Source organism: Puccinia triticina, chromosome 16A, assembly GCF_026914185.1.
Source record: "Puccinia triticina chromosome 16A, complete sequence".
Classification (NCBI taxonomy): Eukaryota; Fungi; Basidiomycota; class Pucciniomycetes; order Pucciniales; family Pucciniaceae; genus Puccinia; species Puccinia triticina.
The window spans coordinates 646,496-787,410 of NC_070573.1; the positions used below are offsets into that span (position 1 = coordinate 646,496).

General features: G+C 46.3%; 24 protein-coding genes across 24 annotated transcripts; 14 read left to right on the forward strand and 10 right to left on the reverse strand.

Moving 5' to 3' along the window:
- Positions 1–8,118: 8,118 nt before the first annotated feature.
- PtA15_16A78 (uncharacterized protein) lies at positions 8,119–8,679 on the reverse strand (the record flags this gene model as incomplete). Its single annotated transcript, XM_053164156.1, has 1 exon — positions 8,119–8,679. One exon carries the CDS (start codon positions 8,677–8,679, stop codon positions 8,119–8,121), a length of 561 nt encoding a protein of 186 aa, XP_053027727.1.
- Positions 8,680–21,859: 13,180 nt separating this feature from the next.
- Positions 21,860–23,684, forward strand: PtA15_16A79 (uncharacterized protein; the record flags this gene model as incomplete). Its single annotated transcript, XM_053164157.1, has 4 exons — positions 21,860–21,907; positions 21,986–22,873; positions 22,964–23,345; positions 23,431–23,684. The coding sequence occupies 4 exons, from the start codon at positions 21,860–21,862 to the stop codon at positions 23,682–23,684; spliced, it is 1,572 nt and encodes a 523-aa protein (XP_053027728.1).
- A 493-nt stretch (positions 23,685–24,177) lies between these two features.
- PtA15_16A80 (uncharacterized protein) lies at positions 24,178–25,660 on the forward strand (the record flags this gene model as incomplete). The annotated part of the gene is made up of 2 exons (XM_053164159.1): positions 24,178–24,199; positions 24,270–25,660. 2 exons carry the CDS (start codon positions 24,178–24,180, stop codon positions 25,658–25,660), a joined length of 1,413 nt encoding a protein of 470 aa, XP_053027729.1.
- A 1,333-nt stretch (positions 25,661–26,993) lies between these two features.
- PtA15_16A81 (uncharacterized protein) lies at positions 26,994–27,569 on the forward strand (the record flags this gene model as incomplete). Its single annotated transcript, XM_053164160.1, has 1 exon — positions 26,994–27,569. The coding sequence occupies one exon, from the start codon at positions 26,994–26,996 to the stop codon at positions 27,567–27,569; it is 576 nt and encodes a 191-aa protein (XP_053027730.1).
- An 8,264-nt stretch (positions 27,570–35,833) lies between these two features.
- PtA15_16A82 (uncharacterized protein) lies at positions 35,834–39,648 on the reverse strand (the record flags this gene model as incomplete). The annotated part of the gene is made up of 12 exons (XM_053164161.1): positions 35,834–36,644; positions 36,718–36,980; positions 37,058–37,221; positions 37,314–37,402; positions 37,465–37,565; positions 37,637–37,710; positions 37,800–38,126; positions 38,193–38,379; positions 38,458–38,548; positions 38,677–38,957; positions 39,045–39,183; positions 39,278–39,648. 12 exons carry the CDS (start codon positions 39,646–39,648, stop codon positions 35,834–35,836), a joined length of 2,898 nt encoding a protein of 965 aa, XP_053027731.1.
- A 384-nt stretch (positions 39,649–40,032) lies between these two features.
- PtA15_16A83 (uncharacterized protein) lies at positions 40,033–41,654 on the forward strand (the record flags this gene model as incomplete). The annotated part of the gene is made up of 8 exons (XM_053164162.1): positions 40,033–40,094; positions 40,171–40,425; positions 40,565–40,646; positions 40,770–40,857; positions 40,956–41,044; positions 41,135–41,302; positions 41,391–41,458; positions 41,531–41,654. 8 exons carry the CDS (start codon positions 40,033–40,035, stop codon positions 41,652–41,654), a joined length of 936 nt encoding a protein of 311 aa, XP_053027732.1.
- Positions 41,655–43,032: 1,378 nt separating this feature from the next.
- PtA15_16A84 (uncharacterized protein) lies at positions 43,033–45,091 on the reverse strand (the record flags this gene model as incomplete). The annotated part of the gene is made up of 10 exons (XM_053164163.1): positions 43,033–43,221; positions 43,305–43,400; positions 43,490–43,605; positions 43,695–43,704; positions 43,809–43,919; positions 44,010–44,122; positions 44,207–44,309; positions 44,458–44,555; positions 44,628–44,732; positions 45,010–45,091. 10 exons carry the CDS (start codon positions 45,089–45,091, stop codon positions 43,033–43,035), a joined length of 1,023 nt encoding a protein of 340 aa, XP_053027733.1.
- Positions 45,092–46,598: 1,507 nt separating this feature from the next.
- On the reverse strand, positions 46,599–47,921 carry PtA15_16A85 (uncharacterized protein; the record flags this gene model as incomplete). Its single annotated transcript, XM_053164164.1, has 5 exons — positions 46,599–46,817; positions 46,920–47,580; positions 47,638–47,659; positions 47,737–47,824; positions 47,907–47,921. 5 exons carry the CDS (start codon positions 47,919–47,921, stop codon positions 46,599–46,601), a joined length of 1,005 nt encoding a protein of 334 aa, XP_053027734.1.
- Positions 47,922–48,148: 227 nt separating this feature from the next.
- PtA15_16A86 (uncharacterized protein) lies at positions 48,149–48,334 on the forward strand (the record flags this gene model as incomplete). Its single annotated transcript, XM_053164165.1, has 1 exon — positions 48,149–48,334. One exon carries the CDS (start codon positions 48,149–48,151, stop codon positions 48,332–48,334), a length of 186 nt encoding a protein of 61 aa, XP_053027735.1.
- Positions 48,335–48,361: 27 nt separating this feature from the next.
- Positions 48,362–49,028, forward strand: PtA15_16A87 (uncharacterized protein; the record flags this gene model as incomplete). The annotated part of the gene is made up of 2 exons (XM_053164166.1): positions 48,362–48,697; positions 48,813–49,028. 2 exons carry the CDS (start codon positions 48,362–48,364, stop codon positions 49,026–49,028), a joined length of 552 nt encoding a protein of 183 aa, XP_053027736.1.
- A 2,187-nt stretch (positions 49,029–51,215) lies between these two features.
- Positions 51,216–53,049, reverse strand: PtA15_16A88 (uncharacterized protein; the record flags this gene model as incomplete). Its single annotated transcript, XM_053164167.1, has 4 exons — positions 51,216–51,265; positions 52,077–52,113; positions 52,185–52,973; positions 53,047–53,049. The coding sequence occupies 4 exons, from the start codon at positions 53,047–53,049 to the stop codon at positions 51,216–51,218; spliced, it is 879 nt and encodes a 292-aa protein (XP_053027737.1).
- A 17,315-nt stretch (positions 53,050–70,364) lies between these two features.
- Positions 70,365–71,375, forward strand: PtA15_16A89 (uncharacterized protein; the record flags this gene model as incomplete). Its single annotated transcript, XM_053164168.1, has 4 exons — positions 70,365–70,688; positions 70,793–70,986; positions 71,080–71,251; positions 71,334–71,375. 4 exons carry the CDS (start codon positions 70,365–70,367, stop codon positions 71,373–71,375), a joined length of 732 nt encoding a protein of 243 aa, XP_053027738.1.
- Positions 71,376–72,113: 738 nt separating this feature from the next.
- PtA15_16A90 (uncharacterized protein) lies at positions 72,114–73,531 on the forward strand (the record flags this gene model as incomplete). Its single annotated transcript, XM_053164170.1, has 4 exons — positions 72,114–72,455; positions 72,560–72,753; positions 72,845–73,013; positions 73,292–73,531. The coding sequence occupies 4 exons, from the start codon at positions 72,114–72,116 to the stop codon at positions 73,529–73,531; spliced, it is 945 nt and encodes a 314-aa protein (XP_053027739.1).
- Positions 73,532–80,509: 6,978 nt separating this feature from the next.
- On the forward strand, positions 80,510–80,902 carry PtA15_16A91 (uncharacterized protein; the record flags this gene model as incomplete). Its single annotated transcript, XM_053164171.1, has 1 exon — positions 80,510–80,902. The coding sequence occupies one exon, from the start codon at positions 80,510–80,512 to the stop codon at positions 80,900–80,902; it is 393 nt and encodes a 130-aa protein (XP_053027740.1).
- A 2,974-nt stretch (positions 80,903–83,876) lies between these two features.
- On the reverse strand, positions 83,877–88,032 carry PtA15_16A92 (uncharacterized protein; the record flags this gene model as incomplete). Its single annotated transcript, XM_053164172.1, has 6 exons — positions 83,877–85,975; positions 86,052–86,282; positions 86,351–87,024; positions 87,128–87,555; positions 87,660–87,763; positions 87,846–88,032. 6 exons carry the CDS (start codon positions 88,030–88,032, stop codon positions 83,877–83,879), a joined length of 3,723 nt encoding a protein of 1,240 aa, XP_053027741.1.
- A 797-nt stretch (positions 88,033–88,829) lies between these two features.
- On the reverse strand, positions 88,830–90,003 carry PtA15_16A93 (uncharacterized protein; the record flags this gene model as incomplete). The annotated part of the gene is made up of 5 exons (XM_053164173.1): positions 88,830–88,922; positions 88,992–89,029; positions 89,107–89,125; positions 89,241–89,277; positions 89,348–90,003. 5 exons carry the CDS (start codon positions 90,001–90,003, stop codon positions 88,830–88,832), a joined length of 843 nt encoding a protein of 280 aa, XP_053027742.1.
- Positions 90,004–97,572: 7,569 nt separating this feature from the next.
- On the forward strand, positions 97,573–98,973 carry PtA15_16A94 (uncharacterized protein; the record flags this gene model as incomplete). The annotated part of the gene is made up of 1 exon (XM_053164174.1): positions 97,573–98,973. One exon carries the CDS (start codon positions 97,573–97,575, stop codon positions 98,971–98,973), a length of 1,401 nt encoding a protein of 466 aa, XP_053027743.1.
- Positions 98,974–100,728: 1,755 nt separating this feature from the next.
- PtA15_16A95 (uncharacterized protein) lies at positions 100,729–103,812 on the forward strand (the record flags this gene model as incomplete). Its single annotated transcript, XM_053164175.1, has 6 exons — positions 100,729–100,892; positions 101,103–101,327; positions 101,454–101,839; positions 101,930–102,265; positions 102,377–103,021; positions 103,190–103,812. The coding sequence occupies 6 exons, from the start codon at positions 100,729–100,731 to the stop codon at positions 103,810–103,812; spliced, it is 2,379 nt and encodes a 792-aa protein (XP_053027744.1).
- Positions 103,813–104,914: 1,102 nt separating this feature from the next.
- Positions 104,915–106,464, reverse strand: PtA15_16A96 (uncharacterized protein; the record flags this gene model as incomplete). The annotated part of the gene is made up of 6 exons (XM_053164176.1): positions 104,915–104,956; positions 105,066–105,332; positions 105,459–105,590; positions 105,702–105,898; positions 106,039–106,335; positions 106,434–106,464. 6 exons carry the CDS (start codon positions 106,462–106,464, stop codon positions 104,915–104,917), a joined length of 966 nt encoding a protein of 321 aa, XP_053027745.1.
- Positions 106,465–107,210: 746 nt separating this feature from the next.
- PtA15_16A97 (uncharacterized protein) lies at positions 107,211–108,817 on the reverse strand (the record flags this gene model as incomplete). Its single annotated transcript, XM_053164177.1, has 7 exons — positions 107,211–107,702; positions 107,790–107,867; positions 107,969–108,107; positions 108,196–108,301; positions 108,367–108,372; positions 108,480–108,642; positions 108,752–108,817. The coding sequence occupies 7 exons, from the start codon at positions 108,815–108,817 to the stop codon at positions 107,211–107,213; spliced, it is 1,050 nt and encodes a 349-aa protein (XP_053027746.1).
- A 1,111-nt stretch (positions 108,818–109,928) lies between these two features.
- Positions 109,929–112,080, reverse strand: PtA15_16A98 (uncharacterized protein; the record flags this gene model as incomplete). Its single annotated transcript, XM_053164178.1, has 6 exons — positions 109,929–110,141; positions 110,241–110,541; positions 110,641–110,797; positions 110,915–111,436; positions 111,579–111,890; positions 111,984–112,080. The coding sequence occupies 6 exons, from the start codon at positions 112,078–112,080 to the stop codon at positions 109,929–109,931; spliced, it is 1,602 nt and encodes a 533-aa protein (XP_053027747.1).
- Positions 112,081–118,649: 6,569 nt separating this feature from the next.
- Positions 118,650–119,193, forward strand: PtA15_16A99 (uncharacterized protein; the record flags this gene model as incomplete). The annotated part of the gene is made up of 2 exons (XM_053164179.1): positions 118,650–119,073; positions 119,141–119,193. The coding sequence occupies 2 exons, from the start codon at positions 118,650–118,652 to the stop codon at positions 119,191–119,193; spliced, it is 477 nt and encodes a 158-aa protein (XP_053027748.1).
- Positions 119,194–129,002: 9,809 nt separating this feature from the next.
- Positions 129,003–129,218, forward strand: PtA15_16A100 (uncharacterized protein; the record flags this gene model as incomplete). The annotated part of the gene is made up of 1 exon (XM_053163757.1): positions 129,003–129,218. One exon carries the CDS (start codon positions 129,003–129,005, stop codon positions 129,216–129,218), a length of 216 nt encoding a protein of 71 aa, XP_053027749.1.
- A 6,083-nt stretch (positions 129,219–135,301) lies between these two features.
- On the forward strand, positions 135,302–138,061 carry PtA15_16A101 (uncharacterized protein; the record flags this gene model as incomplete). The annotated part of the gene is made up of 13 exons (XM_053163758.1): positions 135,302–135,338; positions 135,421–135,690; positions 135,772–135,837; positions 135,915–135,940; positions 136,004–136,393; positions 136,474–136,563; positions 136,789–136,850; positions 136,918–137,099; positions 137,178–137,247; positions 137,322–137,376; positions 137,468–137,734; positions 137,803–137,917; positions 138,000–138,061. The coding sequence occupies 13 exons, from the start codon at positions 135,302–135,304 to the stop codon at positions 138,059–138,061; spliced, it is 1,692 nt and encodes a 563-aa protein (XP_053027750.1).
- Positions 138,062–140,915: the final 2,854 nt, after the last annotated feature.

Here is a 140,915-nt window from a genome sequence, read left to right on the forward strand (position 1 = left end):
TTGTGGTTTTTAACCTATTTGTTTTTCATTTTTTTGACTTGAAATGCTACAGCTGCCCATAAGATGCTATGCAGTGAAAAGTACGGCAAGCTGGCTGCGCAAAAAGGCCTTCTGTGGGGTTTCTGGGCCAAAAAAAAGGGTACACACCAAATTTGTATGGATTTTTGGGCAGATCCCTGAGCCTACGCACAAAACCGGTATGAACGCCTGGTGAAAATGTATTAATTTTGGCCAAATCTTGGATTTTTGGTTACCCACCTCTATATGGGGTTTCCAGGGTCCTGTCAGACTACATTCATTACATAGTGTCAACTACTCTTCTATTTCCATACTATGACATCATCTTACACTGCGTCTGCAGCCTCAGACTTCAATTTCACACTCACTGCATCTGTATGACACTTCATGCAGCCTACTGTCACTCATGTCACTTTCATGCGGCACCACTGCAGCCTAATGACATCATTTATGTACCCTGAAATGTTATGACATCATTTGTACCTACTGCCACCAGCTAAAATGCCTCATACCACCCAGTCTATTCTAGCTGAAACCCTAACCCAGGAGCTCCTCTAAGAGGGGGGCTAAAATATTTCACATTTGTCTATAAAAGGAGCTCCTCCTCCACCCAGCTCTCTCTCCTCAGTTCAGTACCCACCATTTATTTACATACCACCCTCACGCTTACCCTTACCACCATAAAACCCTTATATTTGCAAATAACCACTGAAATTGCTCTCAATTCCCACATACCTTACAAACCCTTATATTGGAAATCAAACCATTTTATAACTGTGTCAATCAAAAAAACTCATCTTGAGCCAACCAATCCTATCACTCAAATAAAAAACTTTTCAAGCCTAGCTTGGTGGGTCTTGTCAGCTGATAGCCAGAAAGGCAGAGTTTGCACCTCCATCATACCCTTCACCATTCAGCAAAAGGGTTTCATTCCCACTTTTGAGTCTTACACTGTTGATTGAACTTAAAAAAAAAGCCAAGAACATGGGGCTTTGACCTGTGGATTGGGACGGAAAATGAGGTTCATCCCAAACCCCAGTTATTGTGGGTGATGCAGGAAGAAAAGCTTAATTTCACAGATTGACAAAGCTGTTGTGGTAAACCAATATTGAATATGGCACCAAAATCAAAGTCTTTTCCCCCTCAACATAACCCTCTCTGGACTACGCAAGCACCCACCTCCTTCATAAAATAAGGCCAGGAAAAAAAATCCAGGCCCCCATTCTCTCTTCACCCTTTCTCCCCACCTTCTGGATACCTACCTACACCAAATCAATACTCCGCAAGAACCCAGGCACAAGTGGGAGAAAGGCACCCATCAGACAGAGCCAGAATATTAGCAAAGACCCTGAACATTCATTATTTTTTCCTCCCTTCCCAATCCAGCATAACAAACCCATCTTGGCATTAGCCACACATGTAATAACCATAGAAATCCCATCTTGGTTACCCCTTGTCCCTTTTGGTTTCAGCCTCTCATGTGATGTTTAATCTCTTTCTTCTGATGTTTCATTTTCTCTCCACATTCCAGCATATTTTCAGAACTTTCCATCCCCATAGCAGTTTCAGCCTCAGCCTCCTGATTGAGAATTTTCACTGTTTCATCTTTTCTTCCAACCACAACTCAACCCCATAATATTTTGTATATAGTCTGCCCTCTTTGGCCCTACCTTTTGTTCCCCATCAGCCCCTGCCCCAGAAATTCAGATAACAGGTCACCATTCATTAGCCCTGCTTATGCCAATAAAGCATATTGGAAAAGCTAGATCTTAAGTATACAACTATTAGATTAGATTAGTAGACAATTAAATACATTTTAAGACATACCTCAAGAATCTCCATAGCCACACCTTTCCTTGCCCTTCAAGCACCCCCTTCAAGCACCAAATCCCTCTCAAGCTTCATTCTTCCCTCAGAGTAATTCCACACTGTGACACTTGAGGGAGTGAGAAGATTGGTTCTGTTTCACTAGAGGAAAAACACCAGTAGCAATCTGGTATAGACTATATACAAGATTGCCTGTGTTTTGTTTGAAGCATACCATGTAGATAATATAAGCATATAGCTAGCTCCACACCATTACCTGGGAATTCCCCGGGAAAATCCTGCATTTGTCTTAAAGGATTTATGAACTTTGGCCCCTTTGATGTGGAAGCCTAATTTTGCCCTATTTAGGGCCAATGCATGAAAGTAATGATACATATGGGCTCAGATGTGTGGAATGGTGGATCATCCAAATATAAAAATGGTTCACCAATACCTTTGATTCCAGCTACCAGTGCTGCTTCTGTCACTGAGCAAGTTTTTTCAATAGGCCAATACCTAGTATCTTGGCAGTGATCTGCGCTCAAGCCAAACAGCATTGAACAGCTATTGTGTCCCAAGGGGTGGTAAAAAGTCTTCAAAGGACCACTTTCAGTAGTTTTCCTATCTTTCCTTTTTAATCCTGCTCTGGACATAGTTGCAAAATCAAATAAAAATCTCAAAAAAGGAAATAAAAAAGTTATGACTTTGGTCCCTCCTAGCCTCTTTGTGGTCTTATAACTCCCTGGCAAATTGGGGTATTCCAGAGGTGTCAGCCTATGTGATGCCAAGGATATTATCCTTCTAGCTACACGTGGTGCAAAGCAAGAAATTAGAGTTTTGAAACTCTAAGACAAAGGTATAAGGGCTAATTCCAACGTAAATGTTGGGAATTATGGCGTACAAATAGGGCAATTTGGGCCAATTAGACGTGAGGAAATGGATGTAATTAATTTTAAGAGGGGCCTGATAAATCAGGGGTGTTTAATCCCTCTAGAATGAAGAACTGGGGCCTGTAAACAGGGGTGTTTCAAATCCCAGAAAGAAATGGCGGAGAATCTCAAGAGAAGGGGCTTAAACTTACTAGTATAAGACCCTAGAGGCACTTGAGGTTCTTCAGGCGTGAATTTGGGCAGTTGGAGGCGCTCAGAGGAGGTAATCTTGAGGGCAGGGTGGTTACTGGACAGCTTCAGGGCGGAAATTGGGGCTAAAAATCACGAAAGTAGGTATTTTACCTGGCAAATCACAGGCTAATGAGGCTGTTGAAGGCGGGTAAAATTCTAGTAGGTAATGTAAAGCTGGGGAATCTCCTTTTGGGCGGAGAAAGGGCCCTTTTTATAGCCTAGGCAGGCCTCCAGGGGCGCCCAGGGGACAGGGGGACACTTGTGGGCGCATTCTGAGGCAATTTGGTTGCGCTAGAAGGCGCTGTGGGTTGTGGAACCTTGGGGCTTGGATACAAGGGTTGCCAAGGACCATTTACAGAGGTTCTGCGTGATTTTACACATGCCTTACACGTCATGGGGGCTGGTTTGGGGATTCTGTGACACTCATCTCCGTGGAAATGTGCCACAGAAGGTACTAGAACTGGCTTCTGTGCACTTGTACACGTGCAAGCAGTGCTTTATAAATGTTCTGGAGGCGCTTATTAAGTGCTCCAGTTCATTTGACCCCTTCTACATATTTACTACAGTTGTAATTTACATGTAGTGAGGCTTGGGAGAAGCTGGGGTGCTTTCTAGTGTCTCCTGTGCACGCTGCAAGAGCTCTTTTCAATCTAGAATGTTTTTATATTGAATGACGTGGTAATTACATCTTGTTTGGTGATTAATTACATGTGTACAAGACATATAACACATGTAATATTGTTATTGGGGCGTATTCTGGCCCATTCTTACTTACTGGTAGCCTGAGCGCTTTGGTTGCGGGCTAATTTATGCATTATGCATATATGTACACTATGGGCGCGGGCTTGAGCTCTAGGCAACAGAGCACGCGGGCTTGGGTGCCCCACGCAACAAATAAAGCCATCTTTTAAACTGTACACAACACCTCAGTTACGTCACTGAAAATGGTTGTAAATATATGTACTTATATATACTAGAGGCCAAGGCGGCTTCGCCGCTGCAGGGCCCAAAAACCTGTGTCAACTTCCTAAGGGCCCACCTACCATTTCTCCCTTGGCATAGTCATTCCCTTCCAGGCGCCCCCAAATTAGGTATAAAATTATCTCATACACATTCATAAATTTTGATTGGAGGACTTCTGGTTGGCTAAAATTCTTAATCTAGAGGGAATAGCTAAATCTGACTGGCTTGTTGAAACTTATCAAGATCAAGTTTTCACCAGCAGACAAGTTTTAGCACCTTCCTCTCATGATATTCATTAGGAAATGGTAAGTCTGACAATAATGAGTTCAGTAAATAAATATTCAAAATTGTGAATAGATTTCCAAAAAGAAAAGAGCCCACCCCCTCCACAACATCTTGCTTTATATTGTGAATAATCCACAAACAATAATTTATCATAAACAAGGTGAGACTACCTTGTCACATATTTACATATATAATTCACTTGATGTTACAGTGGGAAATATCAGAAGGTCCTCTATTAAGCAACTACAATTTCTGACTCAGGGTGGTCCTTCAGCCCCACATCAACTCCAAAACGTACTTCAATCAAAAATTTCAGGGATCCTCCATGGAGCCATACAAATCAACATTTCATTTGGTATTTAGAATGTTACATACATCCTGTGAAGAAATAATTCTAAGTCAGTCCAGTTGAAGTCTAAGTCAGTCCGGTTGATTTTGAGCTCCAGAAATCATTAATTCACCTAGGTACCAAGCTTGATGCCAACTCTTCCACTCTGCCAACTCCCTGGAATAAAATCCCCAGTCAATAGTCTTTTCTCATTTGTACCTGAATTACTTACCTCCACAGTAATTTTTTTGCTATCTGCAATTTCACCAGTGAAAACATTTCCTATTGCACAAATCTTTCTTTCAAAACAATCAAAAGCCCTCTAATTATGTGAGCCCTCTGCCCTAACAGAGACCAAGCACCCAACCCTTACACAAGCTGCAGGGAACATGAAGGTCGTGGGATACTTTGGCCAGAAATCAATCTGGTAAGTTAGAATAAATCCATAAAACAAAAAAACAAAAAGTTGAAACGGTCCAACGTACTTGGCAAAGACAATACATTCAAATTACTATTCTGTTTGATGCCATGTTGGACCAGTCAACAAGATTAGCGGTGTATGCAATATTTATGGCACAATGACACAATTCTTACAGGGGCCCACTGACTTTTGTGTTGATACATACAAAGAACGATTGTGGGGGTGGTCTACTTCCTGCGAGACTTTCGGACTTTGAGAAAGTTGTCTAGGATAGAAGGGTTGAGTTTTTTGCGTTTGATCAAGGGGAGAGAAGAAGATTGACTGGAGACATGAGCGTGGGGAGTGGCTGACTGAAGCGTGGATGGAGGATGAAGATTTGGGGGTTTAACGGTGGATAGGGGGGACGGGGCAGGAGGCAGAGAGGTGGGAAGCGTTTGGCGAAAGCCGAGGACTCCAAGCAGGCTCCATATTTCTTGGAATAAGCGCAATCGGATCGGTTGATTTGGAAAAAGAACGGCCCGCCGGCTGGGATGTTGTCATGCTTATGCTGGCTCAGCAGCTTATTCAATCGCTCGGGTGGGTCCAAGGTCCGCCAGAACAGCTCGAGCTCGTCTTCTGATCGCGCAGGCCGGAAGGGGGACTGCGTGTGATGGGCCGCCTGCGGTCTGTTCAAGATGAGCGGCGTTGCCTCTGTACACGATGTGCCTGTGAGGTCTGATGGACCAGTGCGTGCAGCACCTGATGATTAGTAGAACAAGAGATAGTCACGCCAACCGCGAAATACGCCAAACTCACCTATGGATAACAGGTTTGATACCGACTCAGGTGTTTTGCGGAGCGGTCAGTCACACAATGCAAGCCCCTCAAACTAATCGACCTGAGCTCTCTAAACGGCTCGTCGGAGGGAAGTTTGCTGGGCCGGTCTGAGGACTCTTGCAGAGCGGTTGAGAGCGAGCGAGCAAGATGGGCGATGCCGAGGTCAGTGACAGAGGTATGGTCGAGGACGATGGATCTGACTGAATTGCCGATGAGATTGTGCATGTCCAGGGCGCACTGGTGCTCGGGTCCAGTGCAAGAGGAAGGAATGAGGGCGGTGCACGCGTCGAGGTAGCGGCAACAGTTGCGGGGCAATTGTGAGGGATATTCTGAATGGCGAGGCGGCTGAGGCTTGCAAAAACCTGTACGGAGGGCAGTGTTTATCACCGTCTACGGCTCAGACAACAGTCGATATGGTGATTGCCATAGTGAAGCCGAAAATTTTCAAGGTACATACATGAGGTGGGCCGAGTACTTAAAGAGGTGGATGCTGGAGCTGTTTCCCCCCAGGGGATCCGGTTTCGTCCTACCCCCTCCCTGGAGGCCCCCTAAATCATTTGATTAGGCCCCTCCTTGATTTAAAATTTGACCGACACTTTTTTGTGTGTTGCTGCGGCACAGGCTGGAGGGTCATTCCAAGGTGCTTCTCATGAAGTGTTTGGGGAATATTTTCAACGGTTTTTTGGGTTTTGTGAGATCATTGACTTACATTGTGGTCTGAGGAGGTGTTTTGGAGGGTTTTTTGCTAAAGAACACACGCCAAAACTTAGATCTGAGGCACCAAGATTGTGTGAATTCAATAAACTTGGATATGTGCATACAAGTGCATCCACGCGTGGTGTGATGCACTTGCGTAAACTTTGAAGTTAGTTTACACAAGGAAGGGATAATAATTAAGGGTATGTGTAAGTGAGGTACCCTAGGTTATTTTACCCTAGGATAAGAATCTTCTATAATATTTTACTTATTGATTACATAAAGCTGAGTAATTAATTATTTATATATATATTTAATGTTTTTGCGTAGTTTTACATATGTAAGAGTAATAATGTCTCTTTCATATGTAAAACTACTTTTTATATTTTTGTTTGTGTATTGTCACGGTGGCTCTGCCATAGTAGCCAGTTGACAAGAGGGCTGTCCTGTTCCCTGTTCCCCAGGGAAGCTGTTTGGGTCACTGACACAACCATACCAGAAAAATGTATGTATAGAATTTGCAAAAGCTGTTTTCAAGGCACAAACTCCACAACTTGTCATAATCCACGGCAAATAGGCTAATTTTTCACGCAGAAGTGTTTGAAACCCAGTTCTACTGTAAATAGGAACATTGTCACACTAAGGCCCCATTTGGCTGCTGCGTTATATGTCATAAATGGTTGAATTTATGACAGTGCAACCCAAAGTTTGCCCCCTGTTGCCACCAAAACTTTGAGACCCCCAGGGGTTGCCCATCATAAATTTGACCATTTATGACATATAACACGGCAGCCAAACGGGGCCTAAGCACTCAAAGAATATATATCTATTATGGTTAAGGTGTTCAAAGTTGAAATCATAAAATTTTTGAATCATAAAATCATAAAATCATAGAACTTTTGGGTGATAATTTTTTATGTACCCATGTCAAAATATTGCTCTGTTTTGAGTGTTTGGGTGGTACATATTTTTCTTGCTTAAAATTTTATGATTTTATGGTGCTATGATTTTATGCAAGCCAACTTTGAACACCTTAGGTGTTCAAAATTGCATATGCATTTGTCTACATAAGAGTAAAAAACAAATTTTTGCTAGGAGCATGTCAACATGCATAAACTTAAGGTGACATGTCCCAGCTAAAGTCGCAGTTTGGGCTGTTATGTAATTTTGAACGCCATATATGTATATTGAAAGGGCAGAGAATTGTGATAACCAAAGAGGTAATTTGATTTAAGATAAACACATGACCATGTTACAGCACTGGGGCTATGAACAATAATGATGATTTGTTATTGCATTTTACACTACAGAGTTGAGGGTAGGGTAATCATGATGATTTATTAGGGACACTAGTATAGCAAAATGATAAGTCGTATCTCTATTATCATTCTCGCACTTACTGTGCACGTAAGGTGATCACTCGTCGGAATTGTGGAGTGATAATCTGTGTTTATGTAGATGTAAAGTCGACGACGATTTTGAGGATGATTAAGTAAAAAAAGGCGACGAAAAGCCAACATCCCGTTGATACCTGATGTAAAAATCAATCAAAATTGAATCTTATAATCAGCTCAAGTATTGAGTTAAAGTCGAGGTATTCGAGATTTGAAAACGAAAAAAGGACACTATGATCATGAGCGAGTGTTTCTAACAAACATACCATTTCAGGATTTCAAGTGATTGATTACCGATTTGCCCTGGTGCCTTTCAGGGTGATGGAAGGTCGAAATTTTATCGATGAAATAGTCTATTTTTGAAGCCACGTCTTGAGCCTTGGTCCGAGCGAGTGTAGGAGCATCGGGCAAGAAGTTGAGAGGCTGCCAGGCCTTAAAGGAAGCTATGCTAGATTTGAATCGACTTAACGCAGCTGGATGGAAAAACCCGTTGGGGTCCTTGGGTATCACATCGGGTAAGGAATCTTCGTTCTTCTGTTGTTTGGTCTTCAATATGTTTGTCTTTCCCGTGAAACTGTTCGCCTGAGAATGATTGGTGTCTTGGGTGCTCCCAGCTGCGATTTGATTCCTCGGGAACAAGAACGATCCTTTGGCTTCGGTTCCAGTCCTGGGAGATAACGTCGATCTTACCCCTGGAGGATCGAAATTGCCGATTGGAGACGCATTTCCTACTGAAAATACGGCGATATAAAAGATACCCGATAGTAGAATGCTGGTGAAAAATCTCGAGTGTAACATTGTTTCCACCTTCGCTGCCAAGTGCAATATCATCAAGAAACAGATTTCGCCCTGGGTGGTGGGAAGAATTATAAATAAGTTCGATAAGTGAGGCTATTCGGTAAGTTCGACTGAAGAGGTTTTGGGCGGACACCACAGCTAGTAAGAAGGCAGACCTGTGAGATTCCAGATGGTTCAACCAGAAAGCAACAGATTACAAAGAATGCATGTACAGGGGGTTCAGGGCAGACACCGACTCCACCTGGCTCTGCGCGCTGGCACTACATAGATGATGATGATGTGGAAAGGGGATGTATTTACACACATAAAATGTCTGCACATATGGGCAAGCTATATCATTTGCCTTCTTTGGATTGACATCCTCCCAACTTCCAGTCTGAAATCGGAGGAAATCGGCCACCTGGCTTGCAGATTTTGAAAATGGTCTTGGTAAGCACTTTCATTTCGCGGGCTGGGCTATTGTTGGGCAACTCGGTGAAGCTTGATCGGTGCTTATGTCGTGGCATACATATTTATGTGGCACCTAAACTCCATGCGTAGTGCCAGTGGGGGTGACGGGGTCCCGCCGCGACTCCCAGTGCGAGCAGGATTTTTAAAACCAAGAACCTGCCTGTTCAACAAGGAGAAGTTATCATGATAGATCATGATTACGCGCAAAGCGCTCTCCTTGCCGACTTATCTGACTCAACCTTCACCGACCAATTGCGTATTGGCTGTGTATCGAAAGGCTTGGAAAAGAAATGCACTGTTTCATGAGGAGTTTATGATACGAGCTGATAGAGATTTGTCTCGGGTTCAGCTAGGGACCTGGGCTCCTCCAACGTGCTAGTAGTACGTTGGAGGAGCCCAGGAGGGAGAGAGACTGGGCTTTGAGCTCAAGCCTCAAACCTGCTCACACCTATCAAAAGATGACGGCCGAGTCGTTCCTGTGCGACCGACGACCGGTATCAGTGATAACCCAGCCGGTCTGAACGTCAGCCAGGAGGTGCTTCAGGCCACATGGTGCGGCCACCCGAGCCGTCCATTGGAAACTCTCGGGCGAGAGTGTACGATGGAGGGTTTTTTGGGATGTTCACCCGACGGTTTTGAGAGCCGAGCATCACATGGACGCTTTCAAAAAGTGTCCGTATGTCAATGCTCAGCGCAGCTGGCATGATCACCACGGGCCATCCAGGACATCCATTGGTTGGACCGATGGTTGCACCTTCGGCTGTCCGGCTCTTGCGCGGGGGAGTCCATCCTTGGGACGGACATTGTACTTCTCTCGCGTCGGATGGTTCGGACAAACCATCCCATGTACGGACCAGGGAGCGTTCAGCGGATGATTGAAGGACCATCCGCTGGATAGCTCCACACTCCAGCGGGCATCAAAAAATGAGTGGCCCGGCTGGCCAACGCACGTCATTGCTCGCAAGGGGTGTCGAACATGCGGCCTGTGGAACAGTTGGCCTCAAGAGCATGAATCTCCCGACTACGCCATGTCGACAGCACCTTGTAGTAACCTCACCTTCATCACACATAGACTACAACCAACGATACCCCTTCGCCGTCCAACAGTCTATTGGACACTCAGATCAATTGCACAGTCTTGATCAAGGGTGTCCAAGGGTTTTTTTAATTGGTGTCCATTGGACACCCTCATGAATGGAGGGTGATGCACATTGTTTCTTGCGATCATTGGACACTCTCAACCGAGAGTGTCCGCTGGGCAACTTGTTTGGTGTCCATTGGACACTCCGGCTGGAGTGTCCGATTGTCGGAGCGCACGTTTGCGTGAAAAGCGTCCATTGGACACTCCTGGAGGAGAGTGTCCGATGGATGCTATTTTTTGGGCGTCCAAATGACGCTTTGGCCAGCAAAGCGGCACTTGGACGCTTTTTGAAACCGTCCAAGTGATTCTTTTGCCCCTTAGCGTCCATCGGATGCTCTGGGAGCATCCGATGGACGCTTCTAGGGCAAAAGCGTCCATCGGATGGGGCGGTTTCCCAGAAACCCGCCCCGTGGTGTACCCGGGCAATCATTTAGGCGCTTTTCAGTCAAAAACGTCTACCGGACGAGGGCCGATTCCAAAAACTCGATCGGTGGTGTATATAGGCAGCTGCCCACAATTGTTGGATGTGAACACCAGAGTGTTGTCCTTGAGCAATTGATCCCAAATCCGATCTTGAAAACCAACCAAAAAGGACTGGTAGAACTTCTTGTTCAGCTCTTCCTCTGACTTGATGTGATTCTTGGAGACCAGATATGACTGAATTGGCTCCCAAGCTTTCCAACAAGACTGGTAGTTGGAGACCAATGAGAGTCCACCTTTGACCACCCACTTGTCCCCCAGGACTTTGATATATTTCTGCTTTACCCACTTCCACCCTATAACTGAGCATGGACTCCTAGAGCTTTGGCCACGGCTTATAACCCACCACTGATCAGTGTGGCAAGAACCATGCAGATTTCAACCACCTCCACAAAACACACAACCTGACACACATTGTACTCCAACACTCCATCCAGCTCTGCGGCTAGCTAAATATAGGCCTTCAGGAACTGCATGATCTCTGTCCTGTAAAGCTTTAATTACTTGTCTTGCAGCTTGATTGTGACCATCTTGGGTCAGGAAGGAGCCATGGTATTCTCTGGCATGCAGATTGTGGTTGGAGTCTGAAAGGAAACAGAAGCGGATGTAATTGTATACAGGCAGCTCACAGAGTGGTGTCAACGGTGCAACAAATACTATGTATGTATTTGTATATGGCATGTATTGGATTGTTTTGTATAGCATATACATTGTATTTGTATTGTATTTTTTATCCAATACAATACAATGTATTTTTTGCATAATGTATTGCCCTCCCCAAATGTAATATTTTGTGGATTGGCATGGTTGATACATTTTTTTTGAAATGTATTGTATTGTATTGGGTGACCAATGCAATACAAATATGCCAAGACATTTTGTATTCAAAAATAAATACAATATAATGTATATGCCTATACAATACATGTATTGCATTTGTTGCACCATTGGTGGTATGGTTTAACTTTGGAGGGGGCTTACTTCTATATATACCCCTGTGCCCTGCTGGTAACACTAGGAAGAGAAAATTTGGATCAATTGGGATGAAGGTGCAGAGCAGAAAAAACACTGCCTTGACTTAAACAAATAGATTGGAACTGAAACATCTTGATTCACCAAACCAAAGAGGAGGAAAACTGGTTCCGTGCAGGGTGGAGTGGGGAATTGTTTGGAACAGAATGCTATCAACACTGCAACTGTTCCAATCCATGGAATGGTATTGGTCAGTATTGGGGATCAGACGGCCAATACCAGGCAATACACCCAGTATTGGCTTGTATCAGCCCCTGTTCCAATACTCTGTATTGTATCACCCCTCCAATCAGGACCCCAGAGAGCCCCTACCAAGCCGCCTCATGTAACACGTATCTGGGTGACATTTTTTTGCAAAATGCTCCTCATGTAAATCACCGGTGTAAGACTCAAAAGCGGTTGTGAAACCCTTTTGCTGAATGGTGAAGGGTATGATGGAGGTGCAAAACTCTGCCCTTCTGCTATCAGATAACAAGACCCACCAAGCTAAGCTTGGCAAGTTTTAATCAAGTGATAGGTCTGGTCTACTTCCAGATGAGGTTGTTCAATGACAGGTATGTGAAAGATGAGAGTGAGTTCAGTGGTTATTTGCAAATATATGAGGGTTGTGGTGATGTATGGATGTGATGGTAAGTGTGAAGGTGGTATGTAAATAACTGGGGAGTACTGAGCTGAGGAAAAACAACTGGGGGGGAGAGAGCTCCTTATATAGACAAATGTGAGGGATTTTAGCTACAAGGGGGATTCTGTATGAGGGATTTTAGCTGGTGGTCTGCGTACAAGTGGTGTCAGAAGATACTAAATACAGGCAAAAAGTGGGGTGAGAAATGAAAGATGATGTCATACTAATGCAAGGAGTGAATAAATAAAGCAGGGAAATGTCAAATACAGGGGTACCTCATGCAAGGGGTGCATAAAGGTGTCAGACTAATGCAAGGAGTGCAGAAATGGGGTCAGAAGACTGCATGCAGCTGCAAGGGGTGCATAAATGAAGCGGGGACATGTCAAATACAGAAGAAATGGGGTTGGTCCCCTGCATATGCAGTGGAGTTAAGAGGGATAGAAAAGAGTATATGTTAGGCTGTTGCTGAGTATGTGTATACCTGGGAAAGGTGACTTGAGGGGTGTGACAGGGGCTGACCGTGTCCATGAGGGTCCAAGAGGGTGTAACTTCCAATCCAGTGGGGTTCCAGCAACGCTTCCAGTGGTGACTAGGGGTAAAATTGGCCGTTGTGGTGAGCAAAATGGTACAGACAGTCCATGGTTCAAGATCCAGATGAAGACTCAAGATTCAAGTGACCAGTCATCAAGATCAAGACTTCAAGATTATCCATCTCAAATCTCAAGCTCAAGATTGAAGATGTTATGATTGATATTGATGATTGTTGTTGATTTTTCTCTCTGTTCTTTTTGATCCATTGCACCAGCAATGGGTAGTTATGTTATGTTATGTTATTCACGTAATTTGGGTAACGTAACTACCCTTGTTACCTGCATCTGCCCGTTACGTTATTTGTAACGGGGTCTTTGCAGGCCTTGCGTGTAACGTAACAGGCTCTTTTTTTGAGGTCGTTACTGCGCATTATCCACCAGATAACGCGTAACGGGCCAAAATTGGCCGTTATCGGGCGTTATCTGGCGCTCAGCAGGCGCCAGTAATGTAACAAACATCAATATTTATCTGTAACATTGCAGCGGTACCGTAACGCACTGCCGTTACAAATAATGGTAACAATAACGGCTGAAAAATTGTTATGTTACCGTTGCGTTACCATTATTGGCAACATAACTACCCACCGTTGATTGCACCCATCCTCTTATGTTACTCTCCTCATTTTTCTATGTATGTGGTTGATCTTTTCTTTGTGTGTGTTTTGTTTTGTTTGTGTTGTGCAGAGCTTGTTTGTAGTTAGGGATGTGATGAACATGTCTGTGACATGTTCACTTCCTGGAGTCTGAGTTCAAAGTTTGAACTCAGATGATGGGGAGGCATGGGAGTCTTCTGATCCACAAAATACACCATCAAGATTCTCAGATTCTTATCCTCATCTCCTCATCAGATCCTTATTAACCCTCAAGATCCTCATCAGCATCCCTTTCTAGATCCTCAACCCCCCAAACCCGCCAACAAGTCTCACTTACATTGTTGTTCAACCCCCTGTCTCTGGCTTTTCTCAGATCTCATTCATCCTAGGACCTCACAGGAAGGCAGGCTCATCACCACTTTCCCTTCCAAGAACTGCCTACCGCCTGGCACAGTAGGATTTCCACACCGTAGAATAGAGAATGTCAAAATGGACCCGGGTATAATTTACATCGCCGGTACCCGCGTGTTTTTTTCCAAAAACAGGCACCCAGCACCGCATCTGGCACTGCCTGGCGGGTACCAGCGGTACCCGCCAGCTTTTTTCATCAAAAAGGTCACCAAGAGGTGTCCTTGATGACCGGAATGTACGCGTCATCAAGAGGTCCTCCGCTTGATGACTGCCACAGGTTGGTCATTGAGGGGAGGACCTCTCAATGACCAGAAAAGCGATGACCAACCTGGTCTGGTCATCAAACAGGTTGGTCATGGTCATGGAGGGTGCTCCCCCAACGACCAGCACACACTTGCCATCAAGGGGAGTGACAACTCCCCTTGATGATTGCACCAGGGACCATCCTCAATGACCGGTCTATTGTCAGTCATCAAGGGCAGCTCAGAGCGGGCCAAGGGCCGGGAGTCCGGGGGTTACCCAATTAAACCGGCGGGGGAAAGCGGTACTTGGGGGCGGTACCTGGGTACTGCACCGCTTTTTCCAAAAAAACGGGCACCCGGCACCGCCTGGCAGGTGCGCGGCGGGTGCGGGCAGTACCCGCCTGCGGGTGCCAGGTACCGGTTGACATTCTCTACCGTAGAATCCATTTCTGAGTTCCATTTGGTGGTATCTTGAGGCGTATTGTGAGTAACTATGTAGTATAGAAAAAACGTTTGATTTTTCACTTTTCTGTCTACCACACCGGATACATATCTAAATTGGTTTGTTTTTCCAAGATGTTCCTAATGTAATTGATGTATTTTGGGCTTGCCTGGAAAGAAAAACCAATTATTTAGGTCTTGGGTTCAATTCCCAGCCAAAAAAAGACTTTTTTTTGTCTAATTTTGCCCTGGTGGGCCTTTCTCCCAAAAATTCCTCCTCATGTCCTATGTATCCAAACCAGGTCCAAGTGGGAAAACACCAATTTTCCCACATATCCAAAACCCAGAATAAGCAAAATTTACATGAGGCGGCTTGGTTGGGGCTTTCCCCAATCCAATACACAAAGGTCATGAAATTGTCTGTTGGGTGAGCAATCCAATCAACAGTATTGCCAATAAAATCTGTGTATTGTAACAGTTGCAGTGTTGATGCTATCAATGCAGAGTAAGAAAATGATAATTATCAGTTTTTGCTTTCTGAAGAGTGATAAAATTGGAGCTTGCAAGAAAAGCAGGAGATTGGCTTGGCTGATAGCAGACAAAAGAACTGGATCATTCACTCTCAGGGGCTTAAGTGCCTAAGCAGGGAGACTTGAGGTGGTGCCAAAGTGCCAACTCACTTGAGGTGGGGCCAAAGTGCCAACACAAGGATTCAGGATGGTCAGGACCAATGGGTTGAATTACTTGGAGTCTAAATAGCTTAATATATAGACTACATACACATAGATCAACTTGGGGGTGCAATGATTCAAGCATAATTAATAAGGAAAAGGATTCACAAGCATAGCGGACACATGAAACAGGTGACAAAATATCAAAAAGAAAAAATGGCTGGGAGAGCAAAGAAGAGTGAAATTCCAACAAAGAGAAAAAAAAAAAAACAGAACAAATTGGAAGAAAAATGGATCCTCCGTTCCAGCTGTCTCAGAAATCCTAAGACAAAACTGTATATTGGGAGGTAGCTGGTTTGATCACAGCTTGGGAAACCAAAAGCAGGAACTATAGTAGAAGCATATGGAACTATGTAAATATATTAACATCCAGCAACTGCTTGGACAAGGTTTTCCAAGCAGTTAATTTCACAGTGCCACGCTGCCCGGGTGCTTTAGTTCTAAAGACTGGACTTGTGGTTGATACATGCGGGACGGCGTCCCCCCTCCTGTTGCAGAGGGACTCATTACATAGTAGCTAAGTTAGCATCGCATGGTCCTCGCAGCGCCAACGGAAACCACCGGGCATACAGATCACCAAGCAAATGTTGTCCGGCGCGACCCGTGGTGTCATGCCGGCATGAGTACTATCCCCCAGCCGCTCTCAACGTCGGGCAAAAACTTGCAGTCTATATAAGTGTGTAACAGACTCTTATTTATTTGGAGCTATGTATCTCGCTAAGTCTGCGCAATAGTTATTACTCCTGAAGCAAGGTTTCCCTTGATGTGGTGTATGAAGAAATACAATTTTGCAAGCTCACGACTACAGCATGCAAGGGTTTTACGGAAGTTCGAAGTCAACAAATGTGTTTCATTAACTTTGCCGGGATTAGTATTGCTTTTCCACGTGGCCGCCTGTGGCAACCTATTGCACAGCTAGCTGGGCTAATCTACACCATAAAATCCTGCCGCCAGATTAGAATTTCTCCAATCGACCTCTATTCTTCGCCCCCCAAAAGTTATTAATCCAGTCGACAATGGACAATTATTTACAGTCATAAGAATATCTTAGCGCATACCAGTAAAAATAAAGAAACATTTCCTTAAGATGAAGTACCCGTGGGTCGTTTCTATTGGGATTAACCTCTTGATAAATTTAGATAACTGTCCACCCACCGTTCTAGCAGCCTTGCGACCAAACGAGTTGGTTTCCCTACCACATGGTCCTCAACCCTTCGTGACAGGACACCCAGCCCCATTGACCCCGATGGGACATCCGCTAAACAATCAAATGCCCGTGTTGGGGCAACCAGCACTTTATTCACATTTGACACCAGAAGGATTTATAACTTACACTCCGGTTCGGGTTGCGCAAAATTATCACACTGTGCCGTTTGCGGGGATGACCTATAACGGCTTTGTACCTCATGCAATACCTGGGCCCTTGACAACAGGGGCAAACTATTATCCTGCTCCGCTCTTGCCGATTTTTGGATCCGGATATTCGCCAGTTCCAGTGTCTCCGGCGGGGATGGGGTTGGATATCCCGCAGCTCCAGTGGTCGGGGTGGGGTCAACAGGCTGGGCCCCTCTACACAGCTGATCAGCGGATGCTCTTTCCTGAGGCCCAGCTTAGACATAGTTCGCCAAATTTGCCACCTTTTGTGCAGACGGCACCTCGTGCTAACCCTCCGGGGCAATCCGTGGGACTGGCGGTAAATAATTCAGGAGATCGAAGGATTTACCCGCAGGTTAAACAAGATGCAGGAGAATCCAGCCATCAAACCCGTAGCTCAAAAGAATCCCTCACCTATTCCAAGCTTCCCAAAGAGGATGGGTCGTCGAGTATGCAGAAAAAAACAGCCAAGGCTGACTCAGAGAGGGGGGAAACAGTTCCAGAACTGGCTGAATCACCTTCGCATCAAAATGAAAATTTGTCTGGCTCTTCATCTATTGCAAAACATACTAAGTGGAAGTCATCTTCGCCTACAACCTCTAGAAAACTCGGGACTTCTAAGGGCACTGAGGTGGTGTCAGAAGAGATCAGAAGCTTGACCAATCACAATATGGAGTCTGATAAAGAGGAATACCAGAATAATAAGATATCTGGACATGGTCAGACTCAAGATGCTAAATCCTCAGTGGTGGATAAAATTCTGACAGGTAAAATAGAGCTAGACAAGGTTCCAAATATTCCAACCACTGATCAAGACAAACGTCAAGGAACAACTGACAAAGTACAAATTGCTTCCCCAGAGGAGCCCAAAACTTCTAACAAATTTTCAACTGATATAGAGAACCCAAAAGGGGGACCTGATTCCAAGGACTTCCAAGTAGCCAAAGATGGAGATGGGAAAAACCATGAGTTTGACAGATCTGGAACCACTAGAGAGATAGGAGAACAGGACATGCAGATAATATATGAGTGAGCCATTCAAAGTGGAATCACATCACTCTTGTTACCTTGTGAAATATTACAAAACAAAGCTCTGATAGACTGCTGAAAATTCTACTTTTAGGAAAGAGAATCCTTCTGTAAAATTGGAGAAAACAAATATTGAATCTGTGCCGAGGAGGCAAAGGTGAAAATTTCTGTTGATTATCTTCTGAAGTCATTCATTTGGATTAATTGTGATGCTCTTGCTGTGAAAAACTATTGCAATTTATTAGACAGCCAGGGAGGAAAAAGGCCAAAAAAACAAAATCATATATGGCAATTTTAGGAGAAGATTTGAAAGAAATCCAACCAGTACCTGAGAGAGAGATGGAGGAAATCAAACCAATAAATGAGTAAGTGATTTTTTGTACATTTGGATATTCAATATATACACAACCCCTCCCCCCCCCCCCCCCCCCCCTATCCCCAACCGGATGAAATACCTGCAAACTTTCATGGTGTTCTGACCACAAAGGCATCCCAGGGTGGTGTTGTTCAATCAAATGTCTTGCTTTTCTCAAAAGTAGGACAGCAGCTGACTTTTACAGACCTATGGTTAAAATAGAGCCATGAACAACAATGTAGAGAGAGAGGAAGAGCATATTAAAGAGCCAGAAAAATCACAGGAAGAAAAGGCTAGTTTTACTTTTGTTTTGTTTTGAGATCTAAAGTGAAACTCATCCAAGCTGATTGGGTTTTTTGAAGATCAAGCAGGGAGGTAACAAATCTGAATTACATAATGCAGTTTTGAAATCAATACCAAATGAAGTTGATTGCAATGAGAAGACAGAAAAGTGAGTCATCAAAAGTATATTTTGAACATTCAAACCTGACTTATGAATTGTGATTGTGAAAAATTAAAACTACAGAGAAGAAGATATCCCTGCCAAAGCAACAAATACAAGAGTGATAAGGTGAGTGTTACACTGATTTCCTTTGAGTAGCTCTTGGTAATCCTCTCTGTTTTCAAAATTTCTCTTTATTAAAAATCAAAGTAACAAACAGTTGAAAAAGCGGCTCAAGAAGAAAAAATTGATGATTGGCCAGGGACATACTGTGAGCCAAGAAAATCTTGAGCACAGGATGAAGTTCCAAGGACAAGACCCACTCCTGGTATCCCAGCTGAGGGAAACCAAAAAATTGCAAGCAATTGAGGGGTATGTGCAAAATTATCATCTCCATGCATTTGTGAAAGTTTCTGAATCATTATATGTGTAAAATCAATAGTATCACCAATGAAAATGGAGAAGTAGAAGAAACATTGGAGGAACAAGATGCAAGTACTTTTTGCTTACTTTTATCCTCTTCTATCAACTTATCTTATCATGATATCTTAAAAAAACAATTTAGGGAAATCACAAAAATGGACTTGAAAAACCATTGAATTCACTTCCATTAGAACCAGCTTTTCAGGATTCATTCAATGAATCTCTTGAACTTATCTATTATACCCAGCTATTTCCTAGAGTTTTTGGTCATGAGAGGCTTAACAGCCAAATTCATCTACGTGAATTGATAGATGGTTTGAAATCACGCAATGATTTATTCACCAGTAATTTCAAAGCTCCCAGACAGAAAGAAATCAAGGTTACTTGGAACAAGCAACAGATCAAAATGTGGAAAAAATTAAAGCATCTTGAAGTGGATTACATGCACCATATCTCAAGTCACTTGAAAGCCAAAGATGTCCAGAAATACATTGAACTTGATAAAATTAAGCCAGAGCTGTTCAAAATGATGATCTATTTTGAGAAGAAAGATGAAAATTATCCCCCTATTATAATGAATAAAGTTTACAATTCTTTGCTTGTGGAATTGGATTCAAAAGAAGCCTACAGAAGAATGCTGACCCTTTCAAAGCAGTTTGCACAGATACTATCAAAACATCTGAGAAGGAAATTTAAGTTTCTCATGCCACAAGTACCTGATCACATGCGTGATGTTGCTCAAGCTGGAGAGTATGAAAAAACATTCAATTTTTTTGGTTATTATGGGCTTAACGACAAAGGAAGTTTTAAAGAAAACTACAAACACCAAATCAACAAGGATTTATATGATTTTTGTTATCATTCTGAATTCCAGCCTCCAAACTCCAAGATCTCATATACAAAAAAGACTATCATCTATCATATTCTTGGTGAATATGAATATACAGATAGGGTCTCTCCAAGAATGCATTTTCCAACAGATGGATTTCACTCATCTTGGATTTCGCAAAGCAATTACATGAACCTCATCAAATCTGAAGATTTCATCAAAGCACTGGATAGTAATGGGATCAGCTTGAATCGAGTTTTGACAGTTGTTTTGATTCTACAATTGGAAGAAGACAGTTTGAAACTCAATTTTTCACCAAGGGATTTCTACTACATGGCCAAAGTTCTTTATAAAATCATGACCCCCCAGAAGTTCAACCGGCTTGAATGGATGGATACGTCAGAAAGAAACTTCTTGAAGAACCATTATCAGGGGAAATATACTTCTCATCTTCAATCTTTTCTATCAGCATTTAAATGGATCTCTCATGGAGAAGCTTTGTTATCAAGCCGTGCTGCCTATTTATCATATGTCAATCCCCCAGATCAGGCAGCTAGAGAGACACTTCATCAAGAAATTCAAGAGGGTGAGTTTCTGAAGTTGGAAGATTCAATATCCAAACGTCAAGAATTCAGAACTGCATTAAGCTCTCTAGATCTTTGCTCTCCTCGGATACTTTTTGAAAATTTCAAACAAGTAGAAGAGTACTTGAATTAAAGTTTTAGTACTTAAAACCGGAGTCATGTTCCAAGTGTTGAGTACCAATTTGTCACATAAGCATTGTTTTTTCATCATAAAGCTTGGGTTGGTTGGCACTATCAATACATGGCAAAGTGTCAACCTCCTTTTGATGATCTATTGCCTTCCTTCATGTTTTCTCATCATGTTAACTCTCTTTTTGTTCCCATTATGTTGGGCTTCTGGTGATTTGCGTAACACTTTTCTTACAAAGGTCATTGATTCCATCCTTCCTTACTCATCAAATTCTGAGAATCCATTTGCATTTGTCACATCTATTTCCATACATATCATGCTTCTCTACTTTCTTTACCATAGATTCATGGGTCTTGAAGTTCAGTCAATGAATACACGCTAGTGTGATAAGCAACTGAAGCACACAAGAGGATTTTGTGTTCTATCAGTTGGTATTTCCATTCTTATAGGCTTCATTGTGACTATTGTTAAACCGCCACCTTTGTGTTGTCAAAGGAATACTATCCTGGAAGTATTGATCCGATGATCTGTTGTTCCCACAATGTTAATTTCTTATGTGTCATGTGAGACAGGAAAAGGAACGCGCAACGTACCTACTCTTGATCTGATTCCCTCTCCTGGTAGCAGATGAAACCGGCTGAACAGGGCTATCGGGTACCTATGTAAATACATTGCGAATTGAAGGAATCTTCGCGGAGCGTTGGATATTATGAGGAGGAAAACCATTTGGCAAAGCTCCCTGATCTCCGAAACAAACGCCATTCTGGGCTGTTAAGTATGTCAATTGACAATACGTATTCCATCAGCTTTCCGCGTTCTCTTCTCAGAGGAGCTTCAAGGGAACATTCACAATATAGGGGTTTCCCCTGCGAGCGAAATAGTGCCATTTGGAGAGCTTGAGGCTTAGCTCGGCCGAGTTTTCTGTTCGTTCGTGAGTTCGTTGATCGTGCCTCCTCTGGTGTTAGCACGCTAGCTCGATCACCAGCGCTGAACATCTCAATTTACTTGCTTTGCGCATTTGATTCTGGGCACTGGGCAGCGGGGTGTATCCGATCTGCATCTCCCTCGCGATCTGGATGGCTCTGGCCGGCAGCAACGAATAAATGTGTAATGGTCTTCTCGATCGGCGATTCGAATAGGGTGGAAGAAGTGTCAGGATGCCCTCCGATCGGGGACCCTCCCCCGGACGTACCCGAGACTGAAACATTTAAAACGTTAAGTCACCGGTAGCCTGTCAAGGTTACTCGACCAAACATCTCGACTTGGTATTACCATATCACATCAAGAATCAAGAATATCCAATATCGAGCACCAATGCTTCATCCGGAGTCCTACACCACCGTACCATCCGCTTCAATCTCAGTAAGCTTGTTGTTTTCCTCATTCATATTTTCTCCATGAGGTGGTTGACTGATTTGTATTGTGCTCGATGTGGTCTAGAAAGCAGCTCTAAAATCGTACGATGCCATCATCGTTGGAGCCGGGATCGCTGGTAGCTCCCTAGCTTTCGCTCTCACCGACCCGTCCCGAAACAGGAATCGTCAGAGCGTACCGTCAGTGCTTCTGATCGAGCGTGACCTTCGCCAGCCGGACCGAATCGTTGGCGAACTTCTACAGCCGGGCGGATGTCTTGCGGTTAAACGGTTGGGTTTACGAGATTGTTTGGATGAGATTGAGGCGGTGGAAGTCAATGGATATGGTGTATATTGGGGAACCGATGCATCTCAGATTACCCAACTCGCATTGCCTTACCCTGGGGAATCCGTACCCATGGGCTGGAAGGACGGCGCACTTTGGAACGGTAAATCTTCCAAGGGCCAACCCCCTAGACAGCAGGGTCGGAGCTTCCATCATGGTAGATTTGTCCAGCGACTCAGGTGGAAGGCACATAGCCGCCCAACCGTCACCGTATTACAGGCTACCGTCACCGACTTAATCCGATGCCCAAAGTCAGATCACATCATCGGAGTCACCGTCAAGTCACCAGATGAAGAAACTGCTTCCTTCTTTGCACCTGTCAACTTTGTCATGGATGGATGCTTTTCCAAGTTCCGGCGGATGATTGCCCCCGAAGGATTCAAGCAACCGACGGTGCGCTCGCATTTTGTCGGCTTGCTCCTACAAACACCCGCCCCATTCGATTGTATCCCCCTGCCTGGCCATGGCCACGTGATCCTGCGCAAGAGAAATCCGGCCGATCAGGATGTAGTGGATGGTGAACCAGGGGTCGGTCCGGTACTTGTCTATCAAATCGGTACCGCAGAAACTCGCATGCTGGTCGATGTCCCGGGTGCCAAAGTGCCAAGCATTAGCAATGGAAGTCTACATGTCAGTATCTCAACTTGGGCGCTTCTTTAACCTCCTGAGTATCTACAAATGCCGCAACTAATTTATCAAAGAGGCATCCGACTTTCTTAGGCTTACCTCGAGAGACAGGTGGGACCCATCCTACCACGCAGCTTGCTCGAGACGTTTCAGGCGACTCTAGACTCTAGCGACCCAGATTGTCGATTGCGGGTGATGCCCAACTCGTATCTTCCTCCGCATCGTCAAGAGGGCCATGCCGGCGTGATCCTGATGGGAGATTCTTTGAACATGCGACACCCCTTGACTGGAGGGGGGATGACGGTGGCTCTGTTGGATGTCGAAATCATCAGCAACCTACTCGGCGAGCTAGATGGGTTTGAAGATTGGAATGCGATCGAAGAGAGACTGTCGATCTGGCATCAACAGCGGAAGCGCACCTCCACCTGTATTAACGTCCTTGCTCAAGCGCTTTACAGTCTATTTGGCGCAGAAGGTAAAGCCTGGATTATCTCGTTCGATTGCCATTCAACCCCAGTTGGCCACTAACAGCACCCATCAAACACTTCTTCTTTTGGCAGATGACAATCTAGAGATTTTAAAAGAAGGATGCTTCAAATATTTTGAATTAGGAGGTAGACGGGTATCCGACCCGATCTCGCTCCTTTCGGCATTAATACCTTCACCTATGCTCCTATTCTATCATTTCTTCTCGGTTGCATTCTATGCGATCTGGATCTTCACTCAACAAAACGGCGTAAAGATCAACAAGATGTTCCAAATCTTGTGGACTGCTTGTGTTACCATCTTGCCGGTCCTATGGGCCGAATGCTAATTAATATATTCTTTTCTTGACGTTTTCCTTTTTGACTTATTTGCACGAGCAGCTTCTTGAAATCATTTATTTAAAACTTACATAGATCATCTGTAATTTATCACTTGACATCCGTATCACAATCTAGTCCGATCTCTTCAAATTCCTCCTAAATATACATACCAACCTAGTAATCTTTTCACTTCAGAATTCCTTGCCAATGTTTTTGTTGATGTGGGCTAAATAACTTGAATACTTTTTTTTGACATTGCACTGTTTCCTGATGAGGGACGAACTCGCTGAGCCGGTCATCCGGTCTCCCCGATATGACCGGGGAGTGTTTGAGGTCAGCTTGCCTGTGGTTGTTGCGGTTGTCGCCGGCTGATGGCCAACAGGGAAGATGCCATGAACCGACTACCTCGACCAACAACACGCCCACAGCCCTACTGCACGAGAGCCGGCTCCATCCATTGAATGTGCTGATCAAGTCGAAGGGTAGCTTAGATAGAGGGAAATGCGAATACATTGTATCGGACGTAAGCACTGAGCCATCTTGATTAATAACAGCATCATTTGCTTAGCTTATGATGGCCCTCTTTCTCTTAGCTGGATCGATTGGCTCCCTACTCTGTTTTCATCTTCAATCGGTCACGCCGATTACGCTTCTGCTCCGCTCTCGTCAAGCTCAACATCGACGCTCTAGCCCAACCCTTTCGATTCAACTGGAGCATCAAGACCATACAAGGACAGCCACAGGGTTCAGCTATGAGCTCCTAGGCAAGCAGCAACAGCAGCCTATCGAAAGCCTGATCGTGACCACCAAAGCCCCACACGTGCTCGAATCATTGCAACGCGTTCGCCATCGATTGTCAGCCACCTCCACCGTCTTGCTCTTGCACAATGGTCTCGGGGTCGTCGAGGAACTCATTGAGACTTGCTTCCAGGAGCCCAGCTCGCGTCCCACCTTCGTACTCGCAACCACTTCGCATGGTGTCTACCGAATCGACAAAGGTCTTGCCGACGCCGAAGCCGGCTCTCATGGCCGGTTCTGTCACGCCGGCCTGGGTGATATCAGGCTAGGCGTATTACCCAATGCAATGATGAAAAATTGTCTAGAACGGCTCACTGGACAGACCAATCACCCTTCGAGTAGCGACGATGGCCAAAATTCAGAAAACGATAATCCGATCCTGAATCCGCTCTCGCGGACGAAACCTGTCTTGGAGGAACATCTACCGGTCATCAATCCGGAAACCCGATCGCTTCACCATACACTAACAAGCTTGTTGGACCCAGCGATAGCGAAGGAGTTGAACACCAAATGGCTTTCGATGGGCGCCTTCCAAACCTCAGCGCTGGTCAAGCTGACCGTCAATGCAGCTATCAACCCGATCAGTGCACTCCTGGAGACCCGGAATGAGGCGCTGCATCGAGAGAGCTCATTCGATTCGCTTTCCCGACGGGTCTGCGAGGAAGCCAGTGCAGTCTTTGCTGCACAAGCTGGCCAGCCATTCCGCCCCCACCACCCTCTCTCAGCTTCCAACCTCCACCGAGTCGTCACCGACATCGTCCTCGCCACCCGCGACAACATCTCCTCCATGTGCTCCGATATTCGCACCCTCGCCACTAACCGGATCTCCCCTCCAAACACACTTTCCAAGGCCAACCTCGCCCGCCTCGCTTCCTCTCAAGCCCCACTCAAAACACCTAACTACCAGGAACTCATCGACGGCCAAGAACCAAAATCGGTCAAGGAAACTAGCACTGAAATCGATTATATCAACGGCTACATTTGTCGCTTGGGGGCCCAATACGGCGTGGACACCCCTCTCAACCAATCGCTCTCTGACCTGATTAAACTAAAATCTGTGGCTATCAAACACGCTCAAGTCTTGCCTAAACTACCAAGAGTTAATCGCAGGTTGAAAATCAATAGACCAGAGACTGATCATCCAGATCCGCTCCACCAACAGCAAGAAAACAAAGAAGACAAATGAAAAACAAAAAACTTTTTTTTCTTTTGAATTAGCGGTGTTCAAGCAACCATTCATAGTAACTCTTTGTCATACATCTCCAAAACCTTATCCTCTTTTTTGTTCTTACTTTTCTTTTCTTTCCGCATAATACATACCCGGTTGGAATTAAAACAGATTCATCTTCTTTCTTCGGCTTCCATAGGCAGCTTCTCAATCACTTTCTTCTCTTGTAGTAATACTACATATGCACTAAAACGCAACTATGCAATACGACATTAATAGAAAGATCAAGAAAGTACGTGTATCTATGGAAGTAGGACTTCGTGGACAGAAAGCTATCAAATTACAACTGAAGTGAAGCTAATGTGTTATTGAGTGACGCGGGGTTCCTGTCCTGTTCACCGAAGCAGACCCCCCTGGGCCCTATCAGGCTAATATGCTATCATTACATTTTTCCAGAACTAAAATCCTGACAATTAGGAACAGACATATGGCATAATGGTCATGGCTGCAGACTGCCAGTATGAGTTTTAAACAAGAATATGTCAACCCAATTCTGAATATGCATTTACCTTTCGGGGCAATAATAAAAAAGACTTGGATTTCATCCCCTCTTCAGCTGCTGATTTGACGACGACATCAAGATCAATTGGATCAGGTATGGCACCAATGCAGCCGATCTTGGGAGCCCAGGAAGTAAAAAGCCACGCAGCAAACTTCTAGATGTTTGGCATTCTCCAAAGCAACTGCTGGCCTTGATGATGCTTGTTTCTTTCGCAGCTCTGCAGCTCTGTCTGAGGTAGGCGTCAGTGTCGGGTTAGCAGTTCAGACAGATCACGGAAATGCATTCGCAGTAGACGTCAAAGATGACCTGCTGGAGATAAAAGGGGTGCTTGAGACGTAAGAGCTCTTTAAACAAGAGCCTCCCGGCCTCTGAAGAATCCCCACTGGTCTCATGATCTGTCATGTCCACTTAGAAACCTGATCATGTAACTTTCGGGATTGGGCCATAGGTACTGAGTTGACTGTTGCTCAGCGTATCATGGGTGCTTTCCTGCAACAAGCTCATATTAAGCGGTGAAAAACTGTTACTATATCTTACAAATTGGAGGTATAGGTGAGAGATGTCTCAACACACAACTTGAATCAACATTCTTATTCATTATCTACCATTAATAATACCGTATTCAGCCCGCCCCAACTGGTTTACGTTACACAGCTAACTGTTCTGATCTGGTAAGTAATTCTTATCACTTGTCAAAATATGCTTCCTTTAAACAGCAACCAAGATAAGTATCTTACTTGTTGAGTTGCTTCTTTTCAATGGAAAGCTCGAAAGTACTGGCTGATCAATATGAAGGATCAAATGCACCGCGTATTCCTTGTCTTGCTTGCCTGTGTCATGATGGCCGATGTTAATGCCGCGATGCGACTTGTGAAATCAATGTCTATGCGGGCCACCACGGAGGGGGACAAGGACAGCGGTGCGATGATGATTGCAGAAAGTGAATCTCCTACGGCAATAATGATGGATGAAGCCAGCAGCAGTGGTGCGACGGTGGACGAAGAAACACCAGCCCCCGGCTCTCCTTCTAGGCCTGCGACAATAATCTGGGATGAAAGTGGCTCGAAAGGCCCAAAATGGGTCCTCAAAAGCCACGTAGATAATGTTTCTTGCTGTGTAGTCAACACAAAGACAAAAAGGACCATTCTTGATCAAGTCGAGCTCGTGAAGGATAAATCTTATCCATTGGACGCCCAACTTCATGAAGAAATGCTGATCACTTATAAATGGCCGGTCAGCCCCAAGCGCAGTGAACCAAAGACATCGAACTCACTTTCCAAAATCTTCCGTAGAAAGTTACGCTTCGATGATTTCAGAACATCAGACCAGTCTTCAGCTCCCTTTCTCCCTCTTTTTTTCCCATGAGCTGAAACAGCCTCTGTATTCTCATTCTGTCAACCTATTATTCTGGGAGTTTCTTCTTCCATTAGTCTATCTCCTGTAACAGCAGGCTTCTCATATTTCATTCAGCCATCCAATTGATCCAACAGCTTCAATTTAATTTACCTTTCACTTGGTCTCCAATGCAGTAGTGGCCTCTTATGTTCATACACAATATAATTCTGATAATCAATTATTTACACATTAATCTTTTGTTATCACTGAGAAGTGCCAGCAATGGTGGGCCAATACACTAACATTATTTGTTAGTGTAGTGTATCTGAGCCAAAACCAGCTAACAATAACAACATTTTCTGTTATCTTGTTTTTTGTGTTGCTAACAATACAGGAACTTGCTCAGGAAAGAGTGATGGATAACAGCAATAACTGTTATTGTATCCTGTTAGTAGCAATAAAAGGCCTGTTATTGTTGTTATTGCTGTTATTTCCTGTTATTGTTAGTATGGATACTTGTATCTGAGATAACAAATAACATGAATTTGGGATTCAATCAAATGGCTAAACTAACAGTTATTGTCCAATAATGTTAGTGTAGTGCAGTGGCCCATTGCTGGAAGTGGTGTTTGGATTTCACAATCTGTTTCATTTCTCTCTTTCATTTCTCTTGTTCTTTCAGGACTTATATTACTTCCTCTGTGGTAAAAAATTTCCCCATCATTTTAATATACATGCCTACTTAGATAGAAATAAGACCATCAGCTGATTGATTGCCTAAAAGTTAACCCCTCAATGGATCAATTTATAACTATCAGTCATTACTTGTCTTAAGGATGCTTAGATGGTGGATCCATCAGTATGAGTTTGTTTCCTATTTCAATATTATCATGTGGCCATTTCATCTGCTTGCTGGTCATGCAGGCCAGCTCTTGTGGTAGCAAAGGTGGCTGGGTGGTAGTGGTCAGTTTCAGTCCAACAGCTCTCCCCTTAGGTGATACATCATGGTAGCACACTGCTTTGTACCTCAAGGATTTGCAGCCATCCAATTCTTCTCTTTCTATGTCTCATGAGCCTTGAACACTAGCAATAATCATTGTTTTTTATTAGATCACAAAAATGTATTTACTAGGTACATAGGTAGCAGCAAGCAGAAGGCTTGCGGTTGGGCCCAATTGTCATGCAGTGTAAGACTCACCATGAAAATTGGGCACTCACTCATACTTTCACCAGGAAAAATCAATTGTCACCAGACATCAGGTGACATCAAGCAACAATGTCTGTCAAGTTTTTCCTGCTCTGGCACTACCACAACTAGGCTACAATGGCCCCTTTGTTTCCTACAGGGGGCTGTACATGCGGCCAACTGTGCAACTGGTGGGTAGCTCAGTGGACTTAGGCTGATGTCACCTGTAGTCCAGTGACAATTTATTTTTCCTGGTGTTTGAGAAAGTGCGCTGTGGAACTCCTAAAAGATCAGGAAAGAGCTGTGAGGGGAAATAGTCAACTACACTACTAATAATGTAGAAGAGGCTACAGGTGCTGGTGAGGCTGCCCTCTTGACTAATGCTGATGGAGAGAGGGTTACACTAAGAAAAAGAAAAGGTGTGGCTTATGATATCTTTGACTTAGATGGCTTTAACACTAATGGGTTTGAGGTGTATCAATCCTACTGAGTGAGAGAGGAGAAGTGAGATGAGGGGAAAAGCAGAAGGTCTTGAGACACTGGGAGATGGGTCAAGGCTCTGAGGTAAAAGGTAAAGAGATATATGCTGGGAGATATATTTCAATGGTGTGAAAGTGTATCTAAGTGGGGTGTGTAAAAGGGTAGCTACAGAGTGTATGTGGGGGAAGGTGCATACAAAGTGCAGTGGGTGAAAGTGCATGATGGGGATACAACATCTAGAGGGGTGTTTATATATGTGAGAATTACTACAGGGGGGGGGTAATACATGATGAGCACATAGTAACAACATCTAAAGATGAGAAGTAATGATGAAGGTACAATGACCAAGGAGTGTACATGAAAGGTAACTATGTAGAAGATGAAATAATGATGAACAGAAGTGACAGATATGAGGTCCAAGAAGTGTACATAATGAAGATGAGCATTTGGTAATAGCTACAGTAAATATGAAGGAATTTTCTTCTGATATCATATGAAGGGGAAAATGTGTAATGAAACTATGTATAATCTGCAGTCCTATGTAGCTATGATACTAATGAATGATGTATGTAATAATGCTAAGGATATGTTATAATTTTACAAGGGTATCTTGACAAGGATCTGAAGAATGAGATGTGTGGCGGGTGTTAAAGATGCCCGACGATGATGAAGAGTTAAGAATAAAAGAATTCTAACCTGAAGAATGAGATGTGTGGCGGGTGTTAAAGATGCCCGACGATGATGAAGAGTTAAGAATAAAAGAATCTATTGAGATTCAGTATTTGTCGGAGTGGTGTTAAATGTGGCACAACGACGATGAGTCAAAAATAATAGAACGGTTTTCTTTTCTTTAGTTCTTCTTATGATAATTTGATTGACTAAATAATAGGAAACAATAAGATAACAAAAATTATACTGACTCTAACCTGAAGAATGAGATGTGTGGCGGGTGTTAAAGATGCCCAACGATGATGAAGAGTTAAGAATAAAAGAATCTAGAGAAAGAAATAAAAGAGAATAAAAGAATAAGAAAACATTAACATTTGTCCGATGAGTAGAAAAGAAGTTGATGATATTGAATGTGATGCTAGATACCTATTGAGATTCAGTATTTGTCGGAGTGGTGTTAAATGTGGCACGACGACGATGAGTCAAAAATAATAGAACTGGAAAACAACAACATAAAGATGGGATAAAGATAAAAGAAACCATTAGTTTTCCTCCTCCATTGTTGACCGTGATAAATAGCATGACCGAGAGAACCGAAGGACTTACCGGTTTTCTTTTCTTTAGTTCTTCTTATGATAATTTGATTGACTAAAGAAAAGAAAACCGGAGCGGGACTTGAAGCGCTTGGTTTTATTGAACGGGTGACGTGGACAAAAGGGGGTTACTGAGATGACTATGGATATGCATAGTTGCTCTGATTGAAGTCACAGGGGTCAAAATTCAATATATGTATGAAGAAAATACCTGCCAAAACTATGCATGCCAATAACTGCTGATCCATTTGGAAATCCTAGGTGAAATGAGTGGGTGACTAGGGGTAAAATGGGGTGTAGAATCTGAATATGAAGTAATAAAGGGATACTTTGGAAGGGTTTATGAGATATGGAAGTGGTGGTATGAACAGGAACAGGGTTACCACAGCGCTGATGGGACAATAGCTGGGGTATTCAAACTTGCCCTGGCACAAATTGCATCCAACTTTTCAATTTGGTGTTCAAGGCTGTTTTCAAACACCAACTTTCAATAAAACATGCAAGCACTAGCAGGTTTGGGTGGTGTAGTACAATGTGGCTTGCATGCACTTTTTTGCAATTTAGTGTTTGAGGGCCAAACTTGAACACTTAGGCCCCGTTTGGAACTGATATAAATATAGGTGATATTTTCACCGGTTAATTCAATAAAAAATACAAAATTCAACATAAAGCCTCCAATTTTTTTTAGGCAACCTACAGTGCTGGTCTCTTCAACTGTGAACCCAGAATCAATTGAGCCATCTTCAGCACCATAATACCATTATATTTGCTTCATGTTGGTCAAAAGTGATATAATGGTATTATGGTGCTGAAGATGGCTGAATCAGTTGAATCTGATTTCAAAGTTAAAGAGACCAGCACTGTAGTTTGCCTAAAAGAAAAATTTGGAGGCTTTATGTTGAATTTTCTATTTTTTATTGAATTAATCAGCAATTATATCACCTATAATTATATCAGTGCCAAACGGGGCCTTATGGTGTTCAAAATTGTGTATGATTTTTTCATAAACTTTCATTGTATGAGTTTATGGAATAAAATCTGTTGAAATTATTCAGGTGAAAAGAATTGTGTGTTGTGGGATTTGAACCCACGACCTTCTACATTCATGAGAGCTGCTCTTATACCACTGACACTGCCAGCAAACGGCTGACGTAAACCGGATTTTGTTGCGCTGACAAAATCCAAACTCAATTTCAAACTCGCGCCCCGGGTGTGTCGTCACCTGTTGTGGATTCAGTCACCTGCCATTCTCAGTGGCAGGTGCAAGAGGAAAGCACGGCTCCCTCAATGGCCGGTGCTAACCAGTCATTGAGGGGACACACACACCTCCCTTGATGGCCCATCTGTACCGGCCATCAAGAGGAACACCCTACATTATCTTGTTGGCCGGTCAGTACCGGCCAGCGAGAGTAAGGCACTGTTTGCACTCTTGATGGCCGCTACTGACCTGCCATCAAAAGGTGACACATATACCCCTGGGTGGCCTGTCAGTACACCGGCCATTGAGAAAAAAACACTAAACTCTTGATGGCCAGTACTGGCCGGCCATTGGGAGCAAAACTCTTTTCTCAATGTGTATACACATCACCCTTGATGGCCCGTCAGTACTGGCCATTGAGAGGAACATAATACACTCTTGATGGCCTGGAATGATTGGCCATTGAGAGGACATACACACCTTACACATTGACCCAACTGGTCATCAAGAGCAAAGCGCTGCACTCTTGATGACCAGTCAGCGCAGGCCATCAAGAGTGTAGTATATTCCTCTTGATGGCCGGTACTGATGGGCCATCGAGTGGGGTGTGTATGTCCTCTTGATGGCCGGTACTGACGGGACATTGAGTGGGGTGTGTATGTCCTCTTGATGGCCAATCAGTCCAGGCCATCAAGAGTGTATTATGTTCCTCTCAATGGCCGGTACTGATGGGCCATTGAGGGTGATATGTATACACATCAAGAAAAGAGTTTTGCTCTCAACAGCCGGCCAGTACGGTCCATCAAGAGTTTAGTGTTTTTGTCTCGATGGCTGGTGTAATGACAGGCCACCAAGGGGTATATGTGTCACCTTTTGATGGCCGGTCAGTAGCGGCCATCAAGAGTGCAAACAGTGCCTTACTCTTGCTGGCTGGTACTGACCGGCCAACGAGATAATGTAGGGTGTTCCTCTTGATGGCCAGTACAGACGGGCCATCAAGGGAGGTGTGTGTGTCCCCTCGATGACCGGTTAGCACCAGCCATCGAGGGAGTCGTGCTTTCCTCTTGCACCTGCCACTGAGAATGGCAGGTGACAAAATCCACAACAGGTGACGACACACCCGGGGCACGAGTTTGAATTGAAATCTGGATTATGTCAGCGCAACAAAATCCATATTACGTCACCTGTTTGCTGGCAGTGTGAGCTAAACACACAGTTGGTCTTACAGGTGATTTTTGGATATTAGATCATATAGCTTGGCCATGCAAATGGGGCTTGAAGCATATATTCCAACAAAATCCTATGCAATTTTGAACACCATAAATGACTGGCAAAATTGCATGCAAGTTGGTGTTCAAGTTCATTCTCAAACACAAGTTCCAAAAGTGCATGCAAGCCACATTGTACTACCAACACCGCAACCACTGCGCTTTGCTGATAAAAGCGCCAAAATAGCAAAGCACAGCGGCCATCCGCTTTTCCTGGCGCCAAAAAGAAGAAGCGTCAGCAGGTAGACACTGTTTTCAGCGTCAACAGGTAGACACTGTTTTCAGCGTCAGCAAAGCAAAAATCCCGCTGCACAGATTTTCATTGTTAAACAGCATAGTGATTTTTTTCTGCTTTTGCTGCAAAATAGCACTGCAAAAGTGCCACAGCGGTGTGAGAACTCCTTTGGGATGGGTGGCAGTTCTGCAAGGGGGAAATACCAGTTTATAATATTTCAAAGATGTAAGAAGCTATTACAACTGTTACGAGTGGTTTGAAAAGACCTGCCCCTCTATGATACTACACAAGAGCTTTCACAACAAATTTATTTATTGTTGTGGCAAAATAATGATAGAGAAAACTATGTGCAGCAGTCTCTTATCAGACCTAGATCAAACTTGAATTCAGTGGAAAGTGGATTTTGTATGGGAAATGGAGTTAGAGTGGTTTACAGCAGCCTTGAGTCAGATAATCGAAATGAGTCTTAACGTAAGATATGTTATATATGGTTTTATATGTTTGTGATATGAAAGTGGAGATAAACTGATACAAGACTTCTGTTAGAACTGATGTTATATGTGAACTATTCAAACTGTCTTTTCCCTCTTCCTTAACCTTCAGTTAAGAGCAAAATTGGTTAAGATCACTTTGACTTGTTAAGAGCACAAGTGGTGATACTAGCTACTTGACTACTTAGAAATACTCTGAGGCATGAAATATGTTGATGGGCAACTTGATTGAGATCACACTACTGGTTTATGTGGATGAGGCTTGTAACTCTGAGTGAGATGTGTGTTCTGGTTAGGATTGCCTGAGTGGCATCCTGAAACTGAGGAGGGGAAACATCCTCCTTTTATAGTAAAATGTGAGGGATTTTTGCTGGTGGGGATCCTTGTGAGGGATTTTTTCTAGTGTGACCACCATACAGGTGTCCATGTGGTTATGGTGGTGGTGCCCATATGGTGTCCACGTGGTTGTGGTGGTGGTGTCCATGCGGTGTCCATGGAGCCTACACAATTATGGAGGTTTCCACAGGTGGAGCCATGCTGTGGTACGTGGGTGGAGCCAAACAACAACCCTGGAGGTGTCCACAGGTGGAACCATGCCGTGGTGCGTGGGTGGAGCCAAACAACAATCATGGAGTTGTCCACAGGTGGAACCATGCCATGGGCAGAGCCAAACCACACCACTACATAAACTATAAATATGTCCTTGAGTCTAATTCTATACTATGTACTATCAAAATATCTCTACAGTATGTAATTATGCTTATGAACACAGTATAATACTAGTAACTTTTGACTGAGTGCAGCTAGCCTAGTGGTTCCAGTGAGTGACTAGGGGTTAAATGACTTGTAGAATTCAATTATGCAATAATACATCTAGAAATATGTCTCCTTCTCAATAGTAAACTGTGACTTTATGTGATTTGATACTTGAAACACATTTGGCACACCACAGCGGCTGGGAGTGCTTTTCTTTGCTTTTAGCAGCTTTTTGCTGCAGAAAGCGGTTCTAGCACAGAGCGCTGTGGCACTTTTGCCCGCTGAGCCGCTTTTTGCTGCACATAGCGGTGAGAGCGGAGAAAAAAGATGCACAAATACAAACCTTAACTGGTTTGTGGGCAGGATTGTCAGAATTTCAGTTAAATTCACCACTTTTCAGCTCTTAGCGCGCTTTTAAGCGAGTTTGCCGCTTTTCAGCACATAGCGCAGCGATTTTGCACTTTTTCTGCGGTTAGCGCAGCAGAAGACCCGCTGTGCGCCGCTGAAATCTGTTTTTTTTTTTTTTTCTCCTGTATCAATTAGCAAAAAGCGCAGCGGTTCACCCGCTGCCAAAAGCTTTAGCGAAGCGGGTCCAAAACCGCTGCGCTTTTGCTACGCTTCCCGCTGTGGCAGCGCAGCGGTTGCGGTGTTGGTACTACACCCCGTAAGCCTACTTGATTTTCTTTAAAAAAAAAATGGTGTTCAGGAAAAGCCTTGAACACCAACTTGTAAAAGTACATGCAAGTCATGCCTGGTCAACTTTGAATCCCCCTCAATTGATTTGACTGCTTGGTGCAGTTTTGGCTGTAATCTTTGTTACAATGGACAACTAGACTAGCAAGAAACAGAGCTATGTTGAGCAGTGACCATGGAAGGATGATGAAAGAGTCTCCCATATTCACTACTCTAGAGCTACACTGCAGTACAACTGACACAGAAAAAGAGAAGAGGAACATGTGTGGCAGTGAAGGACTTCCTGTTGAGTCTGGGAGCCTCCCAGATCTCAATTTACACACCCATACTGTTTTTTGGTGGAAGGGAAACTGCTTTCCTAACCCTACAGCTCATGACTTTTATGTGCACTGATTGCTGATTTGGTAGGTGTCTTAATTTAGGAGTTAGAGGGGCATCTAGAGCTCTCTAAATGCCAACGGGAAGTCCTCCAGTGTAAAACCTGGAACCCAACAATCTGTTTTTTTATCTTGGATGGATTGTGTACCAATCCATCCATGAGGAGTAATCAATGTGTTTCCTGGAGACAGGCTTCTGGAAGGGATCCTTTTCCGTGTGACAAAGCATGAGTAAAGAGGGATGTGTCTTCTTTGCATCTTCAAAAATAAACATGAAAATGATCACAGGGGAGCACACAACTGAGTAAAAAAATGAATACACATATCGTTAATTACTCGAGTAACTTATTACAGGCCGGATTTCTTAATGAGAGCATCGTTATCTTGAGTTCTTCGGGGATCTAGATTCCTCAGCCCAATCAAGATCTGATTTTGTCTGGACCGAGATGGAGCGGAAGAAGCGGGATTGTTAAGATGTCGATAGTTGTTTATCCTGGATAAACTAGTAGGGAACCGACTGTCAACGGACTCAGCATTTGAGTCTGATTCTCGGGCTATTGATGTACGAGTAGCCATTGGACCGACTCTGCGGGGGACGAGTCTGCTTAGGATCATTCGATCTACCTCTGCTTCGGTTCCTGCGTCTGTTTCGGTAGTACTCGGTTCCTCCACTACGACCATCTCACTAGCGTCACCGAGGATTGTCCGATCCTCTTCGTATTCCTCTTCCTCCCCTGGCTCCTCTTCTTCTGTCTCCAGCTGCTGTTCCTGTTGCTCCGTGTCTCCTGTCTCTTCATCATTATGGTGACTATTTTCTGTGGACATTGTGCCTGATTCGTGCCCTTCACCTCGCTCTGATTGTCCATCTGGCCTGCCCGTAAACATCCGCGGAGTATGCTGGTCAACCTGACCATTTTGAGATACCGTTACACTCTCTTCCCCACTGGTCGTCGAATCATACATCTGCGGGGCATCTCTCACGCGTCTGGCCGCCGGGACTGGAACGTCAATAAATCGACGACCGGGGGTGCTCATTGGCCGAGCGGATGGATTGGAAAGTAACTCGGTCAGGTTCCGACGTGACAGTTCTGGTAGCTGGTGACTACTTCGAGTGCGTTGTCTGTTTCCACCCGAGAACGCGGATGGACGACTAAATCGACTGAAATTTAGACAAAAGGTACGTTAGATCCTCTCAACAGCTTCTGATTTGATCGGCTTATGGCAGCATTTACCTGACGATACGCGACGCCTTGATCGCAGCGCACTTGCCCCACCAGACCTTAAACCCCTCACAAAGTACGACTTTTCGGTCTCGCGAGACGGCCATCCGACGAAGGCGCCTAACTTCAGTAAGCTTAGACCAATGTTTGAGACACTGGACTTTCAATCGTTGACGGTCGAAGCGCAAGGCTGGTAGTGCCTGGGAGTTTGTGAGCCAGACTTGGAGGGATTGCTCCCTTAATCGATCATCAACCATTTCTCGGGTTTGGTTTTCCTGATAGCAAAAAGTTGCGAGTCAAAAATTAATTCAAATTTGAATTTTCGAATAGAGGAGTGTCGCAATATGTTTACATGAAACCTCAAGCTTTGTTCAATATATTTATCTGACCAATGAATCCACGTCAATCTGACGATGTCTTTGGCTTGAGACTGGTCCCATGCTGCCAAGATTGCGGCTCTTCTCCGAGAATCAGACGCTCTTGTCCTCCAAAAGTCCAGCAGTCGGCTGCGTAATTCTGAGAGAGGTAAATTAAGGAATGAACAAGAGAGATTAGATCTCAAGCACGTGGAATGTAAAACCATTGGCCGCAAGATAAAGCTAGTTTACCAATATTTTGAATCTTGGAAAACCCATTTGCTAATTCATCCAAGTGGCGGATATCCAAAATACGAGCGGTCCAAACTTCGAAATGGATACTAAGGTAGAGAGGAAAAGTCAGCAAAGATAACTCTTGACCAATGATCTTTTATTCGGGCACCTTAAAGCACGCTTCGCATAACTTCGGTCGACTTCCAGAGCACGTTCTTTTAGAACAATGACTCGCTTGGCCCAAATCCTGAAAGCCCATAGCTTTCGACTCTGAAAGAAAAAGTGGACGTTCAGTTGGGGAACCCAAGCGCCAAGTTGAGAAGAAAAAAAATCGAACAAACCGGGTTGACTCTGCTTTCAAGGATAATACACAGTTTCTGATCTTCTTTTCTTTCCCGTGTGAGGGTCACCCAATCTGGAATTTTGCAGTTAAGGGTGGAATCAGTAAAATAATAGGGGAAAGCGGGAAGAGACGAATCGGTAGATTAAGAGGGCAGAACAGACCATTAAATCGCCTCTTCAGCATCCGACATTTTCTGGATCGGATAAGCCTGTACATCCTCAGGCGTCGAAGACGCGCTGACCAGATCATCCAAACCCGTTTTAAGCGTTCCATTCTCCAAGTGGTGTACGTTCTCCTATCACGGTCTTGAATCCTTGAAAACACAATCATCCATCGATTCAGATGTCGAGCCACTAGACTGATCCGATATCTGTCGACTGCATGGCCGGTTAACTGAACCGACTTTTGCAAGTATGAATTTCCCCATGCCTTCAAAGTCTTGGCTTTTAGGCGGTGTACCACCTTGTTCTGAAAGACTTGCTGCTTGGCTGGGTTGGGAAAGAAAAAAGGTTAGCGAACCTTTAAGGTTTGAACAGTGATTCAGACGGGCGAACCGGCCAAGTAATGCCTGATTCTGTTGAACCGAGTCAGCCAGGAGTCGAAGGCATTTTTGAGGAATCTGGTCAACAAAACTCTTCCTAACAGCCGTCCCCTTTCCTGAATCATCCACAGATTCATCATCTTGCCGATCAAATTATGATTCCTCACGGCAATGACTCGATTGGCCTTTCGGTTCATTTTCTGCAGTTGATTGCCCGGTCAGCGTTTTTGGACTCAAGGACATCAGGCGATGGGCAGATACCTCGACTCAAGCCTTACCTTTAGCCGGTATCTTCGATGGATCCACACTCCGATCCATGTTCTTTGAGTTGATCTTGCCCAAAAATTGTGGGCCATCCGGTATGAAATCCTACAATACAAACAGGTCTTGAAGCCAGAATTAATCAACCAATCGTGAACCATTGTTGCGTCTAGCTCTCCAGAGAGCAAAAAAAGAATCACGTTTGGTTGGTTTACCAAAGCACAAAAAAAACTTACGCCAATTGACGCCATTGAGCCAAAGCTGCGACTTGAAAATTGTGGTCGGAGGTTTGAACAATGTGGAATTCTTTGAGTGCCAAGTTGGTTTTCCATCTCCATTGAGCAATTGTCCTTCTTAGTGTGTTGTTGACCTTCACGTTTCCGTGAAACCTATCTGCGAGGTTGGTAATTCGACAGATGCTGGAGAATCGATCAATCCATTTGTTGATAATGAAACTCTTTAGGTTGCTGTCTCTACGCTTTTGGGTGATCGAGAGCTTAGTTAAGAGTGTCCATTTCTAGTGGCAGTTGAAATTAGCCTCGATTTTTTTGCCGGTTATCTACTCTCCACGGAAGACAATCACACAGGTAAAATCTTCACTTACACTCAGAGTTTGAATTGATAGATCTCTGTTCATCAGGTCCTGAATTTGGCTAATAGCTCGGTTTTCATGCGTTTTCCGTCTGAGTCTCTGTTTTTCAACCGTGGCTGCTCTCCACCGAATTAAAATTGCAGACTTGGACCTTCATTCGTGGATGAATTATTTGAGAATTGTAGTAAATCAGGATTAAAAATGTCAGAAATTGATCGGAAAACGCGTTCAGCACATTTACCGACCTGGTTTTCGCGACACCATCAACCATTCGAACTTCTCTTTGTCGTTTCCCAAATCTAGATCTCCATTTGCGCCACGCATAGCCAACAACCAATTTTCCCCTACCCATTTCAGCTTCCTTATTGGCCATCAACCAGTAGTTAGACACGAATTTCCAAGTCTGGAAGCCTAATTGGAGTAAGGCCACGCGCCGAACGCGATCGGACAATGCATCGAGAGGATCGACAAAACGCGAGCCCAAATTGAAACCATCTTCTTGATTCGAGTTTTCGGTAGACATCGTCGAACCAAAATAGAGACCATCTCCTTGATTCGAGTTTTCTGTTGATATCGCTGAATAATTCAAGTTCGCCGAGTACTTCCTAAAAACCATTGTCGGTACGAGGAGAACCTAATAAGATCACAGGATTAGCTTTCGCGCAATAGATTGGGAGTATGGGATGTCACGTTACCTTGTCCAAACCATACAATGAGGAGAAAGGGAATTTATGGATTTTGCCTTACATTCCTGATGCTGGCCCAGCCGGGGCTGCCCGCATGGTCACGGCGGCGGGGGAAGCAGCCTCGGGGGGCGAGAAAGGGGGTTGCGCGTGGATTTTACATTATGCTTCTATCAGAATCCAACGCGTCATCGGCCCCGGGGAACCGGGTATTTACTGTCGGGACCCGGCATTAGGCTGCCCCAATACAACTTGCCACCGCCAAAACTGCCAAGACCGAACATATCTCAAACAAGAACTCGTCATATTTCGAAGACATGGACGCTCGAGCTATCCAACGAATGATTCAAGGTGCCGGTGGGGGCAACCAGACAGCAGGGTAAGTCGATCAGTCAGATCTCGTCATTTGAAGTGACAGAGAGAGACCTAACAGTGAAACTTTTTATTTCGCTTAGAGTGGACCAACCTTTGAATGACACATCAGAGCAGGTTCACATATCGGCGCTCGCCCTATTGAAGATGTTGAAGCACGGTAGAGCAGGTGTACCCTTGGAAGTGATGGGCTTGATGTTGGGAGAATTCGTCGACGATTGGACAGTCAGAGTGGTCGATGTATTTGCTATGCCCCAAAGTGGTACTGGTGTAAGTGTTGAAGCGGTCGACCCGGTCTTCCAAACCAAAATGATGGATATGCTTAATGCAACCGGACGGTGAGTGATCGGCCGTTCGACGTATTTCTGGTTTAATTATTTGATTTGCTCTTGAGGGGGAGCATCCCCAGAGACTTTGATTTATAAACCAACATTTCGTTTTTTTTTTCGTTCCGATGGCATGCAATTCGACGTCCAGGCCGGAGATGGTTGTAGGATGGTATCATTCTCATCCCGGGTTCGGCTGTTGGCTATCCAGCGTAGATACAAACACGCAACAAGTTGAGCACTCATTCTTGAACCACCGTTCTCTTCCTCGCTTTGACAGTTCATTATCAGTAGTTTGAGGTACAAGAAAAATCACCGCTAACCTTGACTGATAAAATCTGATCACTGCTCATCAGTCGTTTGAACAACTAACTCCTCGAGCTGTCGCAGTCGTCGTAGATCCAATCCAATCTGTCAGAGGAAAAGTCGTAATCGATGCATTTCGTAAGTTTAGTCGTTTCCAACCCTTCTTTGTGGTCGATTTACCGATTCACCGCGTCGGCACTAACGCTTTTTATAATCCAATTCCACCTTGCGCGTAGGATTGATTACCCCTCAGACAATCATGATGGGTCAAGAGCCCCGACAGAGCACCTCCAACATTGGTCATTTAAACAAACCATCTATCCAGGTCAGTATTGTATCAAATACTGAGCCTTTGGCATGCCAGACCAGAGAGATTACTGAACCCCTCCAACTCAAACTTGTGAGACGTCTCTAGGCACTGATTCACGGACTGAATAGACACTATTATTCGATCGCAATCAACTACCGAAAGACTGAATTAGAACAGGCAATGCTACTCAACTTACACAAGAAGGATTGGACCGAAGGGCTCCGACTGCAAGATTTTGAAGTACACAGATCTAATAACGAAAAAACTGTCAAGGTCGGTGTCCTCATTGAATCGACCTATCAGAGAAACTGCCACTGATAAAACAAGTTTTTAACCTGCGCCTACAAATCCAAACTTCTAGCGTATGTTGACGTTGGCCTCGTCTTACAACAAATCCGTGCAAGAAGAGTCGACGCTAACAGCCGCACAGTAAGAGACTTTTGACTGTCCTCGGGCTATCTTCAAATAGCTGACAAAACGGGTTTATCATTCCTTTTGTAGATTGAAAACTCGGCATGTGGGCAAGCAAGATCCAAAGAGGCACTTAGAGGAAGAGGTCGAGGCTGCAATGTCAGATCAAATCTCTCAAGCTCTTGGGACCATGATGATGGCCTTGTCAGCATGAAAATATGACAATCTATAAAGTTATAAACCAATTGGCTTCTTTGTTCCTTCACATGTTTCAATCACTTGAAGTTGTAAAACAAGACATGACATAAAAAGGGGTCTGAGCATTGGATCCGCAATGCACTGATAGAGGAGCATGTCGGAGATCTCGAGGCTGTGGCAGATGTTAAGGGATATGAATATGTGAGGTCTAGTACTGTTGCTTTATCTCCTCCTGAAGTTAATCGTGTCTGTGGAGAATCTTTTCATAGTATGAGTCAAATCACTGTTGCAAGCTGTTGCAAGGTTTAATTACACTGCAGGTTACCTGTTTGTTATTGGAACACTTGCTGTTGCACCTTTAGCACCTGTAGATGTGACTATATAGCTTCAAAATCTAAATTTTTGCAAGGAAATGTAATCCCCAAAGCTGTAAATCTGGGTCTCCAGGGTCTGTAGATCACAATGGGAACTTGGGAAGTCCCTCATGTTATCCTGCTAGGCACTCTTTTGTAACCTCAGCAATTCAGTGCCTTTTGCTGTACTCTATTGAAAGCCAAATATACCTGACTATAATCAGCATTTGGGAAGATGCTATAGGAGCTAATAGGGGGTTTCAAAGTTGAGGACAAGCAACTTGCAGGAATTTTGGCAAGTTGCTTTGGAAAAAAACACATGTATGTTGAGTTGCCAAAACTCATGCAGGTAGGTAGCCTGTGTTAGTTACATGAAGCCTTGGCATGAATATTGATTTATTGGCACCTCAGCTTGTAGACTTGCCAAAATTCATGCAAGTAGCTTGCCCTCAATTTTGAGTCCCACCCATGCACACATTTCTCAGCTATTTTTCAAAACAAGTGACAATTGTATTGCTTTTTTACTGCATATATACCAGGTACCTAGAGGAGACAGCAACATGAAAAAGGGTGAGGGGAATAGGTGGCTGGTGACATGATGCTAACTTATGCCCTTATTGCAACCATACACCGGATACAAAGTGATGGACCTTCCTTATGATCACAGAGGCACCATTCTTATTCAAGGGGAGTATGTATTTCAGAGACTACTGAACTCAAGTTTCAACAAATCTTAGTCAATGCTGCCTGATAGCTATTGAACTTGAGTTTTTTTTCAAGGTGCAGGAAGCTCAGTCAGGCTCAGTCCTAAACAGGTTTTGTATTTACCAAAATTGATACTCCATAAATTTTGCTTGCTATTTTATTTTATATGGTGGGTGTCAGTTCAGAGATGGTAAGTATAATAGGGTACAAGGGATGACAGAAGATGTGCTAATGAACCAGGACCATTGCACATTTTGTACAGTGATGAGGGTTGAACTTCAAGATCACGTGATATCTCAGGCGAGCAGGGTTTGAAGTATAAAGAACAGGTTGATCCTAAAGCTCTGCACGAAGGACACCTCCATGTTGGGCCACATGGGCTTGTAAAGCCTTTATCTCTTGTTGTTTCGCAAGCCCTTCGGCCTCGCCTCCCTCTGGGGCGACCTCCCATTGAACAAACTCGTTGGTATAGTTGCTGACAAAGTCAGCAGGAACAATACCAAGGCGCTTGGAGTAGTTGGTGACCTGCGGAATTGACAAATAAGTCAGAATATTGCTGAATTAGAACGTGTGCGTATAGGATGATTTTATTGGGAAGTTTAACGTACCTTATTCCAGTCTCTGGAAACATTGCTCAAGTCCTGGCTCATGTAGTTGAAGCTGCGATCAAACATCAATCGATTCAATGGAGTGTTCATCGCAGGCTGTAGGTAGTAAACATCACATTCATCAATTAATAATCCGACGGGGCGGCGGAGATCACCAGAAAGTCAAGGCGCCATAGGGTACTTACTTTAACCTTGCAATACTCGGCCCAGCTACCTCGGGGGTCGGCAAACATGTCATCGGCACCAGCTTTAACGGCTCTCATGAAGGCACCGGCTTCTTTGGGGTGGGCTTTCAACCAATCTATTGATCAAAGCGAAAATTTATGAAGTCTTCAGTTTATGGACTGGACTCCACAAATATGCGTGATTATATGCGGGATTCTCGCTTACCTTCGTTGGCCTGGACCCAAGGGATCAAAACAGAAATGTAAAAATTTAAGATGAAAGCCAACCAACAGTCAATTGGTCGTTCAATCAACCGGCGAGGAAGAAAGGGGCGCGCACAATGTACAAGATCGAGCAAAAGCAACAGCACCCAAGTTCGGCGAGTTCGTCGATCCGCAACATCTTCACATCGCTGGCTGGTCGGTTGTTGGCCTTGCACCATTCCTCTAGCTATAAACCGTGCAGATCAATTTGATCATTTGTTTAAGATGCTTCCCTTTTGATCACAGACTGTCATCTCATGAAGCGCGCGTCACTTACTTCAACTTGTTGAATGTTTTCTAGTCCAATGCCAGCGTCGATTGTACCTTCAATGATCCCCTTGGAGACATTCATACCACATCTAACAGCGGTGTAGTCCTTGGAGGTCATACCTGGATACCAAAAGAGAGTCCATATCTGTTGGTCAATAAGAGGAAGAAAAGCAGTAATCGACTGGTTGATACAGTTTGACTGACCGTAGTATTTCGTCAATTCGTCAATTTGGATTTTACCAAATTCACCCACGTAACCGATACGTTTACCCTTGAGGGATCTGAAGTCCGAAGTAATACCAGAACCCTGCTCAGTGATGAAAATTTTATTGCCAAACGTGAAAACCGAGTAGGTATAGTCATGGGGAAACAAGGATAGTCAGTGATATATTGACGATAGCATCAGAGCGAACAGAAGATTGTGCACGGCACATTCTAAAAAGAGCTCGACGGACCTCTAAGTAGATCACACCGGTAAACGGCTCATCCATCAGGGTACCAATACTTTTGATGGGAAAGCCTCTGGCTTTACCAGCGAGTGTATGGATCATAGCTAAAACAGAAACAAAGCAAATTAGCTAAGCTGGACGGAAAGGAGCGAGGAAGAAAAATAAATTTAGGTGACCTTTGCATCCCAAATCGGCCTTTCCGGAACCGATGAGCTCGGTTACATCTGAGGGGTCATTGGGCTCAAGGATAGCAACCTTGATTCCTTCTTTGGCGAAATACCCTGAAATAACAATCATGTAATAAGTTAGCAAAATGCCACATGGCCTTGATAAATATTGGAGTGTAGATGAAAAGCCAAGAGAGCAAATGAAGGGATTTTCGCGTGTTTTGATAAGGGTCAAGATTGATTACTCTATCTGCTGTCAAATGCAAGATGATTTTTAACCAGGCAAGCAACAGTAACCAATTGTACTCGTTGCATCAAACAATGAACACCATCAGAGAAACAAAAGAAGCCTGCCCTCTTAATAGTCTCCTGGTAAAGTAGTTTGACAAACCTTTAGATTGGGCAACAAAGATGGGCAAGTGGTAAGGGGTGGCATGCCAGTTGAGAAGGACAGAGATCTTGTCGGTAGACATCTTCGAGATATGTCTATTTTTTTAAGGAATAAACAACGGATAGGATGGACGGAGGAACTGTTTCTGATTTGGATGGGGTCGGGTGAAGTGAAGATAAGTGGTACGACTTTATATAACTTGGTGCCAGGTGGCTCCGTTCGAATCGGGCTTGGACTCCCACTTTTACAATACGCCCTATAAATTAAAGTGCATATTGTACCAGCTTGATAACCGGATCTTTTCATATCAATTATTGATTAACAAATACAAATATCCAAACAAGAAACAAATTTGTATCAAAATCATGCATTACGATGTCATGACCCTCAATCCTCCGGAGAACTATTTGAGCTATGTATGTTTTGTGAGTTCAAACTCCAAACTTGCCAAAGAACTGGGCGTAGCAATCCCCCTCCCCCCCCCTAACCCCCCACCCAAATTCCAAATCGCTAGCCGATTCGCGGAATCTACATTCTGCAATTGCAGAGATCGCAAACAGAGGGCGGTTCAACAAAGCCCAAATATATGTACCAAGGATTCGGAGCTCAGTTTACAAGGTGGTCTTAGAATATAGGTGGCTTGACGAAAGTCAAAGCACTCCGATTTCTGGTGATTCCATACGGAGTTGTCCATAGCTTTGCCGATTGCCTTCGGCACACACAAAACTCGATTTTGGTGTGTTTCTCATCATAATAGGGCAAGCGCATTGCGGGTCAAGTATCGATGTTGACCCGAGGAGGGAATTGCATAGCAAGTTAGGGAGCCTATGTGCTTGCAGCTGTGCATGTTTTGATTGATAATGCGGAGACTGTGAAGTATTGATAGAAGCTGAGGGCTCATGAAGCCTATAAAGGGTTTATGTATACACAGACTGACAGTTTCAGGGATCCATGAAACCGATCTAGAGCTTCAATTGGATCGCAGACAGCTTCGCCATCAGCACCCCTCTATGCGGGGATCCAGCGGAGACAAAAACAGCAATGTTCCATCAGGATTGGACTGCTCTAGGCCCTTGCGCGACTGACCTAACAAGTGTCTCCACTTACAGCGTCGGCGCAACGTGAACAGTGGCTTGCTCCGCCCGGGAACGGAGTGGATTAGTTAAGTTAGCTTAACTGCAGTTCGTTGGGACCCTCTCTGCTTTCTCCTGTGGTTGTTTTCTGGGCGTCGTTTACACTGAAGTGCTAAACTAGGACTCAGTTTAATGGAAATAGGAGCAGGCAGAAGTGATCACGAAGGAAAACATGATTTTGTGGTTGATTTTCAGCCTTAGTCAATCGAATTTTCAAACCATGAGCTTCCTTTATTCACATGACTATTCGATAGACTTTGAAAGTGCTTCTAGTCGGAGAGACTCGCCGTGTTAATCGTCACCCGGAGGGACGGGGGAAAGTTCTTATCACATTACAGTAGCTATTCCTTCCACAACCAATCATTTTTCGCATGCAAACATCTATTTATACAATCATGTATTGGGGGGTGTTGTCATTTTAGGGGAACTGCAGAGATAAACTGGTCGTATTGATTTTCATTTCTGAGAGACGAGGACAACTTTTTGGCGAATCTGATGGAGGAGCTCCCTTGGTGAGCGGTCTTCGTTCCAGATCTCTGAATCCGGGTCAGTGTCATGGCGGTGCGTGAGCTTGGGTAAGCCGAGCTGAGAGATCGTCAAGCCAGATGAGACGGATCCATAGCAGGTGGCGTCGACCAAGCTTTCGCCGCATGCCAAGCCAGCCATTAAACCACCCTACCCCCCAAGAAAGATGAGAAGGGATGGTTGGCTATGAGCGACTTGAAAGCATCGCCCTGGAAGAAAGCTTCGAACGATAAAGATGGTGAGATGCTCAACTAAGAACGAGTTACCGGCGCCGGTCTGGTCGAGCACCTGGCTCTGATCTTGGATTAAAGCTGGGACCCAGAATCGTGTGGGTGGATCTGAGCCATAGGCACCCACGCCGTACGAGCCACGCTTTCCAGATCGGATGACTACAGCCCGAAAGCCAGCCTGAAGGAAGTAATCGCCAATAGCTTCGATCTCCTGGGCCGAACCGGGTGGTTTTGGGTGTCCGAGCAGCTCGCTGGCTTCCAGTTCATTGGGGCTAAAAACTGCGACCTGGCTGGCACACTCGATCAACTTGGATAGGTTTTCTGGCTTGCAGGATTCGGGTACAGGCTCCCAAATCCATTCCGGGGCCCAGTCCGGGAAAAGCTTCTTACGCTCTGCCAGAAGGTCCAACAAGCGTTCCGGGGAGCATATCAGATGCAGAAACGTGGGCGGAGGAGATTTGGCCGAATGAACCTCGGTCAATTGGACCCGTCGTTTCGGGGTCAGGTATGCGAAATCACGCCGATCGTTCGAGTACGTGTTCAGTGCCCGGGTCGTCTTGAGATGTGCCGGGTCACAGATGAAGGTGAATAAGGAGGATGAGTAGCTCTCTAATTCATCTGTAATCTTCGTCGGAAAGTCTATTCCCTTGTGGATAACCATCGTAATGCGATCGGGAGCCAACCTAAACAGTCGAAGATCAGTGCTTGTTTAACTATTGGCAAGATGTAAGGGTGCCAACCACATCCTTGCACCGATCGTTGCTGAGAATGTTTAATTGTAAAACGGTTAATATTCCTTCGGAGTAACATCATCTAGTAGGATATATCAGCTTGCTCACCATATGTGCCCCCGCCGCCGATATACCACTCTCCAGGATCAAGCGAAGGTTTCTGGGTTGCGCAATAGTCACTCGCGTACTCGAAGCTCTAGATCAATCCTTGCAAGACAAAAAAAAACATTTGCTTGAGTTAGCTCAACAACCCTCGTCATGCATTGAGCACCACTCACATCGAGGATGAACATTCCTGTTCAAAGGACCCAAATACATCGATATAAGAAATCCCGGGAAGTCAGTTCACTGCTGGATGTGCACGATAGCTGGGAAATTGTTCTTACCTAGCGTGGCCACGTGAGGAGTCTGTTGAGCAACCATCTCAAACGTTGGGTGAGGTAAACGTCGGTGGATCAATTGTCGTCAACAGTTTCGGAGGGTTTCTTCCACCTTTGTAATCGGGCCTGGACTTGACGTAATGGTTTATGGTCGAGCCCCGCCCAACCCAACATATCGATCAGCAACTACTTTCTCGAACGGACCTTCGAACCTCGGGTCACCGAGCTCCACCCCTCGAATAGCAACAGCAACACTTGCCCGGCTCGAGGTCCCCAACCTCCAATACCACGACATCCGGATACATCCTCTTGAAGATACCGATTGACGTTTGAGCGACTGAATACTGACATAAATGTCCGGCTCCCGCGTTATCGTCCTACCCACCTGCTCCATCTGCCGAGACGACAATGCCGGTCTGGACATGAGTGTCACTACATGTGGACATGCCTTCCACACCGGTTGTATACGTGCCTGGGATGATCGCCAAGTATCTATCGGCGCAGAAACGAAGTGTCCGAGCTGTAACAACATCATCAGATCTCGTGGCTGGGGGACTAACTTCCAAGCATTTTGCAAGCTCCATTCACTTTCTGAACGAGAGATCACCGATCAGCCCGTCCTCGATCGAACAGACGAAATGCGGCTTCACTTGCAGAAAAGGCTTGACGCTGTGGGAGGACACCTCAAGGTCATGTGAATCATTACTCCAGAAGTTCGTCGTTTTAACCAACTTCTTTTGGGAATCCTTCCAAGGGAACATTTACATTCCAAGTTGACCAGTTTTTCGTACTCTCTTAACACAGGCCGAGATGGCAGATTGCTGGACCAAAGCCTGTACGGAGCTCCATGAAGAACTCGAACTCGAACTCCATCGCTGGGAACGTGACACGGGTTCCCATAGTCGGTTCATGGAGAATAAGAAATTGTCAGACGAAGTTGCCGAGCTACGTAACAATCTTCAGGAGATACGCCAAGACCATCGACTGACTAAAGACGAGGCGGACAGGCTGTACAAGTAAGCTTCTCATCTTTCCAAGTACCCCTCTACTGATAAATCATGGTTCTAACTCATTATTCACATTTGCACTCCAGAGAATGTCTTATGCAACACAACTTGGTTGAACATCGCTCTGAGGGCCCAATTATAAACAGGTTTTGGGATAATATTGGGAAAATTTTCAAATAAGTTTGAGATAAAAAAAAAGATCTTGGTGGTGCAGATACAGGCGCCAAAACTGTTTTGAACCTGTTTCAAACCAAGTGTAAATTATAAACCCACCTATTGAATTTCTGGCGCAACTGAACTGAGCCTCATACTACCAAAGGTTGCGCCGTTGTCCTGACCGACCTCCAACGTCCTACCACCAACCACATAATGATTCCCCCTCCAATCGATTCAACCCCGCTTCAAATATATGCCCTTTGGCAATGGTATCACCAGCAGCATGCCCCTGATCCATCCATCTACATCCAAGCCCCGCCACCGCTTTTAAGAGACCTCAACGCTGGGAGCCTTGGAACAATGGCCGAATTCCTCCTGTCAGTTTTGTAGAGTACTTTCGAATGTCTTTGGAAGACTTTTGGTGGCTATCCAATGAACTGTGCGGAGAATTGCAGCAAGATCCGTTGGGCCGCGGCAAACCACTGACCGTTGAAGCCCAAGTTGCTGTAGGACTCTATTGGCTTGGACATGGGGCTAGTTATGTCAGCACCTCACACGTCTTCAACACAGGGAAAGAGACCGCGGACAAGGCATCAAGCAGATTTGTCAACGCAGTCCTCAAGGTCTTGAGCAATTGGTCTGTCAGGTGTGTGGTGATATGTACTCCAAATCCTCTTTTCAGCAATCATGACCTGCTTACTGGTTGGTTGCTTATTTTTAAATAGCTGGCCGGCCCTGGACAACACCATCCAGTGGGACTCAATCAAGGAATTTTTCAGAATCAAACATGGGATCCCAGACATTGTTGGTGCGATTGATGGGACTCACATACCGCTCGCTATCCCCCCCCCCATGAAAAATGGAAAGGCTATATCAACCGGAAAAGCTGGGCATCAATTGTATTCCAGTGCGTAGTAGATGGAGAGGGTAACTTCCGTAACGTTAGCAAAATGCTTGCTCTGATCAGACATGCGCAGGTGGCTAACATATACTTGTGATTCATGTAGGTCAGTGGGGGTGGACCTGGCTCAATGCACAATACCCGGGTCTTCAGATGCTCTCAACTCGGACAAAGCCTTCTACCATGCTGTCCCGCCGGTCCTATGATCCCGGATGGGGCCATGTTGATTGGGGATGCGGGCTATCCCGCAAACGTCAGCATCCTAGTCCCGTACCCTACAGTACAGACTCAAAAAAATCAGGATTTCAACTATATCCAGTCGGCCACACGGATTGTAGTTGAACGTTTGTTTGGACAACTGAAAAACAGATTTAGAATCCTGTTAACTGCCCAAGCAGCAAGGCCACTTCGTGCGCGAGGCAATACCTTTGCTTGCATGATTTTACACAACCTACTCAACCGCCGCGGTGCTCTCTACCTCCAAGCCTGGGACAAACGGACTGCCCTGGAAGCTTTGTATGGACAACACGTTCCTCGAGATAATCCTCGGCCCGAAGTGCTTGAGCCTGGCGCTCACATCCCCTCAATGTGGACACGGAGGGATATGATCAGGGACGAGTTGTGCTGAATGATTGTATCAGTGCAGACACGGTTTCTCAACATTGTGCTTCATTTCTCTTAAGATTTAGTAATTATAATCAGAGAGCTCCCAAAAGAGACTAGGAATGTTGATTAGATGCAGCTTGGGGTGCGTTAGCAGCCATGGATTGGGTGGCTTGGCGGCGTAATGATAGTCCTCCCTGACATAAGGCCCTGGCGGCACCAAGGGACAATCCCAAGTCCCAAAGCAAGATCTCATTTGATCGGAGGAAGAAGGGCCAGTCTACAATGTGATTCTCTCTGAGTATGGCCCGTGTGTGGTAGTCGGTCAGCCATATCCGACAGCGCGAGAGGAACCCTTCCAGTGTCAGCCCTCTGGTTGGCCAAACCATGCCTGGTCTGATTCTCCTGTGGGGATCCCCTTCTGCCACTCTCACCCCATTGACATAATATTCCGTTGGACGTCTGGCTTGGTTGACTGGGGCATTGCGCCTGGCCCTGCCGGCTTGAGGGCGCGCTGGCTGGCGGGGGCCAGCCGTACGGTCAGGTATTTGAGGGGGCACTTCTTGAGCGACGCTCGTTGGGTCCAGGTCCTGCGAAGCGTAGGGGCCAAAAGACGTCCTCATCAGTGTCAAATTCACAGCTGAACCGCATTGATTGGTCTCCAGCCTGAACCGCATCGATTGACGAGGTGAGCTGAACCACATCAATTGACGAGGTGGATGTCTTGCCCCCGCCACCAGCTCCAAAGCACAGGAAACGAGGCAAGAAATTGCGGCCTTCGGACCAACTGACCGCCGCCGAGCAGGCGATGGACTCGGTGTAACCCCCCCTCCTTGGGGGTGTCACAAGAAGGTTCACAGGTTCCCAAATAATCCTGGACTTAGTCCAGCCACTCCCCCGCCCCTCCTAGCTCAGCAGAGATTGGTATGCCATCTCTCCTGAGCTAGGTGAGTCTTTTCCCATTTTCCCTTTTCCCCATCCTCCTCTCTCACTATTGTAAATACTGATAGAGATTGGTATGCCATCTCTCCTGAGCTAGCACCCCTGACCCTTTGCAATATCAGAATCAGAGGTTCTAGAAAGCTGTCCCCCTGTTCGCATCTCCCAGTTCCCGCCTCCGACCCTGACCTAGTGAAGCGCTCCTTAGTGACCGCTTACACTTTTTTTTTCTTGAACCTCCCCGTACCGGACCGACTTTCAACATTTGGATCTATCGACCGTCAAGACGTGGAACAATCCCCGTCCTCCGGACCCCTGACCTGACCAGACCCCAGCCCTGCCCAGAACCCCCCAGAAAGACCCGCACCTAAACTTCGCTCGCTTCAACCAAACCAGGACACGTGTCCACGAGGCGGACAGTATCCTCAGACCAACTCTTGCCGCCCATTGACACATGTAAACCGCTGCTGCCCAAACAATCAATGATATCTTTGACTTTCTGTGTGTTCCGAGCCAGTTTGGTGTCAGAGCAAAAACCACAAGCCAGTCAACTGGAGGAGAATGGCTTACCCGGTAAATTACCATGATGGCCTTGTAACAAGAGGTCATCTGATCCAGAGTTAGAGATGCAAGGAGCGGGAAATGCTGCTTCTCGGATTCTCGACTCGCAAAATATTTGACAAATTTCATAAAACCCGCCACTTTATTGTTGAGTTTGGTATGCTCATCTTTGATGGTCTTGTAAAGGTGTAGGAGCTCAAGGGACAAAGCGTCCGACCACATGTGCCACGGTTTTTTTGCGACTGACTGGGCTTCTTGGAACTCCCCCCGAGCCTGCTTCAGCGCGGCTTTTTTCACAGCAGTGGCCGACTTGACGACCGTTTGCTTGATCTTCTGGGCAAGGGTTACGGCGGCTGCATCTTCCGCCCGACTAACTTCCTCCGCGGTGCGGTTGGCCTTGCGTTTGGCGTGCACCTTCAAGTACTGGTTAGGAGCCCGGGCGGCAGAGATAACGGGCGCCGATTCAAGGGCTGCCGGGGCAGTCGCGGGCGGTGGAACGGGGGTTACTTGCCCCAAGACTGAGGGGCGTAGGTTTGGAACGCTAGCCGGGAAATTTGCGGCGAGACTGGAATGAAGAGTATTCCCATTTCCAGGTATCATGTCCATAAATTGTGGGATATGGCCGTTTGCCGGCATATTTGAGGCAAGGCCGCGATGAAGATATTGGACCTGGGCTGGTTGAGGAGGGGGATACTGCTGGTGGGAAGCGAGTGGATGAAGGATATGTGAACCCAGCGGGTGCCGGTACTGAGGTTGGTGGCCTGCGATCAACTGCGCTTGGGGACCTGGCTGATGGTACTGAGGTCAAGGGTAATGTTGTTGGGGGGGAGTTGGTCCGTACTGGCTAATCACGCCAGGCCTTCGAGGCCACCATGATGGCGGTTATGGGGAACTTGGGTTCAAGGCCCGTCAACTGACTGGGCCAGGACAGTCCTGGATTATCCCTTCACCTTTTTTCTCTCACTCTTGCTTTTTTTTTCATCTTGCATCTCAATTGTCTCTAGGTGCAGCCTGATTGTGGCCAATACTATCTAGTGTTTCTGGGCTTTGATTTACTACTTAGCTTTCTCCTCACGCAAATATTTGTTTGCTTCTTATGAATCCAATTATGATGAAGTATTCACCATGAAAACTTTGATAAATGACATTATGCAGTGATCTCTGGGCTTGGACGGCCAATCCTTTTGACCCCAGTCTGAATGGCTGGACAGGTTGGATATGCAACAGACGTATGACATGAACCACTTGTTGGCCGATAGATAACACGCCCTCAAAAGGGAACTTCCGCGGGCTCCATCGCTCCATCATCCGCAAGACCGGATTCTCACTTTGATATAGCCGCCCCGGGAGCCACTTCTCGCAGCACCAGCAGTTTCATGAGCACAGCAATTGAAAACACAGACTGCCCGGCGGCTTGTCCACCGGTGAGCTTCCCTGGGATAATTCAAGTGTAGTATTATTCTGACTGTCTCGTCATGATGACCATTTGGCCCAACCCCAAGGTAATTCGCCAACGACCACGACGACCAGCATCAGGCCCTGACAACTGAGTCAGACTGGGAGATTGGCGCGTACGAGGAGGTCGTTCAGCCAGCCCGGAGTCCGACTCCACGGAGGACTCACGAGGGAACCGAGTCCTCCATGGCCGTGTTGTTCCAAGGGAGCCAGACCCATATGGTGCGGACAAGGCTTGGCCCGTTGATCCTCATCAGGAACACGAAGGGTTAATACCCCCATCGGATGAAGAGCCAAGTACATAAAATGTCGCTCATCATCATAGGATGATGGCATTGACATCGTGTGGGCCAGCACTGAGCTAATGTGCACCCCTTGTTTGCAGCCGTAGTAGAACAACGTGCACCCAATACCCACCAGGTCGAAGAGATAATGGACTCAATTGGCGAGTTGGCTACTACGGTTGATGAAGACAGTAAGTCCGCTGGGCAGCCGCCTCCTTCCCGCTGGAGACCAATCGATGCGGTTCAACTGTGAATTTGACACTGGTGAGGACGTCTTTTGGCCCCTACGCTTTGCAGGACCTGGACCCAACGAGCGTCCACATGCGCATGCAGCTCAAGAAGTGCCCCCTCAAATACCTGACCGTACGGCTGGCCCCCGCCAGCCAGCGCGCCCTCAAGCCGGCAGGGCCAGGCGCAATGCCCCAGTCAACCAAGCCAGACGTCCAACGGAATATTATGTCAATGGGGTGAGAGTGGCAGAAGGGGATCCCCACAGGAGAATCAGACCAGGCATGGTTTGGCCAACCAGAGGGCTGACACTGGAAGGGTTCCTCTCGCGCTGTCGGATATGGCTGACCGACTACCACACACGGGCCATACTCAGAGAGAATCACATTGTAGACTGGCCCTTCTTCCTCCGATCAAATGAGATCTTGCTTTGGGACTTGGGATTGTCCCTTGGTGCCGCCAGGGCCTTATGTCAGGGAGGACTATCATTACGCCGCCAAGCCACCCAATCCATGGCTGCTAACGCACCCCAAGCTGCATCTAATCAACATTCCTAGTCTCTTTTGGGAGCTCTCTGATTATAATTACTAAATCTTAAGAGAAATGAAGCACAATGTTGAGAAACCGTGTCTGCACTGATACAATCATTCAGCACAACTCGTCCCTGATCATATCCCTCCGTGTCCACATTGAGGGGATGTGAGCGCCAGGCTCAAGCACTTCGGGCCGAGGATTATCTCGAGGAACGTGTTGTCCATACAAAGCTTCCAGGGCAGTCCGTTTGTCCCAGGCTTGGAGGTAGAGAGCACCGCGGCGGTTGAGTAGGTTGTGTAAAATCATGCAAGCAAAGGTATTGCCTCGCGCGCGAAGTGGCCTTGCTGCTTGGGCAGTTAACAGGATTCTAAATCTGTTTTTCAGTTGTCCAAACAAACGTTCAACTACAATCCGTGTGGCCGACTGGATATAGTTGAAATCCTGATTTTTTTGAGTCTGTACTGTAGGGTACGGGACTAGGATGCTGACGTTTGCGGGATAGCCCGCATCCCCAATCAACATGGCCCCATCCGGGATCATAGGACCGGCGGGACAGCATGGTAGAAGGCTTTTTCCGAGTTGAGAGCGTCTGAAGACCCGGGTATTGTGCATTGAGCCAGGTCCACCCCCACTGACCTACATGAATCACAAGTATATGTTAGCCACCTGCGCACGCCTGATCAGAGCAAGCATTTTGCTAACGTTACGGAAGTTACCCTCTCCATCTACTACGCACTGGAATACAATCGATGCCCAGCTTTTCCGGTGTGGTACTTGAAAATGTGAAAAATCAAAAGTTTTTCTTGTGTACATACAGAAGGCCTCAAGGTACCATCCATTTGCCATAAATGGACTCCAAGGCTAAATTAACCCCTAGTCTCCACTTGAAGCATCACTGGAGCCCCACTACACTGGAAGTTAGACCCCTTGGACAACCTGTAGCACCCAGTCAACCACCTGTCAGGCGCCTCAAGTCACATTCCCCGCACCATTCTATCCCCACTACATATATTTGGTTTGGGTTTGTTTTTTATGTACATGACATCATGCAGCACTGCCCCTGCAGGCTGTGCCCCTTCAACTAAAGGGTTCCCCGCATTCTAGTTCCTTCTAACTCCACTTTGTTTGGTCTTATTACATCACCTGATCATTCCCTGCACAGCTTATGCACCCCTTGCATAAATTATGACATCATCTGGCACAGCCCCTCCTCATGTATGCACCCCTTGCATAAATTGTACACAGCCACTCCCTCTTAACTCCCTCATGTTGTACAGTCCAGGCCAGCTAAAATACCTCACTCAGGGGCTTCCCTGGAGCCAAAATACCTCACACTTGTCTATATAAGGAGCTCTCTTCCCCCCCCATTTGCAGTTCCTCAGTTTATTACTCATCAAGTTTTATACTCACCCATCACCCAAAACACTTAACTACCCACTCAACCCTCTTACTTACATATAACAACCCTTACATACTGAATAACAACCTTTTTATACTGTGTCACGAGGAACTTATCTTGAGCTAACCACTCCTATCACTTATTCAAACTTGCCAAGCTTACCTTGGTGGGTCTTGTAGCTGGTAGTATAGAAGGGCAGAGCCTGCACCTCCTTCATCCCCTTCTCCATTCAGCAAAAGGGTTTCACAACCACTTTTGAGTCTTACACCGGTTGATATAGCCTTTCCATTTGTCATGGGGGGGGATAGCGAGCGGTATGTGAGTCCCATCAATCGCACCAACAATGTCTGGGATCCCATGTTTGATTCTGAACAATTCCTTGATTGAGTCCCACTGGATGGTGTTGTCCAGGGCCGGCCAGCTATTTAAAAATAAGCAACCAACCAGTAAGCAGGTCATGATTGCTGAAAAGAGGATTTGGAGTACATATCACCACACACCTGACAGACCAATTGCTCAAGACCTTGAGGACTGCGTTGACAAATCTGCTTGATGCCTTGTCCGCGGTTTCTTTCCCTATGTTGAAGACGTGTGAGGTGCTGACGTTACTAGCCCCATGTCCGAGCCGATAGAGTCCTACAGCAACTTGGGCTTCAACGGTCAGTGGTTTGCCGCGGCCCAACGGATCTTGCTGCAATTCTCCGCACAGTTCATTGGATAGCCACCAAAAGTCTTCCAAAGACATTCGAAAGTACTCTACAAAACTGACAGGAGGAATTCGGCCATTGTTCCAAGGCTCCCAGCGCTGAGGTCTCTTAAAAGCGGTGTGCGGGGCTTGGATGTAGATGGATGGATCAGGGGCATGCTGCTGGTGATACCATTGCCAAAGGGCATATATTTGAAGCGGGGTTGAATCGATTGGAGGGGGAATCATTATGTGGTTGGTGGTAGGACGTTGGAGGTCGGTCAGGACAACGGCGCAACCTTTGGTAGTATGAGGCTCAGTTCAGTTGCGCCAGAAATTCAATAGGTGGGTTTATAATTTACACTTGGTTTGGAACAGGTTCAAAACAGTTTTGGTGCCTGTATCTGCACCACCAAGATCATTTTTTTTTATCTCAAACTTATTTGAAAATTTTCCCAATATTATCCCAAAACCTGTTTATAATTGGGCCCTCATACTACGAAAAATGATTCCATTTGAACAGATTCAAGCAGATTTGAACCCTCAGATATGACTTAACGGCGATTTCTTTGAACTTACAATGTGCAGTCAAGTACGTTATCCAGGAGATAGAAATGGTGGATTACAGTCCTCTAGAACCCTTTGAAAGCTTGGTAAACTTGTTTCTAAAATGAAGAAACACACAAAACCATCCACCTCGATGTAGCCAAAAAAGGGCAAATAATGGTTGCAGAAAAAAAATCTCACATGTTGATGAAGATGGGCGAAGAGAAACGCGGATCAAATGTCAAACAAATTAATATAAGCGCGATCCTTATCCCTACAAAATTGAAGTTTAACAGAATTATCGATTGGCTAGGGGTGTTCGTTTTGGGTAGCCGTGTCTTCCTGCGACTGTTTAAGAACGCCAGTGGCGGTGGGCAAGGATTAAGTTGAAGAGGCGAAACAGATCTCCATGTTGCTTTTTCTGTGCCTTCTCACTGTCGCCGCTATGTCCTAGGATTCTGCGGTGCATGGCCACTGGCTAATAGCTTGTCGAAGTCGGAGAAGGATTCATCCAAGCCGGCGTGACTGCTCTGTTCCTTCTCAGGACTCGCCGCGTCCATGACCACGAACGCGTCGTCCAATCTATCGTCAAAACCTATGCTGGTCGTTGCAGCTGTTCCCGGGGCTTATGTCAGTCTGTATTTCGGATAAGCTTGTCCTGTGCTCGTCTTGGTCCGGGCCATACTTGCAGGAGTCGCGTACGGCTCCTGAATCCATTCCAGAGCCCAGTCCGGGGAAAACTTCTTTCCGCTCTGCCAGAAGATCCAATAAGCGTTCTGAAGAGCATGACAGATGCAAGAACGCACGCGGAGAAGATTTGGCCGAATAAACGTCGGTCAGTAGGACGTGTCACTGCGGCGTCAGGTTTGCGCAATCACGCCGATCGTCGGAGTACGTGCTCGGGTTCGTCTTGAGATGTGCCGGGTCACAGATACAGACAAGGAGAAGTAACCACATCCTTGCGCCGATTGTTGCTGAATAGTTTGAGTGTTAACATTCGAAGTACAGTCGTCTAGAGGAGGCTTAGCTTGCTAACCATACCCGGAGCGATTTACCATTCCCCAGGAATCGATCAAGCGAAGGTTGAATCAGTCTCGTACTCGAAGCTCGACATAAATCAATTGTCATCAGTCCTTCCCAGACGAAAAGAATTGGTTGACTTAGCTCGGCAACACTGGCGTAAACCTGTTCAATTCAAGACCACTCACATCGAGGATGAACATTCCTGAAATCACAATCGATGCGGGGTGATGTATTTACATAAACGTCGCTGGATTGTCGTCAACAGTTTCAAAGGGTTTCACTCGCCTTTGTCATGTTTGTAGAGCTGTGGATCCTAGAGTCTGAGTGGATGATAGAAAAACTCCCCCAAGGGACATAATATTTCGAATGAGTGAAGGTATATATAGTGAAATGTAAATAAATACTTGGGTTGATGAGCAAAGGTAAAACCATGAGAAACTATAAATATAGAAAATATGCTAATGTAGGAATGTGACAGCATGAGAAAGTATACAAATAGAAATAAAACCATATTTTGACATAACACTCCCCCCCTCATCAACCACGGAAAAACAGAAAAGACACAAAAATGGAAGAAATACAAAATAATCAGAAAGAAATGAGTACGAAAATCAAAAGAGACAAAACAAAGAAACAAGAAATAGGTGAAGAAATTGAAGTATAAGAAAAGTAAGAGAAGATATGAAGGCTTATTGGAAAGAAAGACAGTAAAAAATTTCAGTCGATGACAACGCCCCGCCAAGATCTGCACAATATAAGATGTATATGGTTAGCATCCGAAGAACCAATCAGTCGCCGACGCCGGTTTGGGGTCCTGAAAGGAGACGAACAGATGCGGGGGGTGCATGTTCATTGCAGCCAGCGCATACTTCCCCCCCTTTACTTGCCAATGTGGAGGATTGCAAACGCAATCCGACTGCCGCTAAAAACTCCAAAACTTTCCGCCACCCGAGAGCCTTGGTGAAGATATCGGCCAGTTGATTGTCGGTGGAGATCCATTCGAGGCGGACCTTCCTCAGATAAAGAAGTTCATTGATGACATGGAACTCCCGATCCACATGGCGGTGTTCCTTTCGAGTGCGACAATCCGAGCTGATTTGAACGGCGGCCTTATTGTCGCAAAGCATCAACGGAGGAGGCAGGTCGAAAAAATGAGAGATGATTGACGATAAGACACAGGCGTCCTTTGAAGCAAAAGACAGCGCCATATATTCCGCCTGACACGTGGATCGCGCCACACATGTCTGTCTTTTGGAGGACCATGAAACTGGCGCCCCCCATACTGTCAAGATGAACCCGTGTACTGAGCGAGATGCCTCGCCACCCCAGTTGGCGTCGACGTAAGTGTTAATGCCATCGTTGAGGGGACGGGAAGCGACAATTGGCAGTGCGAGGTTAGCACTATAACAGATATATGAGATAAGGTGATCGAGAGCTGCCCAGTGCGATGCATCCGGTACCATGGAGAACCTAGCGAGGAAATTCACTGCAAAAGTGATGTCTGGCCGTGAACCCGCGGCTAGATAAAGCAGACAACCAACACGAGAGAGATATTCGATATCCATTGAACCGTCCGAAGGATTTGATTGAAGGTCTGTCGAGGCGATAGGGGTGCGAGTCTTGATGGAGTATTGCTGCATAGATATGATTTTTTTGATCAACATTGGTTGATCAATGGTGAAACCGCCTTTCACCTCTCGCACCCGGAGGCCAACAATGCTAGATAGGGATGAATCCCATTTCAGATCAAGCACCGAAGATAGACGTTCCTTTAGAGAGTCCAATAGTGCATGTGAACTAGCCGTGAACAAGCCATCATCTACATGCACCCATAGATATGCCATGTCAGCACCGGATTGATAGACGTATGTCGACTGGTCCTTGAGGGCCGGGAAAAACCCAATTTTATCCAATTGTGACTTCAGATGTAGCCACCAACACCGAGCCGCCTGGCGCGTTCCATACAATGCTTTTTGGAGCTTGAGGACACAACCTGGTTTGGTCTTTACACCTGGCGGAGGGCGAATAAAAACTTCATGGTCAATATCGCTGTGCAAAAAAGCGCTTTTGACGTCGAAAAAAGCCACAGGCCAACGGAGTCGCGACGCCATTGCCAGTAGGATCCGCAGCGCAGGAAACGTCGGGGTTGGCGCAAAAGTGTCGCCAAAATTCCTGCCGTGAATTTGCCTGAAACCTTGGGCCACGATCCGTGCCTTGAACTTCAAGATTTGTCCTTCCTGAGTCCGCTTAAGTGCAAAGACCCATCGGCATGTGAGGATGTCTCTGGCGTCCGCCTCGGGGACCTCCTCCCAAACTCGGAGATCAACCATCATTCCAACCTCCGCATCGATTGCGGCCTTCCATTCGGCCCGGAGCGTCGAGTTGATTGCTTGTTGATAGGTAAACGGAGCATCTGACGTGAAAGATGACTCTGAAATTGCAGACTCCAAAATCGCATCCTGAAACTCCAATTCACGTAGCTCACTGAAATCCCCTAGGCGATCAACACGGATTGAGTTGAGAACCGCGTTGACTGACCCTGAATTTGTTATAACTATAACTTAATGAGTTGATTGCTAACTGGGGAATGTACAATGTGGGGAGGAGAGCTTGAAGATAACCTCCTCAGGAATGGAAACCCCTGGCGAGTACAAGGGGGTCTACAAGGTTGTAACATTATCCCCCGTTTAAGCCTAGTCCCTGGCGGGTGCCGCTGTTTCCCCGGGCAGCATTAAAAACCCTGGCTGTTGGGAAAAAAGCTTGCCCTCCTACATTACTTCCGTTTCCGTCGACGTCTTCTGTGCTTGTTGGCGGCGTCGGGGAATCTTGTGTTGAAGTTTTCGACCAATGTCTTGCAGTTGTCGAGGTTGTCCTCCGGTTCCCAGGAGTTTTCTTGAGGCCCGAATCCTTTCCAGCTGACCAAATACTCCTGTTTCTTTCCTCGTCCTCGCCGGTCGAGCACTTCTTCCACCTCCCACTCGTCCTCGCCGTCAATGGTTATGGGCCTGGGTGTTTCTGCTTGTCGGCCTTCAATCAGATCCGGTTGGTGTTTTCGGAGTAAAGACACGTGGAATACCGGGTGTACGCCTCTCAAAGAAGATGGTAGAGTCAGTTTGTAAGCAGACCGTGAGATGATGTCAGAAATAGGAAAGGGGCCTAGCCATCTGTCGTCCAGCTTAGGGCATGGGCGGGTTGTCGAGATATTACGGCTGTTGAGCCACACCTCCTCTCCAATTTTCCAGTCCGGATTGGCCCTTACCCGCTTGTCAAATTGATGCTTCATTGATTCCTGTGCGCGTTGAAGGCATTCCTTCAGTTCTTCTTGGACCCGGCTGAGGTGTTCGAGGCGTTCTTCGACTGCCGGTAGGCACTGTTCAGATGAGGGTATTCGCCCGTAAGACAGGTTGAACCCATAATTAGCTTTGAACGGCGAGATGCCGGTCGACGCATGGTCGTGGTTGTTGTGGGCGAATTCGGCTGTTGGGAGCAGTGGTGCCCAGTTGGTCTGATGGTACCCAACAAAATGACGCAAGTATTGTTCGACGGCTTTGTTGGCGATTTCGGATTGACCGTTGGTTTGCGGGTGGAATGCTGTCGACGGGTGGAGTCTGATTCCCAGCTGCTGGTCCAGTTCCCTTGTGATTTGAGAAATGAATATGGATCCTCGATCGGATATTATCGTCTTCGGCGTACCGTGCAATTTCCACACGTTGTTGAGCATTAGATGGGCCAGACCTTCGGCGTTAAGTGTTTTGCTGCAAGGGATGAAGTGAGCCATTTTCGTTAATCGGTCCACCACTGTCAAGATACTATCGAATCCGTCCAAGGTCGGGAGATCAGTAATTAAGTCGTAGCTGATATCGGTCCATGGGCCTGCTGGAATTGGAAGTGGTTCCAATAATCCAAAAGGCTTCTGCGTGCACGGTTTGCTTCGTTGACAGGAGTCGCAGCCGTCGACGTAGCGGTTGACGAGTTGCTTCATGGACGTCCAGGTAAAAGAGCGCTGAATCAGGTTGAGGGTTTTAGCCCGTCCGGGGTGGCCGGCGAGTTTCGAATCGTGATGACTCCTGACGATTTGATTTCTCAATTCCGTGTTACGCGGAACAACCACACGATGACCATAACAGAGGAGATTGTTCCTGACTGAGTAACGAGATAACTTGGGGTTCAAGCGTCTGGATGCCGGTGATTCGACCGATTTCAACAGTGTCATGTAGTCGTCATCTTCAGGCCCGGCCTCCCGTATTGCTTTGATGATCTCCGTGTCTGTCAAGATATTCCCGGAAGAAAAAGGCTGGCCAGCTGAGACAGGCACTAGTGAAGACAAAACTGACTCACATTGCGGGGGTGCTAATGTACTATTAGGCTCTAAAGAAGAGCAACCAATGAATCCATTGGGAGTACACACCCCCTTGTCAAGTTGCCTAGCTTCCCTCGTGGGATCCTTGTCCGTCAATGAGGGTTTTGTCGGGCATGACGAAGCTGCAATGGAGTCCAAACCAAGGACGTCAATTTCAAACCAGTAGTCAGCGTTATCCAGGTCCACTGATTCATCAACAAAACAGGCTTCAAACTTGGCGATGGCGGTGAATGTGTCCGGTCGAATGTTCTCGGGTCTGAGCAGTTGTCCAAAAGACAGTTTGTCTTCCTTGTCCGGGGCCAGGTCTGGTTGTCGGGACAGCGCGTCAGGGCGTGCAGCTTCATGGCCCGGTCGGAAGACAATGTCGAAGTCAAAACAGCCGAGTAGCTCAGCCCATCTGGCCTGCCGTCGGGTAAGTCTCTTCGTGGTCATGAAGTTTTCGAGGTTGCGGTGATTGGTGTAGACGATGGCGTGGAGCCTGTGCGGATTGCCTTCTAGGTACTGTCGCCATTCCTTGAACGCTGCCACTATCGCCAGTAATTCCTTGTCGAAGATCTCATAGTCGCGTTCCGCTTTGATGAGTGACCGTGACAGGTAAGCAACTGGGTGAAGGAGGTTGTCCCTTGGGCAAACCTGGGACAGGACAGCGCCTAACGCGAAGTCCGAGCAGTCACACTCTAGGATGAACGGCCTGTACGCATCGGCAATCTTCAGGATAGGCGCCGTCGTGAATGAAACTTTCAGATGGTCAAAGGCAGCCTGGCATTCCGGAGACCAACTGAATTTTGATTCCTTCTTAGTCAGGTCGTGGAGGGGTCGTGCATCTCTGGAAAACTGATCAATGAATCGCCGGTAGAAATTCGCGAATCCAATAAACCGTTGTAGCTCAGTGATATTTCGGGGTGGGGGCCAGTCGGTCACGGCTTTGACCTTCGTCGGATCCATCCGGAGTCGATTGCACGAAATCAGAAGCCCTAGATACTCGACTTCGCTCTTGGAAAACTCACATTTTTCGGGTTTCAGCCACAGGGTGTGTTTGCTCAATGTTTCAAGTACCGTCTTGACTGCTGCCTCGTGATTGGATCCCTTCTTCGTATAGATCATGATGTCGTCCAGGTAAGCCGCTACATCTTTCCCGATTCGGCCGAGCAGAATATCCTGCATGAAATACTGAAAATACCCAGGTGCGCCGGTCGGCCCAAACGGCATCGTCAAAGGAGCAAATTGCCCTGAACGACAGATAAACGCCAGTTTGTCCTCGTCGCCCTCAGCGACACGGAGGTTACCATACGCATTCCGTAAATCCAGCGTGGTGAACGTGTTGGTGTCCAAGAGGCTGTCAACCAGATCCATGGTGAGGGGCAAGGGGTACTTGTTCTTGACGGTCACAGCGTTGAGTTTCCGGTAGTCGAAGCATGGTCGTAGATTGCCATCCTTCTTCCCGGCGAATATGACCGGAGCCGCCCATGGGGAAGTGGTTCGGCGAATAGTCCCGTTCGTAAGCCCTTCGTTGATCAGGGTGTCTAACGCCTCATTCTCAGCGGGGGACAGGGGAATGATCCGGCTGGCCTGCGGCACTGCGCCTGGCGTCAGCTCAACCCTAAAGTCGTATCGGCGGCGGGGGGGTAGGCCTTGCGAGGCGGATTTCTGAAACATCCTGAGGTACCGGTGGTACGAGGCGGGGACAAGCTCCTCAATGGACTTGGCGGGTGTCTGCGCGGCGGCCCGGGCGGCCAGACGGGCGGAAGTTGACCAAGACGTCCGGGCGGTCGATAGTCCTATAGTATTAGGGGAAGCGCACTGGCTAGCTGAAACTGGGCGGTTGGAAGGTTGGCAAAACTCACAATGCGGGGGTGCTAGCGTGTCTTCCAACTGTGTTGGATGGGTAGACACACACCCCCTCGTCAGAATCCTAGCTTCCCTCCTGGGCTCGTCCAATGGGGAGGGTTTTGGCGGAGACGACAAAGCTGAACAGACAGCTGCAACAGGCGGCCGGGCGGTGGGGGGTTCTAAAGGATGGGGGGGAGCACACTGGCTAGCTGAAACAGGGTGTTTGGAAAGTTGGCGAGACTCACAATGCGGGGGTGCTAGCGTGTCTTCCAACTGTGTTGGATGGGTAGAAACACACCCCCTCGTCAGAATCCTAGCTTCCCTCCTGGGCTCGTCCAATGGGGAGGGTTTTGGCGGAGACGACGAAGCTGTATAGACAGCTGCATCGGGAGGAATGAGACGGCGGTTAGTCCAGTCGATCAAGTGGCCATTGCGGCGTAGCCACGGCATGCCGAGGATGCCGTCGTAAGAGTCTTTCAGGGTGGTGACAATCATGCGGGACGGGGCGGTTTCATTTTGGAGGGTGACAGAGAGTTCAAACGAGGCGGGGCGGGTCGATCCGTCAAATCCGTAGACGGTACGGTGGGTGGGTGTAGCGTATTGCAGCAATCCGAGGCGGCGGGCGTAGGAGTCACTCAGCACGTTGTGGGTGGCTCCCGAATCAATGAGAAAAGAGGGAATGAATGTGGCTCGTGGGACGTTAGAAATTGAGACGGCTAACGGCAAGAATAATCTTGGGTCAATTGTATTGCATTTAAAATTCAACTCGCTAGCGCCGACATCTACTCTAACAACGGTGGGTTTACTCAGATCAGGCACATTGATCAGACCTGAGCTTCTCCATTTTTTGACAAGCTCGCATTCTCATTGGTCGGGGTCGCTTGATTGGCACGGAGTGTGTTGATCTTGGCTTGGAGTGCGGCGATGCGGGCATTCGAAGACACTTGCTGGCGTCCCCTACCGTCCTTTCGTCCGCTCGAACAACCGCGGGAGATTTGACCCTCCTGTCCACAGCGGAAACAAAGGTTTAATTCAACTCGGCGGGCTCGCTCGGCGTCGGGTAACGGGTTGCGCTTGTTGGTCGTCTGTTGGAAAGCGGACAGGTCCATTGCGTTGGGGTCTGGGGCTGGGTTGTTGGAGGTGGAGGGGGAGGGTCTGGTGGAATATTGGTTTGCTATTCCCTCGATGGTCTGTCCGGCCCTCAACGCCAACGCCTGCATATCTTGCAAGGTTGCAAAAGCCACGCTGCTCATAACAATTGCCAGCTGGACCTTCTCCTTCAACCCTTGTTGATAAAGGCTCATGAGCGGACCGTCGGCCCATCCGATCGCGCGGGCGTGCATGTTGAAAGTCTGGGTGTAGGCTGACACGGTCCCCGTTTGGCGGAGGCTTCTTAAGGCGATCTCGGATTTCTGCTTGCGGTTGTGGTCGTAGAAGCTAGCCGAGAAATCGTTGAGGAAGTTCTGGAATATGATAACCTCGCCTCGGACCAGCTTCTCCAAGTACGGTTGGGCCCACGTTGCCGCATGATCCGTTAGGAAGGACACCGCAAAGGCGACTTTAGTGGAGTCGCTGGGGAATCGTTCGGGGAAGGTGATCGTGTGGAGACCGATCTGGCTGATGAAAGCCTCTGCTGAGGTGCCACGGGTCCCGTCGAACGCCTTCGGTTTCGCAAGAACGAGGGTGCTGGGGGCTGCTGCTGGCGCTGGGGGTTGGGCAGGTTGGACCTGGTTGTCGACGTTGGCGGCTTCCGCGATCCGGGCTTCGGCCATACGGAGTCGTTCCTCGACAGCTACACGTTGGGCCCGCTCCTCGTCCATCCTAAGCCTCATCGCTTCCAATTGGGCGTTGAGTGCGTCCATGTCGTCGGCAGGGCTTCGGTGCTGTATGACACGGGCTGCCCTTGCCACAGTGTACCCTAAAACCTTGGGACGCGTCTCGGTGTTGGGTGTTTGCTGGAGGGGTCTGGGGTTTGCTCCGCGGGCCGTCCGAGTTGTCGGCTAATGAGGAGCGGCGGTATCGGTCGGCAGAGGACGAAAGGTGTCCGGCAGAGGACGAAAGGTGTCAGGTCGGTGGAGGGTGGTGAAGCGAAAGGGTAGAGCCTGGAGGATCGATAAGGTTTGGGGGTGATGAATACGGTTCAAAGGGGAGGGGGTTTTTTGGGGGGCTGTTCTACGGCGTTCCAAGGCTTTTCCGGCGACGGCGGCTGTCCTTCAACGGTTGGTGGGGTTCTACGGCGTATCAAGGCTATTCCGGCTACGGCGGCTGTCCTTGAACGGTGGCGGAGCTGAGTAATGGTAACGAAAAAAAAAAAAAAGATTTATAGAGTTAGCAATATGTTATAACTATAACTTAATGAGTTGATTGCTAACTGGGGAATGTACAATGTGGGGAGGAGAGCTTGAAGATAACCTCCTCAGGAATGGAAACCCCTGGCGAGTACAAGGGGGTCTACAAGGTTGTAACAGAATTAGTCATCTGGGATGGGAGATCATCTTCATGAAAGATCACTGAGGCGCCACGTTCTAGCTTCTTCGAATTTGGGTTCCATAAGAGCCATCCATGCGAGTCATCAAGAACACCGACGTGAATGAGAGCCGTCGACCGCGGGACAAATTGCTTTGGGTAATTGATGTCATGGAGATACGCACGGCAACCAAACACCCAAACCATATCGAGAAACGGCTTTTTCTTCAGCGAAAGTTCATAAGGGGATTTTTCAGCCCCGGTGTGGACAATGCGGTTGAAGATATGCGCTGCTTGCTTGAAAGCCAAAAACCAAAGGGAATTAGTTAACTTAGCGTGTATTAAAAAAGTCCTCGCCATATCCAGAAGAGTCCGATTTGTCCGCTCGACATTTCCATTTTGATGGTGTTCATAGGGAACGCTCAACTCATGGCCAACATCGTTGTCTTTGAGAAACTTGTTAAACTTATTTGACGTTAGCTCGCCGGCATTGTCCGAGCGGATGATCTTTACTTGGTGCAGGGTGAGTCGATTGAAGTCGAGAATCCAGTCCGATACCGCCTTGCCAGCCGAGGCCTTGCTCTTTAAACCAACCACAGAAGTCATCCGCAAGAAGATATCATGTATCACCAAACCGTAGGTGCTGCCATCGAGGGCCTCAGGGAAAGGGCCAACTAAATCTATGGCAACAATGTCACCAGGTGTATCTGCTAGCTCACGTGAAGGAGATTGGACAGGAGTATGTGTGCTTTTCGAAAGGGAACATGAATGACATTTGGTTTTTGGGAGGGATAACTTCTTCATGGGAATACCGGAAACACACTGGCGGTTGATAGTTTGATTGAAGAACCGAACGGTGATGTGACCAAGTCGAGCATGCCACAGACTGGAAGCGGAGATAGAGGAAAGATGGGGGGATAGATAACAAGACTTTAGGGAAGCAGACGATGAAGGAGACGGAATGAACCACCGGTACTGGTTGATATATGTTGAAAATTGCCGATTGTGCTGAGTGAGTATAAAACAACCGTCGACAAAATCCACTTTTACGTCCCACTTGTCAAAAAAGCCAATGGAAATAACGGTCCCGGAGATCTTCGGAACAAGAAGTACATTTTTCAAATGCAGATCTCCAAAACGTGTCGGAATCACGGCATCCCCAATGCCATCTACGGGAATGCGTTCTTGAGAAGCAACACGCAGCCGTAAATTAGCCGGACGCAGAGTGACAAAAAATGACGGGTGTGACGTTACATGGTGGGTAGCGCCAGTGTCACACAGAGGGTCCTCCGGGTTTTCAGGTGGTGCCAAAATAGACGCGAGCTTGCCTGACTGGGTGATAAGACGTCCGGAGATGACGTTAGATTTCTTTGGCCTCCAGGACGGATTCTTCCTGCGAGGATCCTCCAGCGGCGGTAGGTTGCTCTTCACACGTGGGCAGTCCGGCGCCCAGTGTCCCCACTCCCAGCAAACATTGCAGGGAAAATCGGCCGTAAGGTGTTGTTTGGCCCATTCGTCCGGAGGAGGGACCGAAGAAGTCGACGTTGACTGGCTTCCTTGACCCGAATGTCTGGGCATACCGCGCGATCCTCGAAAACCACCTCGCCCGCGAGTACCTCGGAATGAGCCGGAATGTCCGCCACGGTACCCCTGAGACGACAGTGCCATTGCCGAGGCTATCCCCAAAGCCAATGCCGACTGATGAAGCCGAGTTGCCATTTGTAGAATCTCTTCCGGCTTGATCTCGAAATCCGGTTTGATTGCAATTCAGGCATCCATGGAATCAGCAATGGTTTGCTGATAGCGGTGGGCGGTGGAGTGGAAAGACAAAGATAGTAACTTATCTTTAGTCAATCCCCCCAGCCTCTCATCCAGATCGTACCAGCTCCGCTTTAAAGCCTCATAGCTGGACGATAGCGAGTCTGATGCATCTGGGGCCTGTGCAATGTCAGACCAACGCCTTAGGAGGAGAGACCAGGAGGTGCCAGCAAATCGCCCTTTCAAAGACTTGTAGGCCCCATACGCCATCAACCCGTTGAGGGAAGAGCGCAGCGCCGGATCAATCAAATGTTGAAGAAGCGTCAGAATACCGTCCGAAGTTGCCGGGTCTGTTGCTGAAGTGTCTGTCTCAAAAAAATTTGCATTCTGAGTGACGCCTTTGACAGTGTTGATGATTGCAGCCGACCACAGAGGAAAGTTGGTCCCATCCAGTGATAGCTGAGGTTCAACCGACTTGCCGAGTTGATACCAACGAAGTTGACTTGCGACCTGAGTAGATGAAGCCGTTGCGGTGGTCTGGTTGGCGGTGGTGAGATTCCGGATCAGGAGCACCTTGAGCAGGTTATCATTGATGCCGCCTAGTCCAGACTTCTCAAGTTCACGAGCAAGTATCGTATCAAGAGATTCAGGTGCTTTCTGCTTGTTGTCGGACTGTTCTCCTGTCTGGGGATGATTGGATTGAATGGGGTTGACTGAGGAAGAAGGAAAAGGAATATTGGAGTTCTCTTGAGACATTGTATCGGAAGATAGTGAGGAGTCGGCGGATATGAAGGGATTAGAGTCAAATGACTCTTTGGGGATGGAAGGTAGAGGGCGTCGGGGGGGTGTTACTCGAGCAGTGAAGTCTGGAGTAACAAGGTCTGGACGATCGGAACGTGTGTTAACCATAAACTTGAAAATCCGGCAAACACGGAATGGTGATTTGGCGGAGTCAAAAACTAAAGTTTTTATAAGGATATGTGTGGGGATTTAAGTTTCACGGAAGGATGAAACCTAGATGACTTGAATATCCTCACGAAAGGATGAAGATATGATCGGATCGAAAGGAAAAACCCCGCTGGTCACAGCGCGGGCTCATAACCTGTAGAGCTGTGGATCCTAGAGTCTGAGTGGATGATAGAAAAACTCCCCCAAGGGACATAATATTTCGAATGAGTGAAGGTATATATAGTGAAATGTAAATACATACTTGGGTTGATGAGCAAAGGTAAAACCATGAGAAACTATAAATATAGAAAATATGCTAATGTAGGAATGTGACAGCATGAGAAAGTATACAAATAGAAATAAAACCATATTTTGACATAACAATGTTCACTCGGGCCAGATGCTGCACTCGACAAGGTCAACCAACCCCCGCCCAACGCAACAGCAGCGAATTACAGCAGATTACACCCAACTTGCCAAGTACACCGCAGGCCTTAACATTCCTCCCACGGACTGTCGACATCCCGTATACATACCCAAAGGATAATCGCACGTGCGGAAGAAGCCCTTTTTACGTGTCAAATAGCTCGGACAGCACCACCTGCCCGGCTCCAGTTCCCTCAAGCCCGATACCGCACATCCTCTCGAAGACCCTGACTGACGACTTACCGAAATGTCCCCCTCCCGTGTTATCGTCCTACCCACCTGTTCGATCTGCCGAGATGACAGTGCTGATCTCGACATCAGTGCCACCACGTGTGGACATGTCTTCCACACGAAGTGTATACGCGAATGGGATACCCTCCAAGTATCACAAGGCATCGCCACGAAGTGTCCGATCTGTAACTACAATATGAGAACACTGAGCTGGATTACATTACAAAAGCTCCATTCACTGACTGCACGAGAAATCCCCGATCAACCCCTCATCGATCTGACAGACACAGCTCGGGTTCACTTACAAGAAACGCTTGACGTTCTGCAGGGACAAATCAAGGTAATGTGAATCATCAACCCCGGGGCTGATCCTTGGACCAGTCCCTCTCATGAATGCGGGAGGGGAAATATTAACCCTTTGTTTCGTTGACGCTCCAAGCACAGGCCGACATGGCAGAACGCGTAACCAAATCGTTTGCGGAGCTCGGAATTGAAGATATTAAGCTCCAACTGAATCGCTGGGAACGTGACGCGGAACTGCAAGCTCGCCTTGTAGAGGTTGCCAAACTGGAAAAGACAGTTGACGAGCTGAGCAAAAACAATCAGTTGCTGAAAGATGAGAAAGCCAAATTATACCAGTTAGCTTTCCCCGTTTTTCCAACCACTTCTTAGATCAGGAATCCTGGTACCAGATGATGACCGGTTTCTATTTGTTCATACTCACACTCCAGACAATCTGTCGAAGATCACAAGACGATTCGAGACAGTCAAGCATCGTTAAACCGCCTCGAGCTACAGCACGCTGAACTTGCAGTGTCCAACGCACATTTGAAAGCCCAATTACAAGAAACCGTCAAGGCATTTGATGACTTAAAACTGGCTGATTCAGTTTACCAAAGAAGTGTGAGCTGATTTCTCTCTCCCTCCAAGTCAACCACACGTCTAGTAACTCATGTGCACATTGATTCGCTTTTTTCAATTTCAGTTGGACGCAGCAAGCAAAACGTTTGATTCAATAAGAAAATGAATAGAACTCTTGACAGACTTGTGTTATTCAAGTGGAAATTATTTTATTGTAGTCATTTTGTATACCTTCTTTTAGATTTTGCCGGTGAATCTAAGAACCAGGAGAGCACCAATCAAGCCAACTCACTATGCTACATGTAACAAAACATGCTTTATTTACCAATTGGTACCCCAGTGGGAAACGAATTCTATTTGAATTTTGAATCCATTTCGAACGAATGCGCTTGGGTCGTGAATCCTTTGGGAGCTTTATTCTTGGTTCGAAAATCTGTGTTCTTGAGTCGCGTGCTGTCGCGTGATGTGTGTCTGTAGAGTTGCATTTGAGCATCGCTCCAACTGTTTACTGTCCCTCAGAGCTCTCACCAAATATATGCGGTCAACAGTTTCAAAGGGCTCCCTTTCACCTTATAATCGGGCTTTCTCAAAGGGCTGGAGTTGATGTAGAGTACGTCAAGTTAAACGTCAAGGCCCCGCCAAGCTCCTCCCAATCCAACTTATGTACCCCACGGCAGGCCTCAACATCTCTCGAACTCTCTCGACCAGAAGTTTGATATCCCGTTTACGTACATCTTTACATATTTAACTCAATACAAGTTTGCGTGCGGAACAAGCCCTTGCAAGTCACCAAACTCCACTCGATAAGTAGCTCGATTGCCCGGCTCAAGTTCCTCGAGACCATACCGGTGACCACGACCTCCCACTCCATCCTCCTGAAGATCGCGACAGACGACTGACCGATATGTCCAGCTCCCGAGTTGTCATCCTGCCCACTTGCTCCATCTGCCAAGATGACAATGCTGACCTCGACATCAGTGTCACCACATGTGGACATGCCTTCCACACGAAGTGCATAAGCGACTGGGTTGCCTGCCGGCCAGCAACTTTATCCGGCGCCGAAACAAAGTGTCCAAGCTGTAACCGTCCCGTGAGGAATTGTGGCCTGGGCGCGAATTGGCAGCCATTTTACAAGCTCCATTCGCTTTCTGAGCGAGAGATCAGCAATCAACCCGTCCTTGATCGAACAGACACAGTCCGGCAACACTTGAAGGGAACACTTGAGGTTCTGCAGGGACAAATCAAGGTAATGTGAATCATTCATCTAGGATCTGATCCTTTGACCAGCCTCTCTAATAGCTGCCGGTGGGAAAAGTTGAACTCCATGCGTCTCTTACACTCTAAACACAGGCCGAAATGGCAGAACGCGTGGCCAAATCCTTTGCGGAACTCGGAATTGAAGACATCAAGCTCAAACTGGATCGTTGGGAACGAGACGAGGAACTTCATGCTCGCGATGTGGAAATTGAGGAATTGAAAGAGACAGTTAACAAGTTGAGGAAGAACATTCAGCTGTTAAAGGACGAGAAAGCAAAACTACGCAAGTTAGTTTCGCCACTCTTATTATCCCTTAACGGATGACCCTTCGTACTAGCTGATGATGTCCCATTTCTCGTTGAACATTTTGCACTCCAGACAATCTCTAGCGAAAGACAAAGCTATTCGAGACCATGGAGCGTATGTCATCCTTGAGCAACAGCACGGCGCACTTTCAGCATCGAATGCAACGTTGAGGGCTCAATTACAAGCAAGCGTCAAGATATTTGATAACTTGAAACGGGCTGATTCAGCTTACCAGAAGAGGGTAAGCTTACTTCAGTCTGTCTTGAATCTTACTCATTATTAAGTCGACTGCATGTCTAATGGCCCCCGCTTACAATGAATGACTTGCTTTTTTAAAAAAATTAGCTGGATGAAGCAACCAAGCATTTTGATTCATTGAGACAATAAATAGAATTCTTGACAGGCTTGTATTTTATCAAAGTCGAAAACGTGTGGTCATTGTGCATACCCTCTTATGGACTTTGGTCCCATTTAAAGAAATCTGAACTCCTTCTGCACCGTCATACTACATAATACTAGTGCTTGGATCCTGTGCTGCAGGACCACTGGCAAGAGTCCAAGTTGGAAAAGGATTTGTCAAAGCTGAATTGGGCTGCTCTGTTCTTTTTTATGAAAACGCGTCCATCATGTCGAACGCGTCATCAACATCCGCGTAAGGCTGGTCAATTCAAACGCACTCAAGTCACATCCAGGTTGAACATTCCTGAAATCACGATTGATCAGTATGAAGGACCCAAGTGGATAGATCCATACTGGTGAGTCAGCTCGACATGTATGCTGGGAAACCGTTATTACCTAGCGGGGCCACGTCGAGTATCTGGAGCAATCATCTCAAATATTGGGTAAAGGAGACGTTGTTGGTATTGCATGTCGTCAACAACTTCAACGGACCTATTTCATCGGGCTTCATCAAATTTATGTAAATTTCAAGCACCGCCCAAACCAACATCAACGGACAACGACTCGCCCCCAAGTCGCAGCTGGCCTAGCATCTGAACGGACCTTGAACATCCCCAATAAGCTCGCACACAGAAGTAGACCTCGTGGTTTACCAAACCCAACCAACCAAATACATAGCCAGAACAACAACACTTACAAGGCTCAATTTTCCTCAAGCCCAATACCGCGGCCTCCCACCAAATACTCTTTGAAGTTCCCGATCGACGACTGACCGACATGTCCACTGTGGCGGGCGGGGCACAGGTATATGGGCTCAGTGGAAAAGGGGCTTAAGACGCTTTGTAGCTGAAAGTATGTAGATGAGAAAATAGGATGATTTTCAAAGGAAGAGGCAGAAAGTCCTCACATTTATAGTAAAAGTATGTACAAGAACGTTGCGCGCATGACAGAGAGAAAGTGTGAAACATCAGGGAAAATATAGGAACGTGGCTGAAACCCGGGCCAGGCTGGGCTGGGCCATAGTTATCATAACCAAGGTGAGCTAAGGGGCCTGGCTAAGCCAGGCCAACCAGCCGCTAAGTAGCGGTCGGGTTACCAAGTTAGCCCGACGGCTACAACATCCCCCCCCTTAAGTTAAGGGGCTGACCCAGTCCCGCCGTCAATAAATTTGCCATCAAATTTAACACGGAGGCGTCGAGGGGGAACTTTGAGCTTGGCAATAGCTTTCGTTTTCGCGAGGGCTTCCTTAGCAACTCGCGCGTCTTTTTGGCGAATATCCTTCGCTATGGAAGGGGGCGTTGCCCACATATCATTCGGGATAAGGGAGCGGAGAGACACGGGTCGCAGTTTATTGCCGTTTACAGGACGGGGGTATTTTTCGCCATCCGGGGATTCAAGGATATAGACATTGTTATCTAATTTGTCGATAATCTCGAAAGGGCCGAACCATCGAGCTTGTCCTTTCGTGTACTTTTCATTCCGAAGTTTCACGGACTGGCCTATATCATAGATGATGACATCCGGTCCTAGTTTGTCGTCGTAAGACTGTTTGTTCTTTAAAGAGCGATCCGCGATGCCAGAGAGAGCTTTGCAACGATTTTCGTTGATTTGTTTGATCCGATTCCGGAGTTCGTCTTCTCCAGGGCAGATAGGGTTATTTGCGATCATCTTCTTCTTTTCAAAAGCGAGCGGTGGTGAAACACCATAAGTTAACTCGAACGGGGAGAATTTACTGCTATTGTTCGTATGAATGCGGGTTGAATAGAGTGCAGCAGGTAAGACGGCCTCCCATTTGGAGGGATCGCCGGTAGTATTCAACCGGAAAATCGTGGCTTCAAGGATACCATTGTAGCGTTCATTTTTCCCATTTGTTTGAGGGTGATAACCGGAGGTGTTCGATTTTTTTATTTTCAAGGCTTCGAGAAATTTAAGGAGGCCCTTCGAGAGGAAATTCGAACCACGATCGGTGAGAAATTCCTTAGGAGTGCCAAAAGGAACAATAACATGTTCAATAAGAACGTCAGCAATCGCAGCCGCCGTAGCTTCCTTCATCGGAACTGCGACAGGCCAAGTCGTGCAATGATCAATTACAGTTAAGATCCACTTGAACTTACTCGGAGAACTCTTGGGCATAGAGATGAAATCCGCGGACCATCGTTCAAAAGGTCCGACAGCCGGCAAAGGAACTTGTTCCGATGTTTGCTGCGTATGACGAGGTCGCTCAAACGTCTGGCAGACCGCACATGTACGAATATAATGCTTAACATCTGTAGCCCGGTGGGGCCACCATCCGCGACCGCGGAGCAGAGATAATGTAGCGTCCCGACCACGATGGCCCAGGGAATCATGGACCTGGGTGAGCAAGTCCAAACGATGCCGGAAAGGAATAAAAGGAGACTTTTCGCTCCTCCCCGGACGTCCTGTATAGAGCAAGGTCTCTTGGTCAGCGTCATAAGAAAAATAATCAAGATTCTCTTTGGCTGTTTCAATCAAAGTAAGAGAGATGGAAGAAGGGATGGGAGTGTTGTCAAGAATGCAAGGAATAAGGAGGGGCCAGTCAGACGGGTGAAGATCTTCGGAAACGTCCTGGATTATGAAGAGATCGGACCGCCGTGATAAAGCATCAGGGACGATATTGTCTGAGCCTTTTTTGTATTTAACCTCAATATCCATCTCGGAGAATTCCTCGATCCATCGAGAGAGCCGTTTGGAAGGAACCTTTTGAGAGTGGAGGTACTGGAGAGAAGCGTGGTCGGTGTAGACAATGGTCGTGGCGACGGCGCCGTCCAGATAAACATGCCATTTGCGCCACGAATGAATGATGGCCAGCAGTTCGCGCTCCTGAGCTGGATAGTTTCGTTGGGCGGAATTTAATTTGCTGGACTCAAAGGCGACAGGATGGTCGCTCCCATCCGGACCTAGTTGTAAGAGAACGGCGCCAATCGCGAAGTCGGAGGCGTCCGTCTCAATGGTGTAGGGTTTGGAAGGGTTCGGAGTGAGAAGAACAGGGGCCGTTATCAAGGCTTTTTTTAATTCCAGAAAAGCGGCTTCGTGGAGAGGAAACCACTTAACAACCTGGCGTTTGGTAACATTTCCTGCCGTCAGATCATGCAGGGGGGAGGCTATCTTGGCGAAGTTCTTAACATACCGTCTGTAGAACCCACACAAGCCAAGAAAACTTCGAACATCATGAACATTTGATGGACGAGGCCAATTATCGACAGCTTCTAGTTTGTCAGGCATTGGCCGGATCCCGTTTTGAGAAACGAGATGACCGACATACTGAATTTCCTCGAGGCCGAAGGAACACTTGTGTCCACTGCAACGCAGCTCTTCAGCTTGCAAAGCAGCCAGGACCGTTTCTACATGTTTAATATGATCAGCCTCTGACGTTGAGTAAATCAATATGTCATCAAGATAAACTTGGACAAAAACATCAATGTACTCACGAAGAATGTGCGTCATCATTCGTTGGAAAGTACTTGGGGCATTAACAAGCCCAAAGGGCATAACAAGCCATTCGTAATGGCCGTACTTCGTCCCAAAAGCCGTTTTGGGTACATCAGCAGGGGCAATTTTCATCTGATGAAAACCCTGCTGTAAATCAATTTTAGAAAAATACTTCGCACCTTGAAGGGAGTCAAAGCATTCTTGAATCAACGGGAGAGGGTGACGGTCCTTCTTTGTGACAGCATTCAAAGCGCGGTAGTCCACACAAAATCGAAGGGAACCCGAAGCGTTTTTGGCGAAAAGAATTGGTGAAGACCAAGCCAAAGTTGAAGGCCGGATGAAGCCGGTGCTTTGTAACTTGCGAAGCCGGGTTTTCAATTCTTGAAGTAATAGGGGGGACATCTGGCGAACATTCTGATAAACTGGCTTCGCGTCACCAGTATCAATAAGATGTTCAATAACGCGCTCTTTGTGAGAGACCGAGTCAATCGGGTCGAAAAGTCTCTTATATCAAGAGACCAGAGATCAAAGACGAGAGCCAAAAGGTTCCGAGCCGCTGAAGCTTGTCGGGAAAGAAGCAGAAGGCGTTTCCCGAGGGCCCAGGACGTTCAGAGTACCGTCAACAATTGTACACACAAAGACTTCCACTGAAGGTTTGCGCATTTCGCGGCGAAAAGCTTTTCGAGATAGCGGAATGAGTTCCGGATCCGAGGTGAAAGTTTGAAGAGTGTGAATTGAGGAGGCGGAAGAACCGGAGTGAGGAAAAAAGGACGTTGTGGCACCATCGGGTTTTTGAATAACCCATTCATTTCGTGCCCAGTCAGTTGATTTGACATTCGTAGCAATCCAATCACGTCCCAAAATGATATCGTACTGGGAAAGAGGAGCTACTCGACAACTAACAGGAGTAACAAAGTCGACAAGCATCAGCTTTAAGTCACAAATTTTGTTACTGTGAACAACGTCACCAAAAGCACCTGCAACGGCGTAAGGAGTAGAGGAGAAAGAGGTGGGAAAACCTCGATCTGAAAGAAATCTTTCCAATACATACGATGAACCTGCACCAGTATCTAAGAGAATGTTAGCTAGACGACCCTTTATGGAAAGAAAAAAATCCGTTTTTAGGTTACTTTCATGAACCAAAGAGTTAATCGAGGGTTGATCAAATCCCATGCAATCACTCAAAACATCAATAGATGCCGTACTTATTATCTCGTCTTCAAGTGGAAGAGGACACTCTGTCCCCAAATCTGGGTGATCAGAAACATGTACTATAGTCGTTTTCGACACATCACGAGTGTCACAATGGCGCTCAGTCACTTCAGGTTCAACGAGTGTAATTTCATCACAAGAATTTACAAGAAGAGAAGGGACAACAAGAGTCGGCGGGAGAGACAATTCCTCACCGACTAAGCATTTAAAGACTTGCCAGATCCAAAGCCGGAGCCAGAGCCAGAACCACCGGCGCCACGTTTAGCCTCATATTTGAGCTGCTTGGCCGTCTTCGGCTCGGGACACTTCGAACTGAGATGTCCTTCTTTACCGCAATTGTAGCATGAACGAGAGCCGCCGTCCTTCGAGCCGGATCCACTGGTACGTTTGGAATTTGACGAGTCCGCAGCGTCAGCTGGTCGCTTATTGTTACGAGAACCAGAGGCGATGGAGTTTGCAGTGCGGAGGCGGTAAGTCTGGTCTTCTTCTAAAGCAGTGATGACGATCTGGTCAAAACTGAGAGGGGTGCCGTGTCGTCGTTCAGCGGCCACGAGACCCTTGACTTTGTCCTTGAGTCCACGATTCAATCGAGCGACAAATCCAGAGCTGGCCTCATAGTGAAAACCGTAATTTTTTGCCTTATGTTGCCATTCGCGGAAACGCTGGAAAAAAGATTGCGCGGTCTCATTCGGTTGTTGGTAAAGTTTGTCGTAATCGTCCAGAATGGAATCTTTCGAGACGCAAAGAGGGTTCAAGTCGAGAAGCCAAGAGCAGAAGGAACACCAATTTCCGGGGCGATTACCCGAGTTGATAGCGTCCTTGTAATCCAAGAACGCCTTATGTTCAAGAAGGCGAAAACCGACCAAGTGCCAAACGTCAGGATGAGCTTGCCGGGAATCCAAAACGGCTGCAAGGGTACCCAACCAGCGCTTAACATCGACCTCAACAGAACCATTATACCGAGGGCAGTTGGTGAACAACCAGTCCTTAAAGACAGGACCGACATTGGTCTCGTAAAGGCCGAGGCTGGTGACACCTTCAAGCGCAGCTTGTCAAACAGCTGAATCATGGAGGCGCGTAAGAGTTGAGGTGTCAAGGTTGTCCGTAATTCGTGGCGCAGGGAGGGTGAGAGGAGGAATATTGGGGGGAAGGGATACCGCCGCAGAAGGGCCGGCAACCGCAAGGCCGGAGATGCCAGAGAGTCCTAATTCGTTGGGAGTCTGCCAAGCCTTCCCCTTGATAGTGCCATCAGAGTGTGTCATCGTGACATCCCCATCCTCCAAAGCATCCGTATTGCTGGCACCGCAACCCGGTGACTGCAAGGTGTCGCGGAAATCGTCTCCAGAATCTTCAGGGTTAGAAGCTCGAGGTAACCAAAATCGAGGGTGCTCGGCCAACCATAATCGTTGTTCCGAAGTCATTGCTTCCAACTCCGTTGGTGTATATTTGGAACCGTTGGCCGGAGCGGCAGGAGCAACGCGGCAGGTACGTCCACCACGATTGACGTTAACGCCGCTTAACACTGGGGATCTAGGGATGGCCATTCTCAATGATCTAACTTCAGAAAAAAAGTCACAATGATCAGCGTCGATCCTTCGTCTTTCTTGCTAACAATAGAAGCAATCGTGAATCCACTGAACCCGCCCAGAGGGTTATCGTCGGGAAAACAGCACGCCTTAGTATCAAAAAATACTCACCAAAAAGCTGGAATAACCAAACAAAGATATACGTAAGACAGTAGAGTGCCGTAAGGATCAGAACTTAGGGATAAATGAGTTTATCAAAGGTAGTAGATCGTAGCGGGCAGGAGGACTAATCTAATCGACGGGAGGAAAAAACCAGTTTTTCTCGTAACTCAAAAGGAAATCGAAGATGTTAATCTAAGATAGTATCGAGTATTTGTCGGTGAGAGCAAGGATGATAAGAAGGTTTTGAAAGGCTGAAAAAATAGCAACTCGCTACCACTGTGGCGGGCGGGGCACAGGTATATGGGCTCAGTGGAAAAGGGGCTTAAGACGCTTTGTAGCTGAAAGTATGTAGATGAGAAAATAGGATGATTTTCAAAGGAAGAGGCAGAAAGTCCTCATATTTATAGTAAAAGTATGTACAAGAACGTTGCGCGCATGACAGAGAGAAAGTGTGAAACATCAGGGAAAATATAGGAACGTGGCTGAAACCCGGGCCAGGCTGGGCTGGGCCATAGTTATCATAACCAAGGTGAGCTAAGGGGCCTGGCTAAGCCAGGCCAACCAGCCGCTAAGTAGCGGTCGGGTTACCAAGTTAGCCCAACGGCTACACCACCTACCAAGTTGTCGTCCTTCCCACCTGTTCGATCTGCCGAGATGAGCATGCTGGTCTCGACATCAGTGTCACCCCATGTGGACATGCCTTCCATACGCGTTGTATTTGTGCCTGGGATGACCGCCAAGAATCTATTGACACCAAAACGAAGTGCCCGAGCTGTAACCGCACCGTGAGGCCTCGTGGTTGGGGTACTGATTCCCAAGTATTTCGGAAGCTCCATTCACTTTCTGAGCGAGAGGTCAGCGATCAACCCGTCGTAGACCCGGCCCGGTTTCACTTACAACAGGAAACACTTGCCGTTCTGCAGCGGCAAATCAAGGTAATGTGGATTGCTAACCCAGCAGCTGATCCTTTGACAAGCTTCCCTTATGAATGCAGCAGGGGAAATTTGAATTCAATCTCTCTCTTACTATCTTGACAACACAGGCCGAAATGGTGGAATGCTTGACCCATTCGTTTGCGGACCTGGAACTAGAAGACATTAAGCTCAGGCTGAATCGCTGGGAACATGACACGGAACTTCAAGCTCGCCAGGTAGAAATCAAGAAATTGGAAAAGGAAGTTGACGAGTTGAGCAAAAACAATCAGCTGTTAAAGGATGATAAAGCCAAACTATCCGAGTTTGTTTTCCTACTTTTCAAATTACCCCTCAAGTTGTGGCCCGAGCTGATGTCTCGCTGTTCATATATGCGGACTCCAGACAATCTCTTGCAAAGGAAAAAACTATTCGAGAGAGTCAAGCATTGTACAGAAGCCTGGGGATAAAGCACAGTCTCCTTTCAGTGTCTAATGCGAATTTGACAGCTTGATTACAAAAATGCTTCAAGATATTTGATGACATGAAACTGGCTGATTCAGTTCACCAAGGAAGTGTAAGCTTACAATTGTTTTTTTGTTTTTTTGGAACGAACCCTCTCTCTCCAAGTTGGCCACATGTCAAGTCACTCATCCCCATAACCATTTTTCTTTTACAATTCTAGTTGGAGGAAGCAACTAAAAAGTTGGATTTATTGAGAAACAAGTAGAACTATCCGCTGACTAACATGTTATCTAAGTGAAAACTATTAGCATAGTCATTCTGTATGACTTTTTTTTGGAGTTTATGTCCATGTATGTTCAAGAACCAGGAGAGCTCAGATCAATTCAACTATGTACTTTTGCATGCTGTATATAGCAAAACAGGCTCTTCTTCAAAATGGTACCCAGCAGGGTTGGCATTTTGGACATTCAAAACAGGAAAAAAACAGATCTCAACAAATTTACAAACTTGGCAGAGATGCATTGCTGTATCTCAAATGCACACTTTCTCTCCTGTTGAAGTTTGACTACATCAAATTCAATCAACCATTCTAAATATTGAGCTTTTGTCAGCTTCATTTGCTGATTTTTATACAATCCACAGCCAGCTTGCATCTTGAAAAGAAGGTTCAAAAGAAGGGCATAGCACCTGGTCACCCAACTTCACCCATCAACCAGCCAAAACCACAACAGTTGCCCTGCTCAAGCTCCCTATTATCCAAACATCACATTGAGTACTGACTAGCCGGTCCAATAGCCAAGTTATTGCTATAAGTGGACACACCTGCTCCATCTACCAAGATGGAAAAGCTGCATGGAAATCAGTGCCACCAAATGTGGGAATATCTTTCATTTTGTTGCAAACATAAGTTTAACCCACCACCAAGGTCAATGGAAAAAATAAATGTGTGAGCACCTCAGTGAGGTTTCTCTTTTTGGAATATTTCACAAGCCCCATTCACTTTCCCAAGAAGGGACATTCTGGAACAACAAACCAGGCCAGGCAAGGTGCATTGTGAATAAAATAAAAAATCAGTTCTCTTAAGTGCTTCCAAAGGAATACTATTGCCCTACATTGAACAATTTACCAGGTTGGAACATGACACCAGGAAAAAAAATAGTCACTTGATGACAAGTGACATCATGCCAGCTCCAGCGGGCTACCCACCATCTACCCACCATCTACCCACCATCTACCCACCATCTACCCACCATCTACCCACCATCTACCCACCATCTAACCAGTTTAAGAATTTCCACAGGAGATCCTCAGTTTTTGCTGGGCACCACTAATCCCCATTTCTGGTCAGCTGATCCTCAGCTTTAGCTCCCAGCTTATGCTCAGCTTTGGTGCCCAGCTCATGCTCAGCTTTGTTGCCCAGATCAGAACCAGTCCTGGCCCAGCTTATTTTCAGCTTTATTCCAGTCATGGCTCAGCTTAGACTCAGATTAGGACTATCATTGGCCCAGAAAATGCTCAGCTTTGGACCAGTATTGGCTCAGCTGATTTTCAGCTTTGGATAAATCTTGGCCCAGCCAATGATTAGATTCTGAGTCTGACCACTCCTGTAACAGCTTATGCTCATCTGTGGACCAGCCTTGGCTCAGCTGATGCTCAGCTGTGGACCAACCTTGGCTAAGACAATGCTCAGCTGTGGACCAGCCTTGGCTCAGCTGATGCTCAGCTGATGCTCAGCTGTGGACCAGCCTTGGCTCAGCTGATGCTCAGCTGTGGAACAGCCTTGGCTCAGGTGATATTAATATTTTGAATAGTCTCAAAACATCTGATACTCAGCTTTAGAACAGCCTTGGCTCAGCCAATGCTCAGCTTTGTACCAGCATTGGCTCAGCTGATGCTCAGCTTTTGAAAATTTTTGGCCCAGCTGGTGTTAATCTTTGGAACAGTATTGTCCCAGCTGATCCTAAGCTCTGCACAAGCCTTTTCCAAGATTATGCTCAGCTTTGGACCATTGTTGGCTAAGCTGATGCTCAGATTTGGAATATTCTTGGTCCAGCTGACACTTGGATTTGTTTCAGGCTTGGAATATCCAATGCTCAGCTGTGGCCCAGGCTCAGCCAATGCTCAGCTTTGGCCCAGGCTCAGTCAATGCCTACTGCTCAGCTGTTCCTGGGAAAAAATTAGGATCAGCTGACTGTGCCACATTGAGTGCTCTGGTGCAGTCCTGCGAGCTCTACACTGGTGGAGCAGACTTGGAGCAGCGCTGGAGTAGCTCTGGAGCAGAAACCAAAGCTGCATCATGTCACTTGCCATCAAGTGACTATTTTTTTATTCCTGGTGTGATCACATCCTAAACGGGAACTTTTAGAACACATGGGCAAACTCTTTGTAGAGCTCAGAAGCCAAAGATTAGAGGCTCAGAATGGGGTGCTAGGAAAATCATGAATCTTACAATTGAATTGGATGCTTGTCTTTTAGAGAAATGGGAGATTAAAAAACAGAATTACTCAGTTGAGCAAAAAAGTATCACTTTTTAAATGAAAATGAGTTTGCCTTTTTTGGTCATACATGTACTTCTCAGTGACTTATACAATCTTGGCAAGTTTTGAAGTCCCAATCAAAACCAAGCAACCAGTTATTTAATGGCTTGTAGCGGTTTGTGTGGATGTCAATCATATGTCCAACTCATCTTCAAAATTACTTGCAATCTCCTATTAAGCAAAAACTTTAATCTCAAAATTGAGTGCGAGAGTCTTGTTGTACGACATATGTCTGTAAAGCTGCATACGACTCAGCATACATTCAATTGTTCATTTTCCGTCACCTGATCCAATCTAAGATAGAACAGAAACATGATCCAACATCCCAAAAACCCATGTGAAGTGAATGAGTCAATGGCCAAAAAAGAAGAAGAGCACACAAAAAAGAAACACAATCCGAAAAAAATGTGGAACTAGATCCAACAATAAAGAGAAAGGAGGATCAAGTTCCAAGCAAATGATTCAATGCGCGATCCATGTCCCAATCGTCTCTTTCGAGGGCCTGAATGACGACCTTGCGATCGAAGCCCATGGCACAGATCTGTTTAACAGCATCGCTATCGGTTGGCTTAGCAGGTTCGTTCTTAGTTGCCGCGTCTTCCGGTACCTGTTTCGGAGGAACAGCGGCAGGAGTAGGAGTCATGGCATCAGTAGTGGTAGTGAAGGAGGACGCGTTGAGCGGCCTGGTCGGCAGTGGGGGCGGCTCGGTCGGCGAGGATGACGCTGGAGAGCCAAACGGATCCTCCTGTTGCTTCTTCTGCCCTTTCTGATTATCGCCGCTGCTGGGATTCGGTGCCGCATGTCCACTGGCTAAGAGCTTGTCGAAGTCTGAGAAGGATTCGTCAAAGCCCAGAGGACTGTCCTGTTCCTTTTTGGAACTCTGCGCGTCCATCACAACGAACGCGTCGTCGAATCCGTCGTCAAAACCCATGCTGGTCGTGGCAGTCGTTCCCGTCGGATTATCATTCCCGGGCTTTGGTTGGTCTCCATTTCGGGCAAGCTTGTCTGGTCCTCCTTGTAGCCCTGGCGAAGGAAGGTTCTCGAAAGCACTGTCGAAATCTTCAAGAGTTGCACCGACTGTCGACGACGAAGACACCGGGCCGCCAACTAATCCAAAGTCGGCAACAAAATCCGAAACTTCCAGATCCTCACCAAAAGTGATCGACGGTTTGTTCTGTTTGGTCTGTTCGGTCGTTTTATCGATAGGGTCCGATGATTTGACTGGCGACACGCTATCGGTTGGCGCTGGTGTAGCTCCGCCCGGGCCAGGGGCCGAGCGTGCTCCATCTTTCGCTGATGATATTTCTGCCATCTCGTCCTGTTGCGCTTCATTTCGAGATGGGATGGATGTGGGGACGCCCACCTTGGGTTCAATCGATGCTTCCACGTCTTCCAATGCCGGAAACTTGCCGCTGGAAAAGCTGGGTGCTTTTCCAGGTCGCGCTGCGGGAGATAAATGGCGAGCGATAGGATCTTCAATCTCATCTTCATCCGAAGATTCATCAGAATCATCTTTCGTGGAATCTGCATCTTCTGTCTTAGTCTCTGGAGAATGTTGAGCCACTACAGGGGCAAATGTAGCAGCTGTTGAAGGAGCAGGAGAAGTCGTTTCAAGCGCATCATGGAATCCCAGGTTATCAGCCCAAGATTGATTATCATCTGCTTTGGAATCGTCGAGACCAAAAGCATCTCCAAAACTAAGTGTGTTGGGAGATGAGGTGGTCCCTGGTGGCGCAGTGTCATCGGAACCTCCTAAAAACGGGTCGGTACTGACTGCAAGATGAGTGGCGCTACCATGCGAAGGCTGACTCAAGTCGCGTGAGCTAGATGGCTCAGGAGAATGAATGGCGGGAACTTGGGGTGTGAGGGACGCTGCTGGCATCATCCGCTCAAAAGGGTTGGTGCTCTTGTGCGAAGGAACCGTCTGTAGAGGTACGCCTGGACTAGACGCTCGAGAACCTTGAGGAGGTAAGGCGGTCGAATGAATTTGCTGCGTCAAGTCATCCATCTCCTTGGAAATATCAGCCTTTTGGCCTTCAACTGTCAACACTTGCTTCTTGCCAATGGCTATCAGACCTTTTTGCAGTCTCGAGTCTTTCTTCAGCGTCTCTAGATTTGATTTAAGTCGTTGAGTTTCTTCTTCGAGCTGAGTCATCCGCTTTTTCATCTCGCGAACTTCTTCCTTATCGCGCAAGATATTACCTTCGATTTGTTCTTTCTCTAATTTCAAACTCGAAAGCTCTGATTCGGCAGTAATGACGTCCCCTGTCAACTTGCTAATGGCTAATCGCTGCTCGACCTGCTTTCTTCTCAACTCCTCAACTAGAGGTAATTCGGATTGATGAGCTTGTCGTGCGGTCGACAGTTTCAGTTCCAGAATCTTGATTTGTTCAATTGTACTTCCAGTCTCGGTTTCTAGTCGAGATCGCTCATCACGCAAAGTGGACAGCGCGTTCTCAGTCGATGACAACTGATTCACAAGATTTCCTAATTTTGCGCCGTCGTCATCTCCAAAGCCGCGAGAAGATCTTGATTGACCGACTGCGGGGACCGGGGCGAGATTTAGTTGAGTAAAATATCGGAAGAGGGGATAAGGCAGATGTGATTTGGATCTTACATTGACCTGTTGTTTGAGCTGCAATGCCACTTTGGGAGAAAGACGAAGACGAGGCCACCGTGGCAGCGGGAGCCATCGCCCGGGTACCGGTGAGTTGAACAGGCACGACAGGTTGCTGATTGGGCGGGGCACCAAGTTTGCTTTTGGCGTCTTCCACGGTTTGTGGGGCTGGAGTGGCATTCGGTGGGTCATCAAGCAAAGACAATAGATCCTGCTGCGTGGTTGTGGTTTCTGAATTGCCCAAATTACATGTAAATATGCACGACTAATTAATAAACGTGGATCTGGGCGGAACTCACCTGGGATCACCGGTAGTCCAACGGGCTCTCTCAACGAAGGCGGAACCATGCCCGGGGCAAGTTTGGCCGTGAGGCTCTCGGCTCCACCAGCCAACGTATCTTGAATTAGTCGCATCGCCACCGCAAATTCCTCCCTGTTCAATTTCCCTTCACCCCTGATATCTGCGAGATCCCAAATCCGAGCCAATATTTCACCCGGAAGTTTACTCTCCATCATAAATGGCACTGCACGATCACCAGTAATATAACCTAGACGATTGGTATCTAGAGAATCAAAATAGATATTACTCTGAGCCAATTCAGTAGAAGAAATATCCCAGGCTAACGCAGTTGGGGAGCTTATGATACTACTGATTCCACTTGGTAAGGCCGAAGGGGCACCAGAGGCTGAGCGCCCGGTGTACTGAGGCCTGATCATACTTCCAGTTGATGATTGTCTGAGTGGACTAGAGTTTGAAAGAGATCCTGGAATTGGCGGGGGTTGGCCGGTGACTTGACGAGAGATCGGCAGGGCAGCACCCGCAACGGGTGCAGTTGCTGAATCTAGTAGGGCAGATGGAAGGCTGGCCGGAAAAGTCGACAGGCGCCCAGACATGGCAAGTTGAATGAGATGCATCGCAATGCAAAAATCGCTAACCGATAATGCCCCACGCGATTGAGTGTCTGCTAGGGTCCTAAATGAGAGCAATGTGAGACAAAGAAGAAACGGGTTAAAAAAGGCCTCTTAAAACTACTACCTAAGGAAGAGGGAGCGGGAGAGAGGGAGAGGGGGCTGACCAAATTTGACCCAGCTTGTCAAACGACAGCTTACTTCGGATGAAAATATCGCGAGCCTTGTCACCATCGAGTAATCCGTCTCTAGGACCGGCCTTGATGAACATGGAGCTATATTTTAGCTTGTCTTCGTTACCAATAGTATACAATGGATCTTGGACGGGTTCCGAGATTCCAAGTGGGGTGCTATTCGGTGGGCGAGATGCAGGAGTTGAAGGATTGGGGAGACCGGGGATAGAGAAACCTTTGAGGACACATAACGGACCGGGTGAGGAGATTGCTTGTTCGTTGACAGGTAAACCCCTTTGAGCTTTGCCGATCAATCTCAGCGCGATATCAAACTGTTGACGAGTTAGGAATCCAGCGTTATCTTGATCGGCTAGCTGCCATATTTCACCGAGGATTGTTGGAGGTAGGTTGGAATGGGCAAACTGGTACATAGGCGCAAAACGGGGAGTAGGACAAGTTCATTTAATATTTTGCATGAAAAGCAGGAGAGAGAAGGAACCGGATGGTATTGAAAGTGGGTATTCACAAATGCTACGGCTTTCTCCCCGACGAGGACACCTATCTGGTCTGTGTCAGCTTTCGAGAATAGATAGGGATACGCCAATCGTTCCTCCGAGCTTAATTGGAGTGCTTTGTTGATGGATCAATTGTTCCACAGGAATCAAGATCACTTAATATGATATTTCGGTTTGGAGTGGGTCTGCTTGCTTACCCGTTGATGCCATGGTGGAGTTATGTTGGTGGTCAGTCGGTCCGGTTGGGATGAGTTCTGATGAGTTGTGTAAATATTTAAATAAATATTTAGGTTGATGGAGTGAACGGTCCGGAAGATGGTGGATGGTCAAGAGGAACTGGAAATCGGCGGGGGATGTCACACTGACACGAGCGATCAATGACATCACCCACGCCAGACAGGAATCCGATCCGACCGACGACTGCGGATACGACGAAACTCACGACGAGCTGGCCGAGGTTGATAAATTTGAGCTACATACTCCAAGAGCATCGGCCAAGCCATCATCCATTTTCCTCAGTGGTGATTCATCAAACACAGTGGCTCCGTGGTTCACAGAACACTGTTACCAGAATGGCTCAATCGAGACTGCAGACGACCGCAACATGCATGTTTGCACCTTGCGGTAACTGACTTGTGAAAGGGAGAAGTCAGGAAAGCTGCTCCGATTTCAAACAAGAAAAACAGTAGGGATTCATGCAAGCGAGTTACATAGGAAGATTCGCGTGGCTTTTCATCACATCAAAGCGACTGGGAACTGACTACATTGACATTGACATTTCATTGAGCCTCTGGGATAAACGATTTGTGGAACGGAGGGCCACAAAGGTTCAGCTCTACAAAGTTGGGATTTGAATGGAGACATGCAGTATAGTAAGGAAAACAAGCAAGATGGAAGAAAGGGGCATATATTGTTGGTGATCGAGGGGGAAGGGGCATTGACATCTGCTATACAAGAAGTCTAGGTAGCCTGACAGGAGGGTACGCTCAAGATGAAGATTAAATAAAGATACATCGCATGTATTTGTAGATATGCTAAGAAAAATAGGTCTGAGGAATGAGGCGTTGATGATCATGATACAAGATTGAGACTAGCTGTGATACGCCTGCTTAGATAAAAAGTTTTTTTTGTCGGTTTTGTCTATTCGATGATCAAGAAAAGTGCTTCAAGTTCGGATGTCTTCAGTAGGGTTGAAAGCTATGTGAGATTCTGAAATGGGTCTTCGCGTGACGTTTGGCATTCGATGCAGTGGTGAAAGCTTTGCCGCAGCCAGCCTGAAGAGAAGCACGGCCAAGGGTAAGACTGATGCGCTTGAGCATATGAAAAATGATGGTGAAGCTTACCACAGGGCACGAGTAAGGCCGTTCGCCAGTGTGAGTAACTATTGGTAGGAAAGGTCATCCGCGTCAGTTTGGCCGTTTGGGGGTGTTCTCTGGCGAGAGGAAACCAGCGACGTACTCAAATGTTGTGTTAAAGTCTAAATGGTAAATTGACACCATCACATGGGACGTGGACGAAATTTAGAGTTAGTAAAACTCGACCGTGACTCACTTAGGCTGGCAACTACGCGAAAATCAAATCGGGTACTCAACTGTTTGACGTTGAAAGGCTCTTCCACATATCTGGCAACTATGTAGACAAAAAACCCAGTGTCAGGATGATCGATACCCCTACCACAAGGAAAGAAAGGACGACATACCGATGTTTCTTAATTGGCTGCTCAGAGACAGCACTGGGACTGGTAACGTCACTGCGAGCCAAGTCTTTGGAAGGCAAGTAGGTTGAACTGGTGACCAGATCCCAGTGGTTCGTTCTCGCTGCCACCGGGAGCGGTGGATGAGGGGGGTAAACGTATCCGGAATACGCGTCGGAGGGACCGTAATTGCTGCTCGGCATGGCCGGAGGAGAAGAGTAGGTTTCATAGCCGGTGGGGCAATCGTAAGTAGGACGGTAGTCCACCGGGGGGATAGGATTGCCGAAACCATCGCGATAAGTGGTAGAGTCGGTGGTCATCGGTGGCTGAGAGGACGGAATGAAAGGATTGTTATTGATATCAACCGATGGAACAGTGAAATCAGGAAAGGGCGGCAGGTTCCATTCCGACTGGTTCAGAGATTCGTTTGTAAAGTCTTGAGAGAACAAATCCGGAGGGCATGGGGAATCACACGTTTGCAGCAGAGTGGCAAGCTGTTCAGGTGTGAAGATCGGGTCGAAGCCGCTATCAGAAATGGTGCTGGGTGGGGCAACATTGAGAGAAGGATCACTGGTGAGCAGGTTCCAGTCAAACTGTTCCTGGGTCTGAGCATCCTCGGAAAAGTAGTCGGTGAGAGACGGCTGAGAAAGGAGGTAATCCATCGTGGAACGTTAAAGTCCAGAAACTGGCGATCTTTTGGCTAGGAGGCGGATTCGATGAGTGGTATATAAAAGCTGGGTGGATATGAGGATGGAGAGGATCAAAGAGCCGCGAGCTGCCTTCGGGCGCAATGCAGTAAACTAAACGCGGCGCTCCAGACGCCTGCGTTTTGTAAGGTTTAGAGGCCGTAGAAAGAAATCAAGAATAAGACCGCGGTGAGAGAACCGAGTTGGGTGTCGCCGGGCGTCAATCTACGTTGTCCGGGGGCGACTTCAACAAACACTTCGACGGTGGTGTCTCTTGCGCACCACAGGGCAGCGACGGGTAAGTAGATGTAGCTGCAGCACTTGACGGTAACCACCGAGCGGCTATCTACAACTTTGCTGGAGTTATAGAACGAAACCGGCTAGCAAACGTAAGAAGGAGTTGGGGAGCTAAGGGTTGGGTAAGGGTCTTGAGTGATGTTGGAGATGGGCTATGGAATAGAAAGATACAGGAGATACAAGGCACTAATGAGATTATTATTTACTATGAGGGGGAAGATGTGCTGCCGACAAAAGACCACGGAAGCAGATCCTGGCTTTATGGCTTCCATCAAAAGCTCTTCATGGGCGTCGGTCCTGCCGGCCAATGGGATAACCTGAAATTATGTAATAGTCACTTCAAGGTGTCTCGCCGCGTCGCGAGGATCAATTGTGCGTCATTTGCATGAAATCGAAAATTTTAATGGGACTTGATAAAGCCGGGTCCAAATCTTGGAGCCTCGCCCCTGATTCTTTCGTGCAAAACCCATATTTTAAACAACCTTGTCTTTGGGCTTCTTTGTGCAAGCAATGCAATCAGATACATATGAATGACCGGAGTCGAGGGCCAGTTTTGGTGTGGGAGCCTTAGGCTTGACCCAAGCAACTCGAGGAGAGGAACTAAGGAACTGATCCAATAATAGAAACTCAAAGTGACACAATCGCATGGATCAGACAGTCAATGAGAGGCTGTGACGCTATCGGAAGCGCACTAATTGTGTCAGTGGTATTGGCGCAAAACAAGCAACGGTGACGGCGACGATGTCATATTTATGCTGCAACCCTTACCCTTGAGGGTATCCAATTGTTTGATGTCGCATTGCTTCTTGCTCAGAAGGAAGCTGAACACCGGGTCAATTGCCCCCATTAGTATTTTGGCATACAATGCCCACTAATCAAGTTTTTTTTGGCGGTGCATTTACCGCTGTCACCCTCAATGGATCATAAAATCATAAAAATCATCAGATCAAAATACAAAACGAACTTTCCTATTCCAGCATTTTTGAGAAGTCTTGAATTACGCGCCAGAAGCCTAACAGTCTAGCCGCAAAAGTACGTAGAGAAATTCGGAATCGTTCTGGGTGGGTGACAGGTGTATCTCCTGGATTAATGTGAGACCAACACAAATGTTCCACAAATTATACGTATTTACTAGCCTACTGTCTATCTGCTTGTCTCTACAACCTGGCAGTTAAGCCCTTAAACCAACAGAGTTCTTCTAAGAAAATGATCATGATAGTCATAATAATTTTAAAATATTGGTTTTAAATGTCATGGCACTGGGTGTGCCCCAGTTGATAAAGATCCATCCAACGCTCCAGGCTTCGGCGAGTTGTTTGATTGCCCGCAAAGAGGACTTGAGTCTTTTCAGCAACATGAGACGGGTGATGGAGTCGTCCTCGCTATCAGCGACCCCAACATGGGCGGTCTGCTGCCGTCGGTACAAGCAAGATTTGTGTTTGCAGGCCGAGTGCTCAAGTACTATTCTTCCAGCTCTCGGCAATCCGGTACACCATTGAATGGTCCCTTGCAACACATGATCACGATTGTCAACTCGTGTTGATTGCAGTGCTCTCTGCGGCGTCGAAAAAGAAGAATGAGCACCCGCCTCATGAACCTGCTGACCTCAGATTTCGGTGCGGAATTGGCGGCCATAACCAAGACAGAAGGAACGCTTATGATAGTCAATTTCACACCGGAAGCTGAGTTCAACAGGTTCATGAGGAGGCTGCTCATGCTTCCGACCTCCCAAGGCTGCAGAGAGCACGACAACCAACACGAGTTGACAATCGTGATCCCGCTCTACAAGGGGCAGTTAATGGTGTACCGGTTGCCGAGGACTGAAAGAAATACTACTTGAGCAAGCAGCTACTTGACCTACGAGAACCAATCTTCCCCATTCAACCGAGTCTGACCAACGGCAGTGTACGGCTCATGCTGGCTTCGCCGATATCGAGGACGAATCCATCAGCCACTTCATGTTGAAATACCCAAGTTTTCCTTGTGGGGACTCAAACAAACCGATGAGACATCGAGAGGAGGGGGGGAGGTAAGGGTGAGTGAGTGTCGAGTTGGATAAAGAAGAGGAGTGCAAACGCAAAACTCAGTGGGTTGTATGTGCTTTCAGGACCGAGAGTCAGCCGCGTAAGAGAGTGAGGATCCCCAGTGGATTAGAAGGAGAATCTCCTTCACTCCCTCGAGTGAGTGGAGGGGACGGACAAACAGGCATTAAGCGGGCAGAATGAGAGGGGTTTATATATTGATAAGGTGCAGCAGAGCTCAGCGGCTGCATCGATGCCACGCTAGGAATGTGCTCAGTATCGAATCTCCCCTGCAAGCCCCAGCCTTGCTTCTTCCCCCAGACAAAACTGCTGTCTACAAGCTGCCCGAAGTACACCAAGAGTACACTAGCTACCCCTACTATGCTCAGAATGGGCATTTTCCCACCACCAGAGATAATCTTCCTAATATCGCCATATATTATTAGGGGGGTTCACAATTATAGGATAAAAATAAAATTTTAGAGTCAATTTTAAGGATCAACAAATTTTTAAAAATCTGGCAAGATGTGCAGGACTGGGTGTCCCCTGAGAATCAGAGCAACCTCTTCATTTTTTAAAAAAATATTCATAAAGGCCTTAAAATTAGCTCTAAAGTTTTGTTTTTATCCTATTGTGAACCCCCCTGTCATGGTGATCGCTGGGCCGCCCTTTTCAGGGGCAATCTTGGATCATTTGCTGATTTTGAAAAAGGAACTTCACAACTTAATTTAGAATAGATCAAAGGTAAAGAAACAATAATTTATGGCTAGGAAGAGAAGAGACAAGATGACAGGAAATGAAGAGAAGAAGCATGCCCTGGAGATTGGTAGTAAAGCTGAAGCCTGAATTCAATATAACTTGGGTTGGGTAAATTCTTCCCCCAAACCTGATGATCCTGGAATCCAATAAGGTCATCCATTTATATTAAATATTCATTCATTTTTACTGACTGAGGTGATCAATATAAGCCACAATCAACTTTATTTATTTTCAGCTTAACAGGATATTGAACTAGGCAACTTGAGACATATGCTTTGGGAACGCCTCACAAAAGGGATAATGCAGCTCATGGTGTTATGAGATGGTAAATCAGTATTACCAACAACAAAAGAAAAGTTTTTTTGAGAAATTTTGAATATGGAGCTTAGAACATCTTGGCAATTATCTCATTCATTTGATCAACAGAGAAAATAAATATGTCTTCAAAAAATGTTGAGAACTGTCTGTGTGAATGATTAGTTTTGAACACTTTTTCATTATTTTCATTCCTAGCTTCATCCATCCAAGTTTTTATTGACTTCCAGACCCTCTCATTGAAACTTAAAGCAGCAGTTTTGTTCAATAATTGACTTGCACTTCCTGTATTGGATGTAATTGTTGAGTTGTCTGTTAGTCTGCTACCATGATGTATCACCACAGTATGGAGGGCTGTCGGATTGACCCATGAGCACTACCAACCAACCACCCAGCTGGCAGCCACAAGCGTCTGTAGCCTAGTTGGTAAAGGCAGCACTCTAGTATGTGTCTCAGCATAGCTGAGGTTGTGAGTTCGACTCTCACCAGACACATCTTCATTTTACAGTCTCTACAGTAATTTCTTGAGGTGAATGTTTACTAGTCCAGTATCCTAACCTGTGTAGTATCGATTTATAATTCTCTGAAGCATTTTTTAGGATATCAGAATTGTTTCTCTTTGTGATGTTTCCCTGCAAGTCTTTATGGTCTTCTTTTACAATGATGGAGGTAATCATATCTACATACAGCAGAAACATAATATAGTCATTCTCCATATAAACAGCATTGTATTTGTTAAGGTAGTCTATTGACAGGTCTTTTATATTCATTCCACATTTCTTTTGATAAAACTCAATCCATTGCCTCCTTTTTGACCAGAACTGAGTAGCTGATTTTCTGCGCAAATAGTTTCTCCTTCTTATCTGGTGTTTTTTTTTCTTCGTCTCTCTGTGCTTGAGTGATGTCTTTTCTGGTTGGTACCCGGAGGCTCTTATAAAAATTCAAAATTGTTACCTCCAGTTTCCTTTCAAAAATAGATAGTTTTTCTTCTGGTTTTGATTTCTGAATTAGTGAAATGATATTTTGGACTTTTAGTTCTTCAACCTCAGATAGATCCAAATTGATATGAAATAGTCCTGCATGAAAGTTCAGTGACATTTCCCCATCAATGAAAGGTACTATTGGCTCCTGAGGGTGGCTAGTTTTTGGTTCAGAATAGCTAAATATAAATCCAGAATTTTGAAGTGGATTTGGACTCTCCTCCCTCATGGGTGATGAACATTCAGTAATTAATTTTGAGCAGTCTTTACTTGTATTGGTTTGATTTTTGGTGTGTGATTTGTTTGAAAGCTTGTTCTTGCATTCCATTGAATTAGGGGTTATCCTCTTTCTCTTTGTAGATCCATTGTTTAGATAATCTTCTGAGATTGGTTGAGCTTTTACTTGTGGGTGATATCTATCTTGGAAATAAGGCACCAAGCTCTTTTCTTGGAAGGTGTTTAAAAGATTAGCTGGCAATGATTTTGAGCTCACTCCTGTATTGCTTCCAGGCATTTCCAAGATCCCAGGCAGATTTTGGACACAATCCAGCCTTTCTTTGTACTGTGCTTCCTCTCCATGAGATGACACAAACTGGATGCTGTTTTGATTACTCAGAGTAGCAGGCCTAAATAGAGATGATGAGCTGGGAATTTCCTTGTTTTGGCATGAAAGTTCTTTTAAATTGGAATATGGATTCTTAAAAGTTTCCTGGTTTACATATATATTGTTGATGTCTTGCTCAGGTCTTAATCTTTTCCTTGTATCAGGAATTAAGCTGGGTTGACCAGGGGGAATCACATGGAAATTTATAGTCCCTGCAAGAGGAGTCGGATCATGCAGTGATTGTGGTCTTCCCAGAAGTCTTTCTGATGTATGGGGCCAACTTTCTTGTGTTTCCTGTTCAGCTTGATAAAAAATGCTCTGATCTTGCAGGAAATTATCTATCTTGTCGCCATCCTCCTCAAATCCCAATTCAGCCCAATTGACAAGAAATGATGTATCTTGGTGAAAATTGGCATGTTGATTGATTGTAGCTGCAGGAGAAGTAGGATTTGGAAGTTGTGGCTGTTGTTCTAAACCTTGAGAGGAGGTAGATGTGAGGGGAAAAGATGAAAATCCTGACGCAGAGGAGCCAAAATGAGAGGTTTGTAGCTGTGATGGTTCTATTGGACTGAGGAGATCATCTAAGGTAGGAGGTATATCTGTATTGGTCCAATCAAATGTCTGAATAAAATGAGGAATGTCTGCAGCAGTACAAGTAATAACTAGCAGCACAAAACTAATGAGAAAAGTTGGCAAAAACATTTTATTAATCAGCATGAAGTGGAGATTCCTCAGAGGTCCTGGAAGCACAATTGCGCTAAATCCTTTGGCTAAGAAGATGTGGAAATCTCTCTGTTTATTTACCTTCATCATACAGATAAGAAATCTCAGACCTTACTGAATTCCAAACACCATTGCTGAGACATAACTTGAACCTATCAACAGTAGTAAACCCCGCTGTCACTTGTTTAAGTATTAGATCAAGACCCTGAGGATCCGGAGATACCTGTCCGGGCAGCCAATTGGTTAGATCCAACTGACATAAGGTATCCAATTGGGAATTCTTCACCACAAGAGGCTGAAGCTTGGCAATTTTTGAATCTACAGCCTCTGGTTTGTCATTGTTGTGATCAATCATCAATCCTGGTTTTATTCATCATTGATCTTTGTGTGATCAATCATCAGTTAGTGCATTAGTGTGGTGTAAATATTTTTGCTGTCAATGCTTCAAAGTCTGTTTGAGTAATCCCTAATTTCATCTCAAATTAAATAATTCCCTAATCAGAGGGGGGCCACTGACTGAGTGACCTACAGGATATATTGGAAGACTTCCAGTAGCCTGGACAGCATAAAATTCCACAGATTTGTTGCCAACAGATCAACTGGGCCCTGCTAAATTGGCAACAGATCTGTGAAACTTTAGTCTGTCCAGGGAGCGTAGATCCTGCAGGAATTCATCCATTGAACCTGTGGGAGTAGCCTTACCTTAGAGAATTCACCCTTTTGGTGGGGACTTTTTTAAACCCAGTCTCACATGCCAGTGTTTGTACCTTTTTTCTCTAGCTTTCATGTCTGGTATGGCACAACATATCCTCATCAAGTCATCTTTCTACGATTTTTTCAATTCCTCAATCTGTATTGCAGCTCAACAAGATCTTGTTGAGCTGCAATCAGAGTTATAACATCAATAATCTCAGATTCTGTACAGCACAACATGTGTGGTACAGGATGTAGTCATATAAATGAAGTCACTGACAAGACAGTTGAACAGAATTAAATGCCCCTAAAACAGATAGAAAGAGATGGGAAGGTTCTCTTTGTTTTTGGGTATCTTTTTTTCCCCTACAACTCAATCACATGATGTGATATGATGAGACTACACAGGATTGAAAAAGGTTGGGTTCCTAAATTTGCTACTCCTGCAGGGTCAATTAGCACACAAGTCACTCCTTCAGAGCTACGGTCCCTGCGGGAAGGTGCCCCACCTCCAGTAGAGGGACTTGGTTAAGGTAGGCTCATACCCCAGATGGAAATGATATAACTACATTTGCATTCCCTGTGAATGGGTCGACTTAGCACACAAAAGTCGCTCCTTCGGAGGGTCCCTGCGGGACGGCAATATTCCCCCTCCAATAGAGGGACTTTGGATAATGTGTTCATACATAATTTGAAGTCCTACCAGTGGTCTTCAACATCAAATTTGTGGCAGCATTTTTTTCTGAAAAGATCCGGCATACCCGATGTTGGGTTCAGGACAAATTACCCGACCCGAACTAGGGCCCCCCGGATCTCAGTCCTCCCTTGAGAGCACCACCACCATTGGATGGCGCCACAATACACCATAATCACAGCATATGACATCACCCTGAGGCCATTCCCAGCCCCAGCTCAACCTTGTCCATCCCGCAGAACCTCAACCAGCTGACTTCAGCTGACTCTGGGGTTATATAAACAACTGCCGCCCCTCTCACCTTGCCCAGCCCTCTAGCCAGACAAACTAAACGAACTCACTTCCAACTCCAACCAACATATTGCTGTGGGTGCGTCGCTCCTCTTCCATCTGGAATTGATCGGCTAGGTTTCTGAGTTTTCCTGTTGCTGTCACTTCTTCAGCCCTGCGTGAAACACGATGGCCAATCCAGCCCCATCCGACAAGAATGCACACGGGGAAGCAGAGCTCATGACCAGCAATCCTCACGGCGACCATCTCCACACACGGCTGATTCATGTCGGCGCCCATCCTGACCCGAGCACCGGCGCGGTCATCCGGCCGATCTCGCTCTCCTCCACCTTCGCCCAATCTGCGGTCGGCGTGCATGCGGGGTTCGAGTACTCGCGCTCGTTGAATCCGAACCGGCTGGACCTCGAGACCTTGATAGCCTCTCTAGAGGGAGTGGACAAGCTCGAGCGAGTCGAGCCGGCGGGGCTCCCCCTACCCGGCGCGCTGGCCGTCTCCAGCGGCTCGGCCGCCACGGCCACGATCATCAATGCTCTCGTCGGCCCGGGTGCGCATCTGGTGGCCATGTCGGACGTCTATGGCGGCACCTATCGCTATCTCAACCAAGTCGCCAAGCAACTCGGCATCGCCTCCACCATGATCGACCTTGGCTTCGCCGACGATTCCAAGGAAGCCGCCGAGATAGTCATCAAACGCTTACAGGAATCAATCGTCCCCGGCCGCACCAAGCTCCTCTGGATCGAGACGCCGACCAACCCCACCCTGCGCCTGGTCGACATTGCTTGCGTCTCGGCCCTTGCAAAGAAGAACGGCCTGCTGCTCGTTGTGGATAACACCTTCCTGTCCCCATTCTACCAGCAGCCCTTGCGATTGGGTGCGGACATCGTCGTCCATTCGGCCACAAAATACATCAATGGACACTCCGATGTCGTGCTCGGCGTGATCATCTCTCCGCATCTCGATCTCATCAACAAGATGCGCTTCCTCCAGAATGCCCATGGAGCTGTCCCCTCGGCATTTGACTGTTGGCTCGCCCAACGTGGCTTGAAGACGCTTGCCCTCCGCATGCTGCGCCACGGGACCAACGCCTTGGCGATCGCGACATGGCTCCAGGACGTTGCGCTCGCCCGGGGCTGGATCACCAAAGTGACGTACATCGGCCTCCAGAAGTCCGAGATCGCCTGGCGACAGATCCCGAAGGAAACCCAAGAAGAGCTGCACAAGTTAGGCTACGGGCCCTCAGCGGACGGACAGCACGGGGGGCGATTCCCCTACGGGGGCATGATCAGCTTCAAGATCAAGCCCAAGGGGGGCGCCGGCTCAGATAGCCAGACGGACTATCTGAGAGCCGACGCGTTCTTGAAGAACTGTCGTCTGTTCACCTTGGCCGAAAGCTTGGGCGGGATCGAGTCCTTGGCTTCCTTGCCTGCGAAGATGACGCATGCCACCTTGAGTGTTGAAGATCGCTCGAAACTTGGTATCGATGGCTCACTCGTCCGACTCTCCGTCGGTATCGAAAACGTTGACGACCTCATCGCAGACCTCGAACAAAGCTTAGCGAAATCCTTCTGATCCTCCCGTCTCCCTAATCTCGCTGATCACTACACTTGAATGTATCTTTCCCTTTGTATTATACGTCTCTCTCTCTCTCTCTCTCTCCTCGTGCATACTGCTCGGTGACCTAAAATCCATTCACTCTCACCACAAGCTCCATTTTCCCTCAATTGAATTACAACAGTCTGGTGCATGTATTTGTATGTAGTGCTCATGTTTGGAGAAAAATGAACCGTCTCAAGTATGTAACAAAGCAACCTGTTCTTCTCTTCTACTCCGCTTGTCCCTGCGCTCAGCCTTTTCTGGACAGATAGCAGCTTGTTTACTTGATTGTTCGGAACGAGAAACTTTTTTGCCCTCAAATTTGATTGGCAGTGCCCATGTGAACTTGGCTCCTTCAGGCGTGTCTAATTCCTGCTGAAGCCATTGTTGGATTTCAAAGACATGTCTTCTTTGCATGTTTTTGCCAAGGTGAATAGGTAAATACTAAAGACTACAATGTGCCTCTCAATACACAGTTCAGTAGTACTCTTTAGAGCCAAACAATAATATTAAATAATGCAATTTGTAGGGGCATTCATCAGCGTCTTGAGGTAACTGATTCCCTATCTAGTTCAGCCAATACGGGTTGCTGTGCAAAGTTACGATATTTAGCCAATGAATTTTATCACGTTGGCCCCAAGATAGGAACACTATTTGTCTTAGGGCCTGTACCATAGGGCATGAAAATTGAAATTTTCCAAATTTATTTGCCTCAAAATTTCTTGGGACAAAAACTGAGCCTGGCTGAAATGTAGGCTGGAGCCCAAATGTGAAGAATTTCAACATTTGAACCCTCCGCTAGTTTTCAATTTTTGTGTACAGGGCAAAAAAAGTTGAAATTTTTCAAAATTGAGGCCCATGGTATAGGCCCTTAGTCTTAGCGGACTGTTAGCGCCGCTACGCTGACACTGCGCTGCGCTAGGGAAAATCCTGCTAAAAAGCGGTGTAGGGCCTAGGCTTAGCGCAGCTTTTACAGCTGATTGGAGGACTTCCCATCAATCTGGGAACACCTTCCAGACTCAGATCTGAGCCAAATTTCGCAGGGAAATTTAGGGCCTGTACCATAGGGCATGAAAATTGAAATTTTCCAAATTTATTTGCCTCAAAATTTCTTGGGACAAAAACTGAGCCTGGCCAAAATGTAGGCTGGAGCCCAAATGTGAAGAATTTCAACATTTGAACCCTCTGCTAGTTTTCAATTTTTGTGTACAGGGCAAAAAAAGTTGAAATTTTTCAAAATTGAGGCCCATGGTACAGGCCCTTAGGCTTTGAGACTCTGGGAGGCTCTCAGATTGCTCCCAGATTGCGACGGGAAGTCCTCCATTTTATATGGTTCCTCGCAGCGCAGAGCTAACACCAATGTTAGCGCAGCTGATATACCATTGGCTCAGCCACCCGCTGTGCCAAGTTGATTCCCCACAACAAAGGCTTAATCAAACTCATCTTGCGCTCGAAGTTAGTTGACTGGCTTTACGCTCAGGCAAGAGGGGGGCGCTGATTTGGTTAACGAATGACATGTGGGGTTTCACTCGCTGAGTGTATTCTGTCACTTGGCTGTCACCTGTCAGGCTCAGCTGATCAGGCTCACTCAGTCAGGGCCAGAGTGGGATGGTCAACAAGAAGTTAGAACCAACCAACAACGATGACAACGACTACTTAAAGTGCCAGCAACAACATCAGAAACAGCACCCACAAGCCACAAGCCACGAACGACAAACACCAAAAACTACCATGTCCAACAGCAATACCACCAGCCCCAACCCAGCAGTCGACCCCAATCAGCCATCGATGGCCATCACCAAGCGCATTCAACCAGGTGCGTTGTCCGTCGATAAAGGAAGCTCTCATAGGAATACCGCAAGACCGATCCCAGCATTCCTAACCAAGCTATTCACGTCGGTCACTCTACTCTTGCCTTGAAATACTCATTTTTGAACCCTTCTACCTCCGCATCTTCCACATAATATTCAATCAAGAAATCACAACCATACGTATCTATATCCATGATAGCAACCAACGAAAATATAGCAATGCCTAAACCCCCCTCCCCCCTCCAAAAAAAAATGCACCCAGACTGACGAGATTTGTGCTATTTCTCTATCTAGCATGGTGAATGATCCGAGCACTGATCATCTGATCAAGTGGAACGAACCCAATGGCGACTCCTTCTTTGTCGTCTCCTCAGAACGGTTCGGACGAGAGTTGTTACCCAAGTACTTCAAGCACTCAAACTTTGGATCGTTTGTCAGGCAGCTCAACATGTATGGCTTCCACAAAGTACCCCATCTCAATCAGGGCGTGCTCCAAGGTGAAATACCTGAGACTGAAATGTACGGCTCAATTAATCCTAGTTTCTTTCACTCTCAACCCGTCCCCTATCACCACTTACCAAGACCACTCCAACTCACTTCACTTTTCTGTGTTCTCTCTCTTTTTCTTTGATCTTCTTCCCCCAGGCTTGAATTCACCAATGCCAACTTTCAAAGAGGCCAGCCAGACCTTTTATGCCTTATTCAGCGCAAGAAATCCGTCCCCGATTCAAATAATCCAGCCCAAAGCGAAACTACCGAACCTGGCTCAACGCCCTTGTCATCTAATCCAACCATCCCCAATGCTGCTGATCTTCAAGCCATACTAGTTGATATCATGTCCATCAAGAAGCACCAGACACTCATGTCATCGGACCTCAAGACCCTTCAAAGCTCTAATGCACATCTATGGAAAGAGGCCATCGCCAACCGGGACAGGATCAAACGCTGTCAAGATACCATCAACAAGATCCTGGGCTTCTTGGCTCAGGTCTTTGCGGGAAAGGTCTCCAACCTCGATGACCCTCCACTAGGTAATTCAGCACCCAGCAGTAATAGAAACGGCGTTAATCTGAATCGGAACACTACTGACGACCATCACATCGGTATCTTGATGCGTGAAGGCGACAGCATGCCCGACCTAGACCGACACAGATCACGAGCGAAAAACTCTAGAGATCATCATCCCCACACGAATAACTTCAACTACGAGTCATCTCCTTCAAATACTGCCCTATCGCTCTACTCGCAAATGCGACATCCTAGGTTAATGCTCGAAGACACTCAGAGACCATCTTCTGACCCTCCCTCAGACCCGTCTCAGCCATTAGCCGATAATGTAAGTAGCTTTGGAACATCTCTGGATAACGCTACTTCGTTACAGAATTTGTCTTTCAACGCCAATGATCGAAATAATACCCACTCGCCTACCCCATCTACGCGTCACACATCATCTACCAGTAAGGATTTCTTTCTTTTGTTTTACTACAAGCAAAACCTAGGAAAGTATATTCATTAACCTCCTACCCCAGTCTCTGATCAACTTTCTCTCCGTTTGAAAACTTGTGCAGCCTCTAGCCCTAAGCTCGGCCAATCCACCCAATTTCAAGATTCGTCTATCGATCCCAACTTGGAAACTGCTGCAGATGTAATCGGAGTGAATGGCCAAGCGGCCAATAGCTCAGGTACTTCTACCAAAGATCAATCAAGCCCTGATGCAGTATTTCAAGCGTTGTTCAACAACAACTCAACGGGAGGCTTCAACACGAACGAAAATCCGTTCACCGGCATTAACTGGGCAGAACTTCTGTCCTCCAATGGTCTGGGTGGATTCAATGAGGACAGCAGCGAGCCTGCGATGAATCCTCCCAGCCCACTGAGGATCACAGACGGGCACAGCACACATCCAGTCTCCCGTCCTTCGCCCTCTCCGATGATGGGCACGAGTACCGATCCGGATACCCAGCTGATTGCAAACACTCAGAGACAAGCTAATGGCATCGAGAGTGTCGCGAACAGGATGGATAGCTTAGAAACAGCCATCGAGAAACTCGTTAGCAATCTTCCCGATCAGATGGATGATTTTCTGAACCCCAACGAATTGCAGAAGGCGGATCAAAATGGCAACCCCTTCAGTGCATCTCAGCTCTCGGCCGCAGAAGTCGCCTCTGACGCCCCGGCAGATTTCGATGCGGATGCGTTTTTGAGAACCTTGAGTGAGTCTTTTGTTTTGTGATGATGTATTATGCGATTAGCATGGCATTGATCCGCTTCGAACGGCTGAGATTAATTAGTCTCCCAAGAGGATAGAAGCCAGGCTGAAAATAGACAGTTTTGTGAAACTGATGGGAAGCGAAGAACTGAAATGAGTGTTGGTTTAGCAGACGGATTGCAGACTCGGCCGGATGCCACTGCAGCGACTCACGGGAATGATCAGCCGGACTCGCACGCTCGAAGCCAACCGAGCGAGTCGTTGGATACGCTGGATATCGAGAAGTTCCTGGACGAATGGACGTGTCAAGACCCGAGCCGTATACTATCGGGGCTGACCCCGTTGGTCTCGCCGGCACCGACACCGCGACTGGAGCTCAACGATAGTGGGGCCCGGCTGGCCGGCACGAACGGGGGGCTGGCCGGGACGTTCCCAGACCCGACGGCGGCGTCGTCGTCGGCTACAACTAGGCCGCTCACGGCTATCGAGGGCCAGGGTCCGAAGAGCGCAGGCTCAGTCGTCTTCGACTTCAACGACGACGACCATCTCCGTCGGATCATGTCCAGCAAGAAATCCCCCACAAACCAGCGACCCGGACTCGCCTTCCCCCATCCCGCCGGCCCCACAACATCCACCCCGCATCCGCCCTGTAAACGATTGCTCGACGATCTCGGGCCCCAGCCACCTCTCCATCACCTTCTCTCTAACCATTTCAACCCACCCCCTTCATCTTCTGCTCCTTCTAATCCGATCTCCTCCTCTCACCTTCTCCACAATAAAAGGACTCGTTTATAGTCCACCCCCACCCTGCTATTTTCCTTTCTTTTTGCAAACACAACATATCCCGGGCTTTCTTTCCGTTTATTTTTTGTATATCCTCCTTACCTTCTTCCTCCCTTACTCTTTTTCTCCTTGCCTTGGGCGTTTGGCGACTTCAAAATGTACTCGTTTGTGTGTCTGTGCTTGTGCTCCCGGTTATCTTCTCTGCCCATCCCCTCTCCTTGCTTTCCTCAGGAAATAAAATGAAAGAAGCCCTTTATTAATCAACATTTTTATATTATATCTATGTGAACTAGCGGTTTTGTTTTCCTTCGCACACAGAAAAGGTCTCTCCCAGAGTTAATTCTTTGTTTCTTTTTGGTTCCTCTACTAGATTAAGTGTTTACGTCTACTATGTAAAACAAAACAAGATTTACACACCTATGAGTGTAGTCAAAAGAGATATTAGAGACTTTATGTACACTATCTGGCTGAGATTGGCGCATGAAGGATCAATAAAACTAAAAGGCTGATTTGTTTTTTATGTTAGATGTCTGAGAATTGTACATCAGTCAGATTTTTATTGCCAAGCTTAAATCCTAAAAATCTAGAATGTTTCCCATAAAAATCAGATGACATTGGGTGATTTCCCGTCGAGATCTGAGTGCTTCCCAGAAGTGATCTGGAGCCCCAAAAGCTAGATTTCCCTGCAAAAATCCAGACTTTTGGGGGCTATATCCACAACTGCAAGGGTCCCAGATGTGACGGGAAGTCATCCATTGCGTAACATACATTGAAACAGTTGCATGGTTGGAAAAATGGCTGGAGTTGCTTCACATCACCTGGGACCTGTTTCCGTTCAAAACTTTCAAGGTGTTTTTTGTCATACCAACTTTGAATGCACCACTATATCCAAGTCTAAAGTCTACCCTAAAATTTTTCTTCCTTGGGCCCGGGTATGCTGTCATTCATTCACAGCAAGGTGTGAGTTTGCATAGTTGAACTTGTAGGTATTCCCTGAGGCTGGCATGAAGAAAGTTGGCTTGATCAATCTTCACTCTGACTAGTTACAACTATGGTCATCCAACATTCTTAATCCGATCGAAAAGATCAAGCTTCATATTCAAGTTGATTGGCATCATTTGTCTTTGGAAGATGTGGGTTCATATATCCCTATTTCCTGTCAAGATGAAGAACATGAGATTTTTTCGGATACAACAATCTTGAAGTCAGCGATTGAATTGAATCAGGATGAAGGAGCCAGACCCCTAGGAGAAAACAAGACTTACATCAATCTCGAACAGAGCGTCAAGTCTGAGATGATTAATCTTATCATTCTCGAGTACGATAGCTCTTCGAGTTCCATCCAGATTAAACATCAAACAAATCTTCGAGAGTCTAGATGATGCTGATGCTGGTGATAAAGAGTTGGATGTATCGACATCTTTTTGTGACCAAAAATTCGCGCCGAAATCCGGTGGGGTTAATATCTTTGTATTCGTGTATGAGGCTTGGTGGGATACTGATTTAGTGGCTAGTTGGCTCGTGATGACCACCTGTTTTCATGTATGAAACCAGGGGGAAAGTCGGTTAATATCTTCCAAATTGAATATTTAGACATCCGGGTTATGTGATGGATTCCTGGAGGAAATGGAAGTGAGGAGGAGGGAACATCGACATACTGCGCAATCATGTTGTGTTGATGCGCTTGTGAGGCCTTCCTTGACGATTCTTGCAATCGTTTTCCGCTGGGTTATGGACATGCTAACATAACGCGTATGGGCAGTGATCGAATCCAATATGACCAACTTGACCTGATTAATCAAAAAACAGTCTAATTAACATGAAGATGGCTACCGTTCAAAACGACTTCCAGAAATGTTGCTTGGCAGAAGGTTGTTGCTGGGGAGGTGAGCGAGGAGTACCTTGGGATGAGATTGCAACCATGTCGGTAGATGTTTGAAGAAAAAGCCTAGTTCAGCAGTTGATGTAATTCGGACTAAATGGCATCCATCGCAGATTCGATCAACCAGGTTCGAGTCTAATTGGTCCTGGTAGCAAGATTCGACTAGGGCGTGGGCTGATCTTTGGATTAATATCGGATGCATACTTCCATCTGAGTCTTTTGTTTTCGTTTCGTCCAATTTAATGCATTTAACAAATAAACGAAAAAAGACGCAAGATGTCAATTGAGTAACACTTGGCAATGGACGGGGTGTTTCCTGCCTATTTTTTCGACTTCATTCTTTACTTCAGACTCACCAATGATTAGAACTTCAATCTGTTCGCTACCTCCATGACGGACCAAGCTTGCGGCACGACCACGGACAGCCAATCCGACAACGAGCTTAGTTTTCCCGGAGCCAGGGGGGCCATCGATTTGCAAAAGCTGCCGTCTGGATAGACCGGTAAGTGGAGGATAGAGGGGCGATGAATCGGTCCTACTGCGTTTCAAAGGACGAGACCAGAGCTGGCAGTCGATCAGTCTGTGGCCGGTCGAAAACGCTTCAAATGTCTTCAGCGAGTTTAACAATTGGAGACCGGTGATCGCTGGTGGGACTGCTCAAAGGATTTGAGAAGACACTGCATCAAACAATCTTGACAGCTGGTTAACTACTTGCGTAAGGATATGCAGCAATCAAACTGATCTCACTCACTTGGCTTGGCCTCCTGCTGAAACATTTCCATCCTGACGACTCTCGTCGATCTTAAAAATACAGGAAGAGGCGCCTGTTTTAGGGCTGCTCGGGGGTTCGGGGGAGCCAGCAGCCGCCGGGAGCGTTCATCAGTCTGTCATCCTTCATCCAAATCATCTCGTACTTGATTTCTCCTGAAGATATTCTGGGAGTTTGTCCGAAGAAAACAGAAGTAAAGGGCTTGCCTTCTATTCATTTTTTTTCTCAATCCTCCTCTTCACTTTTTTTCCCTTTTGCTTTGATTATCTTCTGAGCAAATAGGTTTGCAAGAAATCCAACTCAAGGAAATGATGACTCCAAGCTGAGTAGTTCAAGCATCAGATTAGAGCAGCAGCTTCAGGCCTCTATTCTAAGCATTCACAGTTCCTGTCCTCCTGTGTTAAAATTCCTCTTGTGGTGTACCATATCGTTGATTTCCGATGGAGGACTTCCTGCCAATCTGGAAACCCCTTCCAGACCTGGATCTGAGCCAAATTTCGCAGGGAAATCTAGGCTTTGGAATCCTGGGAGCTTCCCAGATTGCGACGGGAAGTCCTCCACTGAAGCAGGAGTATTTGAAGGAGTAACCAATGTTTGTTACAACAGCAGCAGAAAATACACTTGATTGAAGAGATTTACACACACAAGCAAAAAGATGGCCTATGATGTTTACATGTAAGTACTTTGAAATACAATAAAGACAATATTCCAGTCCTTGAGGAAAGCGAGTTTATCATCGATAAAAAAGTCACAAAAAAATCAACATTTTCTAATTTGAAAGGCCAGGTTGCCTTCTTGTATGATCCTTTCCATTAATGAGTTGAATTTTTGGGTAACTTGAGAGTTCAGAATGTGGCCGGCGTTTTGAATTATTACTAACTCGGAACCGGGTAATTTTTCATAAAGTTCGAATGAACGCGAGGGACATATGAGCTCATCTTTGCTTCCCGAGATCACAGCGATCTTGGCAGGATACAGATCCGCGGCGATTTTATGCAGGTTTGTATCGGAGCAATGGTGAAGGGCCACGGCGCAAAATTGGCCGAAAATACCAGCCGGTGGTATTTGCTGATTAGGACTATCAAACCAGGTTTGGTAGTACTCATGAAGTTCGTCCCTTCGAGTTCGGCCATTCGCTGTCGACTGGTCTAGATAGCTAGATGGATATATAATTTCAAACAGATGGTCAAGCCTCTTCTTGTACGATCCTTTCTTCAGGACTATATTTAGGAGCGTGGCTATTGCTCGGGGCTAGCCATCAGATGAAAGAAAACAAGGCACTTCAGTCTTGGTGCTGCGACTAGAGCTTGCTGTCGTCAACTGATTATGGGAACTAACCGATGGAATATCGAAGACACTTCCGGACCTAGTGCTGATAAAGCTGATCGACTTAATACGCTTGGGAATCAAAAGAGCCTTGTTCAAGAGAGGTGCGAAGAAGGAGAAAGATTAATTCTCGTCGTAGTCGAGTGACACTTGAACGGTGACAAATTGAAAAGAAGGAAAAGATGACTTACTACGTTTTGTGCTACCATTCCACCCAGTGAGACCCCGAAGATGTGTAAGGAGCGATCCTGATCCCATTGCAAAAAATCCAAGAGATCTTTGACGTCTTGTGCCATCCCCGAAGTTCGATATGGCTTCCTTGGCCCACACCTGACGGGTACCCACACCAAGCCAAAGTTTTTGCTATTTAGACGCAAAGCCCGAGTAAATTTTGGGGGAGAGTATGGGGACACTCAACTCGCTGTTTCCCACCCCTCGGTTATCAAAGACCAAAACAGCGTGATCGGCCTTTTTACTGAAGTAATTCACTTGTTCGGACCACGCAGCGCAGGTAAACATGAGACCTATGATATATAAGAGGTTAGGTGCGGCTCATGTCTGGCAATTCCAGTAGCAAGAGCAGACTGACCCATGACTTTTCAAACAGGATTTTGGATACAGACAAGCAGGGAATCGATTTCTTGGTGAGCTCTAAGCTGTGATGAAAAAAGAAAAAAAAACTGCCCCACTGAAGTGACTTACTCAGAACCAACTTTTGCGTTGCCTTCAGATCGCCATGAATCTCGTAGTAAAGCTTTCTGGGTTGTTCATTGCGCTCGTGACTCACAGGGCAAAGTCCCTTCTGCACGCAAGTTTCGGGATTCAGGATCGTGTTTAAGGTAGGCATTGCTTTCATCTTCATGTCCTGAATGGTACCAAATATCAAGTTCAGTAAGAATAGTCGCATGAACGACGAAGATTTGTCTTCTCTTTCTTATTTGCTAGTCTACCACGAGAAATGATTACACAATTACCATGGTGGGGAAGGATGATAAACCAATTGGGCTGCTGAAATGATGAACTGGAAGAGTGAGTGCCATTTTCCGAGATTATTTTACTCCAACTGGAAGATATCGCCGTCCGGGAAGATATTGCCGTCCGATGGCACGTAAGGACTTGTAGTACGTTAACGTATTGAAATTGTAAGGTGTGGGAGTTACACGTATTTAAATTTGGAAGAAAACGCAAAGATCAATTGCTTCCTCAAAGAGTCAGACAATTTATGCTTGAAATGATGTGCTAAATGAGAAGTCTTCTTCAGTTGAGGTAAAGGCTAAGGTCACCTGATTGCGGAGATGTCCTTTCCCTGCGTAAATGAGTGTATGTATTTAAATATGTACAAGTGGAAATTCAACATTGTTTCCATTCAGATAAATATACTTATACAAAGTTAAAATGACGATCAGTGAAAATCATGAACACCGATTTGAGGAGATTCTAGGGTGTGAAATGTCGTAACCCTCACAACGCTATCTCACATTTCATTTGGCTATTTATGTTACTGCTTGGCAAAGATGTAAACAGGTATTTCGTACTGTGACATGTTTATGTATGTCCAGGTCAGGGAGTCTAGATTTGGTAGATACATAGTAACTGAACAGGCCCTTTGCTGAATTCGCAGCATGTGTCTGTCCAAAAACAAAATCCCCCATCGTCGGGCAATGTCACAGGTGCATCGCCAGCTTTCGCCACTTCGCTTCTCGACCCCGACAGGAAGGGGGTATGTCAATAGCTGTGGATACTTTGTTGCGGGATTACATATTGTGGATTGTAATTCCAGGTAATTCCCTGTCTGGCGGGAGGAGCAGGCGATCTCAAAGAAACATTCACTGCGGTCGATCCTGGTCGATCAAGTTGGCCGTCGTCTAAGCTTTGTACACCAACACAAGCAGCACGTTGCTTTGTATGTACAAGAAAAAGCGGTACGTTGCAAGTCTGAAAGTGCACTGCCCAGCCTCCGGCCGGAGGGAGGAATAGGCCTGACAGGGCCTGACTATGTACATACAGCAACAGTTTCTCCTCATTCTGTGGTTAGAGTTAAGCCGCACTATCCAATTCAACATGATAACCAGAAGATCTATGTCCACCGATATGAACGAAAACGACCCATGTTCTCTTAACACCGAAGTGTAAGTAATGTATAAAAAAAAACTAATTATCAGTTGTATATTGAAGCTCTAAACAAATGCCTTTGATCAATGGAGATTGGGGACGGTCATGATTGGATAACTTAAGCTTTTTGTCAAGACCTGAAGGATGTGATGTTGGTAAGCACAATGAGGGAGAGGAGACCAAAAACTCGGATTGGATGCCGATCCCGATCAGGCACTCTTTCCATCTGCCTTCCCACATTAATGTTAATCCCTAAGAGAGATAAATATTTATTTTCAGTAATCGGCACGGCCAAAATATTTTTGCGAAACTGTGCGCACGTGGTAGTAGTAAAAGAGGATCATGACTTACTGTTACTGGGGAAACCCTAGCTCTGAGGATACTTAAAGTATCCTCTACTCCAGAAACTGTCCTCCAGAAGTAATGAATCAAGTGACTGTTTGAAACCCCAGAAGCTCTGTTGGCATCCTGCTTCTCGTTCGTCGAGTCCAGGTATGACTTTTCTGTCTTGACGCCTCTTTGTTCGTCAGCTCCCCCAGCAAGCATCTCGTGAACTTGATTATTAAGTTGAGAGTTCTTGGTCCGTTTCTTTTGGAGCCATTCTAAGCCAAACGTAATATCCGAATCGAACGAAAAAAAGTTGAAATCAAATCTATGATATCAAACACCATGAAGAATAAGTCTATCTGCCCTAAGATGGAAGGAGGGGGCGAAAAGCTCAAATAGAAAATTGTAATATCGCAACGCTTACCGCGTGGCCATAGCTAGATTGGATCCGATTTTCGTACCATAAGAGGTGCTGATTTGTCCCATTATAGGGTTTAAAGTCGCGTTGATGACCGTTGGTTGTTGGGTTAAAGCGGCTCCGGGAGGATCAGGGATTGTACAAAACCTAATTCCAGTTGAAACTATTTTTGAAAGACGGGCATGAGGTTCAGTTAACACGTTTTTGAAAGACGGGCTTTGAGGTTCAGTTAACACGTTTGTTTTTAAAATTGGTCTCATTGACAAGAAAACCTGCTTACCGCCTGCCGATTTTCTTTGGGCTGAAAAGTATAGTTCGCCACCGACAGAGAAGCGACCTTTCAGGACGTTATCCATCACTTCATCTTCATCAATTAATTTCTTCCGATCGGTTGACGTCAGCGTGACCTGGCCTTCTGAAGCAATATTATTGGCGAGTGCCTGATTGTTTTCTCGCCGCCTGGCGGTGGTTGTAGTAGGAAAGTTATGCAAAACACGGGCTCCAAAAAGGCCATCCTCCGTCGAATAACTATATTGCTGTGACCATTTTCCAGTGTCATGATTCATGGATACCATTAGGTTCCAAATCGAAGGGCCTCCGATCCCATTCGGGGACATATGATTAGTCGGGGAGCCATCTTGATTGGTGCCATTGCCGCTCATTCCTAATGGATTCGAGGAGGAAGAGGGGACCGATACTAATGTTGCCAAGCCTTGCAAAGTTGGAGAAAATTGGTACGAGTACAAGGCATCTAACCTGTACGTTGGAAGGTGAAAACGTCCATAAAGCAAGTAGTCTTGAGCTGTTTATGGAAAAGTGAGAACATGTTGAATTAAGCAAGGTCAGCTCATATGATTCACCGTGTTTCATTTCGGAGATGTTTTGAAAATAAGGGATTAAGAATGGAAATTAACTATGAAGGCAGACTTGGTCGGTTTACAAACCCATGTAAGTACCATTGCGCTGATCGGCCGACTTATTTGGAGGGGGAGAGGGAACTGCGAATCGATCGACTACCGTGGTCAGTGCGGCCAATCTGGTTGGAATGAATTGAAAGGACTGGATGCTTGATGCCACATAAGAGAAGCTGCCTGTTAGGGTCGGGTATGGGCACGACTGGGGCAACGTTCGTTGGTCGAGGTAAATGTTTGAAGGCGAACTGAGGACGGAAAGTGACGCGGAATTGGCAAATTGATGTGCAGGCAGCTTGCCCAATGAAAAATGGATCCCAGGCAGGAAGTTCAGATCGAGCAATGCTACGGTGACCGAATAAATTGCACCAGCGGGACCAGCGATCAGCTCTTGCGAATCCAACAGTTTGCCGAGGATTCAAATTAATCTCTATTCACCTCGGGTCGGTTTGGTCAACTGGGCGTAATCGTTTTCAGGGTCCCAGCCTATGGCAGCGTAATGCGAACTGAGCAACTGGGATCCGAATGGATGCATAGTCAGCAATCAATCTCTTGAAGTGAGCAATTGGAGAGATGTAAATTACCTGACTGCAACGGTGTTCAATTGAGGCCCCATTGAACTGTGACAGTCTTCAGCAAACTCAAGACCTGTGAAATCTCTAGTGACAGCAGCTCGCCCAACCAGGCACATCAGGCTCAGCTTTTGGCAACTTTCAACATTTGATAATTCCAGATCTGCAGCTAGAAAACTTCAATTCTTTCGAATCCCGTCAATCTGCAGCCTCCTGCAGAACCATATCTGCAGCCAGGAAACTTTAATTTTTGTGGGGACATGCTGTCCCAGGGGCTGCAGATTTGGGTCTGCAGGGTCTCTAGATCTTGACGGGAAGTCCGCAATGCTGTCCCAGAGCTACAGATCTGGTTCTGTGGGATCTCTGGTTCTCAACAAGGGATGACTTCTTGCCCATCTGGAAATCCAGATTTTCTCAGGATTTGGGACAATCAAGCCCATATTTCCCTGCAAAATCTGGAAAAATCTAACTCCCCAGATTGACAGGCAGTCCTCTACTAGATATGATTTTCTTTTCAAATCAAGAAGATTCTTGAGGTATGTCTAGGATTTTACTTTTCTACTAATCTAATCTTTGAGTATATCCAATTCTTTATTGGTAGTGACTTGGCTAATCATGAGTGAATTTTGGCACTTTCTCCCTTTAGCTTTGAGCTGAAGAGAATTGTATTTTTCTTTGGCTAAAAGCCAAAAGACGGTGGAGCTGGTGGATCCAGCTTCACTGAAGCTGGGGCTCTGGAAGTGGAGCTGGATGAGTAGGAAATAATTGCCCATCCTGGCAATACACTTCTCATTGTACTGTAACAGCGTGTTATGAGCTGCGCAGCGCGCCTTGCACTAGCCGGGGGCCCGAAGACATGTTACACGTTGTATCCACATGTCACGCGTCTCTACTACATAGAGACGCCGGGGAGAGAGCACCACACTCTCCCCATCTAGCAATCTACTTATTACAGCTAGACACCCGCAGAAGAGACAATCCTCCCTCTCCACCTTACAAGACCCGACCCGAGCCATAACACAGCGCACCAATACAATATCTGATAAAATTTATCACATATTGGTACAAACTGATACAATGTAGTGTGCATCCAATACATAGAAAATGTGAAACTCCATAAAATATTATTTGTCCTATGGGAGTTGAACCCATGTCTCTTATATCCATTTCAAGTGGACTAACCACTGTCACTACGGGCAAATAGGTGTTGTTGCGGCCCGCAGGGTCACCTGACATTGCATTTGGGGTCGCGGCCACAGTGACTGCGCAAGTAGGCGCAGTCACGCGGGCTTGCAACGACAGGGTGACGCTGCATCCCGCAGCAACAGCTACATGCCTGTAGTGTGTACTAAGGACGCTTGGATATGAATGGCTGCAGGTGGGTCAATGAACATCCACTGGTGTCACATGAAGAATCCTAATTGAGGGTAAGACCTGTAAATGACAGGTCATGAATTAGTGATACCAGCAGGTATGATAAAGCTAAGAGTAGCAGAACCACAACCTGACAGAAAAAGCTATGTATTGTACCATGCTGGTATGGGACTCTGTCCATCCTAGGCAGAGGAATTCAGGAGAGGGGAAGAAAGTGCTGTTTAGGCTTCCCTCTGTGTTAGTGCAGATGATGAGCAAAAGGAGTCAAAAAGGATAACTTGGTTTTGGGTGGATTTCACAAGATACACCAAGGTTGGAAGCCCAGAAGCGGTTTGGATGGTTTGTTGGGGTTCGCTGTGGTAATCTAAAAGGTGCCACCATGAGGAAAAATAAAAAATTCTTTCTTTTCTTTTCTTTACATATTATTCATCAGGAATCACAGAAGGGTCTCTACAGTAGTAGATCAAAAAACATAAGGGGTAATATTAAAAATAAATAAATGAAAAATTAGATGGATAACTCCCAAATGTCTGCCCAATTTAGTCCAAAATACCTGTGACCCAAAAAGGGATCCAGTTGGACGTCAGGATGAACCTCTTGAATCAAGTTTTATTATCCTAATTGGTCACCTGGGGCGTGATATTATCATCACACCCTGTTCAGCTCAATCTAGCCAAAAACTTCCGGTGGATCTTTCAGTACTCAGTTGCCCAGACCTCAATTTTATCATCATTTTCAAAGGCTCATTCTTTGTATCATACTCCGGCAGAAATATATTACCAGGCTCACAATACACATCACACATTTTTGCCCAATTGACTCCCATAAAATACAAAATCAACTCCCAAATGGAGTTTACGTCGCGCGGACCGCTTTGAGACGTCTCCCCCGGGTCCTCATGACCAAATTTTGACCTGGGGGTGTTTTGGGAGTTGGAATTGTAATTCCGCAATCCCAAACGGGAGTCCGGATTTTAATTTTACAAAAAATCCCACAAAATAGATAAATTTTCATATCTCCTCACTGGAGCACCCAAACGCTCCCAAAATTTTACAGCAATCTAGATACACTTTTTAGACAATATGTTGAGATTTAAAGCAGTAGAAACCATTGGGAAGGCCTTGTGGAACAGGGGGTTAATTTGGCGGATTTCCCACCTGTGGCACTATAATTCTTTGGCTCTTAGCTAGAGATGGCCAGTGGGTACCTGTTTGGCGGTACCCGGCATCCGTTGGCGGGTACTGTGAAACTCCATAAAATATTATGTGTCCTATGGGAGTTGAACCCATGTCTCTTATATCCATGTCAAGTGTACTAACCACTGTACTAAGGACGCTTGGATATGAATGGCTGCAGGTGGGTGAATGAACATCCACTGGTGTCACATGAAGATCCCTAATTGAGGGTAAGACCTGTAAATGACAGGTCATGAATAAGTGACACCAGCAGATATGATAAAGCTAAGAGTAGCAGAACCACAACCTGACAGGTACCCACCACTGCCCTTTGAGTACCCGTCCGCAGGTGCTGTGTACGGGTCCGGGTATGCAATTTGGGCCGGAAAATCACCGGGTACCCGGGTACCAAACAGGTACCCGCCAATGTCAGCAGTGGATGGCCGGCCATCGAGTGGGGTACACACTTTGCTTGATGACCGGACATCAAGCGGAGTACACGCCCCGCTTGATGACCGGACATCAAGCGGGATACACATCTCACTCAATGGCCGGTGCACTCCATGACCAGCCATCGAGTGGGATGCGCACTTGATGACCATTGACCGGTCACTGAGTACACACCCCGCTTGATGAATGGTCATTGAGTGGAGTACACACCCTGATTAATGACCGGCCATCGTTGAGCGGAGTACACACCTCCACATCCCACGCGATGACCGGACATCGAGTGGGGTGATCATGATGGCCAGCCACTGCGCGGGGTGTGTACTCTGCTTGATGACCGGCCTACACCCCCACTTGATGGCCGGTCATCGGGTTGAGTGCGCATCCCACTCGATGGCCGGTCATCAAGTGGGATGCGCACCCCGCTAAATGTGCGGTCATCAAGAGGGGTGTGTACATACCCCACTCAATCGGTCACCAGTGCGGTACCCGCGGTACCCGCCTCAAGTACCGCCGGTACCCGTTGGCGGGTGCCGTGTCCGGGTCCGGGTGTCCAAAATTGGAGAAATTCACAGCAAGTACCCGCACCCGTTGCGGGTACCCGGACCCATCTCTACTCTTAGCCAAAGAAAAATGTGCATTTTTCTTTGGCTAAAAGCCAAAGGAGCGCTGGAGCTGGCCGGGCTGGCGGAGCTGATTTCATAGGAACCTAGCCAAAAAAGCCTGGGCAGTGCAACCAATGGTTTTTCTTACAGCAAGGTTGCGGGTTCAATTCCCACTGCCCCCATGCCCCATTTGGGGGTTAGGGGGCAGGTTTTTGGGGGTTGGGTTTTACGGGTTAGGGGTTAGGGCAGTTTTTTTTAAAAAAACTTGGCAAGGTGTATAGTAAACTGTATTGGATACATATTGGTATGTATTGGATATGTATTGGTATGTATTGGTATGTATTGGACATGTACCAAATTCAAACATATTGGTGTGTATTGGATACCTATTGGATACGTATTGGATACGTATTGGTATGTACATTGTATTGGTATGTTCCAGTGCGCCAGCGCGCCAGCTCCAGTGGAGCTGGCCCGGCCAGCTCCACTGTCCTTTGGCCTTTAGCCAAAGGAAAATGCAATATTTTCTTGGGCTAATAGCCAAAGGAAAAAAGGGACAAAACTCGGATTTCCTATTAAGGAACTCCCCCAAAACCTTAGCTACAATGCTGCAAACACTCCAAAAATTGTTCTGAAATAATGATACACTTTCTAGAGCATGTTTCTAGCTTCACAGCATTAGCACACCCCAGGGACACCTTGTGTAGCCGGGGGCTGATTTGGCTGATTTCCTACTAAGGCAAACCCCCAAAAACTTATCTACAGTGCTCCAAATGGCCCCAAATTTTTTCTGTCATAAGAATACAGTTTTCAAAACATATTTTGAGATTCAAGGCGTTAGCCCACCTCAGGGACACCTTTTGTAGGTGGGGGCTGATTTGGCAGATTTCCTTAGTAGGAAATCAAATTAGCCCCCTGCTTATAGAAGGTTTTCCTGATGTGTAATACCTCCTTGAAGCTCAACATATTTTTTAGAGAGTGTATTCACATGTCAGAAAAAATCTGGGGGTGTTTGGAGCACCGTAGCTAAGGATTTGGCTGATTGCCTTTGTAGGAAATCTGCCAAATCAGCCCCCACCTACACAAGGTGTCCCTGAGGTGGACTAATTCCGTGAAGCTCAAAATATGTTTTACAAAGTGTATTCTTATGGAAGAAAACAATTGGGGCTGTTTGGAGCCCTGCAGATCAGGTTTTGGGGGATTTCCTATTAAGGAAATCCATCAAATTAACCCCCCTGTGCCACAAGGCCTTCCTGATGGTTTGTAATGCTGTAAATCTCAACATACTGTCTAGACAGTGTATCTAGATGGCTGTAAAAGCTTGGGAGCATTTGGTTGCTCCAGTGAGGAGATATGAAAATTTATCTATTTTGTGGGATTTTTTGTAAAATTAAAATCCCGACTCCTGTTTGGGATTGCAGAATTACAATTCTGGCTCCCAAAACGCCCCCGGGTCAAAATTCGGTCATGAGGGCCCGGGGGAGACGTCTTGAAGCGGTCCACGCAACGTAAACTGCATTTGGGAGTTGATTTTGTAATTTATGGGAGTCAGTTTCTCAACCCCCTTTTTGCAATGCACATGTTCATTCACATCAACCAATAGAAGTCTTCATGAGCTCTAACAACTGTTATCTAGATTTCTATTTAGCTCTTGAAGTCCGGGTTTTCCCAGGCTATATTGTTAGGGTTCATGCACGCCAGACATCTCTGGAGCGGGGACCCTGGTACACGCAATCCGCAAAGTGATGCAACGATCTTATCCATGGGGTGCAAAACGTTGAGAGAATAGAAAGCAGTTGTAAAATGCAGAGCTAATAGGCACACTGGCTGCGCGACATAGCTTAAAAAACCTAACGCCACGACGTTGCGCATCTAAGGAGCGGTTTTCCGGCCAAAAAAAAGCTGATATGCCGATCTTCAGATTATGATGATCAACCCTTCCTTTTTTTAGTTTTGTTAAGATTTATCTTTTCATCCCACAGTTGCCTCAAATCTAATTTTACTTTGTTCCCAGCGGGCGTGGATTTCAAAGCTCAAAGATACTGACAACCTAAAGTTGAATTCAAAATTTTATGTCTACATATTTGATGATGAACATCAGCCTCTAATTTTGAAATGGGCCCGTTCAGCTGTTTCGGTTGTATAACTTGATAACGAAAGTAAAGCAATTGAGTGCTGGACTTATTGTGGTTTACGCAGCTTGTCAAACAGCAAACGCGCACCATCTCGTGCTTGACCAGTTGCGCAAAACGTGAAATGCGACAAATGTGATAGTATCCTTGTTGATTGTAGCACGCCGGTTTTCGCAACCAGGATGCAACATTTTTTTTCACCGGCATGGACGCCTTCTCAGTGGTCTGTTTCTAGACTGCGATCGGCTGCACTTGCCCCGCGGGAGGATATAATTTTTTATGTAGCAGTAACTATTTGGCATGGACAGAAATACTTATTTTGGATATGACTGCGTCGTCCATACTTGTGATGAAAAACTTCAGCGTCGGTATGTAGCAGGTTTCTAGACAAAGTATTGCTTGAATTTGTGTTGGAGACTTTGAACACATCTTGCAGGGTCAATGACACCTTGTCTTGTGGCATCTCCGAGAAATTCCTGTCAAAAAAGTTATTATTGAAAGAAAAGTCATGGTCTCCTTACCAATTCTGATCATAGTTGAGCCTGATAAATCCTTTGCATTCTGTCATAAGTGCTAGGAGCATGACTGATGAACTAACCATGGAATATTCGTTCAACAGTTCTTCACTGGGCTCTTACCCATCTTTTCAAAGCCTCAGCTCCCCCTGACAATTATTTGCCCAACAAGAAATGTCCAATTTACCGAACATGGTCGACCAATATTAAAACTCAAAAAGGTTTATTACATGCCCAGGAAAGGTGCAGAAGATAATGATGTGGTCAGCAAGGATCTGAGAGTAATGAAAACGAGTGATGGAACACTGGATCATAATGACTTGACCCAATTCATCGGCCATCCGCAATATGAACTTCTGAAGACTTTGAGCGAGGCCCTTGACTCTTGGAAATTGATGATCGATGAGCACTCCGAGCATATTAACAGGATCTCTGGAGCTCCTCAACCTGCGAGCGGAAGACAGCTGGAGAGACATGATGCGAAAGAGCCAGAACATGAGACTACTAACAAACAATTATTGAATGAGTTTGACATAAAGGGGCCCATCGAGAAACCTGAAGATCTTGAAATCAGGATCCTTGAAGAAACTTCATCTTGCCCAATTTGCCATGAACATTTTCAAGAGCCCAGAAGGGATACCGAAGGACAGTGGGAATGGCAAACGCTCTACAGCTGCCCAGCGTGCAACATATGCTTCCACATCGCATGTCTCGACCAATGGCTTTCAACCAAAGATTTTCTAACAGCTTGCCCAACTTCTTGCCCAACTTGCAGGGCCGAAGTTGACAATGGTCGCCGCCGCACTGCGATTGAAAAACGAGTACTAACACCTCGGCGACGCCCACAACCAGTACTGACATCTCCTCAGTCAGACGAAGAAGAAACACCAACACCTCGGTCACAAGGAGCTATAACACCTGGGCCACACCTTAACGAGTTCCCAGATCCAGAAGAGCTCTTTGGAGGTCCGGAATCACAATCAGCAAGCCATAAATGAAATCTTGGCGTAGTGTGGGCCGATTTTTCTTTTGTTATATTCTTATAGGTTACTTTACTTATTCACACATAACAAGTTTATTTTAAATGAGAATTGATAATCGGAAGTAGGCGGGTTCCAAATCAGCTTGAGAGTGAGAGCCATGTTTACGGTTCTTTCTAACTAAAATTGTAAAAGGTTTGAGTTGTACAACATAGGATGTTCAGAAAGGCCTGTATCAGGATGAATAAAAATGCCAATGTTGCTCAAAGTCACAAATAGACACCAACATCTCCCTCCAGAAGTAAATACATATCCAAATCCATTGTCCAAAGACAACACTGTCCTAGGTCAGCTTGTTGGTTGCCTACAAACTACAGCGTGGTAGATGCCATACTGTAGGCATCTACCATTTACATCACCTAACATACACATTTCCATTGTGATCTTGTGAAAGGGAGGAATCCATTGGTTGGCATGAAGTTCTCACAAATTGACAAAGTATGTGAGTATATGTACTTAGATGGTGGATGCCTACAGATTCCTACAGTGTAGGTGCGGGGACTTTGTGAGAGTGAACAGTCAGTTGATCTAGGACAGCAGTACCCCAATCATATACATCTATGCTGGGCAGAAAAAAAACCCTGAACAATTGGTTTTTTATGTTTTATGTATTGTGATTCCAGGAATGCTTGGACAGATTTTTGAGCTATGAACTCAAAATCATGGAATCCTGACATTTGATTCCAGGTTTTCAGCCTTCCTGCTGGGCAAAAATAGGGGGCTGACATGCCAAGTTTGCAGCTGTGTTGGTCAGAAAACCAAAATTTTACCGGTGCTGTGGCTCAACAGCCATAACTTTAGCCCACTGAAAATATTGATTTTTTCAAGCTTAAGCGGAATCACAATATGTGCCATACAATCAGGCCAATACTAGGGGGTTTCAATATTGATCCAGGAAGCGTTCCAGTTTGGAGTTTCCAGGAAAAATGACTGAACTGGAACGCTTCCTGCGGACCTGATCTCCTTCTCCCTATCCACTTCCAGGACCTCCAGGACTGCAGGAAATCAGGAAAAATTTAACCAAATAAGAGAGCAATTGGACCTTTTTCTCAAACCCCGGTCCCCCGTTTTTTTTTGACACCTATCAAAAACCCGGCTCACCGACTCACACCATCTTTGCCGCTACCTGACGCCAACTCTAACCACGTACACCACCCGCCATGCCACCCAAGAAGCAACAAACTCAGTCAGACAACACCGCCAGCCAAGCCAAGAAGAAGAAGGCCCCGGTAGCGTGGGACAAGGACGGCGAAAACGGTGGAGACTGCAGCATTCACATCCCCCCGACTGGCTCGCGGTCGAGGGGAATTATGAACGTTGGCGTGGTGATAATAAGACCGGTTCAACAAAGTCTGCTTTAGCAAACAAAATCTTAGGATTAATGGCCAATGCTGGTATCACCCACCGAGACAAAAAGAGTGTGCAGGCTAAGATGCAGGAGCTTTGAAACTCATATTCAAAAGCTAGCGACTTCCTCCACAATAAGGGCTCTGGCCTCCAGGAGGATGACATAGCCAACAAAACAACTACCCTTCAAAGTAAGTATTTACAATCTATTTCAAGGTTCTCCTCCGCTGCAACTGACTATTGAACGTCTGTCAGTTGCGTTGACAAAAATTTGCAAGTACTGGGACTAGGGCTGGCCCCCGTTCCTGGCCTCTCCGGGTATACCCGCGGTCCGCCCCGCGGGTATAGGGCTCCGGGACGCCTCTTTGCCTGGACCATACCCGGCCTACCCAGCAGGTACGGTCTACGTGCGCCCTCAGAGATACCCAAGGGTATATCGGGTATCACACATAAAGTCTTTAGTTTTAATTTCAATCATCCATAATGGATGAGTTGAATGATTGTAACTACAGTAATGTGTAATAAGATTTAGGATGTTCAATCATCCTCACTGTACTTGTCATCATTGATGCCATCTTCATCATCGCCGTCGTTGGCATCGTTGCCATTGGAGTTATGCAAAGCTGTGTCGTCTTCTGGGTGGAGGGTAACGGTTCGTCTTCTGGGTGGAGGGTGCTGTGTCGTCTTCTGGGTGGAGGGTAACGGTAGAGGAGTCCATCATTTCGTCGAACTTCTGGTACCATTCCTTCAGACAGAGAAGGTGCTCGATCGAAGAGCTGCCAAGACTATGTCTTTGAGAACCGATGATTGTCTTTAATTGCGAAACGACTCGTTCCAAAGGTGTGCTTGTCGCCGGGATACCAAGGAAACAGGTTGCCATCAAAGCAAGGCTGAAACGCTGCGCTGCGCTACAAAAAAGCGGTCTTTTAGCGCAGCGCAGCGGGGGAGCGCTACGCGGCCAGGTCAAAAAGCGGTAGCGGGTCCCCGCTTCTTGCCAGACCCAAAAAGCGGTAGCGCAGCGGGCGGGGCCGCTACTTTCAGCGCAGCGCAGCCGCCACCAAAACCGCTGCGCTGCGCTTTTTGAAGCGCAGCGCTTTCACCCTTGATCAAATCCAAAGAAGGGTAGATTTTTTTGTTTCAAGACCAATAGGCAAGGATGTGGGGATGAATCCAGCCTAAACAATTCTCCTCTGGGTACATCCCCATGGTTATTGCATCGAAAAAAAAAAGAAGATGTACGTACATACTAGATTAACTACGTATATGTGCAGCTTCCGGCAGCCGGCACCTGCTTGCCAAGATCCAGGAATTGTTCCGGGCGGGCGAGCAGGTTACACGCACTTGCTGGGAAGAGCGGGTGCGCCTTTGTACTCGGCGGAGATGAATGTTCTTCAGCTCCTCCAGGCTGACCTACAACCTGCTTGAAGAGGAAGATTTCTCAGCAAGCAGGTGCAAGGTGTTTGCACCGGAGGAATCCTCCGGACGAGTGTAGACCTTGAAGCTTCTTTGCTTGCCGGGGATGATTCCGGAATCCAAGCAAGGGTCAATACTCAAAAGCCTCCTCCTTGGCGGTATCATTTTCCCGGTGAGGATATCATCTCTTCGGCTTGCCTGGAAAGATTCCTCCGGGACAAGTATGTACCTTGTACCTGCTTGCTGATGTCCTCAGCAAGCAGTCTTACCTTGTACCTGCTCGCTAAGAACCTCGGCAAGCAGGTACAACATCAAGGTACTTGCCAGGGAGGAACCATCTCCGTGTGGGTGCATGTACCTATGTATTCATCCTTGGAGCTTCTTCCGCTTGCCGGGCAGTGATTCCTGCCAAGACTCCTGCGAGAAGTTGAAGCGTGTGCCCGCTTCCCGGGAGCCGGAGGCCATGGCTTGCCAGCATGCCAGTGAGAAATCCCAGCACGCGCTTGCTTGGCTATGAAAGGGTATATGGTTATGTAATTGCTCATCCATGGTTGCGTTTTTTTAGTTGTACATAATTCTTGACAACCATTTTCATTTATGATTGTTTAGGCTACATTCAGGTACGCGGCAAGGATGTTGCAGCTTGGCCTCTCATTTACCTCAGCAATGTACTGATTGATCTCAGCCGTCAAGTCGTTGGCAACCAAAGCTTTGCCAAATATGTCTGCCTCGATCACGCTCAGTTTTGGGGTCTTTGCCGACTTGGCTGATTTGCTGGCACTGGAAGCGTTGTCTATAGCAGTACCAGTCCGACTGGGACTTCTATCATAGCTTTTGGCCTCGGCCCGGAAGATTTTCATTGCTTTCTCCAGCGTAATGTCTGATATTTTATGAGCAGCAAAGAAACCTTTGTTTTCTTCAAAGTAGCTTAGTTTGATTCGAGGATTGAGAATCATTGCACAGATTGGGGCCAGTTTCTCTAACGCTAGGATGAGGTATTTGGATAGCTTTGCCACCATCTCATCGGCAGCTGGAATGAGTTGTTCCAAGTTATACTTCAATCGGACTTGATAAATGGTCTTTATCAGTGAAATGTAAATTGGAAGGGCCATTGTTAGTTTTGGGTACTTTGAGCAACAGAGTATATTTGTAACCTTGTGGAGTGGTGCCAAGAACTCGGTCATCTGCTTGAGTTTTTCCCATTCAACATCAAGGAGGGCAAATTTGGCTACCTCGCCCTTCGAACCGCAGTAGACCGATCTGAGTTTCAGTGCACGTTCAAGCATCAAGTAGGTGGAGTTCCAACAAGTGCAAACATCCAACACCAAAGTCATGTTCTTGATGGGGCGAGCACGTCGAGATTGGCTGTTTACAAATTCTATGACAGCTTGAAACCCTTCACGACGTTGAGGTGATCCTCGGACATAGGTTGCAAGACCGTGGATTCGAGAGATGATTGTCTGAAGGTCAACACTAGATCCATCCGGGCGATCCAGGATTGAGTTGAGATCCATCTTATTCAGTGTAACTTTGTGTTCAGCATTGTGTTTGCTAAGTACATTCTCAAAAGCTTTGAGACCATCATGGGCGGCGAGGTTGATGACATGGGCCATGCAGCCCAACAACTGTTCATTTGCAAAGAAAACCCCGCCCAATCGTTTTTCAACTTGTGTCGCTAGTGTGGAGTTGCTCGATGCATTGTCAGCTGTGATGCAGTTCAAAGCATCAGAAATTTCAATTTCAAGCAGGCGATCAGCAAAAGTATTGCCAAAATTTTGGCCAGTGTGACGACCTAGGTTGCATTATACATATCAATTTGAATTCTTTTATTATTATTTGTAAACAAAATACCCACCAGTCACCGGTGGCATTCCAACAAGAACATCCAAAATCTTCCAATCCAAGGTAATTCCGTGTGCTGTGATGGCCATGAAAGCCTTTGCATCCGGCGAGGTCCATGCGTCAACGCTGTAGGAGAGATACTTCATCTGTTGGAGCTAGTCCTGGAGATGGTTCCGGGGGCAACATAAAGCATGTCAACCTCTCTGGAGATGCATTTCCTTCTGAATTCCATGTTGGAGGTTGCTGGATTGAGCAACTCCAAGAGATGCTTGAAGGACTTCTGATCAACGATCAAGTACGGCAAGTCAGCCTTGGCAACGAGGTATGTGATGGCTTGTTTCAGCAGATCACCTTTGAGTACAGGCTATAGGAGAGAGACAAGCTATAACTTTCAACCACCCAAAAAAGCCTCAAGTGCGGTAAAAATAAAACTTACCCGCTGCTCAACACGTTGACGTTTCAATAAGTTGGGGAGCAACAGCTGATTCGTCTTTTCCTGGATAGGTGGTAATATTTGGTGAAGCCGTCAAAGGTGTTCACTCATGGACTTCTTACTTCCAGTTGGGTCTTGTCGCAAAATCTGATTGCACAGGGAGTTTTTCTTCTTGGTAGTTACTCGGCATTGTACCTTTTTGCCGTCCTTGGTAACCTTGAAGTGCTCCCAAACCCAACTTCTCTGCAAGGGAGTGGTGGCATCCGTCTCCGAATCAACTTTTTGGTTTTTGGAGCGGTCTTCCTTAGGTGTTTCGATCACATCAATTTCTTCTTGATCTTCAATGATTCGAATCATGCTGCTGTGGTATTGAGGAAGCCAAAGAAGGTCATACATGTGGTGCTGAGTCCTGACCTTCTTTGACTTCCCCCTGGGCCTCTACTGTCTACAGGCCGTACCCACGGGAATCGGGAACGGGATGCGGGTATACCCGCGGGACGGCGGGTATACCCGTTGCCCATCAATCCCGCGGGTACCCTGATACTGTTCCCAATTCCTGCGGGTACGGCTCGGGCTACTTGATTTTGGTACCCAAGTGACGGGTATACCCAAAGGACGGGCGCCGGGCTAGCTCAGAGTGGCCGGGTACCCCGCGGGATCCAGCCCTAACTGGGACAAACTCAGTTTGATCATGGGTACATGAACTGTTGCAACCCCCTTGCACACCATCACATCTCATGAAATGCTTGTACCTAATCTTCTTTGGGATGACTCACCCTTGCCTGAGGTCCGTGATCCCAAGGCCTTACAAGATTGTTCCAATAAAAATACTTGTGTCAGCTCTGAGCCAAATGATAATCCAACTGACAACAACAAGCAAGATGATCCTGACACGGGCCAAACATCTTTGCCCGGTCCAATACTACTGGCCGCCGCGGCGGCCAGTAGTAGACAACATAAGCCAAAAAGTAGGTGCTACCTTGGGCAGTGCTGTGATTGATGCCATGATGTTTCATCACGGCAAGTATTTTGGCACAGATTTGTGTCCTTAAAAGTGTTGTGCACCACCAAGCATAGTTGTCATTCATGGCAAGTGTCAGCCTGTAGGTAACTAACTGTGTCTGAGAGGGTTGTTACTAGCAAGATGATAGTGTAATATGCCAAGGATGGGCCAATGGGTTTGTGGTAAGACCTGTAAAAGGTTTCACTCTATCAGTAATCTTGACTGAGAGGCTTGCTCAATTAAGGCGCATCCAGATCAACACAGGGTGTTAATAGGCATCCAAGGAATAACTCAACTTGGGTTCGTGGTTTTACCTACAGAAAGGTAAGGGTATTCAAGAGTTGATGTTATTCCTGAATTAAAAGATGGGTGAGAATGAAGGCACTGTTTAACTATGTATGTGTTAAACCTTGCTATAATAATATTCTGAGGGATAAACAGTCCTGGGGGGCGTGTTTATATAGAGGGGAAAAGAGCAGGAGGGAACATGCGGCGCTTGGAGGCGCTTCAGGACCAGGGGGGAACTGGAAGCGCTCAAGGGAAGCAGATCCTCATGAGGATCAACATTGGAAATGATCAGGGCAGTGTAATGATCAGTACTGATCCTAGATCAGTAGCTGTGCACACTAGCTGATCATAACCAATCAGTGATTCTATTCAGTGCTCTTTGAATTGGATTACATCATGTATTGTTTATGTATTTATATCATAACCAATATATTATGTAAATGGGGACTAAGGCGTAACAGGGGATAAATGAGTGATACCTGTCTTGGGGTATTTCACGTGTACAGTAATATTACAATGTATTGTAATCTTACTGTTGCACGTAACTTAACTCTCATAACAACAGTACATTATGGTAAATGCATTTAACTATGGTTATCTGTAATGTAATGTATAACAGGAGTACATTCTTAAGCTTGTATCTAATGATATACATATGTAATAAAGGTGTAAAAGGAATGTACTATATGTAATGTGAACAATTGCAGGTACTTGGTACGTGTAAGGTACTGTGACATGTACTCTGTGGCTGACAGAAAGCCAGTCGAGGAGGACAGTGATGCTGTCTGGCCAATCATTAACACCGTCGGCGTCCCAGGGGATTCCACAAGGTCTTGATGAAATTTTTGGGAAATTTATCAAATAGGGGTGATGAATGTGAGGTTTGAAACTGATGAAAAAAGGACCAGAAAGTCCGATGTGGTGAGATGAACTTGTGGTTGTGTGTGTGTGTGTGTGGGGGGGGGGGGGGGGGGGGGAAGGGGGGAGGTGGCCTTCCAGGACCCCAAAGGCATGGGACAAAATATTTTGAACCTGATAATGCTTTCCAGGTGTTGTTCTCCTGGGTTTGAATGCATGAAGGTCCCCTTTCTGGGAGTCTCAATGTAGAACCACCCAAACTTAACACAAGTCCCTCACTGCTGCGGGCGTCTGGTCTTGCAAAGCAAGCCTCTGATAGCCCTCAGCAGGAGGGACTTGCGCCTTATCAACCTGTTTTGTGGGGGCTAGAATCTAAATTTTGGTGGCAGGAATATTCAAACCTTTATAATTCCTTGCTTCCATAACATTTGGTGAAATAAATTTGCTTGGGTGACAGCCCTGCTTCTTGCCATCATCTCCACCAAAACTGTGCTTGATCATGATGATTCTTCAACCCCAAATAAATTTCCTTGGTAAATCAGACATTGCAATCCTTTGTACTTTCTTTACAGAGGGGGTCCGTGAGGATCTCAGCAGGTCCAAGCTCACAGACTTATATACATATTTTTTTTTTGAGTTGCAGTTTACTTTCAGGCTTTCACAAGACGGCATCAATGTGATTGGCCTGCATATAAACATCTACTTTTCCAGTTGGCCAATCACCCATAGCAATCGTCAACCAAATGGAAAATAATCCATTGGTCAACCCAATGGACCATAATCCAGCTCATCCGCTGTGGTGCTCCATTGGTGTGACAATGCCAAAAGCACATTGCAGAGGTATTGAGACAGCATAGATACAGCTATCATTCATTATAAGAGGAGGAAGTTATATATAATACAAGCAGTGTATGTGTTGATAGGAGGAATGGATTCATTACAGATACAGACAGATGGATGAGGGATAGTGTTAGCACGGACGGAACGGCAGACTAGGATCATGTAGGATGGACGGCGTGATCAGGGATGGAATGGAGGACCATGACTAGGTAGGATGGCAGGGAGGTGGAAGGATGTTATCAATAGAAGAGGTGGAAGGTATTGGGAGCACATGTCTCAACCAGGAATGGAAGGGAGGATGGTGTGGTGTATCAAGTAAGGCAGTGTTGTAAGGGTATATTATCTTTATAAGGGTGGTATATTACTTTATAAGGGTCTAGGATTCAGTATGATGGGATATGGATGTAAGTATTAATTAGGGAGGAGGAAGAAGGAAGGATGGAGCAAGGTGGGAGGAGAGGCTTTGACCCCCAATATTCTGGATGGAAGAAGGCAACAGCTGGACATGCAGGCATATGGTAGGTTACGGAAGGTTGTTTGGGTCACCTAGCAACACATGATATCATGCAGTGCAGCATATGCAGGCAGATAAGGTGTTCAAGGAGCCTGCCTGCAGGATCAATTACATCATTGTTTGGCAGGCAGTGCAACACATGCATATATTGCTGTGCAACTGATATCCCCTCCTGCAGAATCCATTACCTCATTGTTTGGCAGGCAGTGCAACACATGCATATCTTGCTGTGCAACTGATATCCCCTGCAGAAAATAGCCCTCACAAGGAGTTCCCCTGGAGCTAAATTCCCTCACCCTTCAATATATAAGGAGGCCTCTTTCCCCCCCTCATCAGATCTTTTCCCCATCAGCCTACAGAGGTTTGGTCACAGTGGTTAGTTTAGTTACAGTGGTAGTTTAGTGGTATTTTAGTGGTAGTGGTAGTGGTAGTGGTAGTGTTAAGTTTGAGTCAGTAGTAGTAGTAGTAGTCAGGAGCTCTAGTAGTAATTAAAGTGCCTTATCAAGAGATTGTTAAGGAAGAGATTATTACCAACTTCATCAACAACAATTATAACAAGTAGTAGTAGTGTAGTAGCAACCAGGAGCTCTAGTATTGATTAAAGTGCCTTATCAAGAGATTGCTTAAGGAAGAGATCATTACCAACCTTCTCATCAACAACCCAACATCAACAACAATTGTATTTTACATAATTGATCCCACTGGATTACATTATCCCTCCAGCATCAGAAGTTGTAACAGATCTGCAAGAATAGTGATTTGAGGAATCTAGGTCTGATAGAGATTACTATACAAAAGTAAGATCTATCTTGGAATCAGCCACATCTTTATAAATATTGATTACAAGACTCTTAGTTATTTGCATAGTACCATTAGAGGGGCAGGTCTTTCAAACCACCCGTAAGTTGTAATAGCCTTTCAACCTATTAGCAATTTATTTCCCCCTCAGAGGATATTTTCACCAAATAAACATTTAGTGTCCCACAAGAGTCCCTACACCGCCAAAGGTTCCTCCTCATCTTTGCCTCAAACACCAGAAAGTACTGCATGTTTGGGATCATGACCTCACTCAATCTCAACCCAAAGAAGTTCCTCAAGGCTTTTCTCACCAACTATCATACCAATGTGAAGATCTGCCATGCGCTATGGCGTTCCCCCGAGGGATGGCAATTGACCAGGGAGATCTTGAATGAAATCGGCAAGAAAGTGGTTGAAAATGGCCACAAAGGAAGCTTCATCACCGTATCTTTCCCTTGCACGGTTTTGGATCAATGAATACAGTGCCTTTGACTTGAGTTTAGTTATTGATTGGGGCAGAGTCAGCAATTTCTTAACTGGAACTGGCCATGGATCTGCTTCATTGTCCTCTTGCCCTGACTCTTTGGAGAATATTGAACTGGTCTCAGAATCAACCGCAGACATGACTAAAGCAAGGCAGGATTGGGACTGCTCTTTCAAAGGCTGGTTTCTCTCCGGCTGTTTGATAGGATGCCAGTTTCTCTCTGGCATACTGTGTGTACGCTTCCACTCCAGCATAATGCATGGTGATCTAGCAATCTGAGTGTGAAACAACGATCACATAATTATGAGGTTCTGTGCATTACCACCAGGAAAAATGAGTAGTCACTAGATGACAACTGACATGACGCCTGCTCCAGCTGGCTATCCAGCCTCTAGTGCAATTTTCACCAGCTGCTCCTCAGCTTTGTCCCAGGCACAGCTGCTGCTTAGCCTTGGCCCAGGCCCAGCTGCCCCTCAGTCTTGGCACAGGACAAGCCACTGCTCAGCCTTTGCCTGAGCAAGAACGGGTGTTGATAAACGCACACCCGCCCCCCGGGGGCACACCCACGCCCACGCCCTTTGAAAAGGGTGTGTGGGACCGCACGCCCTTTATCAAGGGCGTGCACGCCCCTGTATGGGCGTGCGAGGGTGTGCACGCCCCCACATAGGTGTGCACTGTGCCTGCTTGCCGAGAGCCCCTCGACGGGCAAGTACAGATCCCACCTCGCCAAGAGCCTCTCAGAGAGCAGGTATACATGCACCTGCACGCCGAGGGGCTCTCGGTGAGCAGGCTCGGCGGGTAGGTGTATGTATCCCTGCTCGCCGAGAGCCTTGCCTGCTCGACGAGAAGGATAACTCTCAGCGAGCAGGTATACAAACACCTGCCCGCCAAGGGGCACTCGGTGAGCAGGCTCAGTGGGCAAGTGCATGTGTACCTGCGCGCCAAGAGAAATCCTCGGCGAGCAGGCATACAGATCCCACCTCGCCGAGAGCCTCTCGGCGAGCAGGTATACATACACCTGCCCACCGAGCCTGCTCACCGATAGCCCCTTGGCAGGCAGGTGCATGTATACCTGCTCGCCAAGAGAAATCCTCGGCGAGCAGGCATGCAGATCCCACCTCGCCAAGGGCCTCTCGGCGAGCAGGTATACTTGCACCTGCCCGCCGAGGGGCCCTTGGCGAGCAGGCTTGGCAGGCAGGTGTTTGTATACCTGCTCGCCAAGAGTTATCCTTCTCACATATCCCCGCTCGCCGAGAGCCTTTCCTGCTCGCCAACGATTTCTCTTGGCGAGCAGGTATACATCGAGCTTAACAAAGCCTCTCCGAGGAGGCGCGAAGCGTCTCCGAAGGAGAGGCTTACCTCCAATGTCGCACCATTGGCCCTACAGACTTGAGAATTTCTTGTAAAAAACAGCATATTTCTTTTGAAAATGATTTGAAAAGTGTAGTTTATGGTTTAAAGAAAAACTGAATAGACATACTTGTATCCTACCATCTCACCTTTCATTCCACATTTTTTTTACCCTATTCCCCCCCCATAATTACTGCTCCAATCCACTTCTACTGAAGTGGTGTTTCAGGAATTTTCGAACTCACAAAATTTCAAATTTTCTGAGCTCTTGGATCTCCGAACGTCGGATCATGTAGCATCTCACGGGTTTTATTATACATGCATAGTATCAGATAGTATCTGTTCCCCAATAAAAAAAAATTGATCGGCTTGCCGCTCTTATAGTACATAGTGCATGGGATGATCGGGGATGGTCCTTACTCGATGAAGACTTGAGACACACATTATCTGGCAACAAAAGTGTAACAAGACCTGAAAACCCACATAGAGCAAGACACCAACAAGATGATTAGACCCAAGAAGTCCCCGCCAAAATCAAGCCTGCAAAAGTCAACCGGCGGCATGACCGTTCTGAAGAAACTTCTTGGGCAGAAAGACGATGCACTGAAGAACGAAATCGCCAGTGAGGCTAAGAAGTTTTACAATGGTCAAGATGCGAAGCCACTTCAAGTAGAGACAGTCGCAAGCCTTGCCCGAGGCAAAAGTACATTTCTTCTGGCTGGCACCGGATTTGGCAAGTCTAGGATTCCGGAGATGTATCATATGCTCCTGCCGCGCAAATCCAAGCCAGTTATAGTGGTACTTAACCCACTCGATGCCTTAGGCGACAACCAAGTCGAAGAGAAGAAGGGAAAATTTACGGCAATCAATCTCACAAAAATGACATTCAACCCAGCGGTCGCGGAAGAGATCAAGAAGGGAGTGTACAACTTTGTGTACCTCAGCCCTGAAATTTTTCTCAACAGTAAACTATGGGACTCGGTCTATTTCAGCTCAGAGTTTCAGGAACGACTTGGCCTTGTTGTTGTTGATGAGGCTCATATGATATACATATGGGGCCTTGTTGAGAGCTCTAACGGAAGGAAGCAGTTCTCAATACTTGTCCGACATCAAGATATTGGCATCTTTCGCCCATCCTACGGGGACCTAGCGCGGCATCTACAATGCCGAAATAATGTTCCTATCCTCCTCTTGTCTGCAACTTGCCGTCCGCTAGCCGTCAATTCGATTCTAAAAAGTCTCAAGTTGACTATTGATCTTATTAACATCATTCAAGGCGAGTTGACCCGGTCAGAAATTAGGATCATCCGCATCAACATGAACAGCTCTTTGAAATCAAATCTGGACCTGTTGAATGCTTTCCCCGCAGAAGACCAGACAGCAAACAATGATCTCGTCCCTATGTTGATTTACAGCGGCACACGAGCACGTACTCTGACTGTTTTGGAGGTATTGGACATTGCCCGTGGTACTCCTGGCAGCTGTCGCAATCCTAAAAACATGTTAGCAAGGCGGTATCACTCAACCACGGGAAATAAAGACAAGGACAATTGTGTTTCAGATTTTTCAGAAGAACGGTTTCCTATCATATCTGCTACAATGGCGCTGGGATTGGGACAGAATTGGAAGCGCGTAAGGAGTGTAATACACATGGGGAGGGGGGATCCAGCAAACATATGTCAAATGATCGGAAGGTGTGCTCGCCTTTTACCCCTTTTGCAATTTACTTTTAGAATCAATATTAATTTTTTTTGACCACAGGTGTGGGAGAGACGGCAAAGGCGGGTTGGCCATCCTTTTCGTGGAGACTAATCGCAAAGGAGGAAAGAATTGTATCAAGGATTTTTCTGATGTCCACGAGCAGTCCGACGACGACCGTATGGATGCCCTCGCTGTTACACCCGTGTGTCTTCGAGTGGCTTTGTACGGCATGGACAACGAGCATGGCTACATACCTCTTTCAAAAGAAGATCCCAATGTCGTTAAAGAAATTCGTCGATACGAATTAGCGGGTTTTCCAAAATGTCGATGCTCCAACTGCATGGTCGAGGAAGGTATCACACTCATCAAAAATTTGAAAAATCTAAACAAAAACAACTTCAATGACGCTATCATGGATGCTTCACCGTTTCCGGAAGATGGGAATGACCCAAAGAAAAAAAAAACTCGATCCGCCGGCAAAGACGTGCTTGGAGACAATGCAGAACTTGCAGCTACTTTCAAAGCTCATATGATCAGCGCGTTTACTGAATTCTATGAGAAAATAAAGCGTCCCTCAGCACAATTTTTGGCTCCTGAGTTATTTCGAGATCATCATGCTCAGGCTGTAGTGCAAAATCTACCAAGTATTGAAAACACCGAAGAATTGAATGATATTATTGGTGGAGAAACTGTGACGGGACAGCTGGATCTATTGATGAATATAATTACAAAATTCAAGACTGATCCGCTGTACAATGAACACATGGAAAACCAAAGAAAAAGGAGACTGGAAGCTGAAGAACTGAAAAAACAGAAGAAACGAGAGTATGGCGCTCAATACCGGGCAAACAAACGAGCTCGACTCCTTGCCGATCGCCAAGAACAAGAAACGCTGGTTCCGGAAGGACAGGGACGATGTCAAGAACAAGAGACACAGAATCAGGGGGCGGCGGGACAACACCAAGAGCATGACACGCAGGTTTCGGGAGAGGAGAGGCCAGATGATAATCGATTGTGTGTTGCCGGAAAGCTTCAACCGGTGCAGATGGATGATGGTACAAATCAATTTGATGCAGATGAGATACGAAAGAGGAAGAATCGGGAATATGCGGTTCGATGGCGGGCAAACAAAAAAGCTCGACTTCTTGCGGAGAAGGAAGCAATTAGGGTGGCTGCCGATCAAGAAGCCGCGGAAACCATGGCGAAAGAACCAACCGAAGCTCTTTGAATGGAGGTGCCGCAACCGAACCAGATTGTTTACTTGTTTACATTTCAAATGGGGATGTTTCTTGCTCTTCGTTTTCCGCTGTTTCATAATCAAGGTTAGTTGGGTCTTCTTGTACTACACTATGGCTAGATTCCCCAGGTCCAGTTTCCCACATAAAATGCATCTTGAAACGATTCAATTTTGAGTCTTTTCGACTGATCTCGTCCTGCAAATTCATGAGCCCTAAGTGTAGGGTATCTTCGCAATCTGGAACCACATGAGCTGAGGAATCCAGAGAAAATTGGTCAAGTATGTCATTGTTCCGTGCCATGCGCAAGAAGTTTTCAAGGGAAAGTGCGGTAATATCATTTTTGTGTGACTGGTAAATCACATGAGTGCCTTTTTCCTTCTTCAAACTGAAAAAAAGTGATTGGAGCTAGAAATATGAATGCGAGAAAAGTCAGCCTTCTTCTATGAACACTGAAGCAACGGAATGGCTCTGACCAATGTCATATTCAATGATAATAAGTCTTGAAGCCTTGCAATTTGAGTGCCAACTCCGGAGCGATTATATAGGAATTTGAGCATATAGTTTTGGCATTCAAGATGGTAATCTTTGGAAACAAAGTGGTTCCGCCTGCCACTGGGGGAGATCAGAAGGCTGTGACGGATAAATTTACTGAGATCAGGTGGGAGTATGTGATTCAGGAGAAGAACCATGCGAGGAAGATATGATCAATAGTTGACTAGTCCGGTAAGGGCTTGTGACATTAGGCTCCAAATCTTCCACATATTCATTAACCGGCCAATGTCTCCTGCCTTCATGGCACGGTTAGCTTCTACTATAGTTGCAAAATCGTGCAGGCGAATTAAAACCGCATGTAATTTCAAAGAGTCTTCTTTCGTGACAGCTCGCCTAGCTTGCGGAGAGAAAAATTGATTGTAGCACTCCTCAACAATTGTGTTCCACTCATCAGTTGGTATCCTGTCCACTTCTTCGGTCACTGGGTCTCTTTCAGTGCGCATAATCCAAGTTTATTAAAGACACAGTTTTATCTGAATTGTAAAAAACAAGATCAAGGGTTCCCCCTATGAAATAACAAAAGAGCAAAAAAAAAATCAAGGGTTTCCCCTTATGTAAAGCTTCCAAAAAATGACCGCAATAATCTCCATACAATAATCATTCAAAAAATAAAATATCGACCTAGCCCCCCAACAACAGCAGAGCTGTGTACTCAGGCTCACCCCCCAGCCCGCGTCTAGCGCGCGGGTCAAAAGGGATGGACATGAAGGCCCCCGGCCAGCAGCTAAGGCTACGGACCAGTGGGGGGCCCACTCTTTGCCCCTCAGACTGCGCATGTGCAACAGCGGAGGGGTTGAGGGTGATGGATAGCTGGAAGTGCAGCATTTCCAATCGCCCTGGGGAATCGATAATCTCAAACGCTGCCTCTCTTTTAAGCAGTTTGTCCTTCGCTACGTTGCTGGACTCGCCGCCGCCGTTCTCTCAACTCGCGCTGAATCAAATTCACCGTTACCCTCGCCACAACGTTGTACATATCCACCGTCGCTATCTGCAACCCACCGCCACACCACCCTATCATTGCTGTGCACTAACAAACCACCGTGGCGCAACCTGACTCTAGGGGTGAGGGGAATTTGTGCGAGCTGTTATCGCTGCTATCAATGCCCATCTAGCATAACATACGTGTCGCCTTATTATCATCCTCAAAGAAAACATCGCCCATCTTTGCACCAGAAATAAATCCAGGACGTGGGGAAAAGACGGCTGGAAGAAAGTGGTGGTCTGCATCGTCGCGGATGGGCGGAAGGTCATTCATCCACGAGTTCTCGACTGGTAAGCTCTCCTGGTCACCGTACATACATAGTCCTGTCAGCGCTAATACAGGGTTTCTTGGGGGGTAGTCTTTCCGCATTAGGTGTTTATCAAGATGGTGTAGGATCCAACATGGTTCAAGACCAACCCGTGACAGCACACATTTACGAGTTCACCACCCAACTTTTGGTAGACAGTGACCTGAAGTTCAAGGGATTAGAGAAGGGAATTGTGCCCACACAGATCATCTTCTGCATGAAAGAGCGCAACCAGAAGAAGATCAACTCTCACTGGTGGATGTTCAATGCCTTCTGTCCACTTCTTCAGCCCAACGTCTGTGTGCTTCTCAAGGTGGGCACCAAACCGGGCCCGCGTAGCTTGTACCATCTCTGGAAATGAATGGATCTCAACTCAAACGTTGGTGGCGCGTGTGGTGAGATTTGTGCAATGAAAGGCAAAGGCTGGCTCGGACTACTCAACCCCATAGTGGCCGCTCAAAACTTCGAATATAAAATGTCAAGTGAGCACGTTATTAGGCACTCACACCTGCGCTATGCCTTGTGAGACTGATGATGAGAATGTTGGTTGGTCTTCTAGACATCTTGGATAAACCAACGGAATCCGTATTTGGCTATATATCTGTTCTACCCGGCGCATTCTCAGCCTATTGATACATTGCACTCAAGAACAATGAGATCGGGCGAGGACCGCTAGCGTCGTACTTCAAGGGCGAAACGCTTGCCGGTCGGGATGCGGATGTGTTTACGTCGAACATGTATCTGGCCGAGGACCGGATCCTGTGCTGGGAGCTGGTGGCCAAACGCGGGCACAACTGGGTGCTCAAGTACGTCAAGAGCGCCTGGGGCGAGACCGATGTGCCCAACGAGGTCCCAGAATTCATCAGTCAGCGCTGTCGTTGGCTCAACGGAAGCTTCTTCGCTGCTATTTATTCCTTGGCACATATAGGCCAGATGTCTCGCACCGAACACTCCCAAAAGCAAGCTCTTGCACTCTACTTCGAAGGACTCTACAACTTTTTGAATCTTTTATTTGCTTGGTTTGGATTGGCAAACTACGTGAGCATGATCCCTCCCCCCCCCTCTCGGCTTTTCTCAGTTATTCCAGCGTGAGCTAACATACTGCTGTCCTACATCAGTACATTTTTTTTGTACTACTATCATCCTCACTCAAAGACCCATCTCTGAAAATGCGCAAGGCGATCACAATCATCAATACTTTATTACACGTAAGATTACTTGCTTGCTTTAGTCGCATACAAGAGTAAGGCCCCATTTGGAGCCGATATAATTGCGTGATATAATCTGGAAACTTGTGACATCTGATCATGTTTTGGCGGACTTGATCAGATGTCATATAAGATGTCATACAAAAAAACTTATATATTGCCTGAATTATATTGGCTCCAAACGGGGCCTAAGATGATTAACATGTGTAGAATGCTATTGCTTAGTATCTCTATACTGGAACTTTGAAAGGGTGCTTTTTGCTATCCATGGGAAACCGGCCACAAGGGTCAGTGAGGTGACTTTCAGTTACTAGCCTGAAAACAAATAGTTGACTTTCATTTTATCCTTCCCAGGGCCAAGTGGAAATATATTTCTGCTATGATAATTTTTGGATGCCTTGCACTCTACATGTTGGTCGCGTGTGTGTTGATTTTAGTCAAAGCTGTCAACTTATTCGCTCCACCCTTGACAGTCAAGGGTGGAGCGAATGCCACCCTGTATGCGCAAGTCGTCATTTCATTGATTGCTACTTTCGGTAAGATCGAGCAATCTTGCTCTTATCCGATTATCCTTGACCCGCTCGCTGACTGATCTGGCATTTTGCTCGACTCAGGTTCTTGGATCACGTCAAGTGTCCTGGCGCTAGATCCGTGGCATTTGCTAACCTGCATGTTGCAGTATTTGTGAGTAACCACTCAGCCAATCTATCAGAATTTGAACCAAACATCACTCATCATTGAGTGTTTATTCCTCTCAGGTTATTGGCCCCAGCATATATCAACGTACTCAACGTCTATGCATTCGCAAACCTTGTAAGCCAGCAATTTGGTCCCACACAACTGTGTGATTCTTTGACGATTCTCAGACTGAATTTCGTGTGCGTACCCTTTTGACACGGCGTAGCATGAGTTTTCTTGGGGAACAAAGTACCAGAACATCATATTAACCGACCTGGGAGTGGCAGTCTTTGCTGGCGATTCGAAAGTAGAGATCACATGCCCGCTGGAGCAGAAAGATCTTGACCAGACATATGGCGAAGCGCTGATGAACCTGAAAACTCGGCCGAAATTGGTCGAAAAGAACCGGTCGGACAAGGAGAAAGAAGCTCTAAAGCAAGACTATTACAAAAGCGTCCGAACAAACGTTGTCCTGCTCTGGACGCTCGCCAACGTAAGTCTCCTCCCGATCCGCCTTGATCGATTCTTATAGGTACACTCGCTGAGCGCTGGGTTATCTAGGGTATCGTGGTCGCTTGCATGTTGGATGGCGATGTGAGAAGCTCCTTTGCTTTGGGAAAAGCCAGCTTGAAGGTCCGGCTATACATGATCATCATTCTTGGCTTTGTAGCCTTCAGTAAGTCTCCGCCCTGGTATCAATCATCAGACCGTCCTTCTGACCAATCCTCCAACTTCTCCCCTCCCTTTTTGTTCCACAGTGGCGCTGATCCGTCTCGGCGGATCAACAATCTACCTCGGCATCCGGCTGTTTGCCGGCTGATTTCATACTGTCAACTGTTTGGCTGTTTAAAACATTTTGACTGCGGCATCCATTATGTGTAGCAACAACCAGTTCCACACGTGTTTATTTATATTGCGCACCAATGTTGTACTTGCATGTAATTTTGGCTTTCTTTGGGGGGCTTGACTATTTGACTCCCAAAACTTACATTCTGACTCCCAAAACATAATTTTTGGGAGTTGAAATGTAATTTCCCCGCATAGATTGAATTTGGGAGTCGGAAATGTAATTTTATAAGAAATTACAGAAAAAATACCTTCTCACTGCGGTACCCAAAGCCCATCAAAATTTTACAGCGGGCAGAAGCCCTCTCAAGAGCACATGCTGCGTGCACTGTGGGTCTAATTTGGTGGATTTGCTAATCTTCAAGTATGTATGTACAGTGGGTCATCTAATGTTTTTGGAACTGCATTTTTCATTGCAGAAGCTCAAGCAACAGACCCAAAGTCATGGGATTGGCTGCAGGGGTGTAAAATAAGTTCCCAAGAATGATTATGACAGAAAAAAAATGAAAGTGAAAATTTTCCAATTTTGCGCAAATTTCTCAGAATCCAAGTTTATTAAAGACACAGTTTTGTAAAAAGTTGAAAAAAAATCAAGGGGTTCCCCTTACATTTTGTCAAAATAGGGAAAAAAACATCAAGGGTTTCCCCTTATTATAAAACACAAAAAAAAACAAGGTTTCATACACATACAACAGAACTGAAAAAAAAAGAAATCTCAAATGCCCCCAAACAACACCAAAGGTGTTGTGAACAGCAATGGCTGTTGCGTCTGGGCCAACCTCCAGCCAATTCCTCCGAAGAGTAATTTTTTAGTGGGGGCGAATGTCAGCCACTGAGACAATTGTCCATGTGCCTACAATGATAATTACATCTCATGTAACCCAATGGCTAAAGACTACCTTAAGGTTGATCTAGATCTTGTGTAAGATCCTGTGTTCAACCCCTCCTGTTGTCTTATAATATTACTTTTGTTGCAATCATCACTTTATATGTACTAAACTGTATGATTTCACACTTATTATGTATTTACCTTGATTGAGAATAATAATGTACTAATGGAGTATATCTCTCTATGGATTTACCATACATAGAGAGATTACATAATTATTCATGTAATTCCTCCTCTGAATTCCGTGGACCTCTTCTCCCTCCTTGGATTTAAGGATCCCTCTGGGGCCTTGACTCAAAGGAGGATCAGGTCCCTGTAATATAAAAGGGGGGGATCTTTCCTCTGGAGAGATCTTTCCCCCCAAGATTATTACACATACAAACCTGCTAACCTTACTTTAAACCATAAAAGTGAGTGGGGTTTTATATAATCTACTAACCTTTTTCCTTTACAGCTTTTTCCTTCTTCGTGTATTTTCCCCTAGGTACAGGTGGGTGTTATAACACCTGTATCCTAGAAGACAAGAAGCTCATTCCTTGTGTAAGCCACGGCGCCAGGCTCGAGTAATCTCGCCGCGTCCCCTTATTACATAAGGGTGCTAGCCCCTCCGCTGTTCAGCGTCGAGGTGTGGTTTATTCCCATTGGCCTTTTAGGTTATAGTGCGGCCCCTTTTCCGCTGGCCACTACATTAGCCGTTACAGCGCGTATCCAAAATCCCATCAACTCCGCGTCACATAAGAGACCGGAGCTGACAAGAAGCACCGTCAACTCCCCTCATGATAGATGTCTTCTGGCCTTCAGAGGCCCCATCCACACCTTTGACAAACACTCTCAACCACAACACCAGCCGTTGACCATTAGCAACCTCACCCTCAACTCAACTCAATGTCAATCCTGGCAATGTAAGTGTCCTCCTCACTCCTTGGCCCAACCATCCACCCCTCCCCAAGACAAATAAACTTACCTGTACCTTCTGTGGACCTAATTATCAGACTTCGTCTAGCTTGATGGATCCACCTGGTTGCTCTACATATTCCAAGAAGGAGCAGAACCGCCAGGAAGCAATATACGATCTGATCTGGACGGAGGTGGTCCTTGTCAAGATCTACTAGATCTTCTCGTAGGTGTTTTACGGGGAGCTTGAGCTGCTGATTGGTGTGCGGGGGGTGCCAATCATCTTTGCAAACGTTGAGGAGATTGTGCTGTTCCAGAAGCCGTTTGTGAGCACGCTGGAGGGCCGCCAGGCCCAGATGCCCGGCGCCCAGGCACTCCCTCGCCAACTTGAGACTCCGAAACTCCGTCTTTGACCCGCTCAATGGTCTCAAAGTTAAGGGCCTCAAATTCAAGCATTAATTGCTCCAGCCTATGTAGAGGAGAATTGCACACTACCCGCTGCTGATTGAACGGGTAAGCAATGCCTTACTCTTCCATCCGCCTCCTCACCATCTAATACTCAGAGGAATCCCTTTCTCCTTGTGTCTATCCAGGTCACGAAATGGATGGATGAAGGATTGTCAGAATAAAATTTTCTGGATATAACTCTTCCCCGCTGCCGTTCCTCAATAGGTCCTCCATCAGACTCATCACATAGCCCCCCCTTCCTCCCTCCAAAAAACAACACCATCTTGTGCCAAATGCTATACACAGCCGGTGTTTTGTGTGATCTCTGCATCCCTACCCTCATATGTATTTTTATGTGGTTTTTTTCTCTGTTAATTTGCTGGTTGTATCTCCCTTTGGTGGATCATGGCGCCTGCACAAAGGTAGATTCCTCTTGTTTTATCTCTGAGCAGAAGTAACAAACACATTTTAGGCTGCCACAAGCCCTCCATTCCCAAGCATTCATTATGGATCTAACCATATTGACGCGGCTACTGATCAAATTTTGAATGCTGCACTGCAGCACAAGACTGAGTACCCACAAAAAGCCTTGTATCTG